The following is a 125,310-nucleotide window of genomic DNA, read 5'->3' as shown; positions in this document are numbered from 1 at the left end:
AAAACTCAGCCAAAACTTTGTTGAGTATTCTCAAAGTGGGGAGCTGTTGGTGACACTGGGCATAACCCTGGGTAACTCAGAGAGATGGAAGACCACGAGTGTCGATGAAGTCCTTCTGCTCCAGGCTCAGATGAGCCAAAGCCCCCACTTGCCCAACCTTTGCAACCCTTTCTCTCAGGCGCCTGCAAATCTCCTGTCCTTCTGGAAAGCAGGCAAGCTAAAACTGTTATCTGTGGAATGCAAGGGCACCGCTCGGAGGGAGAAGGGAGGAGCGGGGGGGGGCTAGCGGGGGAAAAACACTGACAGTGAAGCTGACCGGGGTATAAAGATCTCGCTGTTGCAGGGTTAGGTGTGCAGGATTTGAGACAACACAGTCTCCCTGTGCCTTTTACTTGAGCTCAAATAAACTCTGTCTGCTTCTCCCCCAGTGTGTTTATTTGGTGCGACGCACGCCGGGCAACAAACCCAATTGTTGCCTCCCTCGGGCACCTTGTGCCGGCAACACAAGGTTAATTGACATGTCCCTCTTTAACCAGATAATGGTTTTCATCACCATGTGTCAGAATAACTGATAAAAGATTAATGATGATAATCACATTTTTATTGGTATGCTCTAGTCTTTTGTGTACTGACAAGATTTCAACATCAGCCTAAAATCTAATAAATGCAGATTAAAAAATTTTAAATGCTCTAGCAGTGTGAAACGGTGAGCTTTCAAAACAATTTTGGCTGGTGTCACTGCTCTTTAAAGCTGTACACATCAATGTTTAGATTCCGTCCTTTAATACATTATTATTTGAGGTCAAGTTGGCATATTAAAATGACTATGCAGTGACTATACATCAGAGTGACTAAACAGCCTAGCTTTGGTTTGATTCTTTTTGTTATTATATTAAATTTGTTGTGGAAAAAGGAAGAAGAAAACTGATAACAAAGATAGCAGGAAAATATTTCAGGCCATTTTTACTGATACGTACAGCTAAAAAACAACATACTTTTTGACATAGGGAGGCAGTTTTTACTGTCTTATTTTACCCAGCCGGGTGTAAATTTATTGACAGCTGATAAGCCTTCACTGAACGTATGCTCGATGTTGATATGGCTGTATGCCATGTAATCCCTAAGAAAAGGCTACAGAGGCAGCAAAATGGGTGTAGTTCCACTTGTGTGGTGGAAGGAAAGACTGCAGTAGACCTCTCCATCAGGCAGTCAGTTATCCCTCCTCACGCCTAAGCAGCTTAGCTGCTGCACCCCACCTTTGCAGAGGAATGGGAACAGATCCTCCACCAGAAATGACTGACTGCAATGCATAGGACATAAATGATGCTTAAAAGCGGCTCGTTTCTCTGGAGGCCACCAAAATCACAGACACACACTCATTAGATGGCACAAAAGGTGTATTTGCAAATAGGGTCAGAGCAGAGTCAAAAACTCAGATTACTCTGAACCCACCAAGGAATTTTGCAGGCTGTATTTATCTTTTTCCTCCTGGGCACGTGTGCAGAAACAGGAACTCTTACAGCTCACTTCCGTTTCATACAAGCATACATGTGGTTACATCACTACATGTATCGCATGTATATTATAATTAACTACTTAAGTATGCAGGGCGGAGAGGTAAATATGCATCAGCTAATTAAGCATGCTCAGAGAGTACTATAGGTCACCAAAAGTTTAAACCCCCCCCCTTTCAAGGACACAGTCAGTTGAATTCCAGCTTCTGTAATCTGCATGAGAAAGGCTAGGGAGAAGCTGGGGGAGAGTCTGCGATTTAGTATAAGAAAAGCTGTGGCAAGGCTGGGCAAGGAAAAAAGTCTCGTATTTCTTTCTTATCAGGTGCAAGATGCAAGCTGTGCATTTCTAACAATACTCCATTTCTAACATAAATATTACAGAAACCATGACAATTGTGAAGTTGCAGCAATGATTGTGGAGGAGCTCCATTGCTGCTACTTTACCATGGGGAACTTCCATGTTTTCCCACCCTGCAGAGACCCACATAGTCCAGCAATTGAGACTTAGTACGTGTATAAGACGCTGGGGTGGTCTCTGTTATAATTTGCTAGTTCTAATGTGATTAACATTATTAATCTTTTACCAGTTATTCAGACACTATAGTAATGAGAGCCATTATCTGGTCAGGGAGGGACATATCTTCTGCTGTAAAACAAATATTGTAAACTTCAATTCTTAGGTGGTAATTTGGTCAAATATCTACAGTGTGCTTGTAGTACTGTGGAGTGGCACTATGGACTTTTTACTAAAGCAGGCAAAGTCTCAAATAACTTTAAATTATTGTTTGAAATATTTTCACCACAAAGATTTAATTATGTCATTTTATTTTTTCCTATGATCTTTTTCCTATACTGTGACTCTATTGAGGCAGTTCCAATGAAGTGTTTATCTTGTCTGATCATGAGGACCAGAGCAGCTAAGTATGTAAACTTAGTACACCAATGGAGATGCCCCAATCAAATGCCCTAGTAATGTCCCTAAACTTCACTGTGGATGTGTCTATTTGCACAATTTTGTCTTCTTAAAACAAAAAACAACACATTTAATGCAAGCAATTTACTTGGATTGTAGATATCCTTGACTTTTCCATTTCTCAACACCTTTGAAAATCTAAGCCAAAGACCATAGTCCATAAGTACAGAATGGGGAACCATATACTGGAAAGCAGTAACTGAAAAGGATTAAGAAGTCATGATGGACACGTAATTTAACATCATCTCCCAGTGCAATGGTATGGCAAAAAAAGTGTGGTTCTTGGATGTATGAGGAGGGGACTAGTGAGTAGAGGTAAGGATGTGACTTTATCTCTAAACACAGGGTTGAGGAGACTGGCACTAGAAGACTGTGTACGTCAGGGGTTGACAGCCTATGGCCCCTGGGCTGAATCCAGCCTGTGAAGAGGTCACATCCAGCTTGGGAAGGTCTGATCCCGCCTGGCCTAGCACAGAAGATTGGGCAGCACACACCTGTCCCCAGCTGCCTGTCCTCTCTGCAGCACCATCCCCCACAGCCCTCTGCTGCTCTCTGTGCTCGTGTTCTTCAGCGAGGGTAAATGCAGACAGCATCGGAGCAGAGATCTGCAGTCTGAGGCAGGGACCCAGGCTGCAAGCTCTGGCCTGGGGCAGCAAAATGCTGTCAACCCCTGCTGTCAAGTCCAGTTAGTCCCAAGGCTGCTGCAGCTGTTGGGGCACCTTAACAACCCTCCTCCACTCTGATGAGGTTAGTTGAGTTGCTTTGCATCACTGGTGATTCTTTGGATGGAGTGACCTGGTGGCACCCATCTCCTCTCCAGGTATGGATGACTAGTGGCTCACAGGGAGCTCATCCACCCTTTGCAGACCTTGTTTTTAGTTCTGCTGGGTGTCCGCACACCCTCCTCGCCCAGGTGTCAGCACCAGTTTAGTTGCTAACAACCCCAACCATGGGACTGGCTGCACTAGTTTACATGGTACCGGACAGCAGACCAAGAAAGGCCTGGACTGGCCAAAAATCTCTGGTGTACAGTATAAAAATTAGAGAAGACATCGGACTTGGGGATGAATTAATTTCAATCAAGACAGTATAATAGCCTTAGCGAACCCCCTGCTTAAAGCAGGACCGACCCCTATCATCCCAGGCAAAGGTTGTCTTAAAAACCTCCAAGGACGGAGACCCTACAACACCCGCAGGCTGTCGCGCTCTGGCTAGGCTCGCCACCTCGGCATTCATCTATTCCAGGTTTCTTTCCACCACGCCAATGTGCCGGCGTATATCAGTTACGGATTGCGGGGTGTCACTGTATGACAGGAAGCCAAACGCCGGTGACTGTTACATTTGGAAGGCCCACTGGACTGCTGTATCAGTCGGACCTAGCGTTTAACATCCGCTTTAACGAATGCCGTCATCGGTCTCCCGCGCCGGGGTGTAGCCGAGCGCGCCCCGCCCCCCGCCGTCGCCGAGACGCGGGCGCCGCGGGGAGGTGAGTGCGGCGCGGCGGGAGCCCCTGCCCGGCCCCGGGCGCAGGGGCGGGGGGCGCCGCGATCGAGGCAGGAGCAGCCCCAGCTGGGGAGGGTGCCTGCGGCCTCTGCAAGGGATGGAGTCACGGGTGGGCACCCACTCCTCCCCCCAGATGTACGGGTCAGGTCCCTCTCGGTCAGTGCCCGGGTGGGGGGGGAAAGTGAAAGTGCGGCGCGTCTTCCCTGCCTCTCGGGAAGGCCTTTCCCTTCCTTTCTCTGGTTGCTTCCTCTCTCCCTGCCAGCGCCGAGGTGCGCGGAGTCTGCCCCTTGCGCCGAGGCTTGTCCCCTGCCTAGGTTGGCCCGTTGCCCAGGGCGCTGAGCCCCAGGGGGGTCTAGAAGGCAGAGCCCGGGCATGCAGGGGCCAGGAGAGGACAGGCCGGCTTCCCCTGCAGCGAGCCCTTCTGCAGGCTGTGCGGGCCCTCCCTGGCAGGGGAAATACCATGACCACCAAGATGGTTTTCCTACTGGCTGGGGAACATGAAAGTGTCATAGCACCCTCCCCTTTCACTTCCAGTGGGAAGATCTCCACTATGCGTGGACTTTATGGAAAGGGGGGACTCCTCCCTAGCTTGCTCCTGCAGCCATACAGCTGAGGGCAAGCAAAACTCGGGGGTATCCAAACCCCAAGCCTCCAGGCTTGGGCCTGCATGCCTGCCAAAGGATTTGGAAGCATCTGAAGCCTCAGGTGGTGGTGAACGATGCTTGCCGGTAGCAGGGCCACATATGGTTCTTGAATAACTCACAGATTTGGAATTGATTTGACTTGGGACACAAAAAATTTTCCTTACCCCCCCCCCCCCCCAAAATATGGAGCACTGGGAGGGACTGTGCCTCATGGAGACATACAGCTTCATGCTGCCTGGCGTGCTTGAAGTTACACTGGGAGGGCTATCCACTGTCATGCTTCAAGGATTAGAAAGCTAGCTGTTGCTTGTGAGCACTGGAGTAGCATTTTAAAAGGGCCTGCCAACAGAAAGAAAAAAAGCCCCAGTTAGGCTCCAGAGCGGCAAGAGATGCGCGGGTAAAAGCCTGCTGCGCCCCTGCTCCCCCGAAGCTTAGGTAAAAGAAGTGTTGCTGCAGAGCAGGTGGGAAAGGAGAAGTAGAGAAGGAAAAATATACCCAGTTGCCACCAGTTTGACTATAAAAGTTATTTATTGCTAAGTATATGCAATATATAATGACACTAGCAGTAATAGACATACAAAGGAAAAACAAACACAAACAGTTACAGTATTACTCTGGTTTCACTAAGTATTTGGGGAAACTTAGCTCAAGCTTAACTAATACAGTTCAGGTTCAGAAATCTGTGCTTAGAGAGAGAAGAGAGAGAGCTGGGATCTTACCAGTCCAAGGCACTTGGATTGCAAAGCTGACAGGTTAAAGTTCTCAGCATGATCCCTGAAGGGAGACGATCTGCCTCCTTCAGCCTCTGGAGAAGAAAGCGGGTGGTGTCAGCACACACACTGCTGCTTTTTACAAATTTTTATCCCTTTAGTTCAGCTTCTTTCAAGCATTCTCAATAGTGTAAATCAAATCGTCTTTTCTCTTGACAAGGGGTTATCTGGTTGGAACATCTCAGAAAACTGATTGATACTCAGGAAACACATACTTAGGAGCCAGCTTGACATTCCTATGGATTGCATATATACTGATGGGATATCTCCTGGTTTCTTCAGAAACAATAGATAGCTTGCAGCATCAGGGTTTTTACTTGTGAACAAGCCTCAGCTTTGCATGACTTTTCCAGATCTTACTATAGTCTTTTAACAGACTTAAGACAATTATTAGAGTGTTCATAACCTTTTGTGGAGAGAACTTCCACCAGTCGTCCCAGGAAAAGTATGACAACACTTGTGGTCAGGGCTCCAACGGGCTGGACGCTGTGATGAACTCTTTACCATTGTTCAAACGTTGCCCATACCTCCTGACTCAGTGTCTTGCCTCAGCATTGCCTAACCCAGCAACCAAGTTTTAGCCAATTAAGTTTAAATAGGCCTCCCATAGTGGAACCGGGGGATGTGCGGCCGGAGATGCCTATTAAACTTACCTCTGCTTAGAAGTGTGGGGGGGGGAAGGGGAGGAGTCCTTTGTAAATCCAGATTAGAACTGGTCTGATAAATGCTGAGCTGGGTGCATGGATTGACTAGCATTTGGAGCACAGATTCCCCATCATGCAGTGCTCCCCTGCTTCTCTGATCCCAGAATTCACTGCATCTCTACTTCAGGCTTTCTGTTCTCCATCTCTCATGTAAATGAATGATCATCTGGTTCTATCTTGGATGCAAATGAGACCTAGTGCAGTTGTTTCACTTTTGTCACGCTTTATCTGGAGGCTTTTAGATGTGTCTCTCACTACATTTTAATCAGTTTCTGTTTAGGTGGGGGGGGACGGGATTCTTTGTGAGTCAGGCAGTCTGCGTCCTGTGTCAGGGTTCCCCAAGAACATGGAGCTGAGAAGTAACACCTGCTGTCGGAGGTGGTTCAAGTACCTACATTGAACACCTTCAGGAATAAATTGGATGCTTATCTTGCTGGGATCCTATGACCCCAACTGACTTCCTGCCCTTTGGGCGGAGGGGCTGGACTTGATGATCTTCTGAGGTCCCTTCCAGCCCTAATGTCTATGAAATCTATGAAATCTATGAAGTGGGATGTTAGGGTATTAGCTGTCACCAGCACCTGCCCTGTATGACAGGCTCTTCACCAAAGTGATCAAAGATTAAGAAGTCCACTGGTCTATTGAGAAGACAGTACCCCTCTCCTGCTGGTCTCTCCCTCTCCTGAACCTGTCAGAGAGCATTTTCTTTAACTTCTGGGTTGTTCCATCATTTTTTGAAAACCCCTGAGGTTTTTATATTTGGAAACACTTGGTATTTGTTTCTGTACCAGGACTGTGGCTTTTGTGATTGCTCTGAGAGAAGTATTTATTTTTACTGAACTTCACAAAAGTGGCAGAAAATGATTACTGCCAAGTAATTGAAATGTACGCAGGCTGCAAACATGATATATGTGTACGTGTGTATGTTTCTATTTAATGGACAATCATGAGACTACCCATTTGGTTTTCTCAGAAGACAAGCAAACCTGAAACATGCTGTGTACATTCAACTTTTTCTGTAATTCTGATGTATAGATTCTTTGGCAGTTTCCCTTTAAAATAATGCATTTCTTCAGCAACTGCTACCTGGCACCCAGGAGAAAGGATGAACTTTATTTTCCTGCAACAATTAAAACCTTTTGTTGTAATTTGTTTAGTTTCTTTTCCTTCAAAGGACTGACAATAAAAATCCTACTGGAAAGAAATACAAATTCTATATTCGTTAGAGACACTTTTCATTTTGTTTTTAGATCGTTCCCTCCCCTCCCCAGCCTTATTTTCTATAATGCTGGAAACTTATTTGCACATGACTATCATGTGTCTAACTTTGAACTACTAACCCATTTATAAGTGTACTCACCATTCTCATAAACTTTCTCAGAATGCCCTGTGCACGGTGTATCAAATCCCTTCCGGATTGACCTTAGAAAGTAAGGAAAGGATCAGGAAAGAATTCTGGATAAATGTGGGCTTCTCATGGTTTAGAGATGGGTAGGGTTTAGGTGGGGATGTTTGTCAAACAGTTTATTCATACGTTGGCTCACAGGGGTATGGTTTCAATCACCTGCCCAGATATGGGGAAAACAAATGTGCCTACACTCTGCAGCTAAGAATGAGAGGTATCAGGCACTGATGCGGGTAATTAAGTGCATATGTATTCTGTAGGAGGCTTGGCCTAGATTTCACAGCGAGGCCTGTGGTTTCTGTAGCGGTGCAGTGCCAGCCTCTCCAGTGAACTTAAATTCTGTAAAAAAAGATGTCTGAATTTTTAAATGCTATTGTGAGGCACAAATCAACATCCCACTGAGATTAGTTCACTCTCATGGTGTAATTAATGGCAGGGTAGAGATGCAGGTTAGTAAGTAGAGACTAAATGAATCAGAGAAATGTAAGCTTTCATGAGCAAGAGCTCATTTCCTCAGATGCTCTCAGTAGCATTTAAAAATTCAGACATTTTAATTATTCGTTGCTGGTAATTGTTTTAGAAAGATACAGAGGCTATCAGTAGCTTTCGAGTGTAATTGTGAAATATTAAGATTGATAAACAGGATCATTGTCTTGCCTTGCTAAGCAGGTAATGTATGTGAAACACCTGTACCTTCCTTCTTAAAGGGAATCCTCGGAATTACTTCTGTTGGAGGGAATCTCCATCTACAAGCAGTGTAGAAGAACAAGAGCATATGTACTTATTCTGACATTCAGGAAGGCCACTGAAAACAGCTAGCCAGAGGCATCAGCCTTCTCCAAAAACAAATGGCAGCAAACAAATCCTCTCAGCTAAACGATGCTGTCAGATCTCTTTCAATAGAGGGAGTGCAGCAGCTTTTGAAAGAAGGTGCAGATGTCAATGCTAAGGTAGATCATGGTTGGACACCTCTGCTCACTGCTGTACAGAGAGATAGTGAAGAGATGGTTCAGCTTCTTTTGAACCATGGTGCTGACCCATGCTCCTGCAAGGCCAATGGCGCTACACCCCTTATTTTAGCAGGGGTAGTGGGAAATGTGAAACTTTTAGAGCTCTTCCTTTCCAAGGGGGCAGACATCAATGAATATGATAACAATGGCTTCACAGCTTTCATGGAAGCTGCTTGGCATAACAAGGAGGCGGCTTTGAGATACTTGTATGAGAAAGGGGCTGATGTGAATTTAAGGAGGGTTGTTAACCAGGAAAATAGAACACTGAATAAAGGAGGGAAAACAGCCTTAATGGATGCAGCTAGCAAAGGCCATTTATCAATTGTAAAAGCCCTTGTTGAGGATATGAACGCTGATGTGAACATCTGTGATAACTGGAACAGAAATGCATTGCTTTATGCCTGCTCATCAGAATCAGATAATTTGAAGACTAAAGAGTCTGTTGCTCATTTCCTATTGGAACATGGTGCTGATGTGACCCGGAGGAATGAAAAAGGCAAAACTACCCTCATTCTAGCAACCGAGATGAAGAGCCAAAGTTTGGTGAAGGCTTTATTGGAAAAGGAAGAAATTGACATCAATTATACAGATAAAACGGGCAAAACAGCACTGATGATAGCTGTAGAGAATAACTATAATGAAATAGCACGGCTGCTGTGTGAAAAGGGGGCAAGGACAGACACCGGGGACCTTATTAACATTGCCACTAGCAACTATAACAGCAAAATGGCAGCTCTTCTTCGTCAATATGATGCCATGGCTATTCCAAAAGAACTTCCAGACTGGACACCCACCAGCAAACGCTGGGGAGACCAGTTGAAGAAACTCTACACAATGTATCGCCTCATGATTGGAAAACTTAAGATCTTTATAGACCCAAATTACAAAATTGGGAATACCACTCAAGGTGGGGTCTACCTGGGACTCTATGATGGGAAAGAGGTGGCTGTGAAGAGATTCCTTGCTTGTACCAAAAGTGCTGAACAAGAGAAAAAATGCCTTGAAAAATGTCGTGCCAGGAACAATCTAGTGATGCTGTTAGGCACTGAGGATGATAACGGCTGTCTGTACTTGTGCCTCTCTCTGTGTGAGAAGAACCTTGAAGAATACCTGAGTGCACCAGAGAATGAAATTAGCTGCCAACGCATTCTTTACACAATCTTTGAGGCAGTGGAAGAACTACACGCATCTGGATTTGGTCACCAGGATTTGCATCCACGGAACATTTTGATAGGTTAGCATCTGTTTTCTTACCATTTTGACTCTATTTCCCTCTAAGAAAGCTGGGCATTTATAACTGACTTTATATTAATAGCAATGTAATGATCTTTATAGATGAAGAATGGGGGTATGTTTTCACACGTGTGTGTGTGTATACATGTGTGAACTTGGGAAGGGGTGGAAAGGGTTGAGTACAGAAACTAGTTTGCACTAGTTCTTTCCTCTTTTTGATTTTATTCCACTGAACACCCTACAAAAGACTTATGAGACAAGGAAATAATTCCAGCCAGTATTAGAGGTGGAACACAACAGAAAAGAAAACAGGCTCACTTGTTTTTCTGATTGGGGGGGATTTTTTTTTGTCAGATGCTGATGGTAAAATCCACTTGGCAGATTTTGATAAGAGTGAAGAATTAACTGAAGGAGAAAGCAATCTTATAAGAAAAGACATGGAGGTAACTTCTGTTCAAATCAATGTTATGCTTCAAAATTCATGTTCTTTCCTCACTCTTTATTAATTTATTTTGATATCTTGAGGAAAGTCACCCCCTTCTCTCTATACTTTCAAAAGGGGAACACCAGGATTCCTGGGAATTCCCAGATGGCAAGAGACACAAGACAATTAAATGGCAGTGATTAGAAATGAAATGTTTGCCTGTGACCTTTAGAAATCACTTCCTATTCTTCCATTGTGTCTTCACGGTAGCAGGCCATGTAACACAGTAGAACTTGGATTCTTCTGTAGAGGGATTGTTCACAACTCACTTAGTTTGCAGTGGGTTGCTGAGTTAAGAACCAGTCACTCAGCTGCTTGCTGTGGCTTTTAGTTCAGTGGACACAGATTCTCGTGGCTACTAAGCAGAACCATAGCTGTGCTCTAGCCCTGCAACCCTCAAGCCCCACACCTCCAGCAAGAAGAGTGAGCCTGAAGCAGCCTCCAGGAAGTGTAAGTGTTGGGCCCTTCCCTCCCCATTCCCTTCCCCTCCCAGCAGGGTTGAGGGTTTCCCCACACCTTTTGCAAACAGCTCTTGTAGGCTGGAACTCTGCCAACCTGAAGATCTCTTTGCAAAGGGGGAAATACATGGGTTTCTCTTCTAAAAGCGAAAATCCATGTTTGCCTGATAAAAACGGGAAATCTGTGGTTTTCTCTGTTTTTCCATGGGAAATGGAAAACCAGGATCCCTGTTGATTAGGGAAGCAGTGCCCTTTGAAATAAAAAACTTGTGTAAGTAGTCAGCATACATCTTTAGTTCTCCACATCCATTTGTTTTGGCTTGTAGTTCCAGTTCACAAACCCTCAGCTTCACAGAGAAGGTTAAGAACTTAACTCTGTGAAGTATATAGCTTCTACTCTAGTGGCATCCACTTAAAATGGAGTCATTATTGCTGCTGTATATGTGTTTATGCATACATATTCACTAAGTGCCTATTTTAAAACACTGCTTCTGCCTCTGTTTTCCTTTGAGAAGCTGGGTGTCCTGAAATGCAACAGTCACTTGTTTTCATACCTAGGCACTTGGAAGACTGGTCCTGTATCTTGCGGCAAAGGGTAAAGTTGTTTTTGAGGAAACCGATAGAAAAGATTTGGTGGTGATGTGTCCAGATAATGTGAATGATTATGAGGAGACTGTGGATCTTATAAAAAATCTAGTTTCTCCAGTTGGACAAACACTGGGAAATTTGAAACAACATCCCTTTTTTTGGAGCACACTTATGTAAGTGCCATGAATACAAATTGCAGGTTCTTGAAATGTAAATTTGTTGGCCCTCACTGCAAACAGACTCAAGAATAACTGCCAGGACCTCTTTGTTTCCACAGTAGGTACAGGTTCTTGAGGGATGTTGGGAATGAGGAGGACATCAAAGTACGCAACACTAAGCATGAAAACAAACAGAGCAAGATAGTGAAAATTCTGAATCATGATCCAGATCCTTTCCATGACTGGACTAAAGAGGTAAATTTCTTCTACTGTGGACAGATCCAGGGTAAGGGGAGAAGCTATCCCTAAAGCCTTACATGCTCCGTTAACTAGAAAAGTAACTCCATCTAAATCCAGATTTGTGAGAAGAGTGTTAACAGATGTGTGAACAGCTTCAAATCCCACCCTATTTAAAGTGCTTCAATTTTGGAGAGCTTCAGTACTATATACAGGTACATGCCCGCCTAGCTAATGAGCTTCATAATGGGACTGCTGGTGCTGTGGTGCTCTGCAGTTGTGGAGCCTGATGAGAAGGCAGCCCAACATGCTTCTTGGCCACAATCCCCCTGAAGTTTCTGAGAACAACTGAGCAACACAACAGCACACCCTTAGGAGGATTTGACCCCGACACTTTTGCTTGGGGCTTCCTGTCATTCCAGGGCTGATTATTTTCATGTTCATTGCCTTCATGGTGGAAGCTGGTAATGGACTGTTAACATTTCCTTATTTTCCAGACTTGCACTGAGCAGCGCTGTGAAATGCCAGCTCTGCTCTCCTTCTTACAGTAGTGTTGGCTTACTTGGCCAGACTAACTGTCCTCTTCCAACTTATCAGCCAGCTAGCATGCTCTATCACAGCAGCTAGAAGCACCATGACCCTGGTATTCAAAAGGCTCCTCCTTACACTATGTAATGTGCTGTCCATGCCTGGGAGCTTTACACCAGAGAATGAAATAATAGGAGACACTAGTGGTGGGAGATGACAAAACAAGGAACATTTGTCTCAAGTTGCAGCAAGAGAAGTTTAGGTTAGGTATTAGGAACAACTTTTTCACAAGGAGGATAGTAAAACACTGGAACAGGACACCCAAAGAGGTTGTGGAATCTCCATCCATGGAGGTTTTTAAGATCCAGCTTGACAGAGCCTTGGCTGGGATGTTCTAGTTGGGAATGGTCCTGCTTTGAGCAGGGGGTTGGACTAGATGACCTCCTGAGGTCCCTTCCAACCCTCATTTTCTATGAATTTATGAAAACAGCTTTCTTTGGGACCACCTACAGACCATGTACTGCTACTTCTGGGCCAGAGGCATAAGCAGTAACTGATAGTCCTGGGAACCTGGGAAGAGAATCACTAGCAGCAGAACTTCAGAATAAACTATGCCACTTCCACAGAGATCTGCACTGGGCTGGCCCCTTTGCTCCAGAGACAAGCTGTCAACATGAGGGTGCCCATGACCATGGAAAAGCAGGTGGGAGTTACTGTCTGGAAGCTGGCACCTGCCCCCCTCCCCATAGCTTCTGGTCTGTTGCGAACCACTCTGGCATGGGAAAGTCCACAGCTGGATCAGCTGTCTGGGAAGTTTGCCATACCAGCCCTGAAGGTGCACTGAAGTCCCTTCATCTCTCCAGCCCACAGGAGGTCATAACTGAATTGCCTGTATGGGTTTTCCAAACTGCATCAGGAACACTGATGGCACCTATATTCCCATTCTGTGCCCAGGGTACAGCGGGTCAATATATCAGCCACAAGAGCTACTTCTCTATCATGCTATAGTGCAAGAGGCAGGCAACATATGGCTTGCCGGCTGGATTCAGCCCACAAAGCACTTTCATCTGGCCCATGCTGCCCCCCAATGAATTATACCTCGCCCACCAGTTCTGCCCACAAGGGTGGGAGCAACACACCCTGAGCACACACAGCCTTAACCATACCGTATTGCGCCTTGCTCCCACCCTCGTGGGTGGAAGGGCACACAGCCTGGCCAGCACACAGCTTCTAGGCAGGTTGCTTCTGTAGCCTCTGGGGACTGTCACAGGCCAGCTGGGGACTGTGAGTATATCAGTTTATAGATTCATAGATTCATAGATGCTAGGGTCGGAAGGGACCTCAATAGATCATCGAGTCCGACCCCCTGCATAAGCAGGAAAGAGTGCTGGGCCTACATTACCCCAGCTAGATACACATCCAACCTTCTCTTGAATACCCCCAGGGTAGGGGAGAGTACCACCTCCCTTGGGAGCCCGTTCCAGACCTTGGCCACTCGAACTGTGAAGAAGTTCCTCCTAATATCCAGTCTAAATCTGCTCTCTTCTAGCTTGTGGCCATTATTTCTTGTAACCCCCGGGGGTGCCTTGGTGAATAAATACTCACCAATTCCCTTCTGTGCCCCCCTGACGAACTTATAGGCAGCCACCAGGTCGCCTCTCAACCTTCTCTTGCGGAGGCTGAAAAGGTCCAGTTTCTCTAATCTCTCCACGTAGGGCTTGGCCTGCAGGCCCTTAACCATACGAGTGGCCCTTCTCTGGACCCTCTCCAGGTTATCCGCATCCTTCTTGAAGTGCGGCTCCCAGAATTGCACGCAGTACTCCAGCTGCGGTCTGACCAGCGCCCGATAGAGGGGAAGTATCACCTCCTTGGACCTATTTGTCATGCATCTGCTGATGCACGATAAAGTGCCATTGGCTTTTCTGATGGTTTCGTCACACTGCCGACTCATGTTCATCTTGGAGTCCAGTAGGACTCCAAGATCCCTTTCCACTTCCGTGCCACCCAGCAGGTCATTTCCTAGGCTGTAGGTGTGCTGGACATTTTTCCTCCCTAGATGCAGCACTTTGCATTTCTCCTTGTTGAACTGCATTCTGTTGTTTTCTGCCCACTTGTCTAACCTGTCCAGGTCTGCTTGCAGCTGTTCCCTGCCCTCCGGCGTGTCCACTTCGCCCCATAGCTTAGTGTCATCTGCAAACTTGGACAGAGTACATTTCACCCCCTCGTCCAAGTCGCTGATGAAGACATTAAAGAGTATCGGTCCAAGCACCAAGCCCTGCGGGACCCCACTGCCCACACTCTTCCAGGTCGAAACCGACCCATCCACCACGACTCTCTGGGTGCGACCCTCCAGCCAATTCTCCACCCACCGGACTGTGCAGTCATCCAAGTCACAGCCCCTTAACTTGTTCACCAGTATGGGGTGGGATACCGTATCAAAGGCCTTCCTGAAGTCCAAGTATACAACATCCACCCCTCCTCCTGTGTCGAGGCGTTTTGGGACCTGGTCATAAAAAGAGACTAGATTGGTCAGGCACGATCTGCCTGCCACGAACCCGTGCTGGTTTCCCCTCAGCATAATTTGTCCTGCCGGGCTCTCACAAATGTGAGCCTTGATGATTTTTTCAAAGATTTTGCCAAGGATGGAGGTGAGACTGACTGGCCTATAGTTGCCCGGGTCCTCCTTCCTCCCCTTCTTGAAAATGGGAACCACATTGGCCCTTTTCCAGTCCTCCGGGACTTGACCCGTGCGCCACGAGCGTTCAAATATTCCCGCCAGTGGCTCTGCAATGATGTCGGCCAGTGCCTTCAGTACCCTCGGATGGAGCTCATCCGGGCCTGCGGACTTAAAGGCATCGAGTTCTTCCAAGTGACCCTGCACCACCTCAGGGTCCACGCATGGAAGTCTGGTGCCTTGCTGCTGCCTCCCTACACTCCCAGTGAGAGACTTGTCATGCCTCTCGCTTAGGAACACTGAGGCGAAGAACTCGTTGAGGAGTTCAGCCTTGTCCCCTCTGTCCGTCACCAATTGTTTCTGCCCATTTAGCAGGGGTCCTATTCCTCCCTGGGCCTTCCTTTTACTCCCTATATATCTAAAAAACAATTTCTTATTGTCTTTTACTTGGGTTGCCATCCTCAGCTCCATGGTAGCTTTGGCCTGTCTAACTGCCTCCCTACAAGCACGAGCAGAAGAGGTATATGCCTCTTTGGTGATCTCTCCCTGTTTCCACTTTTTATGTGCTCCCCTTTTGGCCCTTAGTCTGCCCTGGATTTCTCTGGTCAGCCAGGGAAGCCTCCTGGCCCCTTTCCCTCTTTTACCTCGCACGGGGATCGTCTCGCTTTGTGCTCGAAGGATAGCTTCCTTAAGGCACAGCCACCCTTCTTGGGCTCCCATCATTTCAAAACTACTACTCTGCAGTGCGTCCTTCACTAATCGCCTGAGTTCACTGAAATCAGCTTTCCTAAAGTCCAGCACGTTCACCCTACTAGTTACCTTACCCACTCGACGCCTTATGTTGAATTGTACTTTTAGGTGATCACTGTCCCCCAGTTGCAGACTGACTGAGAATTGCAACTTTATTAGCCACTGGGCTATTTTGGTTCAGTATTGAGGAGGTCGTGTTGGGAGGGAAAACAATGACAATTTTTACTTATAAAAAGAATAAATTTTACTTACGACAACAAAAGATATAGTTTGCACATATGACAGTTAGTAAAAAGGTTAAGCTAATAAACAGACAACATAATACAAATTAAAATTGATAGTAATAATAAAACAGATAAAGAAATTAACCAAGAGTTTCCACTTGGTTAGTAACTTATCAATAGTCCCTCAGTTAGAAGATGCACGTCAAGCTGATTCAGCAAAGTCAGACGTCTCTGAATTGGGCTGTCAGAGTGGGGAACCAGGGGGAAGCACTTTAATATTATTACAAAAACTATTTATGTCATGATTTCTGTTTCCATACTGTATATAGAGGTGATTGCATAACTCAAAAATAAATTCTTAGTGTTGTATATTGTATGTGCATGTGTGTGTGCATAGTGGTGTGTGGGTATGTGCATGGGTGTGTATGGTGAGGTGTGGAGTGGGGGGGCTTGAGGGGGTGTGGCACATGCACATACAATATACAACACTAAGAATTTATTTTTGAGTTATGCAATCACCTCTATATACAGTATGGAAACAGAAATCATGACATAAATCGTTTTTGCAATAATATTAAAGTATGTTATAGTAGATGTTTGACTTTTAGTGTATGATTTGTTTTTTTCCGGTTCTAAGATGACAGCCTCTCCCCCAAAGGAGTATTTGGGGGGGGAGGGGAATGGGGACAAGAGGAGGGACTTCTGGTGGCAAAGGTCAGGGGTTAGGGGTGGGACTTCTGGTCCCAAGATGGTGACAAGTGGGTGGGGCAACCATCAAGGGATAGAGCTACCCATATGGCCCTTGATGGCTTGCCAAAAATCATTAAGCACCCCGTCCACCCAAAATAATTGTTCTCCCCTGCTGTGTCATGGACCATCAGGGATGATTAACTCATGGATCCACTAGGTAGGTGGGTAGAGCGTACAGTACAAGGGTCTTCAGGAACTCTGTCCAGGTATCTCTGATGAGGTGGCCAGAGTTTTCTCATGGTGCTCCCCAGCATAGAGCTGGAAGAATTATCATTCTGCCTTGCTTCTTGGGGAGGACATGGCTTATGAAACTGATCTGTGTGATGGCCCCATCATATTCTGGCATAGTCTAATGCTTAGGGCTCTATCATCCAGCCCAGTGTTTCCCAACCTTTTCCAGCCAAAAGCACACTTACACTAATAAAAATGTTGTGTGGCACACCTATTAAGGTATTCCCCATCCTCATACATATTGTAGCTCATTGCCATGTCAAAATTCTGCGGCTTACCTTTCAGATGGCACACTTTTGTGCCCTGGCACCCTGGTTGGGAAACACTGATCTAGCCTGTGAGGCTCCCCACAGGTCCAGAAATTTGGCAGGAGGGAACAGCAATTACTGTTGCCATTGCTTTCCTGCCACCACATTTCCGGAAACCCATGAGCCAGATGACATGGCTCTGCAGGCCACAACTGATCCATGGGCCAGAGGTTGAGCACCACTTTCTTAATATTTATCAGACTTTATGTACAGTAACATCCTCAAGTCTACCATATTTTGTAGGTTGAGAAACACATTTCACATGTTGGTAAATATACCTTTTAATATTAGTGCAACAGGATGTTAATACTTCTTTGAGAAGTATATTTACATTATATTTACATAGAAGGAGATGACATCAGTTCATTGCAGAAGGGATGATACTATTTATGATGAATGACAGAGGTGGAATAATCCAGAGTGTTTATTTCAGATTGATAAACAGGTTCTTGACAGCATGGACAGGAACAAGAACAAGAAAAAAAACAAGAACAAGAATGAAAACAGGAACGAGATCAATAAGGCAGATAACCAAAAGAATAAGAACAGGAATGAAAACGAGACTGAGACCAGGAGTGTGAATGAATACTATGAGAACTGCACCACAGACCTGCTGAAGTTCATCAGGAACATGGGAGAGCATTTTGAAGAGAAGGATGAAAAGTGAGTGATTACTTTATACTCCATATTCCATGTCCTGAAGATACAATCCCTGGAAATCTTTATCTGCAGTTTGCAAGCCCTAGTAGGTCTAAAAGCAAGAAGCCCTTTTTCAATATGATTTTCTTTTAGGAGTCCAGGAGTGTATAATTAGGATGGGGGATCAGGGGGAACAGTTTTTTGATACTCTATCATTTCGATAAACTAAAGTTTAGTCAGATGATGAATGGATGCCCCTCCACAGCAGCGCAGTGCTACGTAGCTAAGCAGAAGACGTAGCATGCCTAAGACAGTCCCTGTAGGAAGGAAACTAGATAATCCATGCTCACCCACCCGAAGGTATTGAGTTTACCTGCTTCAGATGCTTACCTCCGGGAATTTTGATTTTGCTTCTAAATCACCAAGGTCATATAAGTATGCTTATGTATGGAAGAACTGTCTGGTAGATGGAGGTGCCTTAGGGGTGCTTTCATCTCAGACATGCTGTCTGACCCAGAAAGTTCAAATAAGGCTTTCAATAACCCATGCGCTCTCCAGCGAGGACGCAGGCTAATTCCACTTGGGTATAGACAGTCCTCTGATGCCTCTCCCACAGTTTTCCCAATGGGCTGAGAAGGATAGATAAGTTCTCCTTCAATTTCTTAGGGAAAAAACCCCACACATACAGCAACCCATCTTACTACAGCACAAAAAGCCCTGGGATATGACCCCAGGGTTTTGATGCACATGGCTGAGGACATGTTACCTCAGATATGGCTTTCTAGCGTGGTTATCCACATCCAGCAAAAGTGATCTGAGTGCCGATCAGACAGCCTCTCCCCCAATATTCAGACAGCTTTCAGGAGAGTAGGAAAACCCTTCTCATTCCCATAGTTAAACGGCTCTTTACCCATGAAGTGATTAGTTCTGAGGGGTGGAAAGAATGGGGAGGATTAGCAGACAAGGTCACATCCAGGAGCATATCTAGAAGAGGGACAGTGGGGCAGCCCCACCCTCCTTGAGTTGTGTGGCACATGTGCCAGGAGCTCTGAGTTCACCAGCTAATCAACACAAACTCTAGCTGGAGCCCTGACTTTCATACAGCTTCAGAGCCAAGGAAGTGAGCACCACTGCTGTCCACCCTTCCTCACCCCACCTTGCCCCCTGCTGAATTCAGCATCGGGATGAGCAGTAGGCCTGTGCGAAGCGGCTAGTATTTGCTTCAAATGCAGATTCGGCTGATTTGGGGGACAGTGATTCTATTCAGTGATTCAAATCACTGTACCAAATCAATTTAGCCGAATCTGATTCAGAGATTCGGCTGCTGCCAAATCTCCAGATCATGAAGGCCCCATCCCCCGCCTGCTCTCCCAGCCTGGCAATAGTTGCCCTGCCCACCCCAGCTCTTGGCACTTGGAAAAAAAGAAAAAAGCCCCAACTCACCAGATGCTGCTGGGTGGGGAGGGCATCCCTGCTGCCCCCCACTCTCCCACTGTGCATGGAGAGCTCTGCACGAGCTCCCTGACCCACCCCCTCCACTGTCCTAGCCCCCCCGTGGTTGCCCCACCCACCTCAGCTCCGGCCCTTTAAGAAACCCCCTCCTCTGGACTCACTGGTTCCTGCCTCGCGGGACATGTTCCTCACTGCCCCCCTGCCACATGGTGGAGCTCTTCCATGTCCCCCCCCCCGAAGTCCCAAGGCTGCTGCAGGAGCCTGCGAGTCCAGGGGGGTTTCGTTTTTTTTTCCTTAAAGGGCTAGAGATGGGGCAGGCAGGACAGTCATGGAGGGACCTAGGACAGTGGAGGGGGTTGGGGGACTTATGGCAGAGTGCCCCATGCAGTGGGGGCAGCGGGGATCGCCACCCCACTGAGCAGCACCCAATGAGTGGGGGCTTTTTTTTAAAGGGTTGGGAGCTGGGGCGGGCGGAGCAGCCATGGGGGGGCAGGGGCTGGGGAAGCAGGCAGGGGATGGGGCCTGGCAGGGGTCCCCCATGGTCCCCTTCTCCCTCCTCCAGGCCCCCCTCCCCTGCCCCTACTTACTGTCATGGAGTCGGGTTCCAGCTCCCTGCTGCAGCCAGCAGGGAATGCCCGAATCAGCAAAGCTCTCCAAATCTTTTCCGAAGATTCGGAGAGCTTTGAATCGATTTGGACCTTTTACTGGTCCCCGATTTGAGTCAGATTTGGAGATACAGCCACCAAATCAGGCTGAATCTCCTCCTAATCGAATCGCCACCTGAAGCTTTGCACAGCCCTAATGAGCAGTAGCTCTCTAGATCAGCGTGAGAGCTCACAGGCACCTAGGTTCATGGCAAGGCAGGAGTGCAGTCACATCCTCTGTGTCTATATGGCACATGGTCAGCTCAGCTCCCTGCACATGCTGCAGATGCCTGGTCACACTGGATTGATCATACATTTCTAGGAAATTCTACCTTGTTTTTAGAAAGTCCCTGAAATAGCTCTTATGCTGTAAGAAAAGAAATTGGGAAACTAGAGTGCTTGGTTTTTTCTCTTGACAAGTTTTGGCTGATTAGCATGCCTTACTAAAAATCAATTGTTTTTTGTTGCAGGGTGAAGGAAATAATTAAGGAGCCTGCTGAGTATTTCACAAAATGTTTTCCCAAACTGATAGTTCATGTCTACAACATTTTACACAGTATAAACCACACCAAACATTTTCCAAAGATTCAGACTCCACCTTAGCTATAACGCATTTAATTGCTTCAGATTGCATTGCCAAAACCCTTTGATGTGCTTCTTCTTCCTCTTATTTTCTTAACTGCCAACAGGACTTAGACAAGCTGAGAAAGTGTTGAATACAGAGCACAGACCTCTGAATTTAGCATTAAAGCACTTGGAGGTAAGGATACCATCTTTAGGTGGGCAAGGTTCTTTGGATAGATGTGATAGCTTTTATTAGACCAACTGAGAAGTTTGAAAAAAGTTCTTAGCAAGCTTTTGGGTGCAGTCACCCTTTGTCAGGCATAGGGAGTCTCTGCTGGTCTGAGACTCCAAGGAAGACTCCCTGTCGACAGCTACAGCCAAAAACCCAGCAGCATTTTTAGGTGGAAGTAACTGTGTTAAGGAAAGAAATGAAACAGTGCTGAGAAGATAGCAAAACATGGAATGGTCATAAGTTTGTGAGGCAAGACAGATTCTGTTCTAATCCTGGATGTCACTGACTCAGCACTTGACCTTGAGCAAATCCTGCATGAGAGAGGCAACACTGATATTTATCCACCTACCTCACAGAAGTGTGGTGAAAATGGGTTATGTCTGTAAAAAACTTGGAATGTATGAGGCGCTATGGAAGATTAAGAAAGAAAATCATAGAATGATAACCTTATGGTCATGCTTTGAAGTGTCTGGAGCATATAGATGGCCAGTGATAGAAATTGCCTCAAAATCTTTATGGTTTTATTACCTTCTCCTCCCCTTCCCTGCAACAGTTTATACCCCCAATCCCTATTTCCTGCTGACCACCCCCTTCATATACCATTAAACCATTAGCAGTTTAGAAGCCAGGGGATGTGCACTTCCTTGGTTACATGGTCCAAACTGCACAGTGAACAAAGTTCTGTATGCACTGTAAATCCCCACCCACAAGGACTCCTTGTTGGGTGTCGCTGCCAGGCCCCTAACTCAGTCACTCAGCTGCTTGTCCTAGTCACTCCTCTCCTCTCCTCTTCTTCCAGCCCCAGAAGGACTGGAATAGGTAGGAGTGTGTACACCTGTGGCATGGAGAGGGACTCAAGCTTCTGTTGAAGAACAGAAGATGGGGGACAGATTCCACAGTGACAGTCTCCACTAGAGGCGCACTGAAACATCAGTCCAATATTGCATTGGCACCAATATAAAGAAAGTTGTCTGTATTGGAAATCGACCGTATCAGGCCGATAAGTTGGCCAATAAAAGTCCTGTGCATGCGCGCAGCCACAGTGCAGCATAGGTGGCGAGAAGCACAGCCTGGCAGCTTGGAGAGCTGCCTCCAGCTGGAGTCTGGTGTGGTGGAAGGGGGGAGGGGAGAGAAGGGGGCATGGGGGAGCAGATCAAAGCCCACACAGTAAGGGAGGAGTGGGGCAGAGGCAAGCACTGCTAAGTCAGGGTGAGGTGGGTGCAGGATAGAGCTGTGGCTCGTCTTGGGGGGAGCAGAGAGGGGGTGGTGGGGCGGCTCCTGCTGCTGCGCTCCACTTGTCCAGGAGCTGCTTGTCTGGCAGCTCATCCGCTTATCCAGAGACTCCCACTGCTGCTTCTGCAACTCATCCTAGAAGGCATGGGGGTGAGGGGTACAGATCTGTGCTGGGCAGGCTGGGGCCAGGGCTGTGACAAGTTCTTCCTGGCAGGACAGGGCGGGGCTATGCTCAGGCCTGGCTGCAGTGGGAGGGGGCTGTGGCAAATTTTGGGGTGGCTACAGCACGCACCCCCTCCCCCCCGTCCCTTCCCAGCACCGCTGCCACTCACCCTGAGCATAGGCCTGCCCTGCTGGGAAGACCTTGGCTCAGCCCCAGCCCCAGCCTGCCCCGCACAGATCTGGGGGGCATATGCCCCCCCACCCCCAAGTCCTCCCGGACAAGTGGCAGGAGCAACAGCAGGAGCCACTGGATGAGCAGGCAAGCACTGAATGAGCTGCCGGACGAGTGGCTCCCAGATGAGTGGTGTGCAGCAGTGGGAGCTGATCTCTACTCCTTCCCCACAGCCCCTGGATGAGTCACGGCTCTATCCCGTGCCCACCTCACCTTCCGCAGCCTCAGTCCCACTCCTCCCTCACTACAGGGGCCTTGATCTCAATCCCCTTCCCCTTCCACCACACCAGACTTACCAGCTGCACACAGCGCTTCAAGCTGCTGGGCTGGTATCAGAACTTGGATCAGTATTGGCCGATATGCCTCCTTAAAAATCGGCTGTCAGTGTCAGCCCCAAAAATCTCTGTTGGTGCACCCCTAATCTCCACTCCCTCTTGACATGGAGAGTAGTAGGAAGAGCTTAGACATCTCAGAGAGCCAGCAGTTCCCAGATCATAGCTCAAGTGAGTGGGGACAGGGAGAGTTGCTCATACCCCCCAGAGGGACAAGGCCCCATAGATCTTGATAAGCATAGGAAATGGGAGCATTGAGCATAAGATGTGACAGAATGCACTGTAATCACCCCCTCTGGCCTTGTCACCTACTCCATTTCACTCCCCAGTGTCACAAATGGGGCTCGCCACTGCTTCTAATCTCCACCCTCTTCTTCTAACCTGAATCCCCCCACTCCCACCAGCCTTCCCTATTTATCCCTCTACCTCAATCCCCTCTCCCCTCACCACAGACCAAACACTTCTCCTGTTCTCTACCACTCCTTTGTCCCTCATCGTCCCCCAGCAAGCATTTACACATACAATTTATTTTCTGTTTCGAAGCAGCAATAACACTTTCTGAATTTCTTGCTGTTCTCAGGTTACATTTCCCTGAAACAAAAAAAAGCCCTTTGACAGAGGCATATTGGAGAGAGTCTGATTTGACAAGCTGACTGGGTCAAGTTCATTGGCCACCAGGGATGTGTCTGCATCAGGATGGTTGTATATCCTAGCATGGATGGCCTGCCCACCCGCTCCCACTTGCATGCTTCAAACCTGGTGAGGCTGCTCTTAAGACTTCAGTTTCTAGCATGCTTGAGTGCAGTGTTTGGGGACAACCCCAGAGCAGCCTACTCCCTGGCTTGGAGCATGTAAGCCAGAGCAGCCCTAAGGGACCATCAAGATCTAGAGTTACCGTGGTGGTGTTGTACCCTGAATGTCCCCAGCTCATGTAAATATTGGCATGTATCAGTCTATCTGGGTTGCTCTGTTTGTGCCTGTGCAGAGTGATCTATTTGGCATACACTTGTCCCATACAGATTAATTCTTGGTTGAGTGCCACGTTCACTTTTGCTTCCCCGAAGTGGCAGGGCAGTAGTGGTGCGTAAAGCGGACCATACTTGATTCGGATTTAGCCTGGATCGGGGAACAGCGATTCAATTTGTTGATTCGGATCACTATCCTGATTCGATTCAGCTGAATACAAATCTGAAGATTCAATTCTGATTCAGAGAATCAGTGATCTAGCCATAGACACAGCTTTAAATGCTTTTTCTACATACCTTGAGGTACCAGGAATGGCTTGTGAACACTGCGATGCTGGGGTGGATGGGGCATCCCTCAGGAGGGTTTTGTGTGTGTGTGGGGGTGGGGGCAGTGCATGCTCGGCAGCGACCCCAGAAATGGACCGGAACTACTTCCGGTCAGCTTTCGGGTCTGCCACCAAGCACGCGGGGGAACCTGTGTCCCCCTCCCCCCCATCCCTCCAGCTTGGCTATTGGCTGCAGGGGAACCCTAAATTCCTCCCTTACTTTATGCTTGGGCTTTCCATTCCAATTGTCTGATAGGCTGGCATGAAATTCACTCCACCTTCACACTTTTTATGTAAAGACAATGTGCAGTGGCAGTCCCAGGCTTGTTTTTTATCTTCTGTTTCTCTTTCCCTGGCTTTTTGGAATAAGGACTAAGAATTCACTTACTGACTCCTTCCTCTTTGAAACATAGCAATCATACTGGGAAAAACCAGGCTAACAGCTGGCTATGGCACTGGACCAGTCGTCCAGTTCTCATGCAGGCAACTGTTTTCCTAGAAGCTGTGGAGTTGTTTGCAAGGTGTTTGTATATACATACATACACATCCATCTGGTTGTTAATCTTATGAGCTATAATTTGAATACTGCATTATTATGAGAGCCTGCAAGTATTCCTATGTGGTCTGGCAAAGAAGAGCCTGACCTCCTGAAATCTTAACTGCTGTCAGTAACTTGTACTCGCATGAATAGGCTCAGTGAAGTCAAAGGAGCTGCTGGGATGAATGAGTGTTATTTGTAGAAGTAGGGTTCTGCTGGGTGAGGACCCTTCTTCAGAGCAGCACTGACGCAGGAGTGTGGTGCTTGAGGCTGGCTGGAATTAATGCATTTTCTCCTTATGTTTACAATGCCCTTATCCAAGCTGTCATGCCATCTGTTCTATGCAGTTAAATATCTAAGGATTTCTTCACTTTCAGCTGCTTTCTCTCCCTCTGAAATATGCTAAAATGGTAATGCGGGAATGTGATTTACAGACGATTTTTAAATTGTGTTGTTGGATATTTTTTAACTGAGATGATGACTACTGATATCCCCAGATGTAGATCCAAAGCAGGCACAAACTCTGTTGGACAGTCAACTCCTATTGCACTTGACTGTGAAGAATATACAATGCATATAGCTCCCTAGAAGGAGATTAGTGATAACCATGTGGGAGTTACAGAACAGCATAGCCTCAGACCTGGGGAGCACTGTAGCAAACTGAAGGAGGCTGGATAGCTAGTTTGACATGGAGGTTAGTTGGATGTGGAGAAAGCCTTACTGTCTGCTCAGAGGAGGCTCTGCTGAAACTTCTAGACACTCAAGGGAATGCTAAGGCAGGGGAAAGGTCCAGCCTCTGAGCGTATGGCAGGGGAAGGAAAAGAAGACCAAGGTAGAAGATGACTACCTTGGGTCCTAGCTCCTAAAATTTGCGTATCTTCCAGAGTGCTCTGAAGATTACCAGTTTTTTACAGTCATCTCCTGCTCCCCATAGTTGAAGTACCAGCAGTGATGGGCCAGGCAAGAATCCCTGCTTTAGCAACAGGCACACAGTTAAGCTTTTCTGGACTAACACAAGCGACAGCTACCACTTCTTGCTTTTCACTCTGTGATGGAAGCATCTACGCCGGGATAGGCAATTATTTTGGCTGGAGGGCCACTTAAGCTTTGGTGAGTTGTTGAGGGTCACACATATAAACTCTTTTAGAAGATATAATTTGAACAAATTATAGATAAAAACCATTATATACTAAACAGCAAACATCCACTACAATATTTAAATTTTATTTCAAAAGATTTTTTTTTGTCCTGATTTATGTTTTTTTGGGTAATGTCTATATAGGCGATTGCATAATAGCTCAAAATAAAGTCTTACTCTTGTATATTGTGTGTGGGGAGGGTGTGGGGTGGGTGTCTGGATGTGTGGGGATGTGTGGGAGGGGCTGCCCATATGCTAGGTCCCAGGAAACAGCTGAGGCTGGGGGGAGAGAGGGAGGAAAGACAGGGGGCAAATGCAGCAGAGGTTGCCTAGGCAGTGCAGGTATAGATGCAGTTCCCACACCGCTGCCAATCCAGACCATAGCTGCCCCCCATGGCACTCTGCATGGTGCCAAGCCCCACTCACACCTGCCCGAAGCAGCCTGTACTCTGCTCCCACTCACTCCCGCCCTAGCGAGTATGCACAATTTCCCAGTGGGGCTGCTGTCAGTTCAGCTGCAGTGGCCTGGGTACTAGAGGTGAACTGATACATCAGTGCCATATCAGATCGGCACCAATAAAAGGAAATGACCATTATTGGCTATTGGAGTTTTTGGCCAGTATAGCTGATAATGTACTGATAAATGTCTTTTGGCTGGGGCCCTCAAATGCCACGTGCATACGTGCAGCCACAGCATGCATGTGGCCAAGAGCACAGCTGGGCAGTATGGAGAGCAGTACCCTGCAGTAAGTCTGCGGAGGGAAAAGGGTGTGGGGGAGGAAAGGGGCATGCCAGGGGAGCAGATTGAAGCCTCCATGGTGAGGGAGGGAGTGGAGAAGGGGCAGGGGCTGGGATCACTGCCCAGCCAGGTCAGTGAGGAGAACACTAGGGCCAGAGCAGTGTGGAACGAAGCTGCTAGCAGCTTGTCCAGGTGGCGTGGGAAGGGGAGGGTGTAGCTCCCCACGTCTGCACACACCTCCAGGGAAGGCATGGGGGACATGTGCCCTCCTGGATTTGAGTGTGGGGCAGAAGTGGACTGCCGGTGTGGGGTCAGGGCTCTCCATCCTGCTGCCTTTTGCCCTGGGAGTCCCACACCAGCTGCACGTCCCCTGCCCACTAAGTGACAGTGGAGACAGAGTTTGTGCCTCCTGCTGCCGGATGGGCAGGGGATGTGGAATGGCCAGTGCACAGCTCTTGGGGCAAAGGCAGCAGGGCGGAGAGCCCCGAGTCTGTAGCAGGCAGTCCACCTCTGCCCTTGCCCTGCTCAGCACCTAAAAACATTCCCACACTTAAAAATGGTGGTGGCAGAGCTTTGACTTGATCTCGTAGACAAGCTGCCCACAGCTCTGTCCCACTCCCTGCCCTGGCCCTGGGGTCCCATTCACTGCCCTGGCTGGGCAGTACCTGAAGCTCCAGCCCTTGCCTCACTCCCTCCCTCACAATGGGGGCCTCAATCTACCCCTCCCATGTCCCTTGCCCCCCACCTCCACCTCCGGTTTCCCTTCCACAGATGCACCTGCAGTGTGCTGCTGTCCACACTGCCTGGCTGTGATCCTGTAAATCTGTTATTGGACCTGTATCAGGCAATATGCCTGGTGAATAATCAACTATCTGTATGGGCCAAGAAAATCTCTATCGGCAACCCTACTGGGTACTGCTTAGCTCCCCCTACCTCCAGCAGCTCCTCCTTCTCCTGTTGCACCACTCCGGGCAGCAGGCATTGCAGAGAAGCCATGGGGACAAGTTGCCCAGCCAGATGGGGGAAGCTGCAGCTGGGTGGCTCCTGCCCCAGTGCATGGGGCTCTAGTTGAAGCTCCTGGAGGCCTTCCACCCACACCATCCACCCAGCATGATGAGTGGCTACCTGCAGGCAGCTGAGTGGATAGAAGGTGGCTGGGAGCTGGAGCTGGAACCATGCATGCTGGAACAGGAGCTGCCTGGCTGCAGCTTCCCCCCATTTAGCTGGTCATCTGCTGCCTGGCATGCATCCCCATGGCTTCCCCACACTGCCTGCTGCCCAGAGCAGCACAGCAAGGGCAGGAGGATGAGGTGCCACTGGAGACAGGGAGAGTTGAGCAGTACCCAGGTTGCAGCTGCACAAGGAGCAACTGCAGAAGGAAACTGCACACTGGCTGGGGCAGGACAGATAGAAGCATGGCATGGACTACCCTGGGTGGGAGAAGGCAAGGCTCAGCCTCACATGGAGCACCATAGGCCGGATACAATCAATTGGCAGGTGCCTGCCTGCAAGCTGAATCCAATCAGTTGGTGTGCCAGACCTGAAACAGAAGTGAACAGACATTTACCTTTGATTCAGGAAATGCAGCCACATGCCTGCAGCGGCTCAAGCCAGAAGTCAGGGGGTGCTAGGGAGCATGGTTCACTGGTTGTGTGCTCATTTTCTCTTCCTGTTGCCCCAGAGATCTCTGGGATTTGCAGTCCAGACTGACAGCAGCAGGACTGCAGCGTTGCTCATCATTTCTTCTTCCTGCTTCCAGGTGCCTCTGGGATTTGTAGTCCACAGTTGCAGCCAGCAGTAAGCTTGAGTGGGAAAAGGGGTGTTTAGCTGCCCCCCCGGCTCTAGACCACATCCAGGGTTTGCCTTGTGGGGTGGGCAGTCTCTCCCCCTGCAGGCTGGGCTTGCCCCCCACCCCCACCCTTGTTAGCCTGGCCTCACTGCTCCAGCTAGGGAGTAAGAGGGGTGGGGCCAGCCCTGCTCTCCAGAGCAGACAGCTCAGCCCAGGGCTGGAAAGCATGGTGGGATTTAACTTGAACCAGGAAGGGATCTGGGACAAGTTTCATAAACCGGTTTGACCCAGATCAGTTAAGTCTGATGTTACATTCCACTAGGTTTATTTTAAACCAGTTGCAGCCATTTTGAAACTGGTTTATGTGCACTGAACTGGTCTGTTACAGGTTTAAACCAGTTTCTGATCACTTAAACCGGTTTATGTGTAACTTCTGTCCCTAGCCCATATGTATGACTGCTCACAGCATGTTTTAATTTTAACGTTGCTTAACACTCCACAGACTTCTTATGGTCTGACTGTAATGTAGAAATTAAAAAGGTAGTAGCTATGAAACCTATTTTAGACAGACCTGATTCTCCCTGCCTTGATCTGCGTCTTGTCATGTTCTTCAACTTTCTTCTGTACCAATACTATCTCAGTGCCATCTCAATCCAAGCAGGAAATTATCATGGGTCAGCTCCATTGAGTCTTTTTGTAAAAGGCTCTGGGACCCACTGAATTTGGCAGTGGCTTTTCCATATTAGGGTAAAAGATAAACGCCACTCCCTTCCTACAACAGCCTATATGAAATCTTGCACACTAAAATGTCCTTTGCTTTTGACATGGATGAGAACAATTTGGACCATAGTCTTATCTCTCTCTCTTTTCATTGAAACTCATTTTTCAGTTTGTTTTAAATTTGATATAAAAATAGAAGAGGCTTTAGGATATAAAGGATCCTTGGGTTGTTGAGTGCTGTAACATATGGGCAATTTCACCAGGGGCTGATCACATTCTCAGAACAGATCAAAGAAGTTGACGCAGCTCCTAGATCTAATTTGAATAGCAAAGGCCTCTATTCCTCCACAAACAGAGAATTTGGCCATTATGAGATAAGAACATTAAAGCTTTCTTCCTCTGAGCCATTGCAAGCTGCTGTTTACAATTTGAACTAATCTGGCAGGAGGGTTTATGCTATTCTTGTTGAAGTAGCCAGTATGTTCCAAATTGCTCTTGGGCTCTGGGTGCCGTAGTGTATTTATTAAAGTTCATTTAAAATGAACAGAACAGAAATTGGCCACAAAACTAAGCTTAGTTAATTTTACTGGAGATCAGTACTTCTCTGCCTTTTCAGGCTGGCAACCCCTTATTCAAAATGAAAAATGTTTGCATTCCTTTGCATGTGTCGGAGATGGAAAGAATGTTATCAGTTATACCAGTTATACCTTGGACAGTTTATCTTTGTGCTTTGAGAACTTGGCAAAGAAGACTTGCCTTTGAAGGTGAAGGGCGTGCAGAACCGGGGGAGGGAGATTTTGTTTGCTTTGTTTTCCATGCCTTGCTATTCCCCATGATTGCCATGGCATAGCCCACCCTACTATTTATAAAGAGAATTTCTGAGAGGAGATGTTACATCAGCAGATAAAAGACGGGTGTCAGAATATGTCATAGGTTTCAAACCCCAGTCCAGTTGACTTTAAGGTGGGGGAACCATTTATAGCATGTGAAATTAAATGTTGCAAGATCTGGGCCTGAGGGAACATAGAAAAAAGTGCAAAGTGCTGCACCTAGGGAGAAAGAATCACCAGCATGCTTACAGCCTTGGGGACGACCCTCTCAGCAGCACAGCATGGAAAGGGATCTTGGAGTGACTGTTGACTCCAAGATGAACATGAGTCATCAATGTGATGAAGTGATCAACAAGGCTAACTGCATTTTATCTTGCATTACCAGATGCATTACAAACAGGTCCAGGGAAGTGATGCCTCCCCTCTATGCGGCACTGGTCAGGCCACAGTTGGAGTACTGTGTACAGTTTTGGGTGCTGCACTTCAAGAGGGATGTGGGGAATCTTGAGAGGGTTCAGAGGAGGCCACTTGTATGGTCAAAGGCCTGGAGGCAAGGCCCTACAAGGAGAGACTGAGGGACCTAGATCTCTTTAGCCTTCACAGGAGAAGGCTGAGAGATGATCTTGTGGCTGCTTATAAATTCATCAGAGGAGGGCAGCAGGGAATAGGAGATGTTCTCTTTACTAGGGCACACCCTGGAGTAACTGGGAACAATGGCCACAAACTGACGGAGAGCAGATGTAGGTTGAACATCAGAAAGAACTTCTTCACAGCATGGGTTGCCAGAATCTGGAATGGGCTTTCCAGGGAGGTGGTGCTCTCCTACCCTGGGGGTCTTCAAAAGGAGAGTGGACAAGCACCTAGCTGGGGTCATCTGACCTCAGCGCTCTTTGCTGCCCAGAGCAGGGGGTCGGACTCGATGACCTACTGAGGTCCCTTCTGACCCTAACATCTATGAATCTATGAAAAAAGTAAGGAAGTTTGCTGCTTATTTGGCTGTTCTTTTAATTCTTCCATCTGTCCCCAATGAAAAAAAAATACCCCTCTTCACATACAGAGTGACAAAAAGCACTGCTCAGAAAATACCAACTGGATTGGTTGCCTCATGAGATGTAGGTAGGCGTATGTCTAGTTTTTGGATCCCAGTCAGGTTTGCCCTGAATTAGGGTGACCACATGTCCCAGATTGGCTGGGACAGTCCCAGATTTTGGAGTCTGTGCGCATGTGCGCATCCTGCCTAGCCCAGCTCCTGGGAGCTGCAGGGGGGGCAGCGTTACCCAGCCTGCTCCTGAGGTGTGTGTGTGTGTATGTGTGTTTGTGTGTACACTGCACTGTTCTGCCCAGCCCCACCACTCTTGGGAGCCATGGGGTTGGGGTGTAGGGCGTGGGAATGGGCCTGCCCAGCTCAACTCCTGGGAGCTGTGGGGTGGGGTGTGTGTGTTGTTCTGCCTGGCCCTGCCACGCTCCCCTTCTCCCAGATTTCCCCCAAATTATTATGATCACTCGAGTTAGACCCCAAGCTGCACAGCCCTGACATGAATGAATTGTTCTTGGTCTTGTGCAAAAGTGGGACTTCAGGTGCCTGGGGAGTTTTAATACTGAAAATGGAAGTGCCTAGATTTATGTGCCTACATTCTACTGAGGTACCTTTATGTTAAAAGTACATTTTGGATCTGGCCCAGAGTTTCTAAACCGGCTCCTTTTTCAGCAGAACAAAATGAGTAGAACTTGGCCCTCAGAATGAATGTACAACTGCATCTATGGTGTTTGCGACCTCACTCCTGCTCTTGGTGAAGTCAACAGGAACAGGATAAACGCTGCAGTTTCCTGCTGCTGCTGATTTTAGAACTGGGTTATTCTTTGCTGGATTTTGTCCTTTCTGTACCAGTGAAAGTCTCTTCATGAAGTTGATGGCGAGAGTCTGTTAGCAGAGAAATCCAACCAATTTGCAAGATGTATAGACACTGCAGCTCACATGAGGTATCTGCTTTCTCCTAATAAGAAGCTGCAGAGCAGTTAGGAGACAACATCTGCTCTGTCTCCTAATTGAAACAGAAGTTAGGAGACAGCATATTTTTCTGGAGCCATAAAGGTTGCTATTAGTAATAGTTCTGGAACATCAAACAATAGCCATCATAGCTGCAGTCTACTTCAAGTAGTTACTAAGCTCTAGCATCGTGAATGTACTCAGACATCACTGATTCACCTTTAACTCTACAGCAGTTGCACGTTCTTGAAAACCCATCACAGAATTAGCAGCCTCTTTAAGTAAAGGTATATCCAATTGCTTCCTCTTTTGACAAAGCAGGTACCCTCCCCATGGACCTGATTGGAAGGGTGTGGTGGCACCCTAAGGTAATACATGATGAAGGGAAGCAGGAAGGCAGACAACAACTCTTGTTGTTGTCAAGAGTTACGAGGAGGAGGCAGAGCATAGGGCTCTGGCAAGAGGAGAAGGAGTTGCCTGGAGAAGACTGAGAGCTGGGACAGCAGCAAAAGGCCTTGTTAGTAGACCTTCTTGAGCTGGAGGGGCTGCCGCTAGAGCAGGGGTGGGCAATTATTTTGGGCAGAGGGCTGCTTACTGAGTTTTGGCAAGCCATTGAGGGCCACATGACAGGAAGCCATGGGCAGATATATATCAATTTTCTAAATTTTTTAGGGGCCCCGTGGGCCAGATAGAAAGGCCTAGTGAGCCGCATCTGGCCCGCAGGCTGCATTTTGCCTACACCTGCACTAGAGAGAGCAGCAGAGGGGCTGGCTCTGTGACTTCCTCATACTGCAGAGCATGAAAGAGCTAAGAGCAAGGAAACAGCAGAAAAGGACAAGAATCTTCTGACTTCTTAGATCAGTGAGCTGGGGCCTGAAATACCATGACAACTAAGGCCATTTTCTAGTCACTGGGGATGACAGCTTTTCTGGCATGGGGTAGAACCTGCAGAGGTAATGTATAGTTAACCTCCCACTTTCATTTCCAGTGGGAAGATCTTGAGTTTACACCCACTTTATGGAAATGGGAGCATCCTCCCTAGCTTGCTCCTGTGGCCATATGGATGAGGGCAAGCGAAACTTGGGGGCATCTGAACCCCAAGCCTCTGGGCTTGGGCCTGCATGTAGGATGCCTGCCAAATGATTTGGAAGCATCTGAAGCCCCAGTTGGGGGTAGAGGATGTTTACCAGTAGTAGGGCCACATATGGTTCTTGAATGACTCATGGATTTGGAATTGATTTGGCTGATATGGCTTGGCACATGAAAAACTTTACTTTAAAAAAAATAAAAGCTAAAAAGGGCTGAGAGCCACTGCTCCTGCAGAGGGGCTGTCATCATTGCCATCTTTGAGCAGGAGAGTGGGAGCCAGAGTGCCCAGGAGAGCTGGTAGGGGGCCTGCCAGCTGACCAACCCAGAACACAAGAAAAAACAGTTCCTATGTGGGGAGCCTGGAGGGATCCTCTGGTTGATAGGGGGTCTCCTATGGGAAGGGCCACAGTGGCTAGTGACCGAAGGGACTGGGGAAGAACTGGAGGCACACCGTAAAACTTTGGTAGCTTCATTATATTCCTTGTTTGGGTGGCTTACTGCTTGTATTCAGTCTCTTGTCTGCTCCTGCTCCTTTTTCACTCTGGGTACATCTACACCTACATTAATGGGCTGTTGTTACTGCACATTTAGTACCTCTAATGTATGAGGTACTAACTAAATGTGCAGTAATGGGTGCCACTACCCAGTAATGCTTGTGCATGGTCTTTTTGTGATGCTTAATGCACAGTAGATTAATTCTACTGCACATTAGTGTGTTACGGTACAAGCTGTGCTACTTCACAGTAGAATTAATTTATTGTGCATTAAGCATCTCGTGTAGACGCACCCCTTGTCTTCAAAAAAAGGGTGCCTGTTGCTGGCAGCAAGGTTGAAATCATCCATGCATGCTTTTTTCTTTTTTTTTAAATGTTCAGTCTTTCTCATGAAAATGAAATGGAAGCTCTTTTACTGATACCTTTTGGATTTAGTGATCCTGCCCAACCAATGCACTTGAATGTTGTCCTTGATATATGTATTTTTCCAAAGCACTGGCTGTATGACATTGGATACCATGCTTCCATTGTCGTCTGCAAAATTAAATCTGAATTGGCTTGCCAAACCACTCATGTATCTTAGCTGTTCAACATACACTTAAAATATTAAAATAAAATGCTATAGCCTATCATTGCTGTTTTGTATTTTGAATGGTCTGAAAATGATTGGTTTTGAAACTTTAAAAAATGTTTTGGTCCATTATTTGTAATTTTACTAATTCATCCCTTAGAAAAACATTATGGTTATGCGTAAATCAGGATATGCCTAAATTAAGGCTTCATTGAGTTTTAAAAAAAACAAACAGGAAACATTTCAGAAGGTGAAATTGTATGGGAATAGAGCTCTAGTGATTGTCAGCCAAGCAAAAGTCACAACTGCCTATAGCAGGGGCGGGCAATTATTTCGGGTGGAGGGCTGCTTACCCAGTTTTGGCAGGCTGTCGAGGGCCACATGGGTAGCCCTGCCCCTTGACAGGTGCCCTCCCCCCTGGTCACTATCTTGAGGCCAATGTCCCAGGGCCAGCACCAGTGGGGCCCACAGCAGGGTGCAGGCTGGCAGAGATCTGTGGAGCCAGGCTGGGCTGTACCAGCAGGGAGAGAGGGGAGCTGGCCCAACTCCATTGAGCCCCTGGTGGCTGGGACCCACCAGTACTGGCCCCGGGACACCGGTGCAGGCCCCATGCTCCTGCACCTGCTCACTCCCAGTGCCCCCCCAGCCCTGTTGTACAGGTGGGGGACAGCGCACAGCCCCGACCCCCTGCTCGCAGGCAGAGAAGAAGCTGGTGCTGAGCACGGGGAAAAGCAGCCCCTCCCCTGCCCCATGGCTGGTGCTCCCTGCTGCAGGTGCTCGCAGCCCATGCGGGGCTGTCTGGAGCAGACACAGGTAGCCCCATGCAGGCTGCAAGTGGCTGCAGTGCGGGGCACCGGACACGGAGAGGGCGAGGAGCTGCTTTTACCCGCAATCAGCACCAGCTTGTAACCTGGCCCCGCTGCCAGCCTGGGGCCTGCGCCAGTCCAGGCTTGCCAGTTGGGGCTGCACATGGCAACAGCAGCTGCAGCCCCCCAGCTTTCTGCACTGGGCAGTGTTGGCTGCTGCTGCCTGCCCGGAGCTTGCACACCGGGCAGCCCACAGGCAGCAGTGGCAAACGCAGCTCGGCGCGGGAAGCTGGGGGTGGGGAAGGGGCCACAGCTGCTGCCATCGCACACAGCCCCAACGGGCGAGCCTGGGGCTGGCACAGAGCCCAGGCTGGCTGTGGGCCTGGGTTACAAGGTGGTGCTGGGGGGGGGGAAGCGGCCCCTCCCTGCCCCGTGGCTGGTGCCCCACGCTGCAGCTGCTCGCAGCCTGCCTGGTGCTGCCTGTGCCTGCTCTGGACAGCCCTGCATGGGCTGCGAGCAGCTGCAGCAGGGAGCACCAGTCACGGGGCAGATGAGGGACTGCTTTCCTCTGCATCAGGATGGAGCCCGGGGAGAAACTGAGCAGGGGGGGAAGTGGTTCCTTGTCCGCCCCGTGGCCAGCGCTCCATGCTGCAGCCACTCACAGTCCACACGGGGCTGTCAGGAGCAGGCACAGGCAGCCTCACATGGGCTGCGAGTGGCTGCAGCGCAGGGTACTGGCCACTGGGCGGGTGAGGGGCTGCTTCCCTCCCTGCGCTCAACTTTTCCCTGGGCTCCTTTCCTGCCCGGGGTCCTTCCCTGCCCCTCCACCAGAGTTTTCCAGTTGGCACAGTCACGTGCTCCCAGGCCAGAAGCCTGGCTGGGGGGAGCCTGCTGTGGCGGGACCCCTCCGGGCTTCTCCTGGGTCCTACTGCCCTTGGTTCCTGTCATTTTTGACAGGAACCAAGGGCAGAGAAATATTAATTTTTTAAATTTTGGAGGGGGTCCCGCGGGCCAGATAGAATGGCATCGTGGGCTGGATTAAGCCCGCGGGCCATATTTTGCCCACCCCTGGCCTATAGGGTCTGCCCAAATTGTTGTATGTGGGTGGACCCTTGTCTCTGGGCAGGTATAGGAGCTCGTCTTCATAGAAGAGCTTGCAGGATGGGGGTGCAAGTGTAGAACATAAAATGTGCATTTTCACAGTACACTGAAGCTAGCAATACACACATACAATACAGCACTCCTGTGCTTACAACTGTGCTACAATCTCTTAGAAACCCATGCTTATCTAAAGCCCCAGGCATATCAAAATGGAATTTCAAAGCACTGCAGGAACAGAATCACTATTCACCAGAAGTATTTCCCTTTGGTTACTGGTATTTTCTCCCTACTAGCTTCCTAGCTCTAGTTCTTCTGGTTTTAAAATGTTTCAGGTTTAGACTTTTCTAAGGGAGAAGAGGATATATTTAATTTTGCTTACATGTTCTTAACAGCAGAACTGTTTTTACTCATACTTTTTGGAGAAATAACACAAATAATCCCCTCTACAAAATTCATCCCCAGACCAACACCCAGCCTAGAAAATTTCATCCCAGTAAATTAGTGATTGTTTCTATTTACTGTTTTATCCCAGTAAATTAGTAGTCCCCTATTCTCAGTTATGCAGCCTTAACTGCAGCTATCACTATAAAATAGGTGCAGTTGATTCTCTTTAAGGTATTAGGAATAATGGAATGCTATTGTTATTCCTCTATTGGAAATTGTGATAGGAGTGGGAAGGAGAAAGGTGTCTGCTGTGATATATGACTAGATGATATCAGGCCAAGTGACTGATCTTTAATGGACTACTTCAGATCAGCCTAGATATTCTGAAAAGATGTATGATTACTTATAAAAGCAGCCCTATTAAGACTATGATGTGGGGATGTGTCTTAGAAATGGTGGTGTCACTCATATAAATGGCTATGCCAGGATTTATTTAGTTGCAGAAAAAGCAAATAGCCTTTGGGAAGAGAAATCCATTTTTTTTCCTTTGCCAGCATTAAAAAAGCTTAAGCTAATTTAAATTTGCTCTGTAACCAGAATGTAGAAACTTGTGCTTAAGTCCTCACTAATCCATGAAGTGACTTTTTCCCCCTGGGCAGGAGACTGGGATGGTGGGAAAAGAAAAAACAGCAGACACAAATCAGGGAGGCTGTGAGTATTTTTTATTTTTCCATGAAATTCTCTCACATTTTCACCAGGCTCCTGAAACCTTATTGCACAACCAGTGGGAAAACCTCCTTTTAAATGTAGGTATAAATACTGAGCTTCAATGTCCAAGATTAAAACTCAGTTGTGCAAAGCTGAAGGAGATGATATATTAAACCTCCATCTGAAAAGAAAAACTTTTGCAGTATCTTGTTGACTGCCACATGGAAGGAGGTTGATGTGATTTTTTTTTAATTACCCATTCAATAAATACCTCCGATTTGGGGTTTAACTGGCTAGTTTTCACCAAAGGATGAGTTCTACTAATTGTCATTAAGGTGGATACAAAACCTTAACTGATCCCAATGCAGATGCATTTTTCTGACAGCCCTTAGCTCTGTCTGGTTTTCCTGGCTTGCTCTAGAAGCACTAATCTCTAAGAACCTGGGAGACTGAGCAAGAGAACTGTGTACATTTTTGAGCTGCGATATTCTCCCACCTTCCTTGGATTTGGCACCTCTTAAAATGTATGTGTATGCATGCTCCAGTATAATATAACTGTGCCATGAAGACCAGAGCTGGTTTGGGCAAGTAGTCCCTGCACTTTCCATTGAATGGGTGTATCCTCTACATAGCTGCAGTGGGGAGGGGGATTGGGAGATTTTTGCTCTCTCTCCTGTGCAAGGCCTGTTTGCAGTGTGGGTCCCATGTACAAGAGGATGTAAACATCCCGGAAGATCTGCAGTTTCCTTAAAGAGAGAAAGAGAGCAGGAAATGGATTCCCTGCTTTGTGAGTCGCTGCTCAGTCTGGAAGGACAGGAACTGACTGTGGAGCTGTCTCTCTTAGGCCCCGTCTACACATGCAGGTAAAGGCACGATGGGATCTAATGCATGATCCATACAGGCATGCCTCTTGCCATGCCACACATCATCCCTGCCATCCCACCTGCTGGTATAGAGGGAGCCTGATCTGGGGCTCCCCATGTGCCAGCAAGAAGCAAGCTCTTGTGGCTGAACCACCCCAGTTGAGGGAATCCCAGGTGTGGTGGTGCTCCCCACAAACCTGGGAGACCATGGCAGCCATGATTCCCCAGGCCCTGGGGTTTTACACTGGCCACAGTATACCCCTGTGGCTGGGGGCCCTGTCAGCTGGATGGGGCTCTTAGCCACAGCAGAGATCCTGCTACATGTGCAAATTAAAACTTGATAGCAGTTAGCTTTACTGTTAGTACACACATTTAAGGTCTACCTTATAACTGATTGGAGCTTTTTATGGCATGACAGTTACTTTACATGTGTAGCTGGTCTTTAAGAAATTGCACAATACCTATAACCTATAGGTAGGAGAATACTAGGCGCACAGCTGACAAACAGAACATTTAATTCTCAGTGCTTGTTTGAAGACTCAGGACTTTTCTGCTCTGCACAGTTCAGTAGGAAATACTCTAGGGAGGTGACATTGGAGCATAAGGCCTCCCTCTGCACCTGTGGAGAGAGGAAAGGCTTTGCATCATCCTCTGCAACTGGCTGAGACCTAACAATTGAAAAGGAAATCTGTGCGCCTGGCAGCTCCCTTTGCCTTGCTACACTGAGGATTTCAGTTTTTGGCAGAGCTAAGCTATATTGGTATATGCAGGCAAAAATGATCTCAGCCTTGGCTAGTCACAGTGCAACTTGTCCTGGCTACAAGCACATGGAAGCTCCAGCACTGCACAGAACATGTTATGGAGTCTTTGTTTATCCACACAACAGGGTTGCATTGGCATAAGTCTATCAGCAGTAGGTCATTGGTAGCTGCAACAAGGGTACACAAAGCATTGCAGAAAAAACAGGCTTTCCCAAAATGTAAGTGCTTCAGAGCAGTCCACTGGCTGCAGGTTTAGAGTGGGTAAGTTGTTGGAATTATTCTCCCTGGGAAGTTGGACGGGAGCCTGGCACCTAGGAAAATAGTGTACTCAAATGCAACCCTAGAGTCGGGAGGAATCCAGTAGTATTTGGCTGAAGTGCCTGGAGACTTATTTCCTTTTTATGGGGAGAGGAGCCACTGACTGGACATTAATGACAGAGGGCACTGTCATTGCCCATTGCAGACAGCCGTTTGCCAAGGCACCTGAGTTTGGAAGTACCACATCCCCCAAGAATCTTGTCTTGACTTCCCAGCACTGACCTGTCAATATGCTCTAGTCCTGACCTGCAAAGATGAAGTGACTTCAGAGCAAGCATCAGATGGACAGAGGCTGTTGATCTCATTCAAATAGGGGAAGCCTTAATGCGTTACTGGAGTGACTTTTTAAAATATCAGGAAGCTGCTGCCTGAAGGCAAAAGAAAAAAGAATATTGGGATTTGCAGCGTGACCTGGGAGGAGGACAGCGCAAAGGCCTTTGCCTAGACCATACAGTTTTGTTAGGATTGGGTTAGGATTGCAACAGATCTGAGAATTTAATAAACCCTTCAATCCCTAATTCTGGTTTATCTGACACCCGTGTTGCCAGTATTTCTTTAGAAGCAGGACAACTTTTAACATGTCCTCATTACTCCCTGCTGGCATTCTCCCTTGATCTAAGGTCATGTTTCCATGCACATTTATTTTTTAACCATTCTGACTCCCATGTCTACCTAATAGTCAGCTGGCTTACCCTCCTCTCTACTGACCCCTCTTGTGTGGTGCATTGGAGTGGTGCAAGTGCGGGAACCAGAAGCAATGAAATTAAATCAAGGAACAGAAAACTTAGATGGGGTATTAGGGAAGCTACCCCAATAGGAAATTTGACTGACTAGAATAACCTGACTGGGCCATTTAAAGTGGAACTGGAGAAAGTAGTGGAAATTACATGGGGCACATAAATGGCCCCATCATATGGGATCAGAGTGCCTTCTTTGGGTATGCAAAGTGCTCCTTGCAACCTCTCTGCAAGTATGGTGAGCTACAGTACAAAGAGATTTCAGAGGGGAATCTGTGGCAAAGGACTGAAGCAGTATCCCCTGACTCCCAGTCCTGTGCTTTAGTTGCAGGGATATCCTTTCTCTATAGGAAGAAATCTTTGTATGCTTCCCCCAAGCACATGGGTGCCAAATGTTAGGCACCCGATACCATACATTAAGTAACTAACTTTGGCATGGACACAATGCATTTCTAGCAGCCTAATTTACACTGTTTTGTACACCAGTGTAAATTACCTGGGGAGCCAGATCAGACGGTTGAACAGCTATCCTGGTGTAACTGCTTGCAGCAGGTGCTATCACAGTTCCTTACAGCTACACAGAGGAACAGGCAATAGACTGTTTACCTGCAGCAGGGATGTCAAACTGGTTTTGCACTCCTCCTTCCCCCACCCTCCATCCTTACTGTAGTCAAACCGTCCTTGTGGATCACTTCCAGACCTACCTCCAGTGGTGGGGCAAGCAGTATCAAGGAACTATGGGAATTAATGGCCATTGTTCACCCCCCTGCCATGAACATGCATCCCCTCTAAGATCCCTGTGTTGGCTAGATGACATGGCTGTGTAGATCCGGCCCATAGGTCATATGTTTGATAGCCTTGGCCTACAGCAAATTGTTACACGGGACAGCTGTAGACACAGCAATTGTATATATAGTTTAGTGTCATCTTCCCAGTGGGTTTTCCCATGTTTCTACAAGAAATTCAGGCAGCTACACTGGTATTGGGATTCATGTTGTCTGTCTGCCCCTCGTTTATACCAATGTAAACATTCCATGTGTTGAAGCCTCGTGTTCTTTCATTACCTCATTAAAGGTCATACTTCGCACAGAGGTCTCCAGGTAGCTGCTCATCTGTCTGCTCCAGCTCATTATATAATTGACATTGGTGCACAAAAATCAGTGGTATTCAGCAAATACAGTTAATTAGCCTATTTTCAGGCATGCAAAAGCTAATATAGAGTGGTAACTTTTAGGATCCAACTTTGATATTATCCTCTTAACTCTCTGAGATTGATTGATGAACTGCTTATTTGGTAATGGAGCATATTCATCCAGCAATGGTTGGGAGAACAAAGGAAGTTATTGCTGTATTCTGTAGTCAAACCAGGAGTATTTTCTCCATTTTTTATTCTGCATATGGAAGGTAGGCATGGGGCAGAATGCTGGAAGAGCCCACACAATTAGCACCCAAACTGGGTAATGCGTGGTTTCCCATCTCTTGGTGAGCACCACTTCCAGGTCAGGAGAGGAGTTGAAATTTCTCAGTCATTACCTACCCAGTTGGTTGGGTCAGAACGATGACAGATGCTGGCTTCTTCCGACTGAGGCTTCCAGATGAAGCTACAATAAAACCAAAAGAACTTTCTGTCATATGTTGGAAATCATCCTGCAGGTCCCCTCTATGCAAACAACTAATAACAACATCTCATAACATTTCACAGCCAAGCTTTTTTTTTATTTTTCCCCCTGAGACTAGTAAAAAGAACAACTCAAGAAAGTAATCTGAATAAAGATGCCAGCAAGAGGTAAAAGGGCTACAAAGATGCTGCTGGCAGCATCTTAATGTGATAAGAATAAGACAGTCTGATTCCTCAGGCTTCTTTCTTATCATGGGCACTCAGCTTCTGGGTCAGAGCATGTCAGAGCAGAAGTACTTACACTTTTGGTCTATAGAAGACTCTACATCTTCAAAAGGTTGAGGCAGGAGCAGCTGGATCCCTTTTAGCAGTGTAAACCTAATGACTGGAAAATCCTCTGTTGGAAAGAAAAGGCACAACAATTTGGCTCAATGACTGCTCTGATAATAGGAACCTCCAGTTGAGACCCCTTTTTTCTCTACTACTGCCCAGCTTCCCCCTCACAGGTTCACAGGCTTCTTCTGCTCCCGAAGTCTGAACTGGTAGACAGGACTGAGGGAGTAAACAGTGAGAGTGGATTTTCATGCTACAGTCCCTGCAGACAGGAGATGTGACTGAGACAAGCACCTCTAATAGGAACTACTGCTTATCTTCATTTTTGTTCCAGCAGTTGAAATCATCAAGGGCAAAAAACTGGTGACCCCTCACTGGTGCACAGGTCTGGAGGATAGCAGGCAGGGCAACAGCCAGGGCCAGGGAGCCATTTTTTTAGGTGGGTCTTATTGTGTCTTGGGGAGGGAAGGAGGTGGTAAGCGAAGTCCCTCAATCCCACATATGACCTTCCACTCATACTCAGGTGTTCATATAATACTAGCCTATACACAAAAACACACATACATATGTTTTCACTATACCTCCATGCAGACCAGTCACTGTCTGCATTTGGTTGTGCATAGGCACAAAAAAACCTGTTTGCTTTACAAGGTGCAGAGTGAAGCACCATCTTTATGTCACATAGCAATTGTCCTTTGAGTTTTTCCCATCTGTATAGGAGACCTAACCATCAGAGTGAGAGTTTATTCATATATTCTTAGAGGAAAATCTACCATGGTATCCTAAATGTCTACAGTTCCAGCTGTGACACCCCTCTGCTGCTGAAAATGTGTCATGCTAAATGGCAACTTTTTGTGTGGGTGATATCTTTGATTGGACCAGTTGCATGATTGAAATAAAGTTAGATAAGCTTTCCAGTGCAAGGCAGTCTTCATCACAATTAAATCACTCAAATGCTGACTGACCCAAGAGACAAGCTGGGCAACAGTGACACCTTGTGACCAGCTGGAAGAAAAATTCAGGTCTTTGTTCTTCAGGCACCAAGAGAGGTGAGGTTGGGAAGAAGGATGAATTTGAAATGTGCACATGCAGTGTTTTTACTCGTGATGACTAGTGCAATGCTTAGCTACTTCTTTGCAATGAATATATATTTAAACATGAAGCATGATTTGGCAAATCAAGGTTCTTTTGTGTGATCACATATGCTTAGGGCTTTTCTTAATCATTTGAGTTATTAAATAAATGAAATTCTCAAAACTGTTTAATCCAGCTTGTCAATAGCCTCATTAGACAAGATTTCTTATTTAAAATAGGGGTGTCAAACTCCTCTGGGCCTGTGGGCTGGATCCAGAGCATGAGGCCAGTCCATGGGCTGGAACCAAAGTTCAGAGCTGTGTCATCTGGTCTGTGGGGATCTCTTCGGGCTGGAAATTTGGCAGGGTCAGTGTTAACTGCTGCAGCTTCCAGAGCTATAGAAGCTGCTGGTCCTTCTGCCACCAGATTTCCAGCCCTGCAGACCAGATGACACAGCTTTGCAGGCTGGATCTACCCTGCAGGATGGAGCTTCAAAACTCCTGATTTCCTGATTTAAAGTATGATCACAGTCAGGAAAATGTGTTAGCAAAAGTCATCAGAAGGTGCTTGTAATTTCTTTAATATGCTCAGTTTAAAGTTGAGAGAAAAATTCAGGCAGCCTAACTCATCCTGGATCTGGGAATCAAACCGGGTTTCTTTTTCCCCTCTTATATCAGCACCAGTCATAAAGATTTCACAGTTGGTGACTGGCAGGCAAGCTTATGGCTGGATGTGCCTCTGCCACATCTGTTGCTGCATGGGGAAGGGAGGGGGTATCAGGGACCAGCCAGGGTGGGGCAGAGGTTAAAGGGATGGGGGGCGGGGGAGGGAGAGGACAGGCAGCTGCTGCAGTTACAATTCTGATTCTGGGAATACTTATATTTGCATCAAAGGCAAGGGGCTTTTTGCCTCATGTTAAATGGGGGAAAAAAACCTTGTCTTGGATTCAGGTAAATATGGTAACTACAGATAGTTTTTTCTTATTGAACCACGAGTAACACAGACACAGGGAATAGCTATAAAACACCAGATTAGACTGTTTCATGGATCCCTCTCTGTGCCACATCTACAGGGGATGTTAATCTCTGTTTAACTGTTAACTGTTTTGATTAAACATTGTAAGTCAACTAGAAAATTTCCCAATTTATTAATATTCAGTTAAAAAATCAAGGTGCCAGAGCGACATGTTTAAATGTAAACATCTCTTAGTATCATTTTTATTATTTAAATTCTTAAATGTGTTGAAACGAAGTGTCAGGATCAGGAGATAAAATCCCCAAGAGGGCTAACTATCCACCAGTCCCTCCCCTGCCAGCCTAGGACCCTGTTGTGTCAATTCCCTGTTGCAGCATCTCTCCCTATACTCAGTGTGCTTGGTTCATGCATGATGTGGCTCAATCAATGTCAGTGAAATGACACTTGGAATAAGTTGACTGAAGTGATTCTGGCCCAGCCCCTATCTGGGAGCCAGATTTGCAACTAAAATTATTTTGATACAAGCTTCTTTTGGCAAGCGTGGGATATTTTTAGGAACACATTATCAAGTGTCTGTTAAATTTATTATCCATTTAAAGGATATGACGCTGATTCTAATGTCTTGTATTTGGAAGGGAATGTACAGTCAAGGAGTCTGCCTCTAAGAGATTTTTCATGAAGTGTTTGGGAGGGAAAGTGAGATGCTATAGCTGTTTTGAGACTATTCTGATTGAAAAAAATGATTTCTAACATAGGATGACAGGGTTTTCCATGCTAGAGCAATTCTGATACATCTATTCTTATCTTTGGCCTTCAGCAAATACATCATAGACTGTTGTGCAGTCCTTTATATAAAGCACTCACTGCTATCCTGGGGGCATGAGGTAGCAGTGACAGCAGCAGATCCAGCACAGGTGGTGATGGGGCCAGTGTCAAGGCCAGTGCCAGAGGCAAGAGAGCAAGCTCATGGCCGCTTACCACGGCAGTGGCATTGGATCAAACAGCCACGGGGTGAGTGGGGCTGTGTCAGCACAGACCTTGCTTGTTTTCCTGCTATTGAGCATGATTCCTTCCTGACTTAAAGCCCTGAAACGTGTTTGCCTGTTGCTTTCTTCAAACAGCTAGTGGAAGATTCCTGATGACCAGCCCTGGTTCTTATGGGGGACTTCAGTCACCCTAACATCTGCTGGGAGGGCAATACAGCAGTGTGCAGGCAATCCAGGAAGTTTTGGAGCATGTTGGGGACAACTTCCTGATGCGAGTGCTGGAGAGGCCAACTAGGGGCTGTGCTCTTCTTGATCTGCTGCTCACAAACAGGGAAGAATTGATGAGGAATGTAGTAGTGGATGGCACCTTGGGCAGCAATGACCATGAGATGATTGAGTTCAGGATGCTGGGGAAAGCAAGGAAGCAGAGTACAGACCATTGACTCCAAGATGAACATGGGCCGGCAGTGTGGAGAGGCAGTCAGGAGGGCCAACTGTACCTTGTCATGCATCCACAGATGCATCTCGAGCAGGAGGTGATACTCCCCCTCTATGCAGCACTGGTCAGGCCGCAGCTGGAGTACTGCATCCAGTTCTGGGCGCCGCACTTCAAGAAGGATGTGGACAGCATCGAGAGGGTCCAGAGGAGGGCCACTCGCATGATCGGGGGCAGCAGGGCAGGCCCTACAAGGAGAGGCTACGGGACCTGAACCTGTTCAGCCTCCACAAGAGAAAGCTGAGGGGGGATCTAGTGGCCTGTTACAAACTAGTCAGAGGGGACCAGCAGGCACTGGGGGAGTCCCTGTTCCCCCGAGCACTACCAGGAGCAACCAGGAATAACAGTCACAAGCTGGCAGAGGGTAGGTTTAGGTTAGGTATCAGGAGGCGCTACTTCACAGTCAGGGCGGCTAGGATCTGGAACCAACTTCCAAGAGAAGTGGTGCAGGCTCCTACCCTGGGGGTGTTTAAGAGGAGGTTAGATGAACACCTTGCTGGGGTCGTTTGACCCCAGTACTCTTTCCTGCCATGGCAGGGGATCGGACTAGATGATCTACTCAGGTCCCTTCTGACCCTAGAAACTATGAAACTATGAAAGCCGACTTTGATTTGCTTCAAAAACTCATAAGCAGGATCCCCTGGGAAGCCGGTCTGAGGGGGAGAGGAGTCCAGGAGAGCTGGCTATACTTCAAAAAAACCTTACTAGGAGTACAGGAACAAATCATCCTGATGCACAGGAAGACTAGCAAGTATGGCAAAAGACCAGCTTTGCTTAGCAGGGAACTCTTCAGTAAACAAAATCACAAAATAGCAGCTTATAAGAAGTGGAAATATGGACAAACAACTAGGGAGGAGTATGAGTATTGCTCGGGCATGTGGGGTCAAAGTCAGGAAGACCAAAGTGCAACTGGAGTTGCAGCTAGCAAGGGATGTAAAAGTTAACAAGAAGGGTTTCTTATGCAAGAAGGGTATGTCAGTACAAGAGGAGAATCAGAGAAAGTGTGGGTCCCTTACTGAATAGGGAGGCAACCTAGTGACAGATGATGAGGAAAAGGCTAAGTACTCAATGCCTTTCTTACCTTAGTCTTCACAGGCAAGGTCAGCTCCTAGACTACTGCACCTGGCAGCATAGTTTGGGGAGGAGGTGAGCAGCCAACAATGACAATAGAACAGGTTAGGGACTATTTAGAAAAGCTGGACATATACAAGTCTATGGGGCTGGATGGAATAAACTTGAGGGTGCTGAGTTGGCCAATGTGATTGCAGAGCCATTGACCATCATCTTTAAAAACTCATGGCGATCGGGAGAGGTCCTGGATGACTGGAAAAGGACAAATATAGTGCCCATATTTAAGAAAGGGAAAAAGAGGATCCAGGGAACTATGGGTGGGTCAGCCACACCTTAATCCTTAGAAAAAGCATTGAATAGGTCCTCAGGAATCCATTTCTGAGCACTTGGAGAAGGTGATTAGGAAGAGTCAGCATGGATTCACCAAGGGCAAGTTATGCTTGACTAACTGGACTGCCTTCTGTTATGAGGTAACTGGCTTTGTGGATGCAGGAACACCAGTGGATGCCATACACTGTGACTTTAGCAAGGCTTCTGATACGGTTTCCCACAACATTCTTGCAGGCAAGCTAAGGAGGTACGGGTTGGATGAATGGACTGTAAGGTGGACAGAAAACTGGCTGGATCATTGGGCTCAAAGGGTAGTAGTCAATGGCTCGACGTCTAGTTAGCAGCTGATATCAAGTGGAGTGCCCCAGGGGTTAGTCGTGAAGCTAGTGTCTTTCAGTATCTTCATCAATGTCCTGGAAGATGTCACAGAGTGCACCCTCAGAAGTCTGCAGATAACATCAAGCTGTGGAGAGTAGTAGATATGCTGGAGGGTAGGGTTAGGATTCAGAAAGACCTACACAAAGTAGAGGCTTGACCAAAACAAATCTCATGTGGTTCAAGGACAAGCTGGCAACTGGGGCAGCAGCGACCATGAAATGGCTGAGTTCAGGATCTGAGGAAAGGCAAAAAGAAGAAAAGACAGAGGGGATTTAATAGCATCCTTTAACTACCTGATGGGGGATTCGAAAGAGGATGGAGCTACACTGTTCTCAGCAGTGACAGATGAGAAAACAAGGAGCAATGGTATCAAGTTGCAGCAAGGAAAGTTTAGATTAGATATTAGGATGAACTTTCTCACTAAGAGTGTTGAGAATATTATCAAAAATTAATTTTAGATGAATGCATGAATGAGTGAATGAATATGGTATCAAGCCTACCCAGTCTACTGAGAAAGCAGCCTTGAGAAGAACAAACAAACCATCTACAAGAAGATAAGGAGCAAGCAGACACCTTGTCTCCCCTGTCTCAGGATGTTGTAAATCAAAGTAATGCCTTACCATCCATCTTACCATCTGTATACCTAAGCCATGAGGTATGTGATGAGAGCCAGCTCAACAGCAACAAGGTGACTGGCTAAGCGGGTTGTCAGGGGCACTGCAGCAAAGTCTGCCTAAACTAAGTATAAAAGGACAGTGAAGACCTGGCCCCAATGACATTGTATGCCATCCACATCAATTCGGGAGAAAACTACCAGTGTTCCTCCCATAAAATCATTGTGTCCAGAGGCACCACGACTGGCCATCATGACTGAACCTGAGCACCAGTGGATTGGCCTGTGTGTATGTGAGTATGAGTGGTTTTAGATAAAGCATTGCTTTTCCCCACTTGATCTATATGTGTCACTCAATAAAGATCTTGGTTGCTGAACCCATGCATTGGTCTTCCGTCCAACAGGAGGATGGTGAAGCACTGGTGCAGGTTACCCAGAGTGGTTGTGGAATCTCCGTCCTTGGAGGTTTTTAAGACCCAGCTACACAAAGTGTTCGCTGGAATGATCTAGCTGGGGATGGTACTGCTTTGTAGAGTGGGTTGCACTTGATGACTTCCTGAGGTCCTTTCCAACCATTGGCGACATGTAGGGGGTGCACATGCACCCCTTGAGATTGGCGGTGCACCCCTTGAAAGAAGCACTGCCAATGCTGCCGGCGGCATCTGTGGACATTCACTGATCGCCTCTGGTCAGCACTCACCTTCCTACCACCACCACCTGCGGGAGCTCCCCACTAACCGCTGCCATGCCCCCACCACTGCCACCGCCTGTGGGTGGTCGCCATGCTCCCCCAGCCTCCAGGGGCACACATCGTTCATGCTTCCAACCCTATTTAAGTTGGTCTAATGAAAGATATCAGATTCACCCAAAGAACCTTGCCTGCCTATATCAGTAGACCAACACAGCTACAACTTACACCCCTCCAACCCTAATTTTCTATTATTCTATGATTCTGAAATCTCTCTGGGTAACCTGTTCCAGTGCTTTACTACCCACCTAGTGAGAAAGTTTTTCCTAATATCTAACCTAAACTTCCCATGCTGCAATCTGAAACCATTGCTCCTTATTCTACCATCTGCCACCACTGACAACAGTCTAGCTCCATCCTCTTTGGAACCACCCTTCAGGTAGTTGAGGCTGCTATTAAATCCCCCCTGCCTCAAGTCTTCTCTTCTTTAAACTAAGTATGCCCAATTCCATCAGTCTCTCCTAAGTCATATGCCCCAGCCCCCTAACCATTTTCACTGACCTCCATTGGACTCTCTCCAGTGTTATAGATTCATAGATGCTAGGGTCAGAAGGAACCTTAACAGATCATTCAGTCCAACCTCTGCCTAGGCAGGATAGAGTGCTGGGGTCAGATGACCCCAGCCAGATGCCTATCCAGCCTTCTGTTAAAGACCCCCAAGGTAGGGGAGAGCACCACCTTCCTTGGAAGCCCAATCCAAATTTTGGCCACCCTTACCGTGAAGAAGTTTTTCCTGATATCTAGCCTAAATCTGCTGTCTGTCAGTTTGTGACCATTGTTCCTCGTTACCCCAAGAGATGCCCTGGTGAACAAAACATCTCCGATCCCTTGCTGTGTCCCCCTAATGCATTTGTAGGCAGTGACAAGATCACCTCTCAGCCTTCTCTTGCGGAGGCTGAAGAGGTCCAGGTCCCTCAGTCTCTCCTCATAAAGCTTGTCCTGTAAACCCCTAACCATATAAGTAGCTCTCCTCTGGACCCTCTCGAGTCTATCAACATCCTTCTTGAAGTACAGCACCCAAAACTAGACGCAGTACTCCAACTGCGGTCTGACCAATGCCACATAGAGGGGAAATATCACCTCCTTGGCTTTATTTGTTATGCATCTGCTGATGCATGATAAAGTGCGGTTAGCTTTGGTGATGTTTTTGTCACACTGATGGCTCATGTTCATTTTGGAGTCCACTATAACTCCAAAATCCCTTTCCATTTCTGTGCTGCTGAGAGGGTCACTTCCCAGCCAGTAGGTGTGCTGGATATTTCTGTGCCCTAGGTACAGCATTCTGCACTTGTCCTTGTTGTACTGCATCCTGCTGTGTACTGCCCACTTTTCTAACCTGTCCAGGACTGCCTGCAATTGTTCCCTACCCTACGGAGTGTGCACTTCACCCCACAATTTAGTATCATCCACAAACTTGGATAGAGTACACTTCACACCCACATCCAAGTCACTGATGAAGATATTGAAGAGTACAGGTCCAAAGACTGAACCCTGTGGGGCCCCACTACCCACATCTTTCCAGGTCAATACCAACCCGTCTACTATCACTCTCTGGGTGAAACCGCTAAGCCAATTTGGCACTCACCGGACCATGTAAACATCTTTATCACAGCCTCTTAATTTATTTATGAGAATGGGATGAGATACCGTATCAGAGGCCTTGCTAAAATACAAAAAAATCACATCCACCTCTACTCCTGTGTCTAAGCATTTTGTGACCCTGTCATAAACCAAAACAGATTGGTCAGGTATGATCTACCTGCTACAAATCCATGCTGGTTTCTCTGCTGCATTATTTTTCCCACTGGACTCCCACAGATATGATCCTTCATAATCTTTTCAAAGACTTTTCCAAGGATGGATGTGAGGCTGACTGGCCTGTAATTACTCGGATCTGCCAACACCAAGTCCAGTAAGGAATTTCCCCTAGTGGGACCATATACCCCCTGCATTAGGGGAAGGTCCTGTATGCAAGTTAAGAACCTACGTGAATGACTGGATTTGGCTGACTGCTCCTCCCAGCAGATGTCAGAGTAGTTTAGGTCCCCCATGACAACCATGTCCCTAGACCATATGACCTCTGAGAGCTGCCTCAAGATTCCAAGTCTAGCTTTTCCTCTTGGTGTGGTGATTGGTAGCAGATAGAACTGGGACTAGCTTCCTGGATCAAGGACAACAAGAAGTCCTTTAAATACATACAGGGCAAAAAGAAGGTACTGGGTAACATGGTGCCCCTGCAAGACACACTAGGAAATCTGGTCATCACACCAGATGACAAAGCTAACCTATTAAATGACTTCTTTGCCTCCATTTTCCTGAATAGGGACCAGATCAGCCCCCACACCAGGCCCCCCTCAGGCCCCAGGGGAGGCGTACCTTGGCCAAGGGTCAGTGAGGATCTAGTTAGGAAACTTCTGGAGGGACTGGATGTATTCAAATCAGCTGGTCCTGACGATCTCCACCCCAGAGTGCTGAGGGAATCAGCTGAGGTCATTGCGGCACGGCTTTATGAGCACTTGTGGTGCTCTGGTGTGGTGCCAGAGGACTGGAAGAGGGCCAACATGGTTCCCATCTTTAAAAAAAGGAGGAAGGAGGACCCGGGAAACCATAGGCCAGTTAGTCTTACCTCGATCCTGGGTAAGCTTTTTGAGAGAATTATCCTGGCGCATGTCCACAAGGGGCCAGCGGGGGAGGTTATGCTTAGGGGCAACCAACACGGGTTCATTAGAGGCAGGTCCTGTCAGACCAACCTGGTGGCCTTGTACAACCAGGTCACCAAATCCTTAGATGCAGGGGTAGCAGTGGACATAGTCTTTCTGGACTTTCGGAAGGCCTTTGACACTGTCTCTCACCCCGTTCTCATTAATAAACTGGGGGACTGTGGTGTCAACACCCACACAGTCAAATGGGTCACCAACTGGCTGGAGGGCTGCACCCAGAGTGGTGGTGGATGGGTCATTTTCGACCTGGAGGGATGTGGGCATGGGGTTCCCCAGGGCTTGGTTCTTGGGCCTGCACTGTTCAACATCTTCATCAGTGACTTGGATGAGGGGGTACTAAGCACCCTGTTCAAATTTGCTGATGACACTAAGATATAGGGGGATGTGAGCACGCTAGAAGGGAGGAATAGGCTGCAATCAGACTTAGACAGGTTACTGGGGTGGGCGGATGAGAATGGGATGGGATTCAACACTGACAAGTGCAAGGTGATGCACCTGGAAAGGAAGAACCAGCACCACACCTGCAGGCTGGGGAACCCCCTTCTCGTCACTACAGAGGCAGAAAAGGATCTTGGAGTCATCATTGATGCCAAGATGAACATGGGCTGGCAGTGTGGGGATGCAGTCAGGAAGGCCAACCGCAACTTGTCATGCATCCACTGATGCATCTCAAGTAGGTCCAGGGAGGTGGTCCTCCCCCTCTATGTGACACTGGTCAGGCCACAGCTGGAGTACTGCATCCAGTTCTGGGCGCCACACTTCAAGAGGGATGTGGACAACATGGAGAGGGTCCAGAGGAGGGCCATTTGCATGATCAGGGGGCAGCAGGGCAAGCCCTACAAGGAGAGGCTACGGGACCTGAACCTGTTCAGCCTCCACACGAGAAGGCTGAGGGGGAATCTAGTGACCTGTTACAAACTAGTCGGGGGGACCAGCAGGCATCGGGGGAGTCCCTGTTCCTCCGAGCACTACCAGGAGTGACTAGAAATAATGGTCACAAGCTGGCAGAGGGTAGATTTAGATTAGACATCAGGAGGTGCTACTTCATGGTCAGGGCAGCTAGGGTCTGGAACCAACTTTCAAGGGAAGTGGTGCTGGCTCCTACCCTGGGGGTCTTTAAGAGGAAGCTAGATGTACACCCTGCTGGGGTCGTTTGACCCCAGTAATCTTTCCTGCCATGGCAGGGGGTTGGACTCGATGATCTGCTCAGGTCCCTTCTGACCCTACCAACTATGAAACTATGAAACCAAGTCTCTTTCCCCTCGACCTCCATGTATCCTAACCCACAATACCTCAACTTTCTCCTCCTCTGATCCCATTTTGATTAGGGTAGGTGTATAATGTTTCTTTACATAAAGAGCAACTTCACCTCCTTTCTTCCCTACTCTGTCCCTTCTGTACAACCTGTAGCCCTCAATGTGTACTGCCCAGTCATGGGTAAGTTCCCACTCTAGTTGATCCCCAGCCTGTCCTGGTGCATGGAATCATTCTGTCCTCCTACAGAACCTGCTGACAATCTTCTGAGGCCATCAGAAATCAAGCAAGGCTGAGAGGACTAATGTGCAGCTTATTTGATGCTGCAATGTGTAAGACACAGAGGAAACTCTATCTCTAACACATAGGCAACTATTTTGGCTGGCAGACCACTTAACAAGTTTTGGTGAGCTGTTGAGAGCTACACACATATAATCTTCCAGAAGGTATCATTTTTACATAATATTCATAAAAAAAACCCCAAATCATATACTAAAAATCAAGCATCTACTTTAACATTTTAATTTTATTTAAAAAAATAATTTTGTCCTGTTCTATGTGTTTTTGCATAGTGTATATAGAGGTGGTTGCATACTGGCTCAAAATAAAGTGTTACTCTTGTATATTGGGGGGTGAGGAGGCTTGGGCAGGTGTGGGGTATGCATGTGTGTGTGGGAACCAGCGCAGAAAGGGCAGGAGGAGGAGAAGCCACTGGATGCAGAGGGAGCTGAGCAGTACCCAGGAGTAGCCCTGCTGGGAAGCTGTGCATGTTGGCCAGGGCCAGGGCTGTCAGCTGGCATGGGTGGGAGTGTGGCACAGGCTGCCCCGGGTGGAAGCAGGCAGGGCCTAGTCCCATGAGGAGCGGTGCAGCTGGCAGGCTGGATCCAGCCCATGGGCCATATTTTGCCCACCATGCATCTAGACTTACCCCCACTGAAGATGCCAGATGTTTCAGGTGAAGTTTTGGTGGGTGTAGAGACAAATCTTTTCCCTTTCTGGTACTTGTGGAAGGACTCCATTACCCTCCAGTTGCAGTATCTGAAAGGGAAATGTTAAGGCAAACGCAGCACATTAACAACCAAACCCTTAATTTTTATGAGCACTGTGGCTGGAAATAGCATCCCATCTGCACTCATGGTTTCTTTGGAAGGAGGGAGGGACAGAGTCTGGCAATAACACAGCTTCCCCTAAACCAAGAGAGAGGTATATTTACCTTCTCCAGAAGTATATCAGGACTGGGAACACAGTAAATATGGCCCCATGATAGAGGCTGCGATCCACTGTTGCCTTGGAAGTTAAGTTTCGGATGTAGTCTCTCTGTCCCTCGGTTATGTTCACCTAGCCACAGAACAGAGGCTATATCACAAGTGTGGTTTGGCATATGGGCAGCAGCCCTACTGAACACACACACTGTCCTGCTGCCTGCCCTACTAGTATCCCATCTGCACTCATGGTTTCTTTGGAAGGAGGGAGAGACAGTCTGGCAATAACACAGCTTCCCCTAAACCAAGAGAGAAGCATGCTGAATCAACTTAAGAAACACTGCTATAACTCAGAGGTGTCCAGGGAGCATGCATGTCTATTTCCTGGCTAAGCAGCTAAAAACCAAAGGAAGTCCATGTCTATCCCTTTCATCTAGTCCCACCACCCTGAAAAGCCCTGGACATAAGGATAAACAAAACAGCAGCACACCATGGGTTGGATATCAGTGACCTCTAGGGGGCACAAACTGAAAGGATCTCCTCCACTGACTGCAGTGGCAGCTTCTGTGCTTCTACCCAGGCTTGAAGGAGTGTGGTGGTTGCTCAGTTTCCATTGCCATTCAGTCCTCGCTCTTTCTGGATTGCCAGTGAGGATCAGCTGTGACAGCAGTTTTTCATGATGATGGGCTCCTGTCCACTAAAACCTGAACTGATGCCACTACCTGATTTCAGACCATGTCATGGACCAGTCTTCAGAACCAGAGTAGGTTTTGCTAGAGCAGATTCAATCCTATTCCTCATTCCATTTGTCAGACAGATCCCAATCTAAAAGGTTCCTAAATCTTCTCAGTGGTAAGCATGGTGTGCATATTCCAGCATCCTACCCGCAGCTTAGGGGGCACCTCTGAGTGCAGGAAGACTTTAGCGATCATGACTGCTTTGCTCTTTAAAAAGGCAGCTTCTTTTTCGGAGTACATTCCGCAGGTGGCTAGTGCCGCAGCTGAATCAGACAGCTTACAAAACCTACAATGGAAAACTGTTAAGTATTTTATATTACATTTCTTTGGAGTAGAGACAAGGACCAAGATCTCCTCCCTTCCAGCTAAGTAGCCTAGCAATTAGAATAAATGGTAATACTCACTCTCTGGCCCAATGGATATATTAGTCCATGCAAAGTGGAGCTACAAAGAGAAGCACTCCCACACCAGAAAAACCTACTGTTTGATGGCCAGGGCTGAGCTAGTGGAGCAGAGGAGGCTTACTTGTCAATCTCCAGGAAGAACCAGAGGTCATTGACTAGGAAGCTGACAGTAATTATTCGGTTTAAGATGCGGCGCTTTATGACTGCCACTTCAGCATCCTCTCCTGTGCTGGCGGTAGGGATGTTCTGACGGGGGCTAGACCCTACAAAGTTAGTGCGTATGGAGCTGGAGGGCAGATCTGAGAAAGCAAAATGGAAGATGCAATGAAATCTTCTCTGTTGGTGTCCTGGAATTGCTATCTAAGGTATGAGGCAAACAGCGAGTTTTAAACACTATGGGATGTTTTCCAGCATCACATTTTCCAGCATCTTATATACAATATTGCAGCTTTAAATAATTTATCTTGCTTGAACCAGGAGTGGTTGCATTTGGGCTGGAACCAGGAGTGTGTTGCATTTGGGCTGGAAATAAGAGTGAGAATCAAATCCACTGGTGCAGATGTCACCAGCCTTGCTGTTTCTTTCTGTTATGTACATATGGTGTCTGCCTAGCAACTTACCCCAAGACCTTAAAAATATTTCTGACAATACCAACCTGTATCCTACCCCCTACCTCATCTAAAGTATTCTTTCCTATATATGTTAAAGCACTACACCAAGGCATTACATGAAAAGGATTTATGCTAGTGCTACAGGTAAGTCACCATATGGTAGATGTTAATGTCTGTAGCCAGGGGCTAAGGGCATGTTGACACAGCCTCTGACTGCTAGGGCGCACTGCCACAAAACTGCTCATCCTTTTGCTTCCATTCCATATGTGCCAAATACTGAAAAATGTACAGCAAATGCAATGAGAGAAGCTCTGGATTGTGCCACAAAACATGCCTGGGAAAGAGCACAGTGATGGGTGCACACCTAACGGGCCTCATGGCATTCTTTGCCATTTGGCATGTGCAGAGCAGGAACAAGTGGCTGGGAGAGAGGGTGGGGGAGGCTTTCATGGTTGTGCTCCCTAGCAAGATCAGAGGCTGTGTAAATACTTCCTATGCTGCTCCATAGACTCATTGGAAATACAAGCAGTAGCTGGGGGGCGCACTGGGAGAGTCTGGATCATTCCCAAAGACAGAGTTGGTGCCCAACTGGTGGGGCCTGGTCTTTGAACTGTGATGCCTAAGTGATGTCACCTAATGGGTCTATAAAAAAGCCCACTTGCATGTGTGCTTAGATTAACACTAGGTACCCAGGTACTTGGTTTAGGTGCCACATGCCATCTTGAGTGCTCTGTTCTCCTAGACCAGAGGCCACGAGTCCCTTCTCTAGTGGCTAATTCCTTGGGAGCAGATTCTTGCTATGGACAGAACAACCCAGCACCTTCATTTGTTCTGAACCAGGTGGTATCCAGGCCTCTCACCTGCTTTGAACAGAGGACCCCCTGGTAAGAAAACACCCTGCCACACAAGAGGTCCTGAAGATAGAAAGGGAACAAGGCATGGATCTAGACATACTTTCCTTTTTGTTTGTTAGCTCCTTGTGGAGAAAGGTCTCAAATGCTTTGCGAGATTTTGGACTGGCCATCTCCTTCTGGAACTTGCAGATGCTCCTGATAAAGGCACGTAGCATAAACCAGACTCTTTTCTGTGTTAGAGAGCATAGATGGTTTCAGCCTACACATAGCACTACAGCAGTTAGTGAGGCAGCAAGGGAAGGCAGTAATTAACTGTGGGCCAGATGGGGATGCCTTAAAATAATTATCCCAGTCCTATCCCCCAAGGTCTGAATGAGGAAGGCTCCCCCTCCACGAGCACCTACGATTATGAACTAAACCACTATGTGAAATCACTGACCCCCACACAAGCGCCACAGAGGTCTGTTCCTGCAGTTGACCTCACAGGACAGGGCCTGTAGATGTTAACTCCCTCTCTGGCCATTGTTCTGCAGCCCTGCATGTGCTCTTCTTGCCCGACCCCCTTTGCATTTACATTGGCACATCTACAAAACACACTGGCCACCACCTCTCTAGCACGTTGTCATGTCACCACGTTCTCCTTACTCACCAGGTTGTCCTTCATGAAGGTTCCCTTCCTCTGCTTTTTGACCGCGTGAGTCTCATAAACATTGCTCCCAGGGAACAGGTCTTGGTACATATGAAACCTGCCAGAATGGACCCCCAGGAATGTGAAAGCATGCCAAGGGCAACCAGACTCACTGCCCTTAAAAGCTGGAAGTGAGGTTTGTAAAGGTTGTTATCGGGAGACAGCAGAGCAGGGCATTCATTTCTACAATGATCAAGCCTCCCTTATGCCACTTCCATTTTTGTGGGGAAACTTGAGGCAGAAGGTGAACCTAAACAGTATCTGGGGCCCATCCCCATGAACCTCTCTTGCTGACCACAAGTTAAAGCAAATAGGGGCTACCATTCCTGTGTGTAGTACCCTGCTCCTGAACTCCTGGTTAAGAAAGGGCCATTATGGCCTTCCCTTATCATAACATGTACATATATTTGAATATTAAAATAAACAGACCCAACCCTACTGTCCTTATACAGGTAGCCACCACTACATCAACTGCAAGTCTTTGCTGGAGCCAGGCAGGACTGAGTTAGCACTTTGAGATTTAGTGCTGGCCTTGCTGTCTTATTTTTCAACATTAGCACATATATTTGAACAGGTGACTTTATAAACCTATGAACAAGGTGTACAGAAAGCAGTCTAATGCTGAAGTGTATCCCCATGAGGGAAATGTGGTTGTGTAACCACTGTTAAGTAAGTTAGCAACAGTGCCCTGCATCTCAGGAAAGCTCAGGAGCCCTTACCATTTCTCGTCCATTGCTTTCATGACTAAGTGCTGTGCTGTTATTAACATGGAGGTGGTGACCATGCTGGCCTTGGCTATTTCTTTGATGATGGGAGCATTGCACTGCAGCAGTTCCTCTGGAAAAGACACAGGATAACTTCCTATCATCCACCAGCTGTGTTATAATTTCTGAATTATCTAGAAAATTACTCCATCTCTCTTGTTCACAAGGACTAGAGTCATCATCATCCATCACCCTGCTTAATATCACTACTCATTCTATCACTTTTACTGAACGCATTTTCCATTATTGCTTAGCTTATTTTTTTACTAATTTGCTGCATGTTTGAACCCATGCCTATGTCTGTAAGAATACACTTAGGCTCCTGCCACATTTTACATATATTATGCAATTAATTGGCTTATTGCACAATAAATTTACACCAGCCACTGGTGCAAAGACCAGCCACATGTACCAAGTATTTATCACACAAGTCAATGGTTAATTGTGCAATAAATTTAGACTGGCCACATGTGCAAAGTAATTATCATGCCATAAAGACATCCATCCAGCTATAAAAAGAGCCAACCAGCTGCAAATTTTGTGCTTGAAAATGCGTAACAACTTTATAGCTGGTTTCAATCCAGCTAATTTGGATGTGTGGTAGGGTCTTTAGAGATAATGGTATCTTACACACATTGTAAGTGTTATAACTGAGTCCAATAACAGCTAATGGAGACAAGGAAGCATTATTCTCTCCACAGCAGGAATCGCTAGGTGAAGTTCATCATAGAAATCATAGAAAAACAGGACTGGAAGGGACCTACATAGGTCATCTAGTTCAGCCCTCTGCCTGAGGTAGTATCATCCTTAACCAAACCAGTAGGTCCCTGAATAGGGTCATAGTAGTCCCTTCCAGGGTGCTAGGTGACCGTAAGGAAAGGAGTCTTAAGAAACAATGAAATGAAGAGAAATAAAATGAGAAATAAGATCCCTGCTGAGTAGAAATCACACTAGACTGGGTAGTGAGGATTTTCAAGACTCTGTATACTCTGCTACAAAGTGGGACCTAAATCCTGCAGCAAGATCTCTGCATTCAGCAGAGATCTGTGGTGCAGCTACCTGGAAATATAGCTGAAGGACAAGAGTGTCTACCTCACCTGAAGCCCTGCACAGAGACCTTAAGCCAGTCCTTGATAAGGACTCCTCCAAGGATTCTGCCATTGATGGGGAAAACCAGGGTATTAGTTTATAGTTTTAATAGCTCTGGCACTGTTTCAAAACCAGTTCTTCCATGAATCAACTCAGTGTAACATGAGCTGGTCACCTACCTAAACAAACATTTTATTAGGATGTAGCTGTACAACAAATTACTAAATCCCCATTAGGGCTGTGTTAAACAGCATCATTTCATTTCGACTTCCGTTTCGCCATTTCGAAGGGACAGCATTTCATTTAGTTTTGAAGCACCATTCTGTTTCATTTTGTCAAAACTGTTTTGCTATTTCAACGTTTTGATGTTTCACCCAGAGACTATAATGGGGAATCATGAAAATGCCTATAACTTTGTCATTTCTTGCCTGATTTGGATGAAAATTGCAGGGATGGTAGCCCCTTCTGAGGGCATGAAGCCTACCAAGTTTCAAGGAGATAGGTGCAGAGTTTTTGTGACACTGCACCTCAAACAGTTGAAAGCAAAACTTGTTTCCCTTGCTGGTGGTGGCAGCCTGCTGTCTTCTCATGCACAGATCTGGGGGCTCGCACCCCCAGGAGAGCTGTGCTGGACTCCTCCCGGGGTGGGATGACAGGAGGCTGGAGGAGACAGGAGGCTGCCACTGCTGCCTGGGTGGCACCGCTGGGGGGGCAGGTGTGTGGGGGGCTACAGCAAATGTTGGGGTGGCAGCAGCCCGCTTTCCATCACCACAGCCTGCCCCGAGCAGCAGGGAGAGCCTGGTGCTGCAGCCCTGGGAGCAGCGGATGCTGCCTGCCTGCAGATGACGGGCTGCGCTGCACCAGGGGCTTCAGGGCACGACGACGCTCAGCAACTGAGGGCAGGCGGTGTCCTCCACTCCCGGGGCGGCACTGGTCTCCTCCCGGTGCTTGGTGGCAGCACTGGGAGGGCAGGTTCAGCAAGCAGCCCTGGCTTTCCCCACCGGGCCGCACACTGAGCGGCTCCGCCAGCCCCACGGAGCTGAGTCTGACGGTGGGAGGCGGGGGAGAGCACTGGCCCGGGCTGTGCTCGCCAGTGGCGGAGCTGCCCGCAGCGCAGCCCTGACGAGCAGAGCCCAGTGGCGGGAGGCTCCACAGCCCCGCGGAGCTGAGCCTGGCGGCGGGAGGCGCCAGACAGCCACGGGCCAGCTCCGTGGGCTTCACTCGGACTGCCCCCGCCCCGGCTCTCCACAGCCTCCCGCTGCCAGGCTCGACGCCGTGGACTGTGGAGCCTCCCGCCACCAGGCTGCTGTCGGAGCAGCTCCGTCACTGACTCCCCGCTGCCTCCCACCGCCGGGCTGCGCTCCCTGGGGCTGGGGGAGCTGCTTGGCTGGCTCTGCCCCGCCTCCCGCCACAGGGCTGCACTCCGGGTGACTCCGGGAATCCCATGGAGCTGAGCCTGGCGGGAGGAGGCAGCGGGGAGCCACTGGCCAGGGCCTAGACTTCCTCAGAACAGCCCTCGTGAAAGTTCTGCACATCTCCTTGCCAGAAAAAAAACCTAGGAGACACTATCTCCTTTGCTTTACCACCTTGATCAGTTTTGCCTTCCCTGGAAGCCCAGCCCACAGAACAGCAGGAAGAGATTCTGGATACCAGGAGGGGTCATGGAGCGGAAGAAATTCTTGACAACATGGGTGATTGCATCTCGCAGAGTGTTGGTATTGGTCTCAGCACTTATCTTCTCCACCGCAAGCCAGAACAGCAACGGATGTTCAGCGTTGTTTCGAATGAGAAATTGCTTGAAGTACTCCAGGTGGATAGCACTGTGCAGAACTTCCAAGAAACACCTGAAGAGAAGGAAGATGCTGGCTGAGGTGGCAGTTCCACTGCATGGGGCCTTAAGAGCAAGACCTCCATGCCAGCTTCTCCACTGGCACAGTAAATTTTTCCCTGATTTGCAGAGATGGTGAAAAGCCTAGAAACTCAGTGCATGGGAATGGGCAAATCAAGGCACTGCCACAGAGCATATATTTTCTCTAACACTGGAAAGCAGATATCTGCCTGATACTTATCTATTAATTCACTGGGCATTATGGAATCAAGCCTCCTGCCATGCTCCCATGTGGCAGATGAAACCTCCGATGGGTCAGTAGTTTCAGGGGAATTTACCCTATGAGGCTGACTCCAAATGAAATCAGTCAGCCACTACTGATTTGGTGTAAATCATAGAGACATTTTGGATTTACATTACCATAAGAGACCAGAATGAATGCCAGTGGCTGCCATTCTGAACAGAAGACCCTAACCAGACAATGAAGTAGGAGCAAGCTTAAAGTCACTGCACTGTTGTTAGGCACCTGAAAGTATTTGCTTTGGATGCCTTGCAGACCACAAGTGGTCAGTGGAAGCCATGCAGTACCATTGGACTGAAGAGGAGTCAGCTACACTGGGAATAAAATGAGAAAGGAAAAAGAAGTGCATTGGGAGGCTAGGGTGTGATCCTAGGTCTGCATGATAGGGCGGAAGTTTCATGTGCAAGACGGTTACATATGAAGGGTGGGAAAAATAAGGAATTTATTCCCCTCCTTCCCACATTCCCCTGCCCAGATCCCACCCGCCATCCATGTCTCCAGGGAGCCCTGGTCTCTGAGGCAGGTGGGAGTGGTCCTGAAGGAAAATGAGTTGGCCAGCAGCTGTCTGGAAATCTTGATGCTGGATAGAGTGGAGATAAGAGAAAGTAAGCAAGTCCCATGGCTGTGGTGCAATACCTGGGTCTGGTGGATGGTTTCCTTAACAAGAAGGTACTCCTCTTCCCTGAGCGCAGGCTGCTTTTGCTCATCTTGCTCGAGGGAATACTTCTAGGAAGTTCTGGCCCTAATGCTGTTCCAGAGAGAATAGAATGATGCCCCTGCCCCACTATTACACAGTTGTCAGACAGCTAACACAGCAATGTAGCTCTGGGCAGAGGAATCCCAGAGAGTTTAAACTGGGGCTGTGTGCTACCTCCATCCCCATGATGGTAGTGGCTGTGCTGTAAGGTCAGCTGAAAAGGGACTATGCTCTGGATGTCTGTCATCAGAGCATGGTCTTCTCTTTCTGGGGCTGGCTACTAGAAATCCTCCCTTTTCCCCTAAACTGTGGCACAGGGTCGGGAGCACTGGACTTTCTGAATGACCAGATTTCTCCTCCTTTTCCTCCTAGAGACAGTCTCCTAGACCTAGAGTCCAGACCATGGGAAGCAAGTGAGCAAGAACTGTCTGACTTTTCCAGGATTCATTCAATGTCATATCACAGAGTTTTAAAACTGTGCCTCCTATTCACTGCCCAAGCATCTCCTTAAGTCTGCTACAGTTCTAGTTAAGTAGTACATACCAAGGGAAGGAAACTTGGCACAGAAGAACCCATAGTCCTCGCTTAAGACTTTCACAGCTATCAAGGGATCCTTCAAGGCCAGCTCATCAAATGTCATCTTCTTATAGTCTGCAGGTGGCAGAGAGAAAAGGGGAATGGACTAATCACTTGTTTATCCTAGCTGCAGTTGCCCATCAGCCTTGGGAGGAAACTTAAAGAAATAATTGATGATGTTATATTATTGGGACTAGAAAATCTCATTCTTTCTCCAGCCTGGTCCCATGAACCAATTGCCACTGTGATGTGGGATGCCTAGGATACCTGGTTCACAAAAACTCAGACACCCCTCAAAATGCATACTGATGCTTTGCCCTTTGCAAACACTACTGAAGCCTCAGAACCACATTGCACAATGCTCTGAATGAGCAGCACTGTACCAGAAGGCTCTTCCTCACAAATTCAAACAGAGAAGGTGTGGGAAACAGTGTGGCAGGCCAAGACTGAGGGCACATGGCCAAGATGGGGGGAGGGTGTTCAGCACATCCAGGCTTCAGGCTGCAGTACATCCAGGCTGCAGGTTGTATCCAGGAGGACAGGGAAAACTAACCACCCTCCCCACATCTGCTCCTTGCTCTACAGTAACAGTTTGCCCAGGGTCAAAACTGGTTGGTTATGTCTCTAAGGCAAATGAAATATTGGGAGTCTGCCTGCCAAAGACTGCACAGTTAATGGTATTGACCAATACAGATGCAAGATCCATACTTTGCAACCCCTCATAATTTGGTGAAATCAGTATCTGCTTTCACTAGATCATCAAGGGGAACTTTTAGCAAGGGATATTTCCAGTACCAAACTTTCAGAGTCTGCCATTTTCCTCTTGTTGTTCAGAGTATTATAACATGTGGCACAAAATGTATTTTCTTTCCTGCTCAAAAAAGGCCGAATGATGATTAGCAAAAATAAAATTCAAATGCACCTTTGGGCTGAGATCAATGACAGAAAATTTAATCTCTAAAGTCAAAAGTTTGAAGGATTGTTTTGGCTAAAATTGACACTGTCAAATTTTTTTGCAAAACTTCAGCCACTCTATGTGCCTGCAGACGAACAGGGTGATTTTTCCAGAAAACTAATTTTGTAAAATGTTTTAAACATTTTCAGCAAATCAATAGCTTGGGAAAATCTTCAAGAACCTCAATGCTTATGTCAAATTAACTAAAGGAATCACTAACTCTAGGTATGCTCTGTGTTTCAGCGTTTTCCCAGACTGATGTGGATGCTGATTACTCAGCTGAGTGTGTCCGAGTCCCCAACAAAAAGAGACTCTTTTTACCTATCTTGTGCACAACAGGCTCCAATTCCATCCAGATAGATCCACCTCTTGTGAGATCCTGAGTAGCTATTAGGCGCCAGTGTTCATCTGAAAGTGACTCGAAGTCCCTGGCTCCACTTAAGACCTGGCTCAGGGTCAGCGATTCATTTGTCCTCTTGGCCAGCAGATAGCGTTCGATTTTTTCAGAAGTTTTCTCTTGTCTTGCAGGCTTCTGAATGCTGCTTATCTGAGACTACAGCACAAAGGGAAAAGACTGATTCCACAAAGCCTGGGTGACATCCTGCGAGCTACTCTGCTAGAAAAGACCAACAACTTATCAGTTGTCTCAAGCATTGTGAACATTGCTGACATGATTGTGCTTAAACATGGGCAAGGCCACACTGGGCGCTTCAGTTGAGGACAGTGGAGCTCAGACAGTAACTGGTACTCATGTTTATTATTTACTATCTGTATTCCAGTACTGCTGGAGGACCCATCATGATGGATGGATGCTGTACAGAGACAGCCTCTGTCCCGAACACCATAGTCTAAATATTCAAGAGAAACAAAGTGTGAGAGAAAAGTAGTAATGCTATCCCTCAGTTTGCCTTGGGTCACACATGGAATCTGCAGTACATCCAGGAACTGAACCCAGATCTCCCTAGTCCTCCGTATTAGCCTTAAGAATCTCCTTCCTCTTCATTAGGGAAAAGAGAGACCCCCCCATAATACACCTAATAAGGAATAGATCTAGAGGGGGTGCTGCAGCGTGGTTGCACTTCCCTCCCCGCCTCTTAATTTGACTGTGAGCTCTTGGTGCAGGGTCTGCCCACAGCCCTTGCTTTCACACAGCTCTAGAGCCCAAAAGTCCCCTCCTTTCCCCTATTGCTAAGTTCAGTGGGGGAAGAAAAAGGAGGGGAAATCCAGCAGCAGTGCTCATCCCCTGGACTCCAGAGCCATGTAAAAGCAGTGTCTCTGCCCACACCCTGCCATGATCAGCTGGTGAGCTCAGACCTTGCTGTTCTCGTGCAGGTCTGTCCAAAGCTGGCACTGACCAAGCCATGCACTGTGTATGTGTGGCACAGATAAAATGTGTGTGCGGCGGGGGGGGGTTGCCCCATTGCTGGGTATTACCACACCTAACCAAATAACGGTCAGGAGGAAGAGGCAGAAGACATTTCTTCTTGACAACAGTTGATGACAATGCCATCTACTGAAACACAAGAATCATTAGTCTTGGAGGTGTAGTGCCACTCAGGGTGTCTGCACTGTGACTGTCAACTAGGCAGGGGGAGTACTGCTAGGAGGAGAGATGCACCAACACACAGTTAGGCATGGCTTGCAAACAATGCCCCCAAAGCAGGCTAAATATTTATGGTTAACTCCCACTGAGGTCTGTGCTGTCACAGCTGGCCTGCTAGCAGTACCCGAGTTAGCTAGTTCGGCAGTCATTCCAGTCCATCTGCTCTGATGCTGACGCTATGTGAAATGCAAACATTGAGTATGCAGCTCATTACCTTATCACTCATGTAATCCAGGCATGGGCATGCTAGGTTGGCTCTTTATTTAATACATTATGGTCCATGCCTTATGTCATAGGGTTGTGAGGTAGTGCCAAGAATGCTACCAAGGGAAGCCCACCCTATTGATTGGCTACCCTTCCCCTAAGTGGCAGAACCTGCAGATGCATTACTGCAGTTCAGCTCTCAGTTATAAACAGGCCTCTAAAAGCAGAGTGGCACTCCCTGCCCCTCATGGCAAACTTTGTGGGCTTTGGCTTTTAACGACTGGTGAGCCATCTATGCGTTTCACAAGCCAACAGGGTTAGAATACCCCCTGGCTGATACGTTAGAGCAGTGTGCTGCTGAGACAGTGTGCCCAACTGCTGCCTTGTTCATTCCTGGTGCAATTCTGCTGCCATAACTGGAGTGACCCTGAGAGGATTTGGGCTCAGCTAGTTTATAACCTGCAGCCCTAACACCTGCTAAAGTGCTAATTGCATTCAGAAAGCAGTTCCCTGATCTGAAAGGTAATTTCCTTGACAAGGGGTGCTAAACAATGTGGCCATCTCCTTAATTTACAGCCATCAAAAAGAATGAAGTGCAACACTTAAAATGAGTCAGAGGCCTAACAATGCAAAAAGAAGCTCAGTGGAATTATAAAAGTAGTCCCTTAGGTATTCCTTTTATTGGCTCAAGGTCAATTTGTATAGAAGGAGCCAGAAGTTTGGGGAACCCAGTTTTACAAAAAGAAGACCTGATTTTCAGGCAAATGTATTCAGCACCCAACTAACGTTAAAGGGAGCTGTCAGTACTAAGGAGCCATTTAAAGTCAGGTCTTTGGTGTGTTGAGTGAGGCACTTAATACAGGAGGCCAGTTGAAAAGTGTTGACTTGAGTCAACAAGGCTATTTATATGAGTTCTACAGAGCCCCAAAATGAATCAGAATATCTTCCTGTCTGTTTGTGGGATGTTTTTTCCAAGATTTTCTTGGAGCAGAATGCTACTTGTGGACTTAATACAACATAGGACCTGGCTTTGTGGAATTTCTAATATCAAGTAAGAGAAATACCTTGTGGAATTTGGTTCCTTAAATAACTCTTTTAGGGCATGGAAAAAGTGTGAAAACATAGATATAATTGAAGTTAAGGCTAGATGATCCTCCCCATTATCAAGACACTTCACTAATTATGCGTGCAGATTTTTTCATTTCTTACCTAAACATTAGTGTCCATTACTGTGCTAAGAAAAAGGATGCTTTCTGTATAGAATCTATTCCCGTAAGTCTTCTGATCAGTATTCTAGTCCCTGGTTTGCATATGGGTTTGGCTCCTATTTTCTGCTCTGAAAAGCTGTTTCTGTCTATATTCTTGGTTGCCTCTGGTTAGCCAAGAGCAGGTGTTCCAAGATGCATGTCTAACCTTGCATGTGGCTGCTAAACTATTGGAGTTACTGGCTAAGAAATGTGAGGATGCTGCTTCAGCATGCTGGAGTAAAATAGCTTCTTCTACGCAGCCACATGCACAGCAGTAATACTTAGCTTGATGCTTTCCCAGGCATGTACAGATGGAGTGGTGTGTTGTGCACGTAGCCTCTGGGCAGTCTTGTCTGCACTCTAACAGAAGCATGCTTTGACCTACATGGTCAAGCAATCTGTGCCCCCCTAGCAGCTGTCTCTTACCACAAACTGAAGGAATATTTCATCATCATCATCTAGGAACTCATCATAGAAGCAGCTGAGGATCTGATGAGTAAACAGGGAGATGCATTGTTAGCCAGTGTCTCTCTTGGTAGTGGTTGGAGCCTTTGGCTTTAGGCTGTCAAGGAGGAACTTTACAACAATAGGTGCATTGTGCTGGGACAAGTGCAAAGGCTTTGCTGCATAGGTGTAGGGTACTCTGGGCAGCAGCAGAGCATGCTGCCCTATCCATGAACCTCAACCCTGCCCTGGACATGCAGTGGCTAGGGATGAAAGGGAATGCCTGCTCAACACTTCTTAGTGGCTGAGACCACTAACAAAAGGTTCAGTTCCAGTGGTGGTTTTTCTAATGCAAACTGGGTTAAGCCCTTCAACTCATGTGTCACGCTGGCTGCCTGAGGACTACTGGCTTATAACAACTTTTGGTCACAAACCTCTGTCACAATGAAAGCAGTAGCCTGGATGTGAACAGATCCTTAGCTCAGCCTCCCAAGCTTCCCACCCTGCCTCGTGTGGAGTGAAAGAGAAAGTTGGAGAAAACAGACTATAATTGTCTTCAGCTCAGAGCAACGTCCCTACTAAATCTTCACGGCACCCCTGGGGTAATTCTGTGTACCTGATTCTTGCAGCTCCATTTAACCTCCTTCTTCCCTACCTTTGAATTTAGGTACTAAGCCTTTAAAAAGGCTTTATGTTGCACGCATAAAATCCACTTTTGGATCAGTTAATGGGTAGCTTCTCATTTAGGTACCCATGTTATGTGCACTAATTTCCATTTACTGATGTAAAAGCGGGCTTCTCACGCATGCCAGCTATGTATGCAGGTAAAATAGACAAAATGTAGGTGCTAACCTTTAGAAATTTGGCCTCCTATCCACTTATGATTTATTCCACATCCACTTGGGAGTTTCTGTTTCAGAATCTGATATCCTAAAGTATGCCTTCCAGGGTCATAAACTTTAGCTACTGCAGTTGCACATGTGCATGGTACATAGGAAAGGTTCCACCAGATACCCCAGCACTCGGATTTGCAGTGTTACAAATTAGGATTATATATTTGTAACGCCTATCACGTAGGGAGTGCCAGTTGTTCTTCTCAATACCAGCATCACAGTCAGCGTTTCCTACCTTGCAAATTTCTTCCTGTGCTTTCAATATCCAGGGAATGACTTTTCCAGAAGGCAGAAGGTCATGCAAGTTCCTGAGAGTTTTCAGCTCCAGGGGAAGTTTCTGGTTGTTTTCTGTCAAGTAGGTCTCAGATATCCTTGCACTCAACAAGTGCCGCAGGAGGAAGCTTCCTCCTTTGCTGGAACTCAGCACTACGTTCAGAAAGTCCTCCAGATCGTGCCACAGATCCAAGAGATGGGTCTCCACTGTATGATTCCTGTGCTTCAAGAACTCCCTGAAGGGGCATCCTGCACAGCTGTCAGCATTAAGTACCCAGTGCAGGAGATCTAAAGAGGGAGAGGACTTGAGTATCTTTTTCAGGGCTAGCAGTGATGGCAGCTGGACAACTGGTGTGGAAGCATGCATTTCAAATAGGGGTTTCTTTTTGCTGAGGTCTTCCACTTGAAGAGGCGACTGGGATTTGGGGCTGGGACTTTTGGAAGTGGCCTCTTCTCCTCCTGTCTCACTTATGCTCTTTTCAGGAGGCTGTAACTGCTGAGACTCCTTTCTTGAGACATCATCCTTAGTCAGCAGTTCCTCTGTGTCTGTTAAGCCACTTGCGCTTTTAGCTGGCCTTGGTGTTCCCTCTGGCTGCAACCCACAGCTTGTAGGTTTTCCTGTTTCTTCAGCTCTTTTCCCAGAAATTATGAGATTCCAGGTCTCCTCCTTGGCTTTTCTGCTGCAGTAGAGTTCAAATGTGTCTCGGCTCTTCCGTATGCTCATTGTGGGAGCTGGAGACACTAGCTTCTCCCGCAAGCCCACCCATAACAAACGGTCTTGATACTCCTGCAGTAGTGGCTGGCATTCTTTCTCCTTCTCTATGCACAGTTTGCAATGAATGAAAAAATTAGGAAGCCAGTAACTTTGAACTTTAAACAGGGCCAGTTTCTGCATCTCGCTCAGGATCTTTCTCCTGGTACTTGCGTGTTGAAGGTGCCAGTCGGAGATCTTCAACAGAGACTCTGAAAAGGACATGAGGAATTATAGACAGACAGTACAGGCTTGTGCCATAAACAAGGAGAGTCAGTAGTGATCTTAGATCAGACTTTGCAAGCGTTTCCAGCAGGATCATTGGGGGGAAAAAAAAATGAGCACACGGATCAGGTGAGAGGTGACATAAAAAGTGAAAGGTGGCTCCCCTGTGAGAGAGAACTTTGTAGGGCTAAAAAATAACCACATATCTTGTTTCCACTGTATCTTAAGCTATTCCTACAGAGAATAGCTGCACTTTCAAATCTACTTTGTTGCTGCACTTTCAAATCTACATCCCTAGTTCCAAGTTAACTTTAAGACTTAAAAAAAAATGATACTAAATTGAGACTTTACATGCAAAAAGTATCCAATATACAGAAGAACAGTAAGTAATAGATCCAGAACAGAATTTGGTGTTCACAGCAACAAGAAACTGATTTCAAACAGGAGCCTGACATCACCGCTTAACTTTGTAGACTGCTTTTTTCATTCCTAGATCTCAAAGTGCTTCACACAGGAATGTAAGGGGCCCCTGCCCCATAATTTTCCACATGGGGTCAGTCAGTCACAGAGTAAATCAGTGGCAGTCGGGAACAGAACACAAGCCAGCTGATTCCTAGTCCTGAGCTCTGGGCTAGGGACAGACATTCAAAAAGTTCAAGCCTGAAGTGATTCAATCTTTGCAGGTTAGTCTAACCTGTGTAGATTGAACTGATTTGCAAGTGGATAGACATTCATTTTTGATTCAGGAACTGCAGTGGCTCAGGCCAGAAGCTGGGGGGAGCATGGGGGGAAGGGCACTACAGCAACCCTCCCTTCCCTTCCTCCCCCCCTCCCTTTGCACTGTGGAAAGGATGTGGCCAGACCCTGGCAGAACGCTATGATTAGGGAGGGATTTAAACCCTGACTCTGGCCGCACAGTCCCCAGCCAGGGTGTGCCTGGAGGAAAAGGGGGAAGTGGCCATTGTCAGGCTTTTCCCCCACTCACTGCTGAAGGGGTGAGGAATGATGCCAGACCCTGGCCACACCTAGCACTCTGTGGCAAAGGGGAGGTGTGGGGGGTGGGGAGAGGGAAGAGCTGCTTGTGTAGACTACATGCATCTGTATCATCCTGCTAGCTAGTGCTTCATATTTGCCTAAATCTCATACTGACAGTACTACCAGGTCCCATTTGTTGCAAACCAGGTCATTTCTTATACCTTTCTCTGTCCCCTGTTGAAGACTGACAGATTGCAGGACGGGGAAGCTGCATTCTAACCAGGCTCAATAATTGATGTGTAGAAGCAATCACCAGCATTAATTGCTGCATAGTGACCCTTCATTTGATATAGGGGTTTCAAGGTCAAAGATGCATTTGGACAACTTTGAAGCAAACCAGCAGGGAACTTAGCAGAAAACAAAACATATCAGCCCATGAAGAAAACAAAAGCATCTCTCTCATTAGTTCAAGATCTTCTTACTTCAGGGTACAGACACTTTGCAAGGCATTTGCAAGCCACTGGCTTCTTGCTCAGGAAGAAAGGAAGGAGGGCTGCTGGGTGACAGACATTACCAGCTGACCTGCTGATTAGTTCCAGAAAGCTGTTAGTTGGCACTGTTCTGTCTGCCTTTGTTCCAGTGAAATTGGAGACACAGACATCTCTCAGCATTAGCTAGCTTGGGGGTGGTGTGGCCAGATGCTAATTGAGGTCCATGCCACTGGGGTCCCTGCTGTGGGAGAGGGGATGGGGGGGAATCCTGCAGATGCTGCTACGCAGCTGCCAGGCAGATCCTGGCTGCACTCCCCTGCTCCCTTAGCCAGCTGTAGCTCTGGCTAGGGAGGAGAGGGGTGGGGCTGGCCCCGCTCTCTGGAGCAGACAGCCTAGCCTAGGGCTGAAAAGTATGCTGGGGGACTCTGATTTCATTTAAACCAGGAAGGAGTCTGGGACAGAAGTTCCATAAACTGGTTTGACCCAAATAAGTTAAGTCTGATACTACATTCAACCAGGTTTATATTAAGCCAGTTTTGGCCATTTTGAAACTGGTTTATGTGCACTGAACTTATGTTCTGTTACTGGTTTAAACCAGTTACTGTTCACTTAAACTGGTTTATGTGCAACTTCTGTCCCTAGCCCAAGTCTTATAGATTCATAGATTGTAGAGTTGGAAGGGACCCTGAAGGATCATCATGTCAGACCCCCTGCCCTGGCAGGAAAAGGACCGAGGTCAGATGACCCCAGCCAGGTGTCTATCTTGCCTCCTCTTGAAGACCACCAAGTCAGGTGATAGTACCACCTCTCTTGGCAGCCCATTGCAGATTCTGGCTACCCTTACTGTAAAAAATGTCTTCCTAATATCTAACTTGAATCTACTCTCCACTAGTTTGTACCCATTATTCCTAGTTACTCCTAGTCCCAAGCTATCTTATATGCACATACATGCAGTTTAGTGTCAGGTTCATAACCCTAGCAAGGCTTTCTATGAGTAAAAGTCTTAGATCAGCTTGTGCTCTGTAGTAATTTGATCATAAGCTCCACCAGGCCTGATCCCAGGAAAGACAGAATCATCCTTTCTAAAGGAAGCTGTGAGAATTCAGTCTTCAGTTTTATTCCTTCCAGCATCAGTCTGTTTTACCATGCCATGGAAGAATTCCTTCCTGTGGCATAAGGAAATAGTTTGGTCACTTATTCCCAGTCTCTACCTGCTTTTTAAGCCCAAGCAGATGGAGAGGGTGGTCTTTTCTGGGGTGAAAGGAATGTGGCCACAGTGAGTCCATTTCACTTTGGAACTTTGCAATATTGCTGATCATTCTGCATGGTGGACCAACAGAAGTCAGCCTTATGCTCAACATACCCCTTCCAATAAATAGGTCACTATATTTCCGTCCTCCAGGGTGGCATGGGATACTCTGAGCGACCAAAAAGTGCATTAACCCACTGGAAAGGTGCAGTTCCTGCAAATTCTGACCCATCTCGTGATCTTACCTATAGTCCTGTTGCAGAGGGTGACAACGGTAGAACCCTCTTGCAAATAAGTGGCCTTCAGCACCTGGAGCAGAGACAAGTAGAGCTCTCTCTGCACAGCATCTGACTCATCAATCTCCAGAAGCCTTTCTGTAGCCAGCCAAAACTTGATCAGTTCTTCCCCTGTGGATCAGATTCAGAGCAGTGTGGTTGAATTGGGAGTGGGCAGGGGGAAAGAGAAAATGGAGGGAGGGTGTTGGACAGACAGGTTAAGAGAGAGTAGAGGCCATATCTACACATGTGCTTAACTGTGGAATAGACTAATTAGCTGCAGAGTAAAGTGTCACTGTCTATATGTTAGATGGTATTAGGCTGCAATAAACTAATTAACACTGCAGTAAGATAGTACTGTCCATATACCCTGGGGACAGTCCTATCTTACCCTGGGATGCCCAGCCAGCCAGAGATCAGACTCCTACCTGCTGCCTAGACACATGGCTCTACACTTTCAATGTCCTTGTGCTCCAAGCAGCCCTTCTGCCACCCACCACTGCTACCTGGAGCCCAGGGCTGAGTGGCTCTGATGTAAACTGCTCCACACCAGCTCAGATTGCTGCTGTCTCAGGCTCACATGTAGATGTGTATGGGAGTAGCTTCTGGCTCAAGACGCTCCAGGGTTTATTGCTTCAAATTAATTGCACATGTAGATGCACCCTCTGAAAGCACTGCTGATGAGAGACTACAGCTGGTATTTTAAAGCAGAGGAAAGAAAAGACCTTCTAGCAATGAGCAGAGTAAAGCACAGAGATGAGCTAGGGCTGTCTGATCTAAACCTCTGTCAGCTGAGGTGGCATTTTGAACCAAAACTTGTGTAATGTACTGTGTAAGCTAAATGTGTGACAGCAGGGGGAGCTACTGTCTGCTGACTGCATGTGAATTGCTAAGCATGAAACTGCAGTTCCTAGATATCCAGGGAGCTGGGAGACAAAGAAGAGGAATCAAGGAGCAGCAAAAAAATGCAGGTCAGAGCAACAGTGTGCAGGGGAGCTCCAGTAGGATGCAGGCCTGAGCAGCACAGGGAGAACAGCTGGAGATGCTGGAGTAGGGTTGAGCCCAGGGCTGTTGGTCTGTTGCAGCAGGACCCAGATGTGTGGTGGGTAATTGAGAGTGTTCTCATGACTGAGACTGGTTACTGGTAGGGGTACCTCCAGAGCTAAGTACAGGCAATCAAAAGGCCCAAGGCTGAATTGATTCAGTCTTCTCAGGTTAGTCTAACCTGCATAGATTACACCAATAAGCAAGCGAACAGACATTCACTTTTGTTCTGGAAATGCAGCCACATGCTTGCAGTAGGGTGGCCATCATAGAGGACATTCTGGTCTTCTACTACTCTGTCTCTATTGATATGAAACCTGATACCTTTTATATCCTTTATTTTTCTCTTCAAGAGAAGATACTCTTCAAGAGAAAAATAGAGGACATAAAGGCATTTGGTTTCATATCAACAGAGGACAGAGGAAAACCAGACTGTTCTCTATAATAGCCACCCTAGCTTGCAGTGGATTGGGCCAGAAGCCAGGGGGTCTAGAGCATGCTTCCCTGCTCAGCTGGAGCAGACAACCTGGGCCAAGGCTAGTTTGCCCATCCTGCAAAAGCAGGGTTTGCTGGGGAAGTGCAAAGCATCATGAGATGCAGGGGGACTGAGTTAACTTGCATCTGGAGGGAATCTGGGGCAGAAATTCAATAAACCAGCTTAACCTAAATCAGTTAAGTATGATACTACATTCATGGGAGGATGGAGAAAAAATTATTTGAGGGGCTGAGTGCATGTGTACCCCCCCTAGCATATGTTTATGGGGAAGGGGCCATTGGGGGTGGGGAGGAGGTGGGAGTGGACCTGGGGCTGGGGTGCAGGATGGAGCCATGAGCAGCTTGTCTGGGGTGGGGGGAGGGGCCCAGCATGGGGAGGGGGTGGCAGCTTCTGCACGCACCCTGGGAGGGCATGGGGTGGGGAGGGGTGTGTGCCCAGAATCTGCATGGAAGGAGGTGGGCTGGGGCCAGGGCTGTGCTGGGGGGTTGGGCTGTACTGCACTTGGGGCAGGTGGCAGCAGTGCTGGGATGGTATTGGGGGGCTATAGTGAATTTTGGTGTGGCTGCAGGCCATCCCATAGCCCTGCTCTCAGTGCTGCCGCCATCTGCCCCAAGCACAGTGTGGCCCAACCCCCCCACAGGGACAAGCCCGATGGTATCCTGGCCCCAGCTTGCAGCTGCAGCCTGCCCTGCCTCATGTAGATTTGGGGGCACACACCTACCCCCATGCCTCCCAGGATGCACGTAGCAGCAGGAGCTGTGCCCCCTGAATGATCTTCTTGCGGCTCAGTTCCACGGCCCACCCCAACTGTGCAGGGCCTGCCCTAGCCCTAGCCCTAGCCCTAGCCCCAGCCCCAACCCCACTGCCTCTCTCACCACTGCCTGCCGGCCCCCATCGGAAGCTCCATCCATCGTTTGTGGGGAATAAGTCCCATTAGTCCCCACTTCTGCTGCATATGATTACATCCATCCAGGATTATCTTAAACTGGTTTTAGCCACTTTGAAAGGAGTTTATATGCATTGAATTTATGTTGCATTACAGATTTGAACTAGTTTCCAGTCACTTATACCAACTTATGTGTAATTGCTGTCCCTAGCCTGGAGGATTTGGAGGACACAGGCTCACTGAGTGTCTGCACTACAGTTGTAGTTCATGCTATCAGTTACTGATCCCTGAATGAATACACTGCAATGCTACTGGTTGTTTTCTGCTATTTAGTTTCTAAGTATACATAATTCTCTGCTAATGTTTACCTATTCGAGTTTGTCTGTTCCTTCCCAGCCTGTTGGCTTGTGACCCTGTTCCCCAACAGTTTTTGGTATAAAATTGGAAACCCTCATTTTGGCTTCCTGTGACAGTTGCAAGGCAGTGGGATTCAGTGTACTTGTGCTCCAAGCTTATCTTCAGCAGGGTACTCTTATCCATGGTAGTGTCTTATATAGTGTCCTCACTGCTCATGGTGTTTGATATACATCTTCAGGTTACACCAGCCACCCACTGTGCTGCAGCAGAGACTGCCAGTCTGCATATGAGTATCCATAGGGTAGTAGAGGCCAGTCTGAGGGAAACTGTGTGTGCTTACCTGCCATTTCTTGGAGGAAGGAACGAAAGCGCCACATCCCTCTTGTACCGCTAATGCACTTTTCCAGTAGCCATTGGTCTGCCTTCTTCCATCTCAGCATCTCTGCTGTATGAGAGACCAGAAAGCATCACAACAGGCAGCTGTCTAGTGTGTACATGTACAAGCATATGCTACCAGAATCCTTCAGCTGATCTCTGTTGGTTTCTGTTACAAGGCCAACAGCCAGATCCTGGATCTATGCTCTGTTCCAAAACTCAGTTGCAAACTACGAACCAGTTGGAAATCTTCCACTGTGGATGCCAGGCATATTTTCATACCAACATGTAAAAACACACCCATGTCCTCTACGTTCAGCCATTGCCCTTCCCACATTCTCATCAACCCGTTTCCTTTTTTGCCTGAACTTGGGGCTTCACCAGAAGTCTTTTTATTATCTAATGTTAAACTGAGGCTGAAAGAAGCAGAATTCAGTTCAAAGTCAAGATGGGCTGGGTATTCATAGTTTTAGGATTAACATCACTCCCTTGATTCTATGGACAAGGAAACAAATTGCAGAGTTCAAGGAGGCAGGGATTCACTGTGCATCAGCTGCTCCACACTAACTGCCTGCCTGCTCTTACCTTGCAATATGCAAGTGTTTATCCATGGAGGCTTAAACTTTCTCTGTCCCTTTATCTAGGTAATTTTTATGACCCTCTTTCCCATAGCACCCAAGCAACTTGCATATGAAAACAAACTAAGCAAATTATCTCTTCCCATTTTTTAAAAATGATTTTCCCCACACATCAAAGTTTAAAAATGTAACCAATTTTATAAATATTGGTACCCACACTATTTTCATCTATTCAGACCACAGCTACATACACCAAAGGTGAAGACAACAACTGAATAGAGAAAAGGCAACTGCTTGCATGTCAAAAGCTATCGTGAGTAAGAGACTTTTAGGGTTGTCACAACTCACCGGCCTCCTTGGACCTAATGAAACTGAGAAGCTTCTGACAGAGAATGTAATGAAGGCACAGGTTGGTTTTGCAGAAGTGTGGCAGCCGGTATTTCTCCATCCATGTCAATAAACCTTTGTACTTTGGTACCTGTATTTTCCCCATAACAGACTGATTAGACTGTGATGGAAGGATCTATCCCTGGTGTCACTTCATTAGCTGACTTTGTTAAACAAGAACCCTTTATCAGTTAGGTGCCTGGAAAACTTCCACAATTCAAAGTCTGGTAGAATTTGTTTCTGTATTAACTTTTCAATATAGTAAACCTCTGGGGGGGGACATGACCCTCTTGGTGCCTCTGGGGTTGCCTCTGTGAGAGGAGGGATGTGTTCTGGTCCATGAAGCCAAGTTGGGGAGGAGGGAAGTTGTGGTGACTTTCTCATGACACAGCTAATGCACAGGGGAAGTGGGCTGTCTCCAAGGTGAGCATCAGAGATCATTAATGTCAAAGGACAGGTGAATTCTGCTTGTAACTATGAGAAAGAAGAACCTTATAAGCAATTGCTTAGGATAAGTGTCCTAGGTCTCGGATATTTCAGGATGGAATGTCCTTCAGGAGGTCCAGATGCTCCCAAATTCTAGCGACATTCTGCACATGGGGCCTTATGCAACCTGCCTTGAAGTCATCATGGACCTTTCTATTGACTATTGGCTCAAGCTCATAGTACTTCCCCAGCATCCAGACCTTTATTGCACCTGCTTCTGATTGTTCCCAGGTTTATTCACCCAACTGAATATACGCACTAAGAGAACAAAGGGAAGGGGAGCCACCCTCTGGAAGTCTTGAGCTTAAGATCCTGGTTGTTCTGCCCACCCCCATTCTGGTCTTTCCCTCTTTACCCATCTCTTTTCCTGGGCAGAAGGCTTCAGCCTGCTGCTACATCTTGTAAAGGTTATTGTCTCACCAGGGAGCATGGTAACTCTGGCCACAGGTACCACTGGCGAATACTGGGTATGTAAATGGGTGTCTGACCAAAGACCTGTAAAGAAGGAAGAGGGGATAAGTGAGAGGGAGAAGGGGGAGCCAGAACTTGACTAGCAAATTCAATAACTCATACCATGGGAGAGGCACCTCTCCCATAACCACTCTCATCTCTTATTCTTTCAGGCCAGGTAGAGTTGTCCAGCCTTGTCTCTTTAGCAGACACACTTGATATATTATTGTTAATAATAGTATGTCAGCTGCATGAACTGGAATGAAGGCTCCCCCTGTGTACCAGGTGTTCTTAGTTTATGATCTCTTATTGATCATCTATATTACAGTGGACGCGTCTACACGATACACTACTGCACAGTTATTACTGAATATTTATTAATACTTACTTTAGTAAGTGCTAAATACGCAATAACTGGAGTTACTGCTCAGTAGCACTGGTGAACATCTTTTAGGTTACACTACTGTGCAGTACCATATTAGCACTATCTGTGCTGTGACACAGTACTGCACAGTATTTTTTCACTACTGCGCAGTCAGTGTCTTGTGTAGATGTGCCCATTGAGGTCTAGATTCCCTGATGTACTGGATGTTGTACATGCATCTGGTGGGAGGAGGGGCAGGGGGGGAAGCATGCCTATGTATTTTTAAACAGCATACAGTCTAAAAAGGCAACTCGGAGAAAGAGCAGGAGAAAGAAAATACTACCCTTACTTGTCAGATGAAATAACTTGGCCTAAGTTACCCAGGGAGTCTGGCAGATGTGGGAACTGAATCCAGATCCTGACCCCTAATCCACAAGTCTGCTCCTTTTCTATGAGTCCATTCCTGATAGTCCCCAAAAGTAGGTATTTTAAGAGCAAACTATGGAGGCAGTGGGATACTAAGAAGGCAAATGAGTTCATGAAAAGGGATGTCTCTGTCAAAATAGCCCAAAGCATGAGAGAGTGAGAATTCCTGGCCTAGATAACATCAATACTTCTAACAATAAATTGTTTTGAGCCCCAGCTGGAAGGCAATGTACAACCTTTCTATAGAGGGCAACATCCTGGTAGATGTACTGCACCCAATTTCTGCTAGCTGGTCAGAGGGAGTTAGCTGTTTTTAGAATAGGGAGGACAAATATGCATTTTCACCTAACTGAAATGGCACAGGACAAATGGAACCACCAAGTACCCGGGAGGTCAGGTCACTGTGGTAACTTAATGAAAGATCAAAGTACCAATAATGAGTAATGGCTCAATTAATCCCAGAATGGTCAAAAAACATTATAAACAATACACATGGGGATGCCTTCCTTCATTGATGGAATGCAGCTCAAAAGGCAGCACCTCCTGCAGCTGAGCACCACTTTCCTAGGACCTGGATTCAACAGCAAGTCGGAAAGGAGTGAATGACATGGAATCAACCACCATGCACCACCCCTTAGATATATTCATCCAATCACTAACCATTCCTGAGCCTACTTAGCTCACAATAGCTAAAAAAAGTTATGGGCAAAGATTCGTGGCTGCATGCGTCTGGAAGCAAGGTAGGGATTGCTGCCAGAGAAGTGATACCTGGAAATCCTCAGGAGCCCCTAATACCATAGAAACATGCAACCTCCAAGGGTGAGGGAGATGTGCTAAGATCCACAAGGACCATGAGCTAAACTGCAAGAGGAAAACTTACAGGAAGATTCAGGAAGGTGTTGAAAAAATCGACGAAGACATCATCTTCCAGCAGAACACCAATGTCTGTGGAAGCTATTGTCACTAGAGAGGGAGGAGACCGAGAGAGACAAACACTGAACAAAAAGGGAATTTTGGAAAGCTAGTGTAACCAAGGGGAACGAGTGCTATGAGTTGTATCCAGTCATGGAAGGCGTAGATCTCATGTAACCCCAACTAGACAGTGTTGACTTAAGCTGCAAAAAGCTCACATTTACTTTTTTTGGATCGAGCTGAACCTCCAAGTTGTCACCCAAGATGGTGGTCAGCAGCGTAGTTTATAAAAGGTGAATTAGGACTTAAATAATTTCTGCTAACCCAGTTTCTTAAGACACACAAAAGGAGGGAATTATTTATGTGTAATAGTGGAAATGCTAAATGAAGGTTTCACTGATTCAGAGTTTGCCCTACCATAGGACCCAGTTCCAGAAGTCAGAGGGCAACTTCCTAAATGGGTACGGCACCTTGTCCATGCAGAACGTACACTGTTGGTGCATTTCTTCTGCTCTCAGCTTGAGACTCATTGTAGGCCTTGTCAGGTTCTGGGTTTTTTTTGCTTTTTGTTTTCTAAGTTTGTCTTGGGTGTTAGGGTAAGCTTTGTGACTGTGATGTGTGAGAAGGCCAAATCCTGTGGATCCTTTAAGACCAACTGTTTATTAAATGGCTGCCTATGTTTGCAGGCAACTGGACTCGATATAATACAGGCAGTTTCTTCCAGTCCTGTGTGCCCTGTATTCTGAAATGAGTGATTCAGTAATTCAGGAAAAAACCAAAGTGTCTCTCTCGTGTGCTCTCTCAGAGGAGCAGTGCTAATCACTCCTCCAGGTGGTGTGGGAAAGGAAATTGTTCCTTTCATGAAGTGTATACCAGCTGAGGAATTGTCCCAGTGTCAAACTCCCAGAAATACCATACATCACTGAAGAGGAAAGAGACTCACGCTATGGCTAGAGCGAGTAATGTCCAAAAGTTCCTTTCACTTAAGACTCTAAAAGCACTTTGCCAACTTTATTAATGAATTACCCTTCCCAGTATTCCTTGAGGAATTACTTTTCATGCTTTATTCACGGGGAAGTGAGGAACAAGATGGACAGCTAAAAAAAGTTACAGCGCTCCTCAGACTAATGGCTACTAATGAGAATTTACCCTTAAATAACCAAGATCACACAGCAAATCTGTGATAGAGGCCAGAAGAGATCCCAGATGTCCTACAGCCTAAGCCCGATACTTCCCTCTCCTCTTGCATTTTTTTTTCCATGCAAGGGTCTGTTGATGATAACTCACCAGCAGTGCTCATGTTTCCCTTGCTCTTATTGGTATACTTGTTATAATACAGGCTGTTCTAGAGCGATCCCTCCCTTTGTGACACATTCACAGTTCCTGTTCTGTGGAGTTCCACCTTCCAGGCAGCAACAGATGATTAAAGCGCAGTGCTGCTTTGAAAACAATACTGTTTTCATAGGTACCAGGTTGTTGTTCTTGAATTAATTCTACGCTAAAACTGCCATTCCTCCTTCCTGCCCCTCCCACCCCCCCCTTTAAATGCCAGTCCTGCAAATGTACCATTGTAATCTGAGACAAGCTAGAGTCTTTCCATTTCAAGCATCATACCCTAACAAATGTTAGGAAGACTAAATAGTCCACTCACAATGACCTGGGCAACTCTATTACCTTCTGATCAGGTGCTCAGTGGCACCTGCACAGCCCCCAGTTGCTGTCAGCGTGCCTGCATAGGTCTGACTGATTCACGTTAAGGGCCTGGAGAGAGGACATTTTTATACAAGTATAATTTACACTGGTTTTGTTATCCTAGTGTATTTTACAGGGGTATCCAGAGAAGCTAAATACACAGCTATCCATGAATAGGCATAGATGTTATTACTCTGCCATGTCATAAGGTGGTAGAGTCACTAATAGTCTGTTTGCATTTAGAAGAAGGCCATACTAGGAGAAGTTGTGGAGAGAGAACACTTACACTGATGTAGTTTTAACCCTTATTTTATCCCTACTGTAACTCTGTACCAGCTTTGAGAAAGTTACACAGGTATACAACTCCTGGCTAACGCCAGTGTAAAAAATAATTATAGCAATGTACATGTGTCATGTCTACCAAGATCCTGGGCACAAGTTTGTTAATGAATCCAGCCCTTGCTGCATAATGTTGGTTATGCAGAGCTAATATGATTAACTTACTGAATTGTTAACACGGAAAGCTGCCTGGAGCTCAGCCATAAGTGCTGCAGCAGGAAGAGACAAAAGGAAAAAATTGCCCTGTAGGCAGCAATAATCCATCTTGAGCATTCATCTCAAACTGTTTGGTGTGAAGAATGCATAATGCATCTGCTATGCAGGAGCTGCTGTTCTCCTCATTCCCATAGATCTCTGACATTTTGGTGTCAGGCAGACACCTCCCTTTCCTCTGCCCAGGTAGACTGAAACTCTATGGAAAGATACCATCCAAGAAAGTGGCCTGCCATTTGGGGCTGTGGTGGCACATGGCAAACAGGGAAAAACAAAGAAGCAGGCTGCAGGGGAAACCATTTAGGAACTGTGCACAGGGCATGCTGCAGCCAGCAATGGAGACCTGCTGTGGGATCACTGTGCCAGTGCTAGACCCTGCAGCAGGATTCAGGCTTGTGCAAGACTTGAGGGAAAACAGCAGATACTGGGCCGCAAGCTGGTGCTAGCAGGCTTCATTGATATCAAACTGCAGAAAAGTAAGGGTGAGCCTCAACAGCATTTGTACTTTAAGGTTTTAAATTATTTCTATAGAAGATACTGAAAAACTATGTGATCTAATTTGCTAATGCTTTGAGCTTGTACCCTAATGTAAAAAAAGTGTAAGGTATAAAGCAGGGGTCAGCAATGTTTTGGGCTGAGTGCCAAAACCCCCCATAACGTGGACTCGGAAGATGTTGGTGTGCCAGGGGTGGGTGGCAGGAGAGCTACAAGGGGCCTGGTCCTTATTGTGGCAATGCAGCCCTGGACCTTTTCCCCACCATACTCTTCGAGGCATGTGTACAGCCACTGCCTGCAATGAGCCAGGCTGGGGCTCCAGACCCCAGCAAAGCTGCTTGCAGCCTCACGGCTGCCTACTGCAAGCAGCCTCGGCTCTGGGTAGCACCCACCATGGCCTGGGCTGTCACAGCAGGCAGCTTCATGCCTGCAAGCAGCTGCACCAGGGTCCAGAAACCTGGCCTGGCTTGTTGCTGGCAGCAGCTGCACATGTGCCTCCAGGAGCATGGCAGGGAAGGGGCTGGGGTTGTGCTGTCCTAGGTCCCTTCTCTACTGTGCACCCTGAGGCATGTGTCCAGCCACCACTGGTCACAGAGTGGGGCTGGGGCACCCCAGAGCATCCATAACAGCCTCTTAGCCCAGGCTCCGGGCAGCTGCTGCCTGCCATGGAGGCTTCTTGCATCGGGGCTCACAGCCTGGGCTCCGTGGATGGTGGAAGCTGCCTAGAGCCCGGGCCAGCTGTGGTGCCCCAAGCAAAATGGCCTCATGTACCACATGCTCTGGCATGCTGACCCCTGGTGTAGACACTGACAGGGCTGGCTAGGGCATAAGTGTGCTTCAGTGCAGGGGCTGTCTGCCAACTAGCCCCACACTAGAGCATGCTCATGCCCCAACCAGCCCCTCTGCAGCACGTTGAGCCAGGTTGGAGCAGCCCTGTACTAGCGGGGTGACCCCAGGCCCTCTGCCAGCTGGGGTGCTCCAACTCAGCTCGATACACTGCAATTCCAGATGCACGTGTAAACATGACCTCCAGGAGCAATAAATTGCCATATGAACTGTGCTGGAGTCTATTCAGCTATGCTAATTGCATGAATAGATGTGCCTACTGTGTCCAAAAGGGAAGGGTGACTGTGTAAACTTTTGTATTGGTAATGTATAATTTCCCAATAATTGGCTTTAAAACTAGACAAGTATGGAAATTCCTTAGAGGGTAACTAATGGGGGGGTACCAATTTAATTAAAATGAGCACAGATTGTCCAACAACATTTAAGCATGATGAACTTTATATTTCTCAGCCGAAGGTATTGGTAAAGTTCTCTAAAAATGTGAACTAACTGATTTCAAAGGCTGTGTTTGATACTGATGGAGGAAGGTACATACGTAATCTGAAAGGCCATAAGTTACTATCAAGGGGAGACTGTCTTGTAAAATATTAAGAAGAATAGTAGATTGAGAGGAAAAAAGAGAGAGACTTTTTAAATTTATAAATATTGCATGGAGATTTGACCTATATTTACCTTACTCTTTGCAATCAAAAATGTACTGGAGCAAGTTCATCACTCGTGTAACTTCTCTGTAGTCTATGGAATTACACTGGGAAATAATTTAGTCCATTTAGTATGTGTGCTATTAAACTATTTCTAACTTTTTCCTTGGGGGAGAGGAAATTACTAAAATACTCCCAGTTTCACAGGCCTATACCTGGTTGCTAGGTAAAGAACAAATATGCTATAAAATGTATGGGTCTTCATCACCATTAACCTCTAAACCTTCTCTGGTTCCCCACTTCATAGACTCTGTGTATAAAGCAGATGATTTATTCCCTCCCAGCAGGTACAGAATTTTTTTCTAACTTACAACATCCTGTTTGTGCTTTGGAGTAGGGCTTTGTGAAGCTTTGGGCCCTGATTCAATTTGGTGGAGATTTGGCCCAATTCAGTGGCCAAATCTCTGAATCCAAATTGAATCAGAGGACCCTTTAATCTCTCCAAATCAATTTGGACCCCTCTGAATCAATTTGGACAGATTTGGTGATGTAGACGTAGATACAGTTTTAAATTTTTTTCTACATACCTCTAGGTAGCGGGGGCTCTGAACTCTGCAGTGCTGGGGCAGATGCAGCATCCCACAGAAGCGGGGGGGGGGGGGGGGGGTGAAGGGAGGGGGGCTCCTCGACACACTCAGCAGCAGACCTAAAAGTGGACCAGAAGCACTTCCAGGTCTACTGGGGAGTGTGCTGGCCCTCCCTCCAGCTCCGCAACTGGTGCCTCCTGGGTCTGGGGGGACTGCCGGGGTCTCCCTGCGGCTGATCACAAGGCTGGAGGAGTGTGGGGGGCCCAGTGTGCTCCCTAACAGACCCAAAAGCTGACTGGAAATACTTCTGGTCCGCTTCCGGGTTCCCTGCTGTGGGATGCTCCATCCTCCCTAGCACCACAGCGATCACAAGGCACGCTGCTACTTCAAGGTAGATAGGAAAAACTTTTAAAGCTGTCCCTGTGTCCGAATCACTGGTTCACCAAATCAGCATCGAATCATCAGATTCGGATTCGGCCCAAATCGAATCGGGGACAGTGATTCGAGTCAATGGATCAAATCACTGTCCCTGATTCGGGCTGTATCCGAATCCAAATAGAATAGGGCCCGTTTTGCACACCCTACTTGGACCATATCAGGGATTTGTATCAATAAATCTGAAAACCCTGGGAGCCAGGAGACGTACAGGGAGCCAGCTCCGATTCGCTAGAAATCCAGAAAGTTGATTAATCACATCTGCTGGAGCACAGAAATAAATGCACTCCGGCAGACTAGCGTCATGTGTATCAGTGCCTCCGCACTGAAAAATGGCAGCGGGGCACTTTGAACTAAAGCTTGTTTGATGAGCTTTCGTTCACTCTGCCACCATTTTTTGGCACAGGGGACACTGATCCACATGACACCTGGGCGCTTTTAATTAGCATGGCTAGCTAATTAAAACACCCCCTGCACCTCCTGTAGCATTTGTAAAATGAGAATTTGGGTATGTCTACGTTGTCAACCTCCCTCCCACCTCCATTTTCCTCTTGACTGTTAGAAAACAATGTTGCCAGATTAATTTAAGACTGTAATTATAACACCAAAAAAAGATTTTTTTTTTAATCTGGTTGGCTAGCCCTTGTTAGCTGACATGTTTTAAAATTACACTAAATCACTGTAACTTTGATTTTAACTCATGTTAATTCCAGTTGCTGTTAAAAAACAAGTTATCTTAATTTTACTGTTTTCAACCAGCTATCCCTGGTTAACCAGCTCAGCTGAAGAACATATTTTCTGCAGTGTTAATTGCAGGCCTAAATTAGCCTGCTAACACTTTTTTCTACTGGCTGGAAGAAATATATGCTCCTTAACAGCAGGTGGTGCTGTCAGATGAGAAATGCTAATTTTTCACAGCTTTCTGCAGCTCTAAGTATTTCATACAAGTTATCCTGAATATACCAGCAGAAAGTCTGGAAACTGAACAGTGCACTCTAATTCAAAGAAATTCCTTTCATGTCAGGATTACTGTTCCCCTCCACCCTGAGTTACGGATAGGAATAGATCCAGGTTTGCACACATGTCCATGTCAATGCTATTGACATATCTACTGGAGTTAGCAGGGGCTTGGGACTCCTGAGTCACAATCCTGACTTCCCTAATGACAACTAAACTTAACAACCCAGAGCCAGAGGCTTCATCCCTCTGGATGTCAGTCATCTGTACAGTGAGGATATTTATGCTTATTCACCAATCCCATGGCAGTATGATAAAGTTTAATACATTAGAGTTTGTAGTGAGCTGTGAGACCTCTGTGTTTGCTAAAGTAAATTATCCTCCTTTAGAAGTCAGGGCCCCATCGTGGCACATTGCTGTGCTCAAACAGCCGAACATTCACCAGCGGAGCCTAAAAACATTCTGAGTTCAGCTACGTCCACTTTATCCCAGCAGCACAGCGGACTTGAACCTGCTAGATACAGATGGTGGATAAGTCCTCTTCTGTAAGGGAGCTGTGCATTGGCATCAGCCTGGCAGTCAGGACAAGCATGAAAGCATGGAGTTAAGTATAGAGAGTAGAATGGGCCAAGGAAGAATACAGCAGAGTGGAGATGCACCATGCCAGAGGTTCTCAAAGTGTGGTCTGCAAGCTCCATTCAGGCGGTCCACAGAAAGTTTAAAGCAATCAAGAATATCTGTACTTGGCCCTGCGCGCTTTATTTTTTCCGACGACTGAGATCAAGGCCGTTTTGATGACGATGCAAAAAAAAGTTTATTAAGTGGTCCACTGAGACCCTCAGCAATTTCAAGTGGTCTGTGAAAAAGAAAGTGAGAACTACTGGACTACGCTATAGCCAACTGTTCATTGCTGAGCAGTCATCTTTGCCTCTGACATGAGAGCTGCCTTTCTGCCACTTATGCCAGTGCCAGGAGGCATGGGATCGGGGAACTTTGAGTAGCTCCCTGCACTCCTGCCTCACTTCAGTACTTCTGAACAGAGAGATTGGGTTGGGTGGACAGCTAGGGTCCCCATAGTCTGCTTGGCCATCAGCCACGGTCTGTGATGATGCTCCGTTCTTTGCCATGATGGGATCCAGTAAAGAGAAATAGCTTTTGCTGGTGCTTGTGCACCAGTATGTGGTCAAAGTCAGCAGCCAGCTGGAACGGTGGGTGTCTGAAATTAATTCTGTACTGGTGGGATGTTGAGTGAAGGGCTGTGAAGCCTGCTCTGTTGAAGCCAATGAGGTCCTTGCCAATGATCCCAGTGGACAGAAAATGGGTTCACTTATTGTTTCACACTTATGTTCTCCATATTATGAAAATGGTGCAGAAGCCAGGCTGATGGTGTAAAAGGCTTCTGCCACTTTTCAGAGGCAGCATAATTATAGCAACCTATAGGACATTCAGAAATGCCTGTTTCAGTAATCACAGCAATTCCTGGAAATTGAAGCAGGGGCTGTCAGCAAAAGCAGTGCTACTTTCTTTCCCAGAGCACAGTGACATCAAGGCCAAAAGATCACCCCTAGTGCATGGACCTCCCACTGGAGTCAGCAATCCTGTTAATCCAGGTGAGTCATGGACACTGAGAGATCAGTTTTCAGAGCTCTGCCCTGGGTTTTCAAAATCCTCTTGAAGAGCCAGGGGGAGCTGTCATTCTAATGACTTCTGTGGGCAGCAAATCAAGCCTGCTATATTGGCAGGCTATGCCTATTACATATACAAAAATGGCCTTGTCACAGTTGCCAACATTTAACTTACCGTTTTTCCCACAAGAGAAGCATTCACATAAACTGGGGATCTGGTGGTGGGGGCAGAGAGCAGAGAACAAATTCCCTTCTGCCACAGAGCCATAAAGCTACAGGAAATAGCTTTAATAATTAGATTTTTGAAGCTGATAATTCTCTGTCTCTGCTCAACAACTTCTCCTCTTACCAAAGTGAGGTGACAAAAATAGGTAAACCAGTCCTACTTGTCCCGTGTTCCCTGCCACATACTCTGCATGATGTGGCATCAGCAGAAGGCATAAGCAGCATAAGAATATAAGCAGTGCCATACGGGGTCAAACCAATGGCCCGCCTAGCCGACATCTTGTTTCTGACAGTGGTAAATAGTAGATGGTTTACACGGACAGAATATGAACAGGGCCTGTCTAGTGTAACCCATTTCCTGTCATATAACCTCTGACATCAATGATAATTGATTTTGGGGGTGCCAGAACATGCGTTCCCTGACTCTTCTGTTTAATAGCTATCAATGGACTTGTCACCCATGGATCTGTGAAGTCTCTTTTGAACCTGGTTATATTCTCTGCTTCTAAAATCTATGAAAACAAGTTCCAGAGGTTGACTACATGCTGTGTAAAAAAGTACTCCTTTTAGTTTTGAACCTCTCTCCTGCCAATTTCAATGAGCACCCTCTAGTTCTTGTATTGTGGGACTTGGAGAATTACACTTCCCTGCTCACTTTGTCTACCCTCCCTTAGTGATCTTGCAGACTTCCATTATATCCCTCTCAGCCACCTTCTTTCCAGACTGAACAGGCAGCTGGGGAGGCTTCGTCACAGAAAATTTTGAAAAAAATGTGCAGCAAATGTTGACCTGGTTGCAACATGTCACTCATCCAGAGCTTGTCTGCACCCTGTTCTGTTTTCTAGAACAGAAACCTCACTGTGCCCACAAGGGAGCAGAAAGAGATTTCTTCATGATTCCACAAGGAGTTGGATGCAAGAGCCTCCTTTTACTTCCTCTGTGGAGTTGCACATGAGGAGGTATGGCCTGCTACTGTTGGCAGGCTCTGGAAGGCATTGGCAAGTCCCTTCAGCCAGGGTTAGTTCAAACAGTGCTTCTCAATTGCAGCTGCCTGGCTTTGTCTGCAATTGGTAGGGGAGTGTGATGTAGTGCTAATGGTGTCTGTTCAGAACAAATGTTCTCTGGTGTGGTGAGAATCGGAGTCGTGGGGGAAATTGGGACATTCTCCCTTCGACCATGGTCCAGGCAAATTTCCCAGTCACTACTCTGCTGCTTTCACCTGGTCATGTGCCCTTCTTTTTCTGCTCCCCAGAGTGAGGCATTGCAGGAGATGCTGGGCAGCAAAGCTCTGCTCATTCTAACTAAATAGTATAAAATGAAGGAAACAGAACCCCATGGTACAGTTCTGGAAGAGTGGATTACAGATCCAGCAGCCCCTCCATTGCTAATCTGGCCCCCAGGAAAGTGCCAGTCAACATCTGGTGAGGCTGTATTTTTGCTATGGCTATTGTATGCATGACTCTGTTCCCACCTGTTTAGAAGTATCAGTTAGGGGGAAATACTTATTGAGTTGTTAACTTGAGCAAATTTGTGGGCCAGATCCCCACCAACTGCTTGGAGCTTCACTGACTTCAACAGAAATGCTTGTCTTGTATCAAGTTGACTTCAGTGGGACTATAGTGGTTTACACCAGAACAGGGTCTAAAAGTCATTGAGGGTGAGATTAGAGGTTGCAATTAAACCTTGTTAAGGGCTCTTTGAACATGAAAGATTACACATTCACACTTGTTAACAAGTGCTAAATGCCTTCTAGGCATCTTAAAGATATGCCATTTGAAGTGAGGGTTTTTCTTTGAGCTGTGCTAACAAGCTTCATTCTGCCTAACTTCTAATTGTTCATGGAAAAATCAAATGACCAATACACAGTCCTCCAGTATCCCAGGAGGCACTGCTCCCAGGTAGACTAGCTGTCACCCTGGGCCTTGATGGTGCCCTTGTCTTCCGAACAGCCTGGATAGTGGTGCAGCAGCTGGTGAGTGGGAAGAGAAGCTGCTGGGCTGATGGTGTGGCGGGCATAGGCCAAGCAGAGGAAGGATGAGAGCTGCTGCGGTGGGGGGCTGTACACACAGCACAGCACACCACTCCCCCCCCCCCCACACCATAGCACAACACGCATACATGTACTCACAGCACAACACGCACATGAGCAGGGCAGGGGGATGGGTGTGTTCATGTAATGCACCTCTGGCTGCTACCCTGTGGCAATAGGAGAGCTCCTTGCTGTGCTCCCAGGCTCTGTGCAGCCCTGTATGTATGTGTACATAGAGCAAACCTGTCAGCTCATACCCATGCCCCTGCTCACCAGTCCACTGGCAGCTCAGAGCTGTGTACCTTACAGAGGGTATTGATCCTGAACCTGCACTGCTCCCAGCATATGCTAACTTTAACAAGACTTAACATTCCTTAAAGTTAGCAGGTGCTAACTGTAATGTGTAAGCACACCTAAGGGGTAGTAACCATGGAAATACATGATGCCTTTTCTACAGAGTCATTTTTCATTGCAGAACAGCCATGCAGCAGCTCAGAGGCAGAATTTGGTGGTGTGAGTGTGTGTTTGTGCCTTGCACTTCTACAATTATCATGATGCCTAGGATAGCATGAGTCTGACTCTCCCCACAGGAAAGGTAGGATTTGAACTCAAGACATCTGAATACCATGAATAGTTAGTTAATTTGGGCTTTTTTCTGGGTTTTGCCCTAATCCTTATCATCCCCACAGAAAAGGTCTCTGAGCCAGGAACTTTGACTGCCTATACACATGCTTGTGGGGGAGGGCATTTTAATAAGAGCAGTTCCTTTGGAGCTACTTTAATTAAAATGCTTTATCATCATGTGTATTAAGCCCCTGAAGGTTTAAAAATGACCGTGGGATGCTTTATCTAAATTTTGTTCAATGATGAATAAATAGATTAATAGTTAGATCAATAGATAAAGTGCTCTCCCCAGCCATTTTTAAATGTGCAGAGATATATATGCAGGATGGTGAGGCCATGCAGGAGCGCTCTAATTAGAATGCTTAATTGAGTCTGTTCTGACACATTATAATTAGAACCGGAACCAGAACCTATATAGGAAACCTTTAAATCCAGGCCATCTGACCGGGCTGGAGGCATGCAGGAAACCAGACTTCAGAGTCGTTTAGGCTGGACTCTACCCACTTCACAGTGAGGAGGAAGGCCACATCATTCAAGTGGGCAAAGCTACAAAACCCTAGTTCATATAGAGCTACTAACCCCCTCTTCTCCCCCCCCAGTCTGAACACAATCTGATCCTTTTTCCCTGTCAGATGACAATCTCTTCTAAAAATTCTCCAGGCAGTCTTAGGAAGGACTTGCTGGCATTCATCTTCCCTGGATTCCAGTATGGACCAGCATCCTTCTCTAGCAAACACAGAAGGCCTGTACCCCACGTACCACAGTGCTGTTTTAGACTCCTTTCCCTCCAGGGTCTCTTTCCCTGCTTCTGAAGTCATCTTCTGTTCCCTCTTCTGTCTATAAATAGTGATTTTGTTTTTGGGGTGGGCTATCCCTCTCCAAGAAACTCTTTTTAACTGCTTATCTCCAGCAGTTGCTTCTCTTCTCCTCCCAGTTACAGTGGTGAGATTGCGAAAAACACACTGTATAGGGAAGGAATCTTCATTCACAGTCTATGTTTCAGGGAGACTGCCAGAAGCTCTGGAAAACACTCTGGAGGGTAACAAGGCCCTCAAAACCACTTCCAAGAGGGTTACGTAGTTTCAAAGAGGAAGTCTCTCTCACCAATATAAAGAACTAGGGCTCCCCAGCACATAAAGATGCCAAACTTAGCTCACAGTTGACTGGAGCCTTACCACAGGATTTCCTTCTCAGTTACCTGCAGTAAATTATCCACTGGAAGGTGTCACATACTTGGAGGACCCATGTGTGCAGGCTTTGCTAGATGACAGTTTCCTCCATTTACAACAGCTGTGGAGCAGCCTGGGACTGGAGTTTGGTCACACTGAGAGAGGCATCGTGGTTTTGGTGCTGCACCAGAAGGAACACAGTAAAATCACTTTTTAGAGTGTGCGAGGGAAGAGCAGAGTAAGTGTGGTTTGGAAAGCAGCAGAACTGTTTGCACAATGGGTAGATAAGGACAGGGTTGCAACACCAACCACGTCAGAGGCCTCCCTTCACTTTCTAACAAGTATTAATTATTCTAATCCTATTAGTGGGTGGGCTTACCCCCTTTATGATTAACATCACCCTCTCTATCCCTCTATTCATCAACAAGCACAATGGTCAAATCCCTAAGTGGTACAGCAGGTTAATTCATGTCCAAGCCTTCTGTTGTAAGAGTTCCCACCTCTTTTATTGCTTAAATTACAAACGGAGCAAGCTTGATGGTCTCAGCCTTGTCCAGTATAAGCTGGTACAACTTACAACTGTGACTAAGTCCAAGGCTAAATGAGCAAGGGGTGAAAGGTGTGCTGGCAGGACTAGCTCCATGTGCACAAAACCTGGATGAGCTCTCTTTAAGGCTATTAGCTTCATGTGTCTTTGAGTAGAACTGATGTAGTTGTTGGGGTTTTTTTGTTATTAACTGGGGTGCCCCAGGGGTTAATTTTCCTCTGAATCTGGCCCCTATAATCAGCACCTACTCCACAATCTTTGACTAATACCCACCAGTGACTCAGTGGGCATATCTACACAAGGCACTTTAAAGTACGTTAGCCTAAATTAAAGGCGCATTAGGGTGCGCAACTACATGTGAGAACCCTTAAAATACTTTTAAAATGGTGATTTTGAGCTAATTGCAAGTAAATTTGATAACCGGAAGGTATCAAAATTAGGTGCAAACAGTTAAAGTGCATTAACGCATGTGTAGATGCATTAAAGCTGTGTGTGTATGTACTAATTTGGGACTAGCTTAGTCCCAAGTCAGTCCACACACAACATTAATGCGCTATAATACTTGCATGTGTAGACACCTACCTAAACCCGTTTAATGTACATTAAGCTAATGCACCTTAAATTTAGGTGTGCCAAAATGCATGTGTAGACACACCTATTATAGACTCTGCATCCCCCCACCATGTCCACAAACCATTGGAACTAGAAAATTGCACAGAGGTTTTGAGAGCTGGCATCCCTTCAGGTGTCTGCAAACAACCACAAGCCCCAGCCTACCATATCATGCTCAATTTTTGCTACTGATCCACTTTCCATCCCAAACTTTAGCCTACCTGCTGGACCAGTTAGTTAGGGGAAGGACAGGGGCAAAGTTGCTCTTTGAGTACTGGTTTACCTCACTTTAGTTCAGGAGCAGGCAATTATTTTGGGTGGAGGGACACTTACTGAGTTTTGGCAAGCCATCAAGGGCCGCACGATAGGCAGCCAGGGGCAGATAAATGTTAATTTTCTAAATTTTTTAGGGGCCACATGCACCAGATAGAATGGCTTGGTGTGCCACATCTGGCCCCTGGGCTGCATTTTGCCCACCCCTGCTTTAGTCCCTGTTGTGAATGTGTTGTGGTTCTGTGGGCTCCATCATACTTGCACTCCAGTGGTCTTGGAAGTAGAGTACAGAATTTCCCCCTTCCCTTCTCCCAATTTCTTCTCTGAAGACTGAGTCAGAGTAGATTGCTGAAAGATTTTTTCCTGTTTGAACTCTCTAGTCTCATTCGCACAAGTGTGGATGTTTGGTTCCCTGGATACAACTAGTGAAAGCCACTAGTTGTCCCTGGGGAATGCCTGTGCTTTCCCCAGGGACAACTAGGGATCCCAGGTTACTCTGGGTGGGGTAGGGGAGGCTGGGGCCAACACTGGGCTGGTCCCAGCAGCCTTACTGGGGGCCTCCGGGGGCTGCAGCAATGGTGATCCTGATGCTTGGAGCCTAGCCAGCAGCTGGAATGTAGGTCCAGCCAGCCAGGCTCCAGTTTTGAGTGATGCACACTGCCCCCACATGCACTGGTCTGCTTTTTTTTGAAGGGGGGAGGGAGGGGTTCAGTGCCCCCTCCCCTGCTCTGCTCCAAAACAGCTGAACATACCGCATGGCTGTGCTTGTCTGGATGAGGCCTCTTTGTGTTTTTTTGTGCGGGTTTTCTCAGCAACTGCAGGACCAGTCCATTTTCATTTATCTTTCCATCCCTTTCACTTGCAGGGCTCATTGCAGTGGCCACAGTGCCCCAACATTTGGTTTCTAGAAAACTTTTTTCCAGTGGAATTAAAACCAAAGCAAAATGTTTGGAAGCAAGATATCTAGGTTTGGTCTGTTTGGTACCGGCTAATTTTTACACAACCTAACACCTGTTTCTGCAAAACAAACCATTGGTCCAAGTGAAGACATCAGAAAGAAAAAACATGAGAAGGAAACACTGAATGTGTCTTTTAAGTCAGTATAATCTCAGCTGGCATCAAAATCCCCACATACTTTAATCCTCATTGTAGGGAGTCAGTACAAGATGGATTCATGCCTCCAGTGCACATTTCTTATTTAATGTATTGGATTCAATTGTGACTAGCGCTGTAGCAACAAAGTTTGGTGTCTTGGGCAAAGTATGCAGTGACAGCCCGCCCTTGTGATGCACATAGACCCGGGGTGCAGATGCCCTCCCATTCTTGCTCAGGAGTGCACGCAGTGGCGGGAGCCGCCCTTCCCATAGGCTGAGGGAGAAAAAATTATTTGAGTGCGTATGTGCACTCCCCAGCAGGTAAGTCTGTGAGGGCAGGGGGAAGGGGCATGGAGGGGTAGATCGAGGCTTCTGTGGTGAAGGAGAGAGTGGGGCACAGGCAGGGGCTGGGGTGAATGGGGCCCCAGCTGTGCCAGGTGGTGAGACAATCGGAGCCCAAGTGGCTTGTCCAGGGGCATGGTGGTGGTGATGGGGGAGCTCCTGCTGCTGTGTGCACCCTGGCAGAGGTCCAGGGAGCATGTAGACTCTGATCTGTGTGTAGGGTGGAGGTGGCCTTCCGCTATGCACTGGGCTTTGTGCCTCGCTGCTGCTGCAGCTGCCTGCTGCAGCCGCGCAACACCATGTGCATCCCAACACCAAATGGGCAGGGGGTGCAGTGCAGCCCAGTGGTGAATGCACATGGCATTGCATGGCTCTCAAGGCAGCTGGAGTGGCAGGGGGCACAAAGCCCAGTGCACAGCAGCAGCCTGCCTCCACATGCCAGGGTGCCAGGGTGTGTACGATGGTGGGAGCTCACCCTCCCCCTACGTCCCTGGACAGTGGCAATGCGCAGGGGGTGCATGTGCACACCCTGAGAGCACTGGTGTACCTCCTGACAGGCTGCACTCCCTGCGTAGGTGACGGGCGGGGGGGGCAAACAGGAGTGCCAGTGCCCCCCCTGCGAGTGCAGCCGGGGAGTGGGAGCGCCAGATGTAGCACCGCGGCCACTTCCGGGAGTGCTGCAACTGGGAGTGCCCCAATTCCGGGAGTGCTCCCCCGGTCAGTGAGACTGGCCGCAGGGGGGGCATGTGCCACCCCGACTAAGGTGGCACCAGTTGTCTATGTCCCTGGATAAGCCTCCTGGGCTGGCTGGGGCCCCATTCACCCCTGCCTCTGCCCCACGCCCTCCTTCAATGTGGGGGCCTCGATCTGCCCACCCCCCCAAGCCCCTTTTCCTTCATAGACTGGTACTTGTCTGCTGTGCTGGGCAGCCAGTGATCCACACACTGGGCTGTGATCCTGGCTGCATGTGTGCCCCTCCCCATCCCGGCTGCAGCTGCCCAGATTCCCTTGTGGCCCTACCCACTTTCCCATGTTTGGAGGGGGCTGAGCCCCATTAACCTCTGCCTTCCACTGTCTATAGTCCCCCCCCTCCAAGGTGCTCATGGCTCTGTCCTGTGCCTTGCTCCAGCTAGGCAGCACCTGTTGGCACCCCTTCTCTTTGGTGCCCAGGGCAATCGTCCCATTCGTTCCCCCCTTTGCTAAAGTACTGATTGCAGCTACAGCTTTAACACTGAATTTCCTTAGAAACAGGCCAGTCATGAGATTCTACATGTTGCTGTGCTTTAGTACTTCCTTTTGGAAGTACTAGTTAGCCATCACGTGTAGACTTGCGTGATAGCTATGTTGCCATAGCGTACCGTACAGTGACGTAGCACATCACTATGTCACCATAGGGCAACATGTAGACACACCCTGTCTAACACTTGTTATCTGCAACTTTGACTTCCATTTTACAGCAATTTTCCAATTTGGGACGACAACTCAGACTTCTGAAATCTCAATCTGGTGCTTTGCACTTTACAGGTTCTTAAGTATGTTATATTTGTACTTATGCCGCTAGTTCTGAAAAATTGCATCCCTTACTCAATCAACTTCATGCTCTTTCACTGCCACTTACAAGTTTAAGTGTTTGCAGGATTGAGGCCTTGCTCTTTGCACAGTTCTGTTTGCTGAATTCAGACCCAGGACTCATTTAGCTACAACAGAATGTTGCAAGTTTTCTGTTTGCAAATCTACAGCTCAAGGCCTTAATCTTACACCAGGATGCAGTCGGGTGGACTAGCAAGTGAGAGTTCTCTGCACGCTTACTTGCTAATCAGAAAAGTGTATTAGTCCAAAATTAATCTTCCATCCACAATTAGAGCGGCTCTGCTGTAGTAAGGAATCCATTTACCAGGGACAGGATTCCAGAGCAAAAATACATTGTAAACTAACACTGCCAGAAAGACCCTTATTGCAGTATTTCCTAACTGCATCCACTGAATTTTCCAACTTTAAACATTACACTAATAAGGTATGTTGCAAACAAAATTAACCAAAACAAATTCTAGTCCTCACCCCTTGGAGCAAGATTGTTATCCCCTTAAAATTCCCATCTTTTAGCTTCCCCCCACTTCAGGGAAGCTTTAGTTTAGAGCAAACCCATCTGTTTCTCATTAGTGGTGTCTCTGACTTACCCCTGCTGCTCTCCCTCTTTAAAAACAAACAAGGGCCTTAGGAAGCTGAATTCTGCTAGAAATTTTGCTGGGAGAAGTACCCTCTAGGAGTAAAAGAGGTGCAAGTTTTAGCTCTTTGGTTTGCAAAAGGTATGCAAGAGAGTTTAATGCTTATGCCTGAGGTGTCGTACTAACTTGAAATCAAAAGCTTGTACCAAAATTTTGCTGGACAGCAGATCACTGGAAAGTTAGAGAGTATCCCAGCTCCTCTCCTACCTAAGCTGTGACTCAATTTTGTGCACCACTGAACGTGGTGGGAGCCACTCTTACCTGCTGTATACTGATGCCCCTGGCTAGCCAGCTGTTGCTAGGCTAAAGGGTTAAGAACACGTAATGGACAGAAACGTCAAATGCTTGTGGGTGCTGTGGGTTTCTTCTGGCTCTATTTGCCCCTCCTCCTTTCTCAGGTCATCAGCTCCCCACTGTCCTACATGCGTCACTGACACATATTGCAGCTAAGCTTTTCAGTGCCAGATGGGGATTTTTTTTTAATTGCCTTTCAGTGCAGCCCAGATAACTCTGCTGGCCTTCGCTGTCTTTGAAAACCAATTCAAAACCAGCAATCATCTACCCTTGACCTGGCAGCTTCTTCAAAGCCAGCCTTGGACCTCTGCAAATCTTTCAATATTTATTCATTATAAAGTAAATTGGGTGCATAGGCCTCAAACATGGGTCTCTGGGCATTTCATCAGCGTTATACAGGAGTCAAAAGGATCAAAATCAGCTGTTGGATGCACTGGGTCAGTGCCTACTACACCTGTTTAAATGGCTGAGTGACCTTCCCTCACATCAGATTGTATAATCAAATACATAGAGTAGCATCTCACACATCCATCACGCAACAGTGTCAACTGCTGGGCAAGACAAATGATTCCAAACCCTATTCATTACAGAAGAAAGGGGAGGGGTAAGGGAAGGGGCATGCTTCTTTCTTCTTCAAATTTACAAATTTAACTTTTTTTACAAAAGACATTTAATATATTGGGCTTTCACTTTCTCTATTCCTGTGGCCTTAATTTAGTCCTTCAAAGGAGACCTTCCTTCCATCACTTTTGCATCCAACTCTTTACTAAAATATGACTCCATACACCCACAGCTACTAGCGCTGGAGATGGGATTAATTTGGGTAACTGGCTTGCACAGCAAAGTAGAAGAAGGTACAGAGCTACCACTGCAAGCTGTGGGTTTTGATGAATGGTAATTGTGAAAAGGGTAGGGTGTGTGCTTGTAGCAGGGGGGATAGGTCTGGATACTGTTCGGTGATTTACCTTTTTGTTCTCTAGGTTTGTTTGAGTATTGCATAGCAACCTGAGGTATCTAGGTCATTTTGTGAATTAATATGATAGGAACTGCATCTATAGTTAAATTTCTGAGGACTGCAAATTGTAAGGAGATTCATTTTCATGCATTAAGGAACAACCTAACCACCAGATGATCACAATATAGTCTAGGTAGCAGCAGTAGGGTGTGTTCTGCCTTCTGCAGAAGCACCTAGAATTGGTGACACTGGCTGGGTTTGTGTTTGTTTTCTAATTTGGCATCTCCCATTTAAAAAATATAGTTATCTTGTAAAGTGGCTTTAAGGGTGGAAATATACAGCTCTGTAGACAATGGGGGTCTCCAGAGATGCAGGTGACCTGAGTTTCACAAACAGGACCTTGCTTTGTAGGCTGCGGATCTGAGTTTGGATTTGAATTGCCACACCAGGGTGAGTTAGCAGCCTCAAGGAAGGAAGACAAGGACTTATATTCCTCCCTCCCGCCCCCAGACTAAAAGGATATAGATAGTCCAGCTAGGTCCCATGCCTTAGGTGCTATATGTTCTCTAGCAGGCTCCATATGTAAAGCTGTAACAGCTGGCTTAAATGTCTTCCTCTCAAATAGTACATCTTGGTAAACAACACCAGTCAGTCCTGTAACTTGTTCTAGCTAAAATTACTCACTTGCGATGAGGAGGGCCAACCTGTCACGCAAATGAGAGAGGACTGGCTGATCTGTGCTCCCCACAAAAACAAAGTGTAACTGGAGGAGATGGAGGCAGGAGCATAAACAAGCTGAGCTGGCTGGCAAAAAAAACAATTTACTGGGACTTCTCCACTAGAGAGCGCTGGGCTCTCACCAGGCAGGCCAGGCCTTTTTCGATTCCTGTAAACAACTCCTGAACAGCTAAGTCTAGGACAGATGGGGGAGGAGGAATGAAGGCTGAACAGGGCAGAGAGCATTACACAACAGAGCAAGGGACTGTTTTCCATGAAGCTGTTCTGTTCTGACATGTAACAAATGGGTATTAAGTAGCAAAGGTTCCTGGAATTGGGGGTGAGGAGGTGGGAAGGAATCTTTGGAGAATTTTTTTTTCTCTGGGGGAATAAAAGGGAAGATACAAACTGTAATAAATATCAGGTGGGGTAGAGGGATCCCAGAACATTGAAAATCTTATGAATCTAATTTCCAGACTCTTGAACCAGAACCTGTAACACAATGAGATGGATGGGGGAGGACTGAAGTTGTTTGCATGAGCAACCCAAGCTTGTTTGCAACTAACCACTTTGTACACTTCAGGGAAACTTGGGTACCCTCTCCATGCTTCTTCACTGCAGACCTGAGGGAAAGGAGCTGGAATACAGCCCTGGCCTTAATGCACCTTGCAATGACAGAAATCCCTGTTCACTGGGGTTATTTTTCCCCTGTGACTTTCTTGCACCCAATATTGTAGTGAATGTGTTGGCTCATGGTTCGCCTGTCTTGAGTGTTTTTCCTCACATCGGATTGGAAAAATGGGCTAACTAGCTAAGCAATTAGAATCAAGTGACCAAATCTGAACTTGGCCTGTTTAATGCCTTTGTCTTGGCTTACATCGATAAAACAGGTCGCTCAGTATTCAGGTCTGAAAAGTTGGATGGGAATGGCAAGAATGAAAGGTGAAATGGGGCTGTTGGGGAAGGAGAAGTAAGCAAATGCCAGAGGAATTCAGGCCATGTAGCGGTAGCCTCCAGGCCTGCCTCTCTCTCTGGTCCAGTATTAGCTATTAGTATGAAGGACAGTGTGGTCTTTGTTCTTCCCCCGTGACTGGTTTGGCTGCAGTTTCCAACTAGCCATTGCAAGTGCTGTAACTTAAGTGACAGAAATGTGTGCTGTTCAGCAGTATGGGGTCTGGACTCAGGGTCTACTGCCACCCCAAGTGGGGCTGTCTATGCATATGCTGGGTTGGGGGTATTTGTTGCATCTCCACTGAAATGTGCTCTCTGGGCTGCAGGAAACAGCAGGCGAGGGAAGAAAGCAAGGTGGGGAGCATGTGGCCTGACCTCCATCTGCCTGAGAAATGCAGGCCATGCAGTATACCTGTTCCCTGTACCACTGCACTGAAACAGCCTGTGGGAAGCATTTTTTTTTTTGTATTGCAGGTCAGATTAGCCAAGTCAGTTCCGAATCCTCTCCATTGAGCAACACTCGGTCGTTAAAACACCATACGTGGCACTACAACTGGCAAGTATCCTTGACCCCCAACTTTTCACCCTGGGGCTTCAGATACTCCATTGGCAGGCATCCTACGTGCAGGCCTGAGCCCAGAGAGGCTTGGGATTTGGATGCCCCCCCGAGTCTCACTTGCCCTTAACCAAAAGCCCCAGGAGCAAGCCAAGGAGGAGTCTCTTGTGGCCCTCATGCTGTGTGCAACATCGCTGGCACACTGTGCCAATGCTTCCCAGGAGGAACCTGGTTGGGGACAGAGTCCCCTTGCCAGAGAGACAAACGCCACGTGTCCCCGGAGGCTGGGGGGCATGGTGAGCTCTCGCAGGCGGTGGCAGCGCTGTTGGCAGCAGGAGCGTGGTGGCAGCAAGCAGGGAGTCCTGTCAGCGGTGGGTGAGTGGTGAGCGCTGACTGGCTGTCAATGACCACCCTTAGATGCTGCTGGCAGCGGTGATCTGCAGACGCCACTGGCGGTGTTGGGCAGGGGGGGAAATGGTAAGCAGCGACCGCCTACAGGTGCCACTGGCAGTGTTGGTGGCGCCTTTTTGCAGGGGGTGCACCGCCACACTCAGGGGGTGCACGTGCACTTGCTACACATCACCAATGGCCAGGGAGATGTCTAAGTTTGCAAGTGGGGAGAAAGCAGGGCAGAGGGGGGCACCTCAGAGACAAGCCAGCCACCTTGAAGTGGCACCTGGCCCCACATTGTGGAGGTGCCACCCACATGCCCCGGGAGCTGTGCCAACAGCCCCTCACCGGCTGGGTGAAGCCGGGGCCGAGCGTGCCCTGCTCCGGATGCAGGCTAGGGGCTCTTTGCCCCGAGGGTGACTTTAAAGGCTGAGGAGCCGGCCGGCCTCTCCCCGGCTTCCGGGCGGGGGAGGGAAGCCGGGCAGCCCCGCGTGAGCGCGGGGGGAGGGGGCGGCTTGTCCCCTCGCCCCCAGCGGGGCCTCGCGCTTGTTTTCGTCTCTCGCTGCTCCCCCGCCCCTCGCCCAATGGCGGGGAGCGGCGCGCCCCGCACCCGCCGGCCCCGCCGAGCGCACGCCCCCGGGAAGCCAATCGCGGAGCGAGGGGCTGGCACTGGGCAGCGGATAAAGGGGCGGGCAGGGAGCCCGGCTTGCCCACAGCCGAGCATGGGAGCACCCCGCTGAGAGACTGCACCCGCCGCGCCTCGGGCATCTCCTCCTCTCCGCCGCCAGCCCAGGTACCTGCTGGTCGGCAACCCGCCGCTCCTGCCTCCTCGCGGTGCCACCGGCATCGGGGCTGGGCAGGGCCATCCATCCGCACCTCGCCTTGCACGGGGGGTGGGGGGCTCCCTAGTGCTGCAGCAGCTGTCGGGCGCAGGGGATGGGTGGGCTTGGCCGAACCTTTTGGCGTGTTTTGGATGCGGTGTGGTGGGGACATGGTGATGTCCTCCAGCAAAGGCCCCTTTCGGTTGAGAGGCAGTTTGCAGAAAGGCAGAGCTGGGGGAAGGGCAGTCGCCCCGGATCTGGGCTCCTCTTTGTGTTGCTCTTGAAATGTGATGTGATGTGACTTGATTTGATTTGTTTTTGCATGGGGTTATTATTTATTTTCCTGCACCATCTTCGTTTTTCATTTTGCTGTTCCCAATCCATTTCCAGCCCTAAGATTCCTGTGCCCTGACAAACAATAGGGAGGTGGTTTGCCCACCTACGTGTTAGATCTTTCTGGCTTTTTTCCTTATGATATCCCGGAGGTATACCCAGGCAATAACCCTTTCCAGCCTGCTCTGTTGCTCTCCTCTGCTGCTTTCTGTCAGGGAAGCAAGCACACTTGTAAAAGGGGAGTGGAAATGTAGGCAGCTCTGATTTAATTTGGTGCTTTTCAAGTGTTAAGTAGATTTCTTTTCTAGTTTTTTTTTTTTAAGGTTTATTAGCAGGTTTCTTTAAAAACAAGCTCCCTTCTAGGGATGAGAGAATGGGCTTGTTCTTCTAGCAAGGACAGGGGAGAGATCTGTATAAGAGGAAAAAAGGGTGGATCATATTTCTTCACTGGCCATAAAGAGACTGTCCAGGGGAGAAAGCAGAGGGGGGTGGGGAAGCAGTGCGATAGCTGGGTGGCATTTGGCACTTCATAGAGAAAATTAGTTACAGCAGCAAACCTGGAATGACATTTAAGGGCATGCAGTTGAATGGGCAGTGAGTGCACTTGGAGGAGGTGGTGATAGGGGGCTGGAAGCAGAGGGGGAAGGAGTATGATTTAGGTCTGCCTTAGGTGAGGCAAGCTGAGGGATCCTGGTTTGAGGAGGCCAGGTATCTCCAGATTGCAGCCACAATTAGGCTGCCTGCATGTCCATGAAATAAAGAAAGCAAAGGAAGTACAGAACAAAATCCTGGGTCATGCTGGAAATGACTTGACTGTCGGGAGGTGACAGAAAAGGCAACTGCTTCTGAGAGCAGTAGTGGGGGCTTGCATAGGTATTTTGCTTGACAGGTTCTGATGGGGTTGGGATGGGAGTGTGGGGGCCCCTGCCCCCTTGGTACCCTCTTTGTGAAAGGCAGAAAGGGGTTTGCTGGCAGAGGTAAATTTCCTGTTGAGTGAGGAAGTGGTACAGTGTTGTCATTCAAAGCATCCTTCCTATAGAGGAAGATGGTTCCACCTGAAATCTGCAGAGCTGGAAGGCAATAACCCATCCCCAGCAAGTTAAATTGTGAGCTTGCATTCTCGTGCTGTACTACCATTCTCCCTACACATGGACCCAAGAGTCTCTCTCTCTCTCCTGTCCTGATGACTCTCCATTCTTTCATTCTCTCCATGTTCTCAAACTCCTTCGAAGGTTCCTTATGTTGCCTTACTCCAGGCACTCTTTCATGTTCCTTAAGATTAGATTACTGGATCTCTTCAGATCGCATGGGTTCATTGTGGAGCTCTGGTTGGGAAGTGGTCCTTACTGGAGTGGAGGAAGAACTTTAGTGCTAAGAAGGCCCTGTCATCCACAACTTGAGTAGCAATGCTCCTTCAGAGCAATGAAGAATGAAGCATCCTCATATCTTAGCTTGACTTCTTCAGTGTCTGTGAAATGTAACATTCACGTTGATGGTAATAAGCCCTCTTGAGGTCTGCTCCTCAGTGAACCTTAATAGAAGCTGGAAACAGAGAAGGCTGAGCCAATTCTACTTCCAGGGCAGGAAATAGAAATTAACCCGATGCTTTGTAGACCTACTCTGTCCCAAATTGTATCTTTTCACTACCGTTGTATTGATAGACACATCCCTGTATCCTAGAAAGGAACCTACCATGTTCCCTTTGTATGTAGAAAGCCAGATATTGAGCTGTTGAGACCATGATGCCATGGTATAACTGGATAGGGGCAATCCAGGAAAAAAGTTTATTCTGTTGTTCAGCACCAAAACTCAACTAGTTGGTTAGTCTGAAGGTCTGTGAGCCCCTTTTGAACACAGACAATGGTCATAGTTGGATTTTCCATTCTTCCTTGCAGGACTCTTGTAACACACTCTGTCACTATGGCCACCTCAGCAAGTTCCCACCTGAGCAAAGCTATAAAGAACATGTACATGAAGCTGCCCCAGGGTGAGAAAGTGCAAGCTATGTACATCTGGATTGATGGGACTGGAGAGCACTTGCGCTGTAAAACCCGGACATTGGACCAGGAACCAAAGAGCATTGAAGGTAAGAAGACGGGTATGGGATGGACCCCATACCAGTCCAGCTGAGGAGAACAGGGTGTTGGGCTTACAAGTACTGTGTAGTAGTCAGCCTCCATCTGTGGGATTGGATCATAACAATAAGGGCCCTCTGGCCTTTTTGGGGGAACAGTAACTTGTGTGACAAGTTCTTTGCCGAAAAAAGGTAAAGGTCCTCCTCTTTAAGGAGGAAGGGGTGGCATTTCCTACCAGCTGAAAGGGATAGTGCATCTGATGTCTTGCTTTATAAACTTCTGTCAAGAGTAGAAATATGTGATGGGATATCTCCCACTTCTCCCCCAGTGAATGAATTTGAAAAGAGGGGGAGTGGGAGAGAAAGATGCAGAAGACTCCTTTATGGTTCCCAGGCTTAAGTGTATGCAGAACCACTGCTACAGAGTAGTGCCTGTCTGAGGAGACTCATTGCTTGCTTACTCATCAGTGGTAAAGCTTTTATTTTAATAGGATGCGGTTTGCAAGAAGGAAGTGAAGGAAAGCCTAGAACTATGAGGTGTCATTAAGGGCTTGTGTCAGTCCGAACAAACAGTCCCTACTTGCACAGTATTAATAGCATTAGGATTTCTTCACTTGTTGCCATGGTGTAAGGCAGACACTAATTGGTCATGCCCGCTGTTTTCATTTCATAATTGGAGCTTTTTTCCCCTTCCAAGGAAGTGGCTGGCAAAGCTTGCTTAAAACCTCTTGACTTCCAACGTAGGAAAGAGATAATAGATTGGGTGGTGTTAACACCTTCATAGCACATACACCCCCAAAAACAAATTCAGTAGTGGGAGAGGGAGGGAGAGGACGAGGTGAGGTGAAGAAGGTTTCTCCCACAAACAGCATTGGACTGTCCAGTGGATGCATTGCATGGCCTTGTACTAGCTCATAAAAGAGATCTCTCCACTGATTTCATGGCTGTGCCCCATATGGAAGAGCTTCTTTATGGCTGCATTGCAAGGACCACCTACCACTCGAAGACATCTGTGAGGACACACTGGGCTCCCCCCTTTACTTTTACCTTAAGAGTGACTTAGTGATTCTTAGGCCTTCCCTTCTTTTGGCCGGAATTCCAGACTCAATAGAAAAATGTCTGGGTGTTAGACTTACCTGCAAAGTAGGGAATGTCTGTGCCAAGGCAGCTTGCAGTGCTACTAGCTAAACAGGGCTCTGCATACCTTCAGCTTCTTGGGCTACTGGAGATAACCTATGAAAACGCCATTTTTCATTTGAAACAAAATCAGCAACCAAAAAAAAAGAAGTGCCAACGCTTTGAAGGTGCATCCTCTCCCTCCTCTGTGTATTTTTTTCCCCTCCCCCACCTCCAAATTAATTGGTAGGCTCACCTCTTGGGTTATGGAAAATTGTTTATCCAAGAAGATGGTGCTAATCCAGTGACATACTTCCCTGTCCTGCTCCAGATCTACCAGAGTGGAACTTTGATGGGTCTAGTACCTTTCAGTCTGAAGGCTCAAACAGTGATATGTACCTACAACCTGCCGCCATGTTCCGTGACCCCTTCCGGAAGGACCCCAACAAGCTGGTTCTCTGTGAGGTCTTCAAGTACAACCGCCAGACGGCAGGTAGGATGCAGTCTTCCCTCTCCCCTGCTGCAATAGTTGTGGGAAGGGTGAAGAAGAACAGTCTGCCGCCTTGGAGTAGAGAAAGCTGAGAAGTGGATTAACTGCCACAGGCTCAGTTAATGGAAGACTTATACAAGCGCCATTAATGCCTTAATATTGTACAAGACTTATGAACATCCTTGCCCTGAAGAGCTTAAATATAGGGCAGACAACGTGAGGTGTGACCGGCCGAGAGGAAACATGGTTTTTCTGTAAACTCCTCATTGGCAGCTCTGGGATGGAAAGAAGTGACACAAGTCAATGTGATGTGTGCTGGGTAGACAAGGGAGTCTTCTACAGGAGGGACACGAGTGTAGGGAGGGATGTGGGAACTGGGAAAGTATTTTATGAGGAGGGGAGAACATGGAAGAAGTTGCAAGGAATGGAGTAGAGGAAGGAAAAGATTTGGGGCTGCTGGCAGAGGTGATAGTTTGAACACAAGGGAACAAAGCCTCCTGAGATCCCATATATAAGCCTTCTCAGACAAGTTCTGTGCCTATGTTAAGTCTCCTTACCCAAATTCTGGCAGGTAACAGTACTGAACATTGCAAATAAAGGCATAAGAGAGCATTGAGCACTATAGCAGCAATGCAGGCCAGTGGTCCTACCTGGTATTTGGATCTCAATCTAGCTAGTGATGATGGGGACAGGCCATAGAGTCTGAATCTGTCTGAATCTGAATTTCTGAATCCAAATTTCTCAGCCACTGTGTAGAAAGAAGGCTGCGGTGTAAACTGAGTCCTCCCAGAGAGCCTGTATGGCTTTGAGTGGCTTTGTCTGAAAGTTTCTACCATAAGAGCTGTTTTAGAATCTCTTTTCAGTAACAGGATGCTTGTTAGCAGAATAGTAAGCTAATGAGCATGGTGCTTTTCTTTTGCTCTAGAAACAAATCTAAGACACACCTGTAAACGGATTATGGATATGGTATCTAACCAGCTCCCCTGGTTTGGGATGGAGCAAGAATACACTCTCCTGGGGACAGATGGACATCCATTTGGCTGGCCCTCCAATGGCTTCCCTGGGCCTCAGGGTAAGCCTCTGGCTGTTTAGGGTCCAAATCAGCCATGAACAGTTAACCTCAAACTGTAGTCTTATCAGTCATGAAGCTCTGGGAGATGGCTAAAATGTTTCATATGAAGTGAATTAGTCAAGGACTTCTTAAAATTGTGGGTTGCTGAAAGCTAAAATTTGAAGCACTGTTACTAAACAATGGCGTTTTTAAGATCATGGTATAGTCATTAAAATGCATTTAATTAAAAAATATCCGGTGATTTAAATGCACTGCAAATTCAATAGAGTTGAGTGTAACAAGTGGGGTTTTTGAAGTGCCTGAATTAGTGGTAACAGCCTGTTGGCTTTCAATGCGACCTGTGCTTCTCAGGCACCTGGTTCATTTGAAGTAACAATACAAGGACAAATTGATGGGGTTTCCCAGAAACCCCATGCCATCTTGAGGGCAGTATGCCCTCTGCTCTTCACTGAAGTGTCATAAATGGTTTGAAGAATCTTGTCCTGTGTCATTGCAGGCCCGTATTACTGTGGAGTTGGGGCAGACAAAGCCTACGGCAGAGACATTGTGGAAGCCCATTACCGAGCATGTCTTTATGCTGGGGTTAAAATTGGAGGGACGAACGCAGAGGTGATGCCAGCACAGGTAATTAACTTAATTTCCACCCACCTCTGCATATGAAGGTCCAGACCAAAACGTAGCAGAGCAGAAGATTTGTGCTGTGGGACCCTGCCACTACTTTCAATTTGTACCTTGGGGTTTTACAAATTCCTCAGAGGGGCAGAAGGATGAACAGCATCCTGCAGAGAATGATTTTTCACCTGATTTGAGCTATTGGTTTTTCTTTTTTGTTTGCCCTCTGTAGTGGGAGTTCCAGGTGGGCCCATGCGAAGGGATTGAGATGGGAGATCACCTTTGGATTGCACGCTTCATCCTCCATCGGGTGTGTGAAGATTTTGGGGTGATTGTGTCCTTTGATCCCAAGCCCATCCCTGGGAATTGGAATGGAGCTGGTTGTCACACTAACTTCAGCACTAAGTCCATGAGGGAAGAAGGCGGTCTCAAGTAAGTACCTCCCCTCCTCAGCTGGGATAGTTGCATTACTCTGGAAAGCTCAGCTAGGGGGAAGTGGATTAAATCAGTAGTAGCAAGGTTTCTGCACAGCTAAGACTGCACTTCAGGCCCTACTCAAGTTGCCAGCTACATATCTGGCATCATGCAAGAGTTTAGCTTGAATACCCAGGGAAGGGGGATCTTGGTGGTACTGTGCGCCAGTAACCAGCACTCACTGTAGTTGTGATGGTACCCAAAGACTGTATTTATACTAAAGAATGATAGATTCTCTGAGTAGTGGTGTAAAACTGCTATCTCTCCTCCAGCACTAGCACATTGGATCAACTAGTTCTGGAAGCATGTCCATGATCAGACTGTTTTTAGGAGTTCATCTGGTGTTAAATGAAAGGAGGGAAAATTACTGCTTCACTATAGACTGTCATGAAATGATCACAGGAAGTGGAGCTCAGGGAAAGTGAATCCACTAACCCATTAGCAGTGAGGAGGAGGCCCATGACTACAGTATGTGTTGTAACTGGAAGGGATGAGACCCAGGGTTTGTTTGTTGGGGGCTTCTTACATTCTCCAGGATGAAGCAAAGGATGGGCCAGGTGTTGTTGTTTCTCAGGGCTCAGTGTTCCACCTTCCTTCTCTCCAGGTATATTGAGGAAGCCATCGAGAAGCTGGGCAAACGGCACCAGTACCACATCCGCACTTATGACCCGAAAGGGGGGCTGGACAATGCTAGGCGCCTTACAGGCTTCCATGAAACATCCAGCATCCATGAGTTTTCAGCTGGTGTGGCCAACCGTGGTGCCAGCATCCGTATCCCCAGGAGTGTGGGCCAAGTGAAGAAGGGCTATTTTGAGGACCGCCGACCTTCTGCCAATTGTGACCCTTATGCTGTGACAGAGGCACTAGTCCGTACATGTCTCCTCAGCGAGACTGGGGATGAGCCTTTTGAGTACAAGAACTAGACGAACTGCTCCCAACAGACAACACCTTCCCCCATCCCCAACCTTTAAACTTCCCTCCTAGATGTAATTTTGAGGGCATGAGTTACCATGTTTGTGTCTTGTGGGGGGAAGGAGAGTTTAGTTTTTCAGTGTCTATTTGTTATTGATGCTTCAGAAGACAGGAGGAAGAGAAGGTTAGAGAGAATTTTAACCACTGTTTCATCTAATTCTTCTGTATGTCTGGCAGGATCCAGTGGCTTCCAAGGACAGATGGTGCAATGGGTGATGGGAAGATGGCGGGTTTGCCCAATAGTTGCATTCATATGTTATTAACCTGCATGATAAGCTCTCCATAGACCTTGTTCTCAAAAAGTTAGGGTTATTCAGAAGGGAGTTAAGGCAGTTATGTTGAATTCCCTTCTCATTCCTCCCCCTCTGGCCATGTTCTGGACATCTTATTGTCCTAGCTAAATGTGAGAGCTCTTAGCAGAATTCCTCCCTACTCTGTCACTGGAAGCCATGGGATCTGCTCATAACACAGAGTGAGGTAGTATTTTTATATTTAAATATAAAAACAAAAAAATTATATATGAAGTTGTTTTTCCTTTTTTAAAAGGATAATAAAAGATGATGTTCCAATCACTTTGCCTGCTCTAGCTGGCCGAGTTTCTGAAGGTATCGTTGGAGATGCAACTCCAGTATGGGATAGATGAGAGTGATATGGGGGGGGTTCAGTGGGGTGGAAGGGTAGCTGGGCTGTGAATTTCCACTTTACATTGTGGATTAGCTGTTGCTCATAGGATAGCTGTTCAGAGTCCAGAGCTCATGGTAAGGATTGGAACACACTCTCAAGTCTGTGAACCGCATGCGCTTGCGTGACGAACACAAGAAGGCTTTTCTAAGCTATGAGTTGGCTGGTCAACTTAACCACTTTATTGACAGGGTTGTGGGTGTTTTACTTTTTCCAGTGGGATTAGCACGTCACTAAAGCAGGGCTTTTGATAAAGAAACAAGTTTTAGATTTTAATAATGTTCTTACAAGTTTCTAAAACTGTACAGTTTTACAGAGACTATCAATGTTACTGTTCTGTCTTGGCGCTCCAGCTACCTGCCATCTAGTCAGAACTTTACTAATGAGGGGGGGCTTTTTGGCCCCCCAGCTTGGCCCTAAGTACCCCTTGGGGCACTTCTAGTGGCTTCAAATGTTCCAGGATTTTATACTTGGGTATCTTGGGTGGTGCCGACATACATATTCCATTGCATTTGGACTCGGAATAGTTTCTTTTATAATAAAAACCAAAACCAACCTTAATTATGGCTTCCCCCTCTTTTGTGTGGTTCATTCTGATGAATGTTTGTTTGTGTGCTTTTTCCTACTTTGGCTATCTGCAAGAGTCTTATATTTTTGGAAAGCTCCTTTTTCTCTACTGGGGATTGGCTATGTGTTGTTTTTTCTACTTGGCAATATCCACCCTTGACTTGGAGTTTTAGCTTTGCGTTAGGGACCTCATACTAGAGACCTTAAAAAAAGAAACAAAACAATATTCCTGAAGCCATTTAATGAATTGGGATTTATGAACATGATTTACAGAGACATTGGGTCAAATTTGATTAAATAGGTATATACCCATATTTAATCCAAATGGGAATAGGCACCACTAATGCTTAAATTCATCTCCTTTCAGCAGTCTTCCCTTGAAAAATTTCACTAGATCTATCTGCTTCCCTTCCTGCTCCTTCCCCTCTGAATCCTTTAGAGAAAAACTGTGTGCAGATCAACTTTTGGTAGCAATGACTTGACACGGTTTATTGGATGATCCAAGTGGTGGTGTCAGACACCTGCAACTCCTGCCTGCTGTGGCTCAGGTCTGTCGTGATAAAGAGTTCGGTGTTAGCCTACCTCTCTTCTCTGTGGGAGTCTTACCATTGACTTCATTGGGAGTAGAGCTAGTCTGTTGTTGAACCCAGTTTTTAGAGCCCCAGCCTTCATTTTTCCTGTTAAATAGATATTCTTCACTTCTGACTGTATGGATCAAGTGCTTCCCCTTCCTAAAACCTTTGTCCCATGTGGGCTGAAGTGACTCTAGCTCCCTCCTTCTGGGAAGAGTTGGGGGCATCCTCTCTCAGGCAGCCTCAATTACAAGGTGCCATCGAGGTATTCAAGCAACTTGGGGGTCCCAATGGCCTCGTGTGAAACAGGTCTTTGCACTTGGCAGAGGCAGCTACCACAACAAGTTCCCAAAAATGAAGATTGTTATTTTCTTTTATGACAAGAGCAGGTTTTCCAAGCCTGGTTTTTATTTTTTTTTCCCCCAGGTTGTACTGTACAGGAAGGTGGATAGGAAAATGTCACCCATGCAACATGTATAGTGCCAAGGGCTTTCAACAGCAAGGGTTTCTAAAAGACAGTTTGCTTTTTAGAAGGCGGGTGCTTTAGCCTTTGATACATCTGAGACCCAGTTTCTGCTGAGAGGATTGGGAAGGTGAATGCTTGGCCAACTCATGCCCACAAACCCTAACAAGACAACATGGTTGGCCCAGGAAAAGGAAGAAGTAGATATACAGGCATTTCAGTTGTGCTGTTGGTTTTGTGAAGCACTTGGGTAATGCTTTGGCGTTTGGAAAATCCTATGCACTGTCTGAAGCTGGGATTTTCACAGGTGCCTAAGGGAAGTATGTACCTAGATCCCAGTAATGCCTATGGAATTTGGGCATTTACCTTCTCCCGATTCCTGTGAAAACACCAGCCTCCGTGCTTGGATAAACTGATGAAGAACTTAAAAATTCATCCCATGAGTTTCTTAGCAAGCTGAGAAGACTTTTGCTTAAGCATGGACTTTCCCTTTACCCTAAAACACCAGTGTGGCTTTCCACAAAACAAAACCGCCACTCATAGCAGCCGTGAGTTCAGGGTCAGTAATTTGAAGATTAAATCCTAATCCAGCGGGGTCTGGCCTTTTTTGGTAGGCACTACACCCCACAACTTTCCCAAGCGCTACTGTGATCCCCTTCCCCTACCTGTTCTGCTGCCTTGTTTCCTGCACCTTGTCCTGTGTTTCCTGCATGACGTATTGCTTTGTTTTCTGCTTCCTGCCCTGTGCTCCCTTCTCAGTATGCCAGTTCTTGCTCTCTCCAATCTGCTGCAGGCCATACACAGAGGCTATCTGTGCCCCTTATGGCATATGTGCTACAGGTTGGTCACCTCCTGCTGTAAACGATCCCTGGAGGGGAAGGCTGATGCCTACTGGTCAGCATAACTAATGGGAAGGGTAAAGGCGGCAGCCCTGGATTTGGTCTTTTGGAGTGTGATGCAAAAATAGCTGCCACTGGCCAGGCCACCGAGTTGTCCTGTTACTCCTCTGGGTTTGGCCAAGTGAGAGAGACTAGTCATGTTGGTTTAGTCCCTGGCAGTGCTCTTGCTGTGTGACCTCTGGCAAGTAGATACCAGCTCTCCCCATTGTGGATTTCAGAAAGATGGGGACAATGTTTTACTTACTGGGAGGCTGTGGCTTAGCCTTTGAATGAGACTTTCCTTGTGTTGAAAAAGTATATGCTCTCTTTGAAGGCAACCATATGGATTGTCTCCTGCATATGTGGTGCTTGGTACGCACTTCAGGATGGTTTGTGTTAGAGTGCATATACCACCTATGTTTTCAAGGCCATATCTAGGCTGTGAATGGTTTACAGGCAAAGCCTTGCTGGGGTGGGCGCCGGTGCAGCTGTACACTGCAGGCACATAGTAGAGTCATTTCTCATAAGCAAAACAAACTATCCGCATGTTGCTGGTATAACTGTGTACATGCCAGGGTTGTTTATAGGTGGGTAATGTCAGTCAGAAACCACAGCTCTTCTGACCACCAGCTGACATAGCTGTGTCATCAGAAGTCTGTAGTGTAGGCACGGGTGACCGTGCAGCTACTTTTGGGGTACAATGTGTCTACTCTCTGTGCCAGCCATACAAGTCAGACATTTCTTCACAGGACGCTTTGAGGAGGCAGAATGTGATCACACCAGAGTCAAGCATCTGTTAAGGAAGATCCAGGGATGCTTAACCTGCTTCAGCAAGGAAAAGGACTACTTTACCTTCAAAGCTCTTTCCAGCCCTATGTTTTTATGATGATTAAATTAGGATCCTCTTGTGAAAAGTGCCAGGGGAGCCTTATGGCCAGCCATAAGTTGACAGGCTCTATGGTTTACTGGTTTTGGCAACAGCAACTCTTTCTGCACCCCATCCATGCAAAGGTCCTTCCCCAGTACTGACTGCAGCATCCTCCTTGCTGCTAAACCAAAGCCTGCATTCTTGAGTATGGGTAGTCTTTGGAGGGCTCCTAGGCAACTATTCACCAGACCTTTACTTTCTGCTTGAAACTTGACAAGCTCAGTTGTCAGGGTACCAGGAGTACTTCAGTTTTCTTTTCTTTATCTTAATGCTCCATTCCTGCTATGAAGTCTCCCCTACAACGTGAGACCTCAGGGCTGTTTGCTTCCTTTGTACAAATCTTCAGTAAAGACTATTCCTTTACTCCTACTAAAGCAAATAGGTGAATTACATTGTTCTCACAACACATCTGAAAAGGCTTATATTTAAAAAAATAAAAATAACTTTCCAAAACTTGTATGCATGAAATTAGCTTTAACAGTCTCCATCCGAGGCCTTGGCAAGGCCACAGATCTGCGTGAATTGTGTTCCTGGTTCTTGCAATGCAGGGAGGGGAGCACAGATTCAATCTTTTTATCTTTTCTTCAGGGAAACAAAAGCAAAAAAAACCCCCTCAGTGTGGTGCTCTGGAGAGCTGAGCTGCTTTCCACTGTACATCCCCGTTGCTGACTGAGGGTTTAGTCTAGAGATCCATGAGCCATCAATGACCCAGAGCCTCAACAAGAAAGAAGATGCTGACCTACAGGAGTTTGCTAGTGGCCTGTATGCTGCTGAGGAGACGGAGAGGATTAGACCTTCCACAGTAACAGCTCTGATTTTTTTGGCAGGATGCAGCTTGTATCTCCTGCGCAAACCCTGCAAATCCATCTCAGATGTGGTAGGGAATTGAAGAATGTGAAGGATGGAATTTAGACTCTTCTGCAAATGTTCCTCTGGGAGGAGAGAGGGCTCGTGAGCCTCAGCTAGCCCACAAAGGGCACTGGCTCCATGTTTAACCCTGGAGCTAAATGAAACCTATTCCTATTCAGTGGTAACACAGAAGAGGATGTGGATCCCTTGCTGTATGTAAAATAGATAAATAAAGAGTTCTATTTCAATGTCTGTGGGAGGAGTTTGCGATTAACAGGATCAAATCTCTTAAAATCACCCTGTTGGCTGCCCAAGTCCTGTTGCCTTATCTGCAGATTTAGTCCTGGCCTTTGCCATTTTTAACAGCACTGTTTTGTTCACAACCAACAGAAATCATCTGTTCATCTTTAATCTACCAAATGAAAACTGGCCGGTAATTTAACAACACCATTTATTGTGTTATGTAATTGATTCTAATTTTTAAAATCTATTTTATCTCCTTTTTAAAATTAAAAATCCCCAGTTTAAAAGAACAGAATCTTTCACTGATTGTTTGGGAGAAAAAAATCCTTTCCCTTTTAGGGAAAATCTTCTGGACCTTTGCTAAATCTCTGTTGTTCAATCACCGTTATTATTACTTGGGCATTGCCTTTCCATTACTTAGGGCACAGAGACTTCTTAAGATACTGGTACTCTTACAGATAAAAGATCCTTAAGATGAACTCTTCAGAGAATGAATTTACTTTTTTTAATAAAATGTTTTGACTTCTAAGTTAAGTTAGTCTCCTAATAGGAAGGAAATTCATGTTATGTTCATATTTTAAGGAAATATCCGTCAACAATGAAACAAAAGCACAATAGTAAATTGTACATAAAGCAGAAATGTAATTCAAAAGGGATTGAAAGCTTGCAATCTAATGCAAGGAAAATCCTGTATGTTTTGTCCAGAAGCAGTCAAAAACTATTATCAGCTTTTTGATACACTGAGCAACTGCATTCTTGTTTCATTGACAGCTTCCATTTGAAGCTGCTTACCACACAAAGCAGCATTGAGATCAGTATTGTGCTAAATGTTTTAACATACCAAAGTTTTTCTGGTTCTCAATAGTGAATTCTTAATGCAATCAAAAAATTTTCCATAAGTTTCTTCAGAGGGGTGTGTGTGTAATAGTAGACTCTGACAAAGGTGGCTAGGTGAGCTGGATTCTAGCTTGCAGTTCTGGTGGGGAGCAAGTGAATGCCCTCTGAGGGAGAGTCTGTAAAACCAGATTACCTGGACAACAGGGGCCATCCGGAACTATTGGTCAGAGGGGATGCCTTCCAGGTCTACAAGATCTTGATAGATCTGGGTTTCCTTGGAGATCCAGACACTGTGGGTGCCTCAGGGCCAAATGGTCCAGCGGCTGTGGCTGGCCAGCAAGGTCTTCCAGGTGGCTGCTACTGTAGTGAAGAGGTTGGTAGGGGAGACTTGGAGATAGAGGGGGTATCACCTTGCTCTGTGCTTTTTCTGGAGCATTTGCTAACGCTGGGAATCGCAGCATAGTACTGAGGTGAACCAGTGCTGACCAGAGATGGCATTTGTCTTTACAGGATTATGACATATATTTTCATTGTTTTTAATGTGAATCATCTGTAATTGCTGATGCTTTTGTCTCCAAAAGTGGAGATGTGAACTTCCCTGGATCTCTGTTTATAATGGCCCAGCTTGGCTCAATTTTTAGAGGAGGGGAGAGATGCAACAAAGATGGCTCCGTGAGCTGGATTTTAGCCTGAAGTCTTCGCGGGGTATGCTTTAGGGCACTTGGTGCAGACAGGCTTTACTGCATATAATACTTGTAAATCGTTCCCTGTGTAGGACATCTGTGTGCCCTTTTCATCTCAGGGGCAGATGGCAGTCTGGGCCTGGCAACAAGGGCCAGAGACTGCCCCTTGATTGGTTCCCCATGACTTTGTTTCACTGACTGGGGCCGTGCCACCCCCAGGTTTAAGCTATAGTTTTGTAACTGTTTTGTTGCCAGTGGGGCTGATCAGGCTGAGGAGCAGGCAGATGGCAGCAGGGGGGAAGGTGCCAGGGTGGAGAGGGAGAGAAGAACTGGTCCCCGGGAGGACAGAGGGAATTGCACTGGCACAATAAGGACTGGTTGTTTTGAAACAGTCTGTTGTGCTGTTTGGGAGGGTGGTACTCTGACCCCTCCTTCCCTCCTGGGAGCTGCCCAAAAAGAAGGAGCACCTGGAGGTGGGGGTGCTATGGATAACCGGGGAGACCAGGGACTGAGCAGAGCCATGGGCAGGGGCAGATGAATGCGTGGGCTTGCAGGGCCTGGGCCCAGGGACCTCTGCCATCGGGGGCCCCCTGGGGCGCAAGGGGCAGCATAGCCCAGGCAGACATCTCAGCCATGGGCATCTGGGACAGGCAGCGCACGCTTCCTCCCCTCCGGCTGGGCCAGGGCCAGGGCCGGTGCTGGAGGCTAGGGTGCCAGCGTGGGGCTCCGTGTGGGTGGTGGCAGCTTCCAGGGGCCATCTGTTGCCAGGAAGCCACATGGGCAGCCCTGGTCCTGCTCTCTGCCTTCTGCAGGTGACTGCTTGTACCAGCACTGCTGGCACAGGACGAGAGGGACAACCCCACCTGGGCTGGCAGAGGGGTGGGTGGGCAGCCAGGGGCAGTGCGGAGCCCATGCCCCTCCCAAACCCCGGCCCCAGCCTGTCCCTCAGTGCTGGGAGACCGCAGCCTTGGCTACGTGACACCCACTAGCCAGAGGGGCCGGGGCCACCTTTGCCCCCATGGCACTCGCACCTCCTGACTTGACCTGGACATGCTGAGGAGGCCAGATAGGCCCAACCGCAGTCCCTGGGTGGGTGCAGGGGGAACCGAACCTTGCCTGGTGGAGGGCCTCCAATTTTCAGTTTGCCCAGGGCCCCAGTAAATCTTCAAAGCCAGACGTTTGCCTCTTGTGCAGTCAAGCTAGGGTTGGCTGCTGGGAGTCCTCTGAGAAAAGGGAGACCAAGTAAAGCTGCTTCTTGGGGACGTCCTGGGGAAAAGCTTTCCCCTCCCTCTCAGAAAGGGCAATTTGATCCTTCTTCATGGCAGGTGGTGGTAGTGGTGGGATCCCAGAGTGCCTGCCCAAAGCTATAGCTGAGGATTCAGTGTATAAATACCACTCTAAGGAGAGGCTTGTTGAATTGTGCCGGGGAGAGAGCTAACCTTTGGGAAGACTAACAAAGCACAGCTAATCACACTCCTGGGACAGAGTGATCAATCCTTGGCCTTTTAGCCAAGACCAGTTCCAGACCCAACAGCAGGATGGCTGCCTGATTTGCTGGTAGAGGAGGGCAGTGTTGATGATAATAATCTCTGACACTAAGCTGCAATGACAGAGACTGATCCTGAAACAAAGGAAGCTTCAGGTGGAGGAGCTTTGGATCAAGATGGAAGATGAGGATCAACAGCATCAGAGGGAATTTGAGCTGGAGCCGGCAAGACTGAGGACTTTCAGGAATCTGGAAACTCCCCCTGGGTCCATATCAGGATTTTGGGTATCAGGGAGGTTCTGGATCATCCTGCACAGCCAGGACCCAGGGTCCACCTGGTCTCAATGGATATAATGAAGCAAAGGGTGTTGACAGGCCAATTAGTGAGGGCCTTAGTCACAGTAATTTGAAAGAGGTGGACAGCCTGCTCTCAGCAGAGTGTACACCTGCAGCCTGGTGTTACCCCACTGGTAAAAATAATTAATTAGAAAATAACCAAAGACAACAAAATAGAGAGTAACAACAAATATATTATACAACCATAGGCAACAGCAATATACACAATGATAAAAAACCCAAGAACCCTCCCCTATTAACAACAACAAGAAACACTGCAAAGTCGGACTATGACCCACTGCGATGCATAGGGGATGCATGCGGGTGCACACGCACCCCCTGGAAATGCCAGCCATGAAACTGGAAGTGCACTTCTGGTTTTGCCACTGGTGATTTTGGGCTCTGCAATTGGCTGCTGGGGACCCCTTGCCCCGGTTGGCAATCGGGCACTGAGGGACATCCCCCCAGTCGGTGATCTGGTGCCCCCCAGACTTGGGAGGTACCAGTCACCCATGCTATGACCCACACAGAGAAGAGTGCCCACTGGTGGGTGCTAGAGAGCAGGAGACTCTCCCACTCACTGACAGTCTACCAGCGACCTAGCACCAGTCACTCCACTTTTGCCGCACAAACACACTGGATATTGGTCACTCTGAGCCTTCACCTATGGCAATCATCATGTGAGGGATGTTGTTCCCCAGGGACGCTTGCCCTCACTCAGACCACAGAAAGGATTGGCCACTTCAGCCTACACCCACTCTCACCATCCCACACAGCTGCCGATCTCCCGCCACACACACACCTTGCATAACTGGTACAATCGGACTAGCCTTTGGCCACCCCAGCCTTCCAGCCACACTCAGTCCCACATGAACACAGGCAAGAGACACACTTCCAATCACACCGTAGGAGACGCACCACCTTGAATCAGACTGCAGGAGATGGGACAGAAGACATAAATCCTCCTTTTATAGCCATTCATGGCTGACTCCTGTCACTCATTCACACACCGAATCTGGTGCTCATGCACCTGGCACTCATGCTTTTCTGTGCACAGCACACTCTTGTGCACTCAGTACCTGGCTGGGTAGGTGACATTCACCTCAGACCTCTTCTTATCAAAGGATCAGCTTCAACTGAGTATGCAGTCCATTCACAATTGGGTCGTCAGGTCAAACGTTCACTAGGACTAGATGAACCACCCAAAGCCAGGAGATATGCTGCCATCTGGCTCTACATTTCTCTCCTTGATGATGTGTGTGAAACACGCAATGTCCATGATGATATTGTGTGTGAAACACATGATGTCCATAGCACCTTTATTTGGGCGGCAGTGACCCATGCTGTAGTGCTCCTCTGCTATTTCACCTGATGTGACAGTGCTGGCGTGGCATTGATCTTTGAGGCAACACTGTTCACGAGACCTGCACCTCTATCCATCAAACACAATGGCTTTACCAAAGAACCCACAACAACAAACCACAAACTTACCAACTCACACCTGTAGTATCCACTTTCATCCACAGACGTACAGAGATCGATCCTTATTATAATGTTACATTCAACAATTAATAACCTTAACACAACTCTCTCTCTCTCTCTCTCTCTATATATATATATATATGTACAGCAACTTAATACAGCAAACAACAATTCAAACAACAAATGTACATGTACGTAGGTAATAACAAATCAAACTGATGATCCACTGTTTAACAGCTGGATGTAATTTTTGGTCATGCCCAGGACCACTTGGACTTTGCATGAATCAGAACAAGGGTTCCTTTTGGGCATTTTTACACTTGTGAGTGCTACGGTCCTCGGTGCTTTGAAAAGCACCTGGAAGTGTGACTCTTCCAGTTGTATTAGCAGCAAAATGTTGTCACCACTGAGAAAATGGTGATGGTGCATTTTTGAACGTAAGCACCTCAGAGGTGGTGCCTTGTCCAGGAACTTGGATGCTTATCTTGCTGGGATCCTATGACCCCAGCTGACTTCCTGCCCTTTGGGCAGGGGGCTGGACTCGATGATCTCCCGAGGTCCCTTCCAGCCCTAATGTCTATGAAATCTATGAAATCCCTGCTCCTGAAAAAAATGTATGTCCGTCCAGTCTGGGAACCACAAATCACAGCCACAAAGTCTGGCTTCAGAACCAACCTACTCCCGACTTTCCCATCCAGCTGGCCTTGTCATCCCTCTGGCAGATCCACCAACTGGAATAGGTGATTCACAAATGAATGTGGGTGTGTGTCCTGGAGGGCTGCTCTCTGTCACTGCTGAAGAACATTCTTCTCCTGCGCTTTCCCCCAGCAATTTTGGTGGAAAAGCCTCCAGGTCACTGTTGGAAGCCACTGCCTCTGGGCTGTCTGGATCTCCACTAGATCCCATCACCTCTGGACTATCTGGATCTTGATCTCCACTGGATTCTGTCACTTCTGGGCTGTCCAAGATCACAGTTTCAGGACTGGAATCCCATAAGGGTGCGACCTCATCAGCTACAGACCTGACATACTCCTCTGTGTCAGTCAGCGCTGGCACCACGCTCCGGGCTGCACCTGTTGTGACCCAGTTCATGGGTATCATTTCACACCTGAATTTCTTTGACTCCTATGGCTTTACTCTTCTACCTACCCTTCAATCGCTCCCTTAATGCCTTGAAGGGATTGTGATACGGCTACCTGCCTTTGCTTCTTAAGTCCTCTTGAATGCTTCGATAAGCTTCTGACTCTGGGCCATATATTGCTGCTAGTCACTGCTTATCTTTCCAGGACACGGTTTCTTGCCCCAGGATCTGAGCTGCCAGTTCATCCTGGGCTTCCCTTTGCTATGACTCATGCCGTCCATAAAAATCTGCCAGCACAGATGGCTTATCACAACATCCATACCCCTCCTCGGATTTTAATGTCCAATCAGAGCATGCAAGCAACAACCCCTCCTTGGGTCTGACACAAGTCAAAATCAAACAAACATGTAGTGACCCCTCCTCAGGTCACTGTCCCATCTAGCTCTACAAGGGTAAAGCAGAGAGAGCCATTCCTCTTTCTGGCCTTGCAGTGTGGTTCCTAGGTCCCAAAGGGTTACCAGGCCTACAGGGAGAAATAAGAGACATGCAGTCCTGCTATGAGATATAAGAGTCCTGCTAAGAGATATGCAGGACTGCTTGGCTTGCATGGTATCCTGGGCATCAAGGGGCAACAAATCAACTTTGGCCCATAAGGTCCTGCCAGTGCCAGTGGAGAGAAACTCTGACCCCTCCTCTTTAAAAGCAGAAAATACCTCCTTCTTCCTTCATGGGAGCTGCCCAAAAAGAATAAGCTCCCAGAGGTGGGGGTACACAGATAACCAGGGAGGCCAGGGACTGGGAAGAGCCAGGTCTTAAAGACAGAGGCTTGCCCTTCATAAAGCCAAGCTAGAGCTCTGAGGAGAGGGAAACTGAATAAGGAGAAACTTTCTCTTCCCCTCAGAAAGGGGAAGTTCGATCCTTTGCCATGACAAGGTGATCTAAGTGTCAATGGCTTTATAGAATCCTTTAATGCCCAATTATGTCAGTTCAATTACTGCTCACATGGACAGATTTCTCCATGTATATACTACTTCTGCATTGTGAATGCTGACATATGTTTCTTCTCTGCTTGTTCCTTTTTAAAATGTCATAATGCAATGAGGTGCACCAAATGCCCAAAATACTAACTCTTTTTTTCAGCTGCAATAGAGCCGCTCTCAGCAGATCAGCCTTAATGTCTTCATACAACATTGGTTCTTCCTGCCAGCAGCCTACAAGGGTTTAAACATGCATTATACGTAGGCCCAAAGAGTTTTGCTGTGTTGCTTGTTGGAAACAATCCTGGCGGAGTGAGCATATTTTTTTGAGGAAATCAAGTGTTTTCACCAAATATGTAGTATTCCCCTTTTCTTCTGTTCATCTGTGAGGTTGGCATGAATCCAAATCACCTCCTCCATTGTATTTCTTCCACAAGCCATGAAAATGGGAGTTTTTTAGGTTTACTGATGACCTTCTCAATTACAAATGCAAAGGCAGGGTTTGGGGGTGGGAGCCTAAGTGAAAGAGATATAAAACTGGCTCTGAATCCAAGGGCCTATAACATAAGGAGCTCATAAACCTGATGTCAGCAGCATAAAAAACCTGCTGCTCTAGCCCAGCTATCACAAAATACTGATCACCTGAACTCTTCCAGACAACTGGGGGTTAACCAAACCAGGCTGATCTCATCTGATCTGAGCCTTGCCTGCTGAAAAACGTTGTACTTCATTTAACAGATCAACCACATCTGAAATGGCTTCACCAGGGGATGAAACAGCAGCACAGACTGAGGCACCCACCCCCACACCACCTCTCAGACCCGGACAGGCAGGTCTGCATGGCTGAGCGATCCCGAAGGTACTAAGGAATGCCTGGACCACATGCCTGTGGGGCCCAGGACTTTTATGGCTGGTGAGAACAACATGCACCCTCTTCTCTCAGATGTTTCCAGGAGGAGGTTGCATTGATGACCCCAAAGCAGAGCTAACTTGAAGGAGTGATGTGAGTTGAGCCTTTTCTGTATGTGTTGGGGACAAAGCTATGCCCAGGGAGTCAGGCTCCACAGGGAACCACACGGTGCCATTTCTCAACAAAGCAGAGCAGGGGGGCTGTGGCATTTTTATCTGTGGGTGTTTAATGAACGTGCATACCCAAAGGGCAAGAAGGCTGGAGCTAGTCTTCTTCCAGGAGATGGAGGTTTCCTTGGGGTTCTGTGACAAGAACCTCGAACTCTGGACTGTAATGTTTCACTGGTAATAACAGAAGCAAGAGATGTTTCCCTTGACCTGCCTGGATTCCTCTTCCCTGCTTTGGGTTCCACATCTCATTTTCTAGCTCTGTTTTCACTTCCCCCTGCTGCACTCCCCTCCAAATCAGCTCCCCCAAGTTAATAGTCTGCTGTCATGTGGCTGGAAGGAAAAGAGGGGTGGAGCGGTGCATGCTGGCTGAGGGCCCCAGATCTACTCTAATCAGCTTTTATTTATACCAGGTTGTAAATGTGCCTAGCAGCTAAGGAGAGTGTCAAAAAGACACATTGACAAGAACGCCTCTTATAAGATAGAGATAATCAAATGTACACATTGCAACGTTTCAACTCTTTTTCAACTAGTTCCCAGTGCACGGCATCTGAAACCTCTGCTTAAGAACTCTGCTCACATTTTTTTCATACTGGTGCTTTAATGAAACCCGTGACTTTTGATTAAGATAACCGGAACAGTCACACAGCTTTGTCTCAGAAATCAAAGCTGAGCCAAAAACCACTGCTTTCATTATGGTCCATAATGTCAAGTGGTAACTCTGAATGTCTCTTATTAAATAGCTTTTTGTTAAAATCCCATAACAGTTCAGAATAAAGACTCTCTACACAGATCCTCTGGGAAAGGCTCTGTAAGCAGTTTCCCTCTTAGTTAAAACAAAGAAGGGGGATTTTTCACAGCTGTATTATCAAGAAGTAGAATCAGATTTCTTTAAAATCAAACTCATGTAGTGGCATATGTAGGAGACGCTGCAGATAAGAGAAGGAGCGAACAGCCCTGACCAGGTACTTAATATAGATTTGATGACCTCCTTTATAAACAACATGTCATCTGGACTCTCCAGTCAGCTTTTGTTAAAAGTAATTTATATGGAGTATTTGTTTCAGATAGGACTAAATGATAATTCAGCCTCCTTTTAGCTGACAAATGTTTTCATGAATTGACCTGGATTTTTTTCAAATGTGTTTGCTAGTGCAAGTGATTCACCAAGCAGTTTGGATGAATATTATTCAGACTAGAGGTTCTTTGTGATCTGGTGACACTGACTGCTCCTTACTATTTGGTGGCTGGTCACCTAATATGCATGGAATTGTTTCTGCTCTTACTGGATGAGAAAATTCTTGAATAGCAAGTAACAAATTGGAAATGCATTATTCAACATTACCAACCTGAAATTTAAGACAAATAATCACACTTGATAAAAATTATGCAGCTTGCAGGACTCACAGTTTTTATGAATAAGTAACAGGTAATTGCCTGGACACTTTTGAAGCACAAATTCTATGAATTATAGCAAGCTAAAATCTGTATTTTCCTCCTAAAAAAAGTACAGGCGAGTCCATTTCCTTTTGGCACAAGCTTTTATTTCAACATCCAGCTTCCTCCCTTTATCATCCAAATGCAATTTAATATTTGTATACAATTAAATGGGAACCAAGAAGATGGTGTATGCAACTGAACACTTCTTAGGATCCTTTACTGATGTCATGTGCTGTCGATGTCCCTACCTTCTGGTTGTCCTTGTTAACCATCTAAATAGGCCCTGATCCTGTAGCTAGTTATGTACCTCCTTTATTTAATGCAAAACACCAGGATTTATTAGCGTGTTATCTTTTATTGGACCAACTATGTTGCTGGGACAAAGTTAGACAAGCTTTTGAATGCAAGACATTCTTTTCAGGTCTCACATGATGAAGAATGCCTTGCATTTGAAAGCTTATCTAACTATCCCAACTACATAGTTGGTCCAATGAAAGATAAGTACCCTAAGAAATCCTTGCTTCTTGCATGCTTTCTGGACCATCATGGCTACAACATCACTCTTACACTTTCTTAATCGTGTGAATAGTCCCATGGAAGTTAGTGGGAGTTCTCCCCTGAGCAGTGTTAATGAGGTGTGTAAGCATTTGCAGGATTGGAGCCACTGATTGTAAACTCCTTGGCAGAAGCATGGTTTTCTGTTCTGATAAATTGCCCTGCATATCCCACACTGTAGAAATCAGGACCTATTAGATGCTGTCCACAGCAAGCTTTGACATGGCATTAAGGGCCTTCACATGGTCTAAAGCAGCAGACTCCAACCTTTTTTGGCAGGCATGCCACAAATTAATCCCCACACCCTCCCTGAGTGCCACTCTGACCCCTGTTCCCTGCCCGATCAGCTTTCTGCTCCCTGATCTGCCATGTGCCACACACAAGAGCCTGCCCCTGCTACTTGTGGCATGTGCTGCAGACTGGCCATCCATGGCTTCAAGCACCCAATGTAATATGAGTTTGAAATTGTATAGGCATGCTGAGCCTTGCCAGAAGGCTAGCCCCACACTGGGATCAGCTTTGTTGTGACTGACCTTAAACCCATGTATCTGTAGTGCGCACAGAGCTGTCTTGGCTTTCCCAAATAACTTCTAAGGAGCAGTTGAACAGTACACCATGACTTTAATTGAGGTGCCTATGGCCAGTAACACATCTATCAGATTAGATCAACTGGGAAAGAGCTGTCCCACCCCTACAGAGAACAATTATCTCTGCCTGACAAAGGTCAGTAATGGCAGGCATGATGGCTGTGGGGCTAAGGCTGATACTCAAGGCTGCTTACAGACATGGGGGAAAACACCCTAGCACTTTACTTTCAGCTTGGTGCCCCCATGCTGAGCGCAGCGCGTGTCCTGAAGAGGCATCATATCAGTTTGACCTGTCTTGCCTAGTGTCTGTATAGCTCATGTGCTTCAGCAGGGCTTTGGGGTGCTTTTATCTAATAGCTGATTAATCAGCTATTAGATAAAAGCACTGAAAAGCCCTGCTGAAGTGAGCAAGCTGTAGAGATGCCTGGAGAGCTGGGTCAAACAGACATGATGCCTGTTCCTGTAAAGAGCTGTCTTTCTTTTGTTTTTCCACATCTGTCAGTGCCCCAAGAGACCAAGTTCAATTCCCAGCTCTGCCCCAGATTTGCTGTGTGACCTTCAAGTCATTTAATCTCTTTGTGTTTCAGCTCCCCTATTGTAAAATGGAGATAATTCTTCCTATCTTGTCTGTGTAGATTGTATATTGTCCCTGCTCTGAACTGTTTCTTAGTCTGTGTATGTAATATCCAGTGCAATGGGGCCGGGGGGAGAGGTACAGGTCTCAATAACAATTGAGACTGAATGTGTCTGTATCAGAGAGAGGAAGATCAATGGGAGAGGATTCACAGTAACCAAGATTCACAGTGGTTGGGTCCTTGCTCCCATGAAAGAGAGCATATAATCACAGGTGATGTCAGAGTATTACTGATACTGTCTCACCAATGGGACCTGCCCCCCTTTGGAAGGAAACAGACTCCTTAGGAAAAGGAAGGAGGGGAAGAGAGGTTGGGCACTGAGTTTGCTTTGCAGGCTGCAGGTCAAACTCCCTGGGACTTCCATAGCTTTCTGTGATGCCGCTGGCAAACCAGTATAATTTTAAGCACCTGGCATGAAATGCTGCTCCCAGTGAAGTCACTTTGAAATGAACTCACACTACACTAGGATTTAATTGCTAGTAATCAGTTACTAATTTAACAGAATGAGAATTACATCGGAGCTATATCAGGCAGTGAGCCACAGAGGCATTGAGGGAACTGAATGGGGATTCTCCTGGTGGTGAGGCAAACAGACACATCATTTATGATTGCTTTTGGAAATAGGCCACCATCGCAAGCATGACTGGCATCCCACCTGAAACTGCAAACCACGCTCCATGGAGCCTTCTTCATACAAGTCACAGACTAGGGGTCATTCATTAACCAAGAACTGGCTCTTGGTTTGGCCTTAAGTTTTTTTGGTTGTAATTAACCACATATGAAGTGGCTGCTTTCACAGTACAGGCAACCCCTGCTTAACACTCTAAATTGGTTTCTGAACAACCGAGCGTTAGCATTAAGCGAAACTCATTTTCCCGTAAGAATTAATGTGAGCACTATAATGAAACTCATTGAGTGGTAAGTGGAATCAGGTATCAATGTAAAACAAGTATTATAGTGAAATAGCACTAAGCAAAACAGCGTTAAGCAGGGGTTGCCTGTACGGGATTTTACAGGTTTTAATTGCCTTCAGAGTCCTGACTGGTACATTGGCCAGGAGCTGTTGTAGCCAAGTGCTGGCTAGGTTAGCTCTCCAGGTCAAGCAGGACTTAGCTGATGCAGCACTTGGATGGTACTGCATGGTGCTTTCTGCTAGGAAATAATAGTAGTTAGCCCTCAACTCTTGAGTTGCTCACTGGTAGCTCAAAGCATATGGCAAAGGGGGCAAGGGGAAACTCAGCTACAGGGAGATGAAGTGACTTGCTTAAAGTCATCCAGCAGAGCTGGGAGGAGAATGCAGGCCCCCTTAGAGTCACCCCCTGCTCTATCTGCTAATCCACACAGCCTCCAGACACGTTAATTCTGTTGTCCAAGCCAAGTTTTAGGTGGGCAAAATCCTCTTCTAAGCATCTACAATCTGAGGTGCCCTTGGCGTCCTTCTCAGTGGCCTCCTCTGCCCCTAAAGCCACAATCCAACCCTCTGGTATTTATACATGAATGGAAAGAAAAACATGAGCATCTGCTCCCCAAAAAAAGGCTCCCCCAGGGTTAATCCCGCATTGTGGCAGTGGTACCATATAGGCTCAAAACACTTATCTGCTGCTGTTTGGTTGTGGAGGGGCTTCCTTCCCCCCAAAGCCTGGAGTCCTTCCTCCTTGAGCAGCTTGGCACATCTCCTCCCTGGACCCCCACTCCCTTCAATCTGTAAGGCCAAACTGTTCCTTCTGGCTCAGGCCTTGGGTTTATAGAGCTCCCTCTGGGACATCTGACCCACTACTTCTGGCCTAGGCCTGTCAATCACTGGCTGCATTTAGAGCAGGTGGACATTTTTATTCAAGGGCCCTCTGCCCCATCAGTTCGTCCAAGAGCCTGGAGCTGGCCAGCTGTTCCCTGGCTCCCTTTCTCTTTCAGTAATGGAGTAGGGGACCTACTCAATTCACCTTTTGAACACCCATCTATGTGC

General features: G+C 47.2%; 3 protein-coding genes across 4 annotated transcripts; 2 read left to right on the top strand and 1 right to left on the bottom strand.

Moving 5' to 3' along the window:
• Nucleotides 1–3,867: 3,867 nt before the first annotated feature.
• On the top strand, nucleotides 3,868–21,825 carry RNASEL (ribonuclease L). Of its 2 annotated transcripts, none has more exons than XM_090048451.1 (7): nucleotides 3,868–3,973; nucleotides 8,221–9,757; nucleotides 10,111–10,199; nucleotides 11,257–11,459; nucleotides 11,564–11,699; nucleotides 17,580–17,809; nucleotides 20,352–21,825. In XM_090048451.1, the coding sequence occupies exons 2-7, from the start codon at nucleotides 8,362–8,364 to the stop codon at nucleotides 20,482–20,484; spliced, it is 2,187 nt and encodes a 728-aa protein (XP_089904577.1). In that variant the 5' UTR covers nucleotides 3,868–3,973; nucleotides 8,221–8,361; the 3' UTR covers nucleotides 20,485–21,825. The 2 variants fall into 2 exon arrangements, with proteins under 2 accessions (XP_089904577.1, XP_089904578.1); XM_090048452.1 differs by lacking the exon at nucleotides 3,868–3,973 and adding an exon at nucleotides 4,031–4,146.
• A 14,699-nt stretch (nucleotides 21,826–36,524) lies between these two features.
• RGSL1 (regulator of G protein signaling like 1) lies at nucleotides 36,525–102,069 on the bottom strand. The gene is made up of 18 exons (XM_090049749.1): nucleotides 99,824–102,069; nucleotides 74,556–74,660; nucleotides 71,403–71,564; nucleotides 67,429–68,429; nucleotides 66,283–66,345; nucleotides 63,075–63,355; nucleotides 61,815–61,871; nucleotides 60,096–60,289; nucleotides 57,312–57,429; nucleotides 56,554–56,650; nucleotides 56,005–56,134; nucleotides 54,561–54,738; nucleotides 54,183–54,321; nucleotides 53,310–53,434; nucleotides 53,025–53,134; nucleotides 41,420–41,515; nucleotides 41,038–41,101; nucleotides 36,525–39,131 (listed from the first exon to the last, which is right to left on the bottom strand). The coding sequence occupies exons 1-18, from the start codon at nucleotides 100,017–100,019 to the stop codon at nucleotides 39,065–39,067; spliced, it is 3,183 nt and encodes a 1,060-aa protein (XP_089905875.1). The 5' UTR covers nucleotides 100,020–102,069; the 3' UTR covers nucleotides 36,525–39,064.
• Nucleotides 99,595–107,563, top strand: GLUL (glutamate-ammonia ligase). The gene is made up of 7 exons (XM_090047992.1): nucleotides 99,595–99,819; nucleotides 102,076–102,266; nucleotides 103,702–103,863; nucleotides 104,786–104,932; nucleotides 105,429–105,556; nucleotides 105,777–105,976; nucleotides 106,623–107,563. Exons 2-7 carry the CDS (start codon nucleotides 102,101–102,103, stop codon nucleotides 106,939–106,941), a joined length of 1,122 nt encoding a protein of 373 aa, XP_089904118.1. The 5' UTR covers nucleotides 99,595–99,819; nucleotides 102,076–102,100; the 3' UTR covers nucleotides 106,942–107,563.
• The last annotated feature ends 17,747 nt before the right edge of the window (nucleotides 107,564–125,310 follow it).

Source organism: Crocodylus siamensis, chromosome 5 (assembly GCF_052110815.1).
Source record: "Crocodylus siamensis isolate JL-2025a chromosome 5, ASM5211081v1, whole genome shotgun sequence".
Taxonomy (NCBI): domain Eukaryota; kingdom Metazoa; phylum Chordata; order Crocodylia; family Crocodylidae; genus Crocodylus; species Crocodylus siamensis.
The sequence above is the reverse complement of the archived record's forward strand: the minus strand, read 5'-3'. Positions and strand labels throughout refer to the sequence as shown.

Coding starts and splice junctions, on each gene's coding strand:
- RNASEL (XM_090048451.1), top strand. CDS start 8,362: ATGGCAGCAAACAAATCCTCTCAGCTAAACGATGCTGTCAGATCTCTT. Junction 11,460..11,563: donor TTTTTTTGGAGCACACTTAT/GTAAGTGCCATG, acceptor TTGTTTCCACAG/TAGGTACAGGTTCTTGAGGG. Junction 11,700..17,579: donor TCCATGACTGGACTAAAGAG/GTAAATTTCTTC, acceptor TGTTTATTTCAG/ATTGATAAACAGGTTCTTGA.
- RGSL1 (XM_090049749.1), bottom strand. CDS start 100,019: ATGTCCCCACCACACCGCATCCAAAACACGCCAAAAGGTTCGGCCAAG. Junction 68,430..71,402: donor CCTCTGCAACAGGACTATAG/GTAAGATCACGA, acceptor TGTCCTTTTCAG/AGTCTCTGTTGAAGATCTCC. Junction 63,356..66,282: donor AAATATTCCTTCAGTTTGTG/GTAAGAGACAGC, acceptor TTTGTGCTGTAG/TCTCAGATAAGCAGCATTCA.
- GLUL (XM_090047992.1), top strand. CDS start 102,101: ATGGCCACCTCAGCAAGTTCCCACCTGAGCAAAGCTATAAAGAACATG. Junction 102,267..103,701: donor GGAACCAAAGAGCATTGAAG/GTAAGAAGACGG, acceptor GTCCTGCTCCAG/ATCTACCAGAGTGGAACTTT. Junction 103,864..104,785: donor GTACAACCGCCAGACGGCAG/GTAGGATGCAGT, acceptor CTTTTGCTCTAG/AAACAAATCTAAGACACACC.